General features: G+C 42.5%; 5 protein-coding genes across 18 annotated transcripts; all 5 read left to right on the top strand.

Annotated features, from left to right (window-relative positions):
- The first annotated feature begins 8,727 nt into the window (after window positions 1-8,727).
- On the top strand, window positions 8,728-24,600 carry LOC115056093 (FYVE, RhoGEF and PH domain-containing protein 6-like). The gene is made up of 21 exons (XM_029522351.1): window positions 8,728-9,039; window positions 9,919-11,971; window positions 13,837-13,987; window positions 14,630-14,697; window positions 15,243-15,273; window positions 17,631-17,782; window positions 18,930-19,086; window positions 19,226-19,313; window positions 19,868-19,918; window positions 20,039-20,097; window positions 20,182-20,253; window positions 20,853-20,921; window positions 21,248-21,331; window positions 21,414-21,493; window positions 21,625-21,727; window positions 21,858-22,004; window positions 22,833-22,938; window positions 23,022-23,110; window positions 23,198-23,326; window positions 23,425-23,564; window positions 23,646-24,600. Exons 1-21 carry the CDS (start codon window positions 9,030-9,032, stop codon window positions 23,680-23,682), a joined length of 3,876 nt encoding a protein of 1,291 aa, XP_029378211.1. The 5' UTR covers window positions 8,728-9,029; the 3' UTR covers window positions 23,683-24,600.
- Window positions 24,601-25,349: 749 nt separating this feature from the next.
- Window positions 25,350-32,174, top strand: nr2c1 (nuclear receptor subfamily 2, group C, member 1). 4 transcript variants are annotated; one of them, XM_029522353.1, is made up of 14 exons: window positions 25,350-25,459; window positions 27,074-27,214; window positions 27,361-27,594; window positions 27,775-27,853; window positions 27,943-28,122; window positions 28,208-28,358; window positions 29,073-29,169; window positions 29,459-29,643; window positions 29,987-30,140; window positions 30,251-30,372; window positions 30,483-30,625; window positions 30,804-30,941; window positions 31,049-31,154; window positions 31,301-32,174. In XM_029522353.1, exons 2-14 carry the CDS (start codon window positions 27,143-27,145, stop codon window positions 31,470-31,472), a joined length of 1,833 nt encoding a protein of 610 aa, XP_029378213.1. In that variant the 5' UTR covers window positions 25,350-25,459; window positions 27,074-27,142; the 3' UTR covers window positions 31,473-32,174. The 4 variants fall into 4 exon arrangements, with proteins under 4 accessions (XP_029378213.1, XP_029378215.1, XP_029378214.1 ...); XM_029522355.1 differs by having other exon boundaries at window positions 25,368-25,459; window positions 27,080-27,214; XM_029522354.1 differs by lacking the exon at window positions 25,350-25,459 and adding an exon at window positions 25,497-25,645 and having other exon boundaries at window positions 27,080-27,214.
- Window positions 32,175-34,548: 2,374 nt separating this feature from the next.
- On the top strand, window positions 34,549-46,425 carry LOC115056767 (transmembrane and coiled-coil domain protein 3-like). Its single transcript, XM_029523472.1, has 4 exons — window positions 34,549-34,777; window positions 42,755-43,728; window positions 43,936-44,071; window positions 44,387-46,425. Exons 1-4 carry the CDS (start codon window positions 34,709-34,711, stop codon window positions 44,690-44,692), a joined length of 1,485 nt encoding a protein of 494 aa, XP_029379332.1. The 5' UTR covers window positions 34,549-34,708; the 3' UTR covers window positions 44,693-46,425.
- A 4,271-nt stretch (window positions 46,426-50,696) lies between these two features.
- LOC115057014 (coiled-coil domain-containing protein 136-like) lies at window positions 50,697-68,680 on the top strand. 8 transcript variants are annotated; one of them, XM_029523870.1, is made up of 11 exons: window positions 50,697-50,891; window positions 51,515-51,734; window positions 51,823-51,960; window positions 58,568-58,888; window positions 61,739-61,813; window positions 62,471-62,773; window positions 63,688-63,805; window positions 64,797-65,073; window positions 65,198-65,329; window positions 66,970-67,082; window positions 68,216-68,680. In XM_029523870.1, the coding sequence occupies exons 3-11, from the start codon at window positions 51,909-51,911 to the stop codon at window positions 68,226-68,228; spliced, it is 1,404 nt and encodes a 467-aa protein (XP_029379730.1). In that variant the 5' UTR covers window positions 50,697-50,891; window positions 51,515-51,734; window positions 51,823-51,908; the 3' UTR covers window positions 68,229-68,680. The 8 variants fall into 8 exon arrangements, 7 of the variants coding, with proteins under 7 accessions (XP_029379730.1, XP_029379734.1, XP_029379736.1 ...); XR_003841851.1 differs by lacking the exon at window positions 50,697-50,891 and having other exon boundaries at window positions 50,911-51,734; window positions 67,019-67,082; XM_029523872.1 differs by lacking the exon at window positions 50,697-50,891 and having other exon boundaries at window positions 50,911-51,734; window positions 51,896-51,960.
- Window positions 68,681-72,885: 4,205 nt separating this feature from the next.
- On the top strand, window positions 72,886-95,204 carry LOC115056175 (filamin-C-like). 4 transcript variants are annotated; one of them, XM_029522433.1, is made up of 47 exons: window positions 72,886-73,632; window positions 75,969-76,217; window positions 77,616-77,713; window positions 78,877-79,027; window positions 79,284-79,402; window positions 79,528-79,605; window positions 79,693-79,855; window positions 79,954-80,154; window positions 80,319-80,435; window positions 81,030-81,167; window positions 81,356-81,482; window positions 81,566-81,702; window positions 81,796-81,989; window positions 82,096-82,209; window positions 82,320-82,463; window positions 82,633-82,756; window positions 83,017-83,177; window positions 83,273-83,363; window positions 83,686-83,855; window positions 83,959-84,076; window positions 84,168-84,430; window positions 84,520-85,117; window positions 85,517-85,690; window positions 86,483-86,645; window positions 86,734-87,062; window positions 87,156-87,279; window positions 87,459-87,615; window positions 87,704-87,893; window positions 87,984-88,007; window positions 88,108-88,349; window positions 88,457-88,556; window positions 88,656-88,796; window positions 88,915-89,043; window positions 89,179-89,352; window positions 89,479-89,643; window positions 89,792-89,995; window positions 90,094-90,246; window positions 90,349-90,471; window positions 90,578-90,826; window positions 90,959-91,228; window positions 91,323-91,460; window positions 91,597-91,712; window positions 92,498-92,630; window positions 92,752-92,928; window positions 93,069-93,287; window positions 93,766-93,990; window positions 94,485-95,204. In XM_029522433.1, exons 1-47 carry the CDS (start codon window positions 73,257-73,259, stop codon window positions 94,670-94,672), a joined length of 8,238 nt encoding a protein of 2,745 aa, XP_029378293.1. In that variant the 5' UTR covers window positions 72,886-73,256; the 3' UTR covers window positions 94,673-95,204. The 4 variants fall into 4 exon arrangements, with proteins under 4 accessions (XP_029378293.1, XP_029378294.1, XP_029378295.1 ...); XM_029522434.1 differs by lacking the exon at window positions 80,319-80,435; XM_029522435.1 differs by lacking the exon at window positions 80,319-80,435 and having other exon boundaries at window positions 88,105-88,349.
- Window positions 95,205-108,532: the final 13,328 nt, after the last annotated feature.

Here is a 108,532-nt window from a genome sequence, read left to right as displayed (position 1 = left end):
GCACAGGCGGACTGGGGGGTCTCTGCCTCACGGGGTTGTAAATATCCTGAATTATTCCTGGCAGGATGCGACCGCGGGGGCGGTGCACCCCCAGAGTCCGGGCCAGACCCCAAAACGACGGAAGCCGTCAGGAGCCTGGAGGCCGCGTGGATCTCCCCGCCAGGAGTCAGGAGTCAGGCAGGCCGCTGGAAGTTCAGGTGCCTCAGAGAGGAAACTCAAAGCTGGCTCAAAAACACGCGTGAAAAGGCTCAAACTAAAGTCCAGCAGAGGTAAATAACCCCTGGCTCGCATTTCTGTGGAAGTCTCCAATGAAAAAGTCCTGTTTTCTTTTTTTTCTTTTTTTTGCTAAGTTAGTTTGCTAATTCAAAATATTTAGGACTAAACTACCAAACGACCCCCAGTTTGGTGAACTAATTTATTATGCTGGCTTAGTGATCTTAGAGATCTTTCATTTATACAATCATGCTCGCCTTTTCATTTTCCTGCATACTGATGGTAACTCTCCTCCAAACTGTTCAGCCCACCTGTTATATAACATTTATTTTTCTCAATATTTTAAACCCTACGTAAACCTCTGGACCAAAATCCAATCATTAATCACTTATTGAGACTTGCAGCGTCAATAGTTTATGAGAAACTGACAAATTTTTTAATGATGGTATTTTGACAACAAGCCATAATTTGAGATTTGATTGCTTTTTGTTTTTCAACAGCTCTCCAAATACAAATGCTCTTAATACAACCCAATATTTAATTTTGTGACACAATCCGTGTTTGTAGCCTTTTGATTGGAAAAGAATAAACACATAGATAAAGCCAATTTCACTAGAACAACATAAACACCAACAAAAGAGCTTTTACATCACCTCTGAACCTAAAATGGCCGTGCTTGATAGTAAATGATATCAGCACATATACTATATGTACTATATATGGAAAAGTAGCAATAAGGCAAAAAAAAAGGAGGAGGACAGTCAGACCAATGCCACTGCACCATGCTCAGACAATAACAACGAGTGACAAAAGTGGAACATTGTTAAGTCATTTTTTTATGACCTTCATGACTGAAGTGAAGGACATAGACATCTTTGGTTGCAAGTGTGCGGAAATGAGAGGATATGTTTACCAGATCAGACAAGGTAGCTGATAGCTGGGCACAGATGTACTGTAGTTTGTTAGTCAGTTACAGGGCTATTAGATTACATTAAGTTCCCTGATGTCCCTGTTTGCAAGTTATATAGTATATGGGCAGTATCATCCATCCAGAGATTAAGCTCGTTGTTCTCCCTCCTCAACAGCTTCCAACTCCTCAACTGTCGGTATCTCCATCTCATCCAGCATCTTGAAAGACCCAGGTATGAAATGGAGCTGCAGCAATGTGTTAATGTTGGCCGTGCGACTGTGGTTGACTGTGTTTCTGCTGCGCCTGTGCTTCCTCAGCTGGATGTGATTTGTGTCCAGGTTGGATCATTCAGCCAAAGCTTCCCTCCTATGATGAGCCTCAGTGGATCAGTTTGTGTCAGTGGGTGGTGGAGAGACTGCAGACGGCAAGAAATCACCAGTGTGTTGTAAACCTGCACAGCTGCATTTGTGTCAATGAGTTTTGGAAGTTCAAAATGATACATTTGATATTCAAATTTTTCTGGCAATATCAGCGGTCAGTTGTTCCATCCACAATTTTGTTCCAGACCAAAACATCTCACGATGGATGAGTTCTGAGAGACATTCCCATTAGCCTCAGCTTTACTGTGTTTAGTGCTAACAAATGGACGCTGAGCTGTATGGAGTACCATCTCAATAATGTGCATAAAAGAGAAAATTCTAATAAAAACTATCATCATGGCCATGAGGTCAGCATGTGTGGAAAAGAAAAATCATCACACCTTTATCCTCTGACAATTTTTCTTTTCAAAGCTAACCAAAACACAGAAGGATATAAAACACTGCTGAATCAGAGCAGATCAGTTAAAAAAAAAAAATCCAATAAATGAGCAGAAACTTAATGAATAACCTTGTAGTGACGAAGCAAAGTCAATCAATGAAATAGTACCAAACCATGTTTGGCTTTGAATTGTAATTCCATAGTAATGCTGGGTCTAGTTTTTTTGGTTGAGATATTAATGTTTTAAGTCTAAAAATATACTCCATCTTAGAAAACTGCCAACAGCCGGACAGAACTTGAGCAAACCCCTTATAATCCGTCACTATGGAGAAACAAGGGCAAAACTGAAGGACAGCGCCAGAAGAAGGTCCCAACCTGCAACTTTCGTTAACGGGATACCCCAAATACCACAAGTGAAGCAGCAGGATCCGGCATGGCAGAAACTGCACTACAGGATTAACGACGGCTCATCATTTATATAGTATCCTTTCCCCATCATGTTTATTCAGAACTGTCCTAAATAGAGTATTTATCTAAGAACTAAATTCAATATCAGGCATATGGAAAATGTGTAACTGTGTCACTTGACCCCTGACCCCGCCCTCCCAGCTACCCATCTGGTGGTATGGCAGTTTGCCAAAGCCATTCTGGTCTGTCCTGCGGGGGCTACTATACCAACGTGTTCAGTGATGGTGACTGTTCCGTTGTCCTGGCAACCATCACAGCGTTTGGGCATGGGGCTGTTACACACCCTGTCAGGTGAGTTCATGTGAGAGTGTCTGAATAAATGAAAAGGTGGACTAGGGGTGGATTACAGTGTAAACGCTTGCATAATGTCTTCATCAGCTTTGGTAGTTTTGAACACAACCCAGATTTTCCTTCAGTTATTGAACTTTCTGGTTCTTGTTTTTTGAAGGTTGGCCCATAATAGGGGCAAAAAGTCACAATATCTCTGCTTCTTCTCCTTTGAATTTTGAATAGAAATCTGTTCTCCTGTAGGTCAATAAACTCAATATAAATGCAATGAGTGCCTAAGTGTCACTGATCTTAAACTCTCTGTGATCATTTTGTGGAATGGCTTTAATGATGTTTAAGATGTAGTTCTCTCTTTATGTTCCTCCAGCTCGTCCATTACAGCAGTGTGGGACCAGAACGGTGGATTCATAAGTGACCACAATGGGAACATAACTAAACAATGGAACTGGCAGACTGATCGTACACTGAAGGAGAAGATCGTTATACAGGTGAAGAGTCAGCCGCAGATCCAGGATAGTGACTCTGGAGAGTGTTATATTAAAGGTCATCAACAGCAGGTTTATTAACATGAAGGAAGTGTTGCATAGAGAATATGTGTCCAGATAAGAAAAATATTAAGAGCAAAGGTCAGAAAATTTGAATTGTGAGATATCAATAGTGGAAATATCACATTAGAGTCTGCACGGTTTCACCTGGGACCTGTGTCCCGCTCTGATCCTCCACCTCTCTTTCCTTCAACGGTGCTTCAACAATGTTTTTGCTTCAATAGCCTCCAATCAAGGGTATAGCAAACAGTCTTTTAAATTAACCATTCATTTTGAGTGCATCCACAATAGCTGAGACTATGGCCGTCACCCCCCCGCAGCGAGTAGGTTTAATTTAACCTACCTTGTGCTGCAGCTTTGTTCGGTGCGGGACCTGGCGGCCTCCCTCTCAGTCCAGGATCCAAACTCGATCACGTCAGGGTCACCAATTATGTTGTGGCGGAAAGAGGAATCAGGTGATCCGGAAATCCGGACACAGGACACAGGGAATCTCTTTGATTCACATCGGTCCTGCTAACAACATAGTCAGAGACAGAAAAATACAACATACAACATGTGACATGCCTTCATATACCTAAGACAGGTGTGTGTCTGTGTTGTGTGGATAGCCTTCACCCTTATCTTGAGCTTCAACCACGGTGATTGTGCAGCACTATGTGTGTGTGTGTCGTGTAGTTCTCTCTCCATGCAGAGCGGAGGGCTGGCTTCTCTACAGCTCTTTTTGTAAGTAAATGATAAAATAATCAGTGAATGTGTTTTCCTGTCTGCTGCAGTTGTCAGATGTGATCTCAGTGATGCTGCTCAGTGGCACGTCTGCCACGCTCACTTTCATGTGCTCCAACGAAAGTGTTCAACTTCCTCTTTCTGCCCTGTCTGCCATCAACCAATCAAAGGAAATGGTGAGATCATAATCATTCAATAGACAATAGATTCACAAGTCTTCTTCAAAAAGCCCAGTTAAAATGATCTTCTCTGCATTTAAAGCTGTGCTTGAAAACCGATGGAAAATTTATCTCTGATGCTGCTCAAGACCTGCTGCTGGGAAGCAAGACAAATTCTCCCGCTGTCATGCTAGAGAGCAAGAGGAACCTGACACTGACACCCGTAAAACACTTTTTACAACAATATATTGTTTTTATATCTGTCCTGGTCTGGTGTGGAGGTAGTTTGAGGAAAAGATGACGGTAGAGATTCTTATTGTAATGAGTCTGAGCTGTGTAGACTGTACATGTAGATCATAGTTTAAATGATCAGCTGTTTTCCTTCATCGTTTGGGGACAGATTGATGTCTACAGGTTCTGCCAAGCCTTCACTCTGTGTAGAAACATCGTGCTAAATGGCTTGTGTAGTTCTATGTCATATATTCTACCGTGTGAGTAATGATGTGTGGCAGGTGTATGCGTGCTCCCAGGAGGCCTCCCAGGTGGTCAGGGAGATGGATTGGTTGGTGGAGCCATCAGTACAGCGGAGAAGAGGAGGGAGAGGAGAGGCCCCCAGGGAATTGAGAAGGCTTCAGCAAAGAGTACGAAACACCCTGGAGGACTGGCTGGATTATTACCGTGCAGCCACCGGTACTGACCATTTTTTCACAGTCTTTCTAGCTTTTCTGAAATATGGAAGATGCCATCACTGCTCCCAGCTGGGAGGAAACTGCAACCGATGGGGTAACAGTGAGCTAATCTGACCTGTTAAAGTTGTGTAGAGTACTTAAGTGAGGCAAAAACTTACAGTATCACCTCATCTTGCAAACTCAACATTATTGAATAGTTCCATCAGGATCTTGTTCACGGTCAGTCGTGTCACATGGTGTCTATGTGCATTTCTGAGTGACCTCTTCTTCTCCTTCAGGTATCAAGTGTCCTGAGAGGGAGCGGATGCCAACTGCCCCACTGAGGACCAGGCTGAGGGGAGAGCAACAATCAGCTGCTCTGCCTTCTCCGAACCCACCTGAGTGGGCAGATACAAAAGCAGTCCAGCCAGAGGAGAGCAGCAATGAGCTACAGGGGCTGCAGAGACACCTGTCAGTGTCAGCAGAAAGACCTGCTGACTCTCCAGTCAGGCTGCCAAGGTACACACTTCACACCAGCACACTCTACCCCGATTTAACACGTCAAAAAAGATTTAGTGAACATGAGAAGCATTACAGAGCTCATGAAAACATGTATAATGCCCTCGGGTGGCGCTTTGACAAGTCTGAGAAAATTACCCATGTGATGTCATCAGGGTTATTTCAGTAACACATGTATAGGAGATTGTGGTTAAAATTAGAGGTGTGGATTTTTACAGGGTTGTAGTGCTGAACAATTTATGAATTTCATAATGAAACTGGGGATTTTAATGCATCTTAATTTAAGATGAATGTGTGGTTGTGCTGGGTCTGAGTCTGCACATCTAATGCAGCCATATATCTTCTGACAGAGACCAGTCATTAGTTTTCTAATAATGAGAGAGACCCATTGTTTATTGATCACATTGAAGCGCTCGAGCTCTGCTGCACAATGTAGTCTCCAATGAGGGAACGTTCACCTTTTGAACCTGGTTGTTTTCAGGGCACCTAAAAAGCAAGTGAAGGAGGAACCCCATGTTATAGAGATAGGACCTCTTCAAATTCACGGCAACATCAAACTGGAGTAAGAGCTGTTTTGTCATTGACAAGCACCACAGTTACAGCTCATTCAAATGATACTGCGTAGAAAATGACATTTACTGCAGTTTTTAAGAGGATTTATAATGACAACCCCACTATCACGACTGCCAGGTCAGTGATTATTCCAAAGAGTCCAGAGTCGCAGCCTGCTGCTGTCACCCACTGCCCAGCGCCGTCGTCATTCACCCCCTCCGTCCCCCTCACAGTGTGCCCTGTGCTGCTGCGAGCTGCCCTGCTGGGGGAGGGGAGGCGGAGGCGGTGCTGCTGCTGCAGTGTGATACTGATGCCTGTGGTGACGGACCTGGAGTACGATACCTTTGTAATGGGCCAGCCTCCACACAGTCAACAGATCCTGGTGGTGTGTGTGACTGTGCCACACCAGCCCATCAACAACACAAACACGCTGCCAGGCCAGGACATGCTGGAGCAGCTGTACAGGAAGAGGAATAAGCACAGAACCATGCCATGTACTCAGGTGTGAATGCAAAAATACTAAATAACAAAAACCCTTCAGCAACACGTTTCACCTAGTAACTCATACCGAATGCGTCCATCTCCGGCTGCACAACTTCATTTAATCTGCAAGTATGCATACATTTCCTTGATGCGAATGTATGTTCTGCTAGCGTTACATAGACTTGACAGCAAAATGAAAGCTGTCAAAGGAAGACATCTTACAGTCAGCAGACGGTGATACTGTTTTGATTTCTGGAAACTCAGTAGCAAAATCAAAAAGGTTTTTTTGTTGTTTTTATCCAGTGCCAGATGGATTCATTTCGCCTGGTGAAGTATGAGATGCCAGCAGGGACGCCAAGCTGTGGATCGGAGGACATCCTACTGCAGCAGCGACACAATGCTGCACCTGGGATGGCCCTGGTCAGTAAACCCAATGCAGGCTTGGCCCGAGGCTGCAGGGCTGCAGGGCTGCAGGCTCTGTTCAAAGAACAAGTTTTCACAGCTGCCACTGGGAGGCAGCAGCAGCTACTTCTCCGAAGCAGAGTATGCTGTAGCGGTGGGCAAATGGGGTGAGGAGGACTTCAGTGAGGTGCTGCCCTCCTCCTAGAAACCCAGCCATTTCATATAAAGCACTCTGAGCTGACAGCAGTGAGGGATGATACTTCTTAATTACAAAAATGAGCTTTAATTTTTACCCTGAAGTCATGACAGCTGCTCCAATGAATTTTGCTGTAAGATGAAAATTTCTCCTTGAGCCTATAAATCAAACAGAAATTAGTAGTATCAGGGACACTGAACAGCGTTCACACTTAAATACTTAAAGCCCAGAGGTTTTTGCTCAGAGGCTCAGGAAGAGCAGCTGGTATGACTGACAAGATGCTACACACACAACACACTGTAAATCCTCTCTTGTGAAATATAAAACTAAAAATTACCACATGACTGACATGACTTATGTCAAAAACAGTAATTGAACCACTTCTCTGTAATCTGAAAGAAAAAGCAGCCTTGAAATATTGCAGTAAATGCGTATCACTGAGGTTTTCTTTTCCCCAGATTTCACACATTTCTACTTGTGAATGTGACAGATGTACATCAGAGGGAAGCTGCTGTTTGTGGGCGACATATTTAGCGGTCGCAGCTGCTCAGTCAGGGACCTTCAGAAGCAAATCTCCAAAACCAGGAGAGACTACAGATTAGGTCTGAGCCTTCCACCAGACTACAAGTTCAGGTACTATTGCACCACCTTTGTGAATTTGATTCACTGTCGGGAACAAAGTCACCAATCTGTAATTTTGCATTAATGAAATGGGTTATTACTTCAACAACCCATGGCACTAACCACAGGTTGCATAAAACCCTTTACATGTCATAGGTTGAGTATATATGATCAAGAGAAGTGGATTAAATAAATGTTTCTCCTCTCTGGTTTATTTGCAGTGACACGGCAGATAACCCTGCAGCCTCAGATGCAACAGTTCAAGAGGGAGATGTTGTTTTGCAGCCTGCCTCAGCAGAAAAGGCCAATGGGAGGTTTGTTTCTTATAGACTGTTTTAAAATCACTGCAAAATCATTATAGTATAATGAGGCTCAACTACACCCTGATGACCTAATAATGTTCTCATCAGTTTGAACTACCTTTGATTTTTGTGATGTCTGGATGAAATCATCTGCTGTTTTCACCTCCTGTTTTCTCCCTGGAAAGAAAAAAACACATAGGATTCACGTCGAGGGCATGGGGGCGTTTGCATCGAATCAAAGAAGACCCCATTTCCTCATCTTCCCGTTTTAACACACTGAATATACTCCAGTGACAGGATTACCTGTGACCGTCTGCAAAGTACCCAGCTGTCCATTCACACATTACTTGTGTAATCAAAATACATATGCAGGTTTGAGCTGGTCTTTAACTGCGGATGTGAGATTCCTCTCAATTTTGGACAGTGAGGGGCAAAATATTGGACATTAAGGGTGGATGCAGATGTGTCAGTGCTGTCTGAATTTCATCCCTGCAGACTGTCTGTATTTATTGTGAGGTTTTTTTTTTCAGTGAAGATAAGTGTATTTAATAAAAACCCTTCCTTCTTTGTTCTTGTTTTGAGCGTCCACCCCCGCTGTAGTCGGCTCCAGCCTGTTTCCTGTAAGAGCATCTGACAGACCAACCTGCTGACACAGTTGGAGAATAATGACAGCACCAGTGATGGTTTTACTTCCCTTAGCATGAATCAAGCATCTTTCAAAACATCAACTGGCTTCTTATCGTATTTCTGTCCTCTTAGTCACATCTTGTTAATATTAGTAATGATGATGTATGTGGAAAATGAATGTGCGCACAAACAATTTCCGCGTTTCGATGGAAAGCGCTGGAAATATTCCATGTGATGGGAAGTTTACACATCAGGGCAAAGAACCGCGGACCTCGTGATTATTAATTTATTTCATCTTGCACAGGCTGATGTTGGGCGTGATGTTAGACTTGAATGGAACTTTAATGTGTAGGTGTTTGTGATTGGATGCGGTTGTGGGCCCTCCTGAAGCCCTCTAGTGGACTCGGAGATCCGGTTCACATGCAGCTACAGTCCGCAGTGAGAATGACCCGCCGGCAGCCGGATCGCACACTGAGCTCCGACAAACAACGAGCTTACTTAGTTTTTCGCTCCTAAGTAAGTGCGAGTGTCAGAGAGGCGTCCGGACTGCTGGGATGGTTTGTCTCAGCACCGATCCGTGAGAAGAGAAGCGACGATGAACTCAGGTAAGAGACCGACTGAACGGCTCTGCAACAGATGAGCTGTGGACCTGAAGTTTGGCTTTTGAGTTCAGCCGAAAACGAGATAAGCAAGTGTCTGTTGTTTATTTAAGATGATCGCAACAAACCGCCTCAGGTCGACTGTGTGTGTGTCTGTGTCTGTGTTGTAGTAACAAGGCAAAGAGGGGCTTTTTCAGATGGTTTATAGTACCAGGGGAATTCGACTCCATCAAATAAACAAACATGAACACAGCAAATATCTGACTCACTATGCGAAAAATCACATGGAATGATATCAAGAAAGTATATTTAGTTCGTGTGGACTTGCTGATATTGTTCAGTGTCAAACTTGATAAGTGAATAAATGTGTAAATCTGGGGGCACCATCCCTGCAGGTCGCTATTTTATCGTTACACTCATGGAGGATTTCAGGGCATTAGATGAGACAGATGTGCAAGTTTGCGTGACTCCTTACCATCCAGTCCCTTTGCTCCCCCAGCCACCACCACCGTTTCTCTCCCACCGTTCATCTCCCATCTGCTCCTCCCACGCCTGTTGATATGGGCCATTAGCTGAGTTACCGTGCTGCTGCGTGTGGGGGGGAAACAAAAGCCACGTGATCTTTGAGCCCCCCCCCCCCCCCCCCCAGACAGTCGGTTCAGTACTTGACAACAGTTTTACACTAAGCTGGGATCAAAGCTTCAGGGCAGATTTAAAGAGTGAGACCCCATCAGAGCGGCATCTGTCAGAAAACACATCAGACATGACATCTGGATATTCAGACTAGGCTTTTCCCCCCTCTATGTCAGATTAGACCCATTATCCTTGTGTAATATTTTTTGATATATGTGATTGAGGTGCTGGTTTTGTTTTTTCTCTCCTCAGCAATGCACAAGCCACCCCTGGCCCCTAAACCGAAGCTGGTGCAGCCCCAGAGACCAGGGCTGTCTCCCTCTACCCCCAGAAGACAGGGCCTCTCCATCCCATCCCATGGCACACAAAAGGGGGCTAAACCAGTTCTGGCCCCCAAACCCTGTCTCTCCAAACTCACCACCGTTGGGGATTCCAAACCTGCCATCTCGAAGAGCCTGCACCAAACATCTGCAACTGGAAACCCTCAAATCGTTGGTCTATTAAACAGCCAAAATGGAATACAGCAAGAAAACAAAAAACCAGATTGGGATTATATTATTCCAATTTGCTTGTGCAGCCAGGAGAACTGCCAGTGCACCAAGAACTCACCAACAAGCAGTGACAAGGCAGAGAAAGACTTGAAAACATGGCACAAAGGTAACACTGAAAGAAACAGAAAGCACCTGCCTGCGTCTCAAGGTGCTGTGGACCGCAGGGAGAGAACAGACAATGCTCAGAGTCAGGTGATAAATGCCACCTGTTTATTAAATAAGCCTGCGTCCACCAATACCAACCATAACTCTCTACATGGGATGCTTGCTTTGGACAAAAATCTCAACACAGACATTAGTACAATCCCTGCGGTCAAAGTCAGGCCCCCTCTTCCACAGAGAACATGGAGTGATGAGGTAAATGGTAATGTAATACCTCAGAGTACACCTGGGCGAGGACAAGAGGAAGATGTTCTTGGCTCAGAGCAAACATATAGTGTGTCCCGACACAGACCAGCCCCAGCAGCCCCTGGGAAACCCATCCCTGTGCCCCGGAAGCACAAGACTGCTGTTCTGATTCGTCAGGAAAAGGTGGGGAAGGAGCGGGAAGGGATTATAAACCAGGAAAGGAAGGACATGAACGTCAACAAGGTGAGGGTGTCATTGGAGGGGAAGGACGCCTCATCTCAATCTGTCAGTATACGTGCTAATGAAAACAAGGAGCCAATTGTTTGGTCACAGAGAAAAGCCTCGACTCCACCAGTACCTCCACCTAAGAAAAAGCCTTTTCTGTCTGCACCTGAGAAATTGCCAACCTATGCTCCTGAAATTTCACCAAGGGATGGAGAGAAACAAGATCGGGACTGGGACAGTAGCGTCTATGAGATGGAGCAATCAGTTGACAAGAAACTGGTGGAAAAGACGATGGCAGGAAAAGAGGATCAGGAACCAGTGCTCAACGATCTCCCACAAAGTTCTCCCCCTTGCAGTTTCCTCAGTCAGCAGGAGATCGGTCAGCCTCCTGCTGTCGTTGGCGCTCCTCAGGATGGGGTAGTCAAGGTATGTCCAAAGAAGCCCCAGAGACACAGCAGCCTGATACTAGGCAAACAGAGACAGGAATCCTCTGAGGAGCAAGGCGACGGGAAAGGAGGTGATAATGAGAAACAGCAGGTTCTTTCCAGACAAGATAATGTTTTGAGGCAGAGAGTGATGAGGGAGCTGCCTTTGCCTCCAGAGGAGAAAACAAACAGAAATGCTACAGCGGGAATCGAGCCCTCACGGGGCAGCTTTGGCAAACAGAGACACAAGTCCTTCTCCAGCGCTGACCTTTTTTGCTCTGAAGGACAGAGGAGAAACTCTTTCAGGAAACTGCTGGACTTGAAACTGTCGGTGAAGATGCTGCCCAAGTTGATAGTACGAGGATCCCAGAGCGCAGACTGCATAGCGGATGAAAATGAACAAAGTGTGGACAAGGACCAAGACGCATGCCAGAATTATCCTGAGTATCTCAGGTCGGAACGTAAATTCTCCTGCCCTGTGCTTGGAGTCGAGCAAAGTGTGGATGGAGATGATGTTTTCTATGGACGTGATGAAGACGTTCACTACGAGAACATGCGCCACTATGAGGAGATACCAGACTATATAAACGTTGAATTGGGGAAGGAAGGGTCATCTCCTCGGGCCACCTTCACGCAGCCTTTGGTCTGGGACAGCGATCTATATAATGATGAGGGCATTTATGAGGAGCAAGAGCCGTTTATATCCTTTGAAAAAAACACTGGACCCCAACAGTCCACGTCAACAGACTATGAGAGGTAGATCGCAGCAGCTTTCATTTCTGTCTCCGTCACATCTGAAATTTACCTATAAGTTTATTGTAAAGCAGGTGATTGCCTGGTTTTCTTAAATGAGCCCAAGAGACAGCTGAGCCTTTGTAAAACCAGTTATCTGTATGTTAATGACAGAGCATGACTGTCTATCATTTGCAGAGGGAATGTCAGTAAGGCACGCGTCACGTTGGCCAATGTTGTAGATACCTGTCTAGGGAGTATGACAAGTAAGGGGGAAATCATGGCTGCCACACCTTTCAGGTGTTGATTATGGGTTGTCTTCAAATTTAGATTGCACATTTCTAAAATTTGTGCAGGTTATAGTGTACTGTGTTTTATCTAATATAGGTTAGTGTGGGAGGCAGCACGAGAGAAACTTTGACCTATAAGGAAATGCTGATGTGAGCTTGTGTATTTTAGCTCAGCATCTTTTTTTTTTTTTTTTTAAGGGTGGCTGAGATGGCATATAAACTAAAAGTATTCCAGCTGTTAAAGGGTTAGATCATCCACCAGCGCTCCAGATTTTTTTGAGAAATGTCGCTGAGATTTTTTTCTGTGTTTCTTCACTCAAACACAGAGGAAAGTGACAGATCAGTGAAAAACTATTCGGAAAAAGCAGTGTTTATTTTCAGCTATCTTGTTCCTGTTACACTGTGTGGAAGAAATACTACTCTATAAAACTGGCAGGGAAGTCTGCAAATGAATTGGAGGAACAGAGATATTGTTTCAGCAGCTAGACAGTCGTACGGACTTTTTGTAATATGACCTGATATTAAAAAACAAACAAACAGCACATGCATATTTACAATAGTTGTGGACAAAGTCAGAAATTATGATTTCAGGCGAGCTGATCCTTAAAACGTTTGGCTATAACAGCCTGTGTAGTGCTTAATTAGCTCAATTCAACTTTTAGTTTGTGCGTTTTCTTTGTGATTATCCATGTATGTGAAGACTGCACGTTGTGTTATGAATGTGCAGAAGTCATTGGGGAAAAAATAGGCTTAGAGTTTGTGTAACAGTACACTCTGCCTCTTACAGCTTAGCGTGTCGCCCCTTTTTAGTTCAGACAACACTGCAACAATCACATGTTGGAAACACGTTGAACGGCTCACAGAGAGCCGACACAGTCAAATACAACAGTTATTGTAAACACGCTACAGTATGTAAGACCCGATGACTCTGGATTATTGGCTTCACAGCTGAACCTTGGTCTGCTTGAATGCAGTTTTGTCCAGGGAGGTGCCGCTGTTTCACAAATCCCTTCAGCAGCACTACATGGTTCCCGAAGGGAATTGTGGTATTTTGAGATTTCTAGTTTCACTTTGGTGCAGTTTCCTGTTCGATCTTACCTCGAGTCATTTCTTAGCTGCATGATTAAGTAAAGAAAGTGTGCGATGGTTGTGGTGAGTGGTTTGTGATTTCGCTCTGTGACCTGAGGCGTGCAGCTGGACCAGGGCTCGTGTTGATGGCTATCTGTAAATGTTTTTTCCGGCCGTGTGTGTCCTTTTTCATGACTCCCATCTGATCACAGCAGGAAATACTTGAATACCACTGGACTGACAGAGAAGCACATTAGCACCCATCATGTGCTGACATGGGTGTTTTTTGGGTTTTTTTTTTTTTTTTTCTGTGTCATCTCTTTCTCCTCCTCCTTAAATAGCAGCTGCTCCGATCATGTGCCATTTGAGTGACGAAAGTTTGGCATGTTTATATATATATATATGTGTGTGTGTGTGTGTGTGCTTACAGCTGCCTTTGGGTGTTTATAAGACCTGCACTTGTGTGCTCATGCCGTTCATATGCCTTTGGCTCTGGTCCTCCCTGACCCTCACATCCTATGCTCTCAACAGGAGCTCCACCAATGAGGACGTAGCACCCCTGGGCGATGGCCCCTCAGATGATGAAATTGCAGCCAACACCTCGTCCTCAGATGAAGAGGACGAAAATGATAGCAGCTCCATCTCAAGCAAAGGAGACCCTGAGCCGCTAGAGGAGAGCACAGTGAGGAGAGCAGACGCTGTTTTTGATTTATGACTGTAGTCCCCTGTGTCCTCACAGATTTTTCCTGGAATCATCTCAAGGGTTTGTTCTTTACAAGGTCTGAGAGATAAAGTGTTTGTCTTGGACCTGGAGAGAGAACTTTTCTTTTCAACAATTTTGTTCCCTCATTATACTGACCCCAGGTATAATGAATATGCTCAGGCAAGAAATCTTGAGAGAATAGTAAATCCTCCTGAATATATTCTCTGTAGGCAGGTTATTAGGTACAATTAGCTGACATTCACGCAGTCAGCTACAGCAATAAATCCTGCATTCATAAAGGTTTAAATGTTCAGTTTTTTGAAAGTATTTTGAAAGGTGTCAGTCAACTGTGTAATCATCAACTGCATGTTGCGGTGCTGTTGTGTCTCGTTGCATTGTATTAATAAAGGGAGGCTAAGGGAGGATTTCCCCACCTTTTTTTAATGGGTTAGGTTTAGGCTTAGTTTAAAAGCACTGCAAAATGCTCCCTCTGGTTCCTACTACCACGTTAATTCATGACTGAGTCTACTGTGATGGATGAATCTGATGCGACGGATGTCTTATGAGCCTTGTTTTTCACGGCATTATTATAACCTGTGTATGTTTTTGTGCTGCCATTAGACACAGAGTGGACAGAAGAAGAGCAAGATTCACCACATCGCTACAGAAATCATGACCTCTGAGAGTGTGTAAGAAACGTTTTTCTTTTAGCCTTTGTTCACTCATAAAGTCCAGTCGTCGAGAAAGTATTAGTTTTATTTTCCAAGGTTTTGAGATGTCTGTCTCTGTGGTTTGTGCCTAAGGAAGTAATTTAAAAACGTAACTGCCGTATATCAGTGGTGATCCTGTTGCTCAATCCACAAACACCACAATCAACTGATTCAAAGGGTTTATTTCTCTGGTATATATTTAAACTCCTTTGAGGCCTATATAGCCTGTAACACCAAGGACATTACACTTACACTTAGACAGATGTGTGTCTGTTAAAACTGTAATTTTTTATGTTGTGAGCACCCCCCCCCAAAAAAAAAAAAAAAAAAAACCTATCCAAACACATTGCGTTGGGTGGAGACTGATATCTTAAAACCTTGGCAAATAAAACCACATATGTCAGCGTGGCCACAGAGGGCAAGAAGTGAGGCTTTTTCCCCTCATAGTTGAGGGGATGACTCTTTAATTTGCTTTACTTATTCATCATAACATCTCTAACTTTTCCTGCCGTTTGTTTTTCTAGGTTTGTTGATGTCCTGAAGCTGCTTCACGTTGTAAGAACCCCACCCCCACCCCCCAAACACACAGACACACACTTCACCCTTTAGTGTTATATGTGTCCCAAAAAAGCCTGTCTCCTTATTGCTGTGATGAGATTGATGAGAGACTCCTGCTTTTCTCTGTATGTTGTATCGAGTGTGAGTGTAGTACACTGTGAGAGCCCACATTCTCCATATGTGTTTCATTATGTTTGCCACTGGGGCACACCCCATACAGGATAAGACTGTTTGCAGACCCAACTCCCCTCAGTCTTGCCCTCATAGTTCACATTCCGCATGGTTTCCCCCTGAATTTCACTGGAAGAATAATTTAACCCAAACGCAACACTTGTCTAGACGCAAACAGTCATATTGTCTCCTTGTGGTGTTGTATTAAATTAGTTTTTCTTTTTTTTTTTGCGCTAATTGCTTGATGCTTGATACACAACAAACACAATCCAGGGTAACAAGCTGTTACTCTCTTGCAATCTCACAACTGAACATTCTCATTTCTTTGCCGGCAAATTTCAGACAAAAATGCGTTGGAATGAAATAAAATGAAAGTAAAAACTAAGGCATAAACTCATAAACTCAAAGCTATAAACACAGCCGCAGTGATGGGCTGCATTGGCACAAAGGGCAGTTAAAATTTAAATGAGCAGCTCTCTGAGGGTGTACTTTGACACATCTAGCTTCGAGCTAAATGCTAACATAGACATATAAAGCTGGTATGATGACCATATTTACTTTTGTGTGCCAGAAAATTCCCTCCTAGCATTTCATTTGCAAGTAAAGCTAAGCTGAGTGGAGACCTCGGTTTTATGAATATCTGATCACAAAGCAAAGTTTGTGAGCAAATTCAAATGTTGCTGATGACAGAGCCAGAAGATGAAGTATTAGTTCATCCTGCTGGGGAAACAAATGTAACAACCACATTTCTCTATGATTAAGGATCTAACGTGAGAGGGATTCATCCTCGCGGTCCATAAAGATTTCAGTCAACCTAATAGCAGTTGATATTTCAGTGTGGAAAGAACAGCATTGCTACACCACTAAAACAAGGACCATTCGCAGAAAAAAGTCTTTATTGCTTTGGTAATTTAGAAATGTAATCAGACAGTTTCACCTTTAAAAACCAGACATATAACGTCATACTGTATAGCACACACACAGGCACAAAGAGGAACAAGAACAAGATTTATTACTGGGAGATTTGAGATTACGCAAATCACTTACCAAACACTACGCTTGTCATGAAAACTAGTGTGGCCCACCTTTGTCGTTGTAGCTACACTGATTGTTTGGGTTTAAGGTAAAGTCCTCTTGAAAGTCTGAGTCATTTTTTGTATTTTTCTGCTCTTTAATTATTTTACAAGTCTCCTGAGACAAAGGTCATGAAACAAAAACGTAATAGGGCTGAGTCACTAGTGATGCCTTGTCAGTGCAGAGCTCAGACAGGAAGTGCTTTAGGTCTCTGTAGACTGCACGGGTTTGGAGTTCAGTAATGAGGAACAGTCACACCAAGAATGTCTTCATTGTCTATCTTATCCAGGAACTCAAGCAGCTTTCCACAAACGAATGGTGATGCAGTAGTTTTTGTGTTTGCTCAGTAATCTGTTGAACCACACTTTTAGCCATTCTCCTGCTCTTAGTGCTTTTTCTGTCCTGTTGAAAACCATTGTCTCCAAAATGCTGACAATACAGCAAGAAGACCAGAAATATTAACAGCTGGAACTATTGGCTCCATGAAACTCTCGTGTTGATCCACCTGATGAGCTTTCAAACCCACCAAAACTGTACAGTTCACAGAATCTTCCCAATACACCAGATTGTACATTTTTAATGTGCCCACTTCCATCTGGACAGAGCTGAAATATGAGTGACAGATAATCACTTACTCCTTATAATTTTCCCATCTTGTAAATTGCCCATACATTTCAAACATCTACGTGATCCTCCTCCGTTACTGTCAACTGTTGCGGTAGCCAGAAACCACCTTGTCCACAGGAGTTCTCCACTGGGTGCCCAAGTTTAAAGCTATTTTATTTGCCATGTGATCACAAAAGCCACAAAAAAACATCCTCATCATCAAAAAAAGAGGCAGAAATGTTGCCCTCAGGTTCCTCTGTGCTTGTTATTTGGTCCTGACTCACTGTAGTCTGGAAATGTGTGGATTTTAAATGGGAGGCAGGTGTGTATGTTGGTCATGGGTCAGCAGTGTTCCTCTCTGGAGACTATATAATTTAGTCCATTTTACATAATTTTATTGCTGTATTTCTAAAGTCAATTTCTTGGATTTCATTGAATTATCTCTGCGTTCCAGGCAAGTTCCTGTGTTTTACTCTGTATTTGTGCGACTATCTGACCTGCAGGACTTTCGGGCGGCTGTATCTGAAGCGTCTCGTCAGAATGGAAAGCCTGTGATCGAGGAGCGTGTTCTCAACCAGATCCTGTATTACCTCCCACAACTCTATGAACTGAACCAGGACCTGCTTAGAGAGCTGAAGCAGAGACTTGCCAAATGGTACAACAGGATCACAAATGTTTATGTTTGTTGATGACACCAAGAGCAATCGCTACAGCTAGGCTATATGGTCAAAGATGTGTAAGCAGATTTGGGGTCTGGAATTGTGTTTAAAGGGTCAGGCTCAGCCCTTCATTCCAGTTTAGAGAAATCTAAAAACCCTATAAAATGTAACTTCACAATCTTGAACATTTATTCAATTTTAATATGTACTTAATAGTTGATATTTAATTCAATATGATATATATTCCATGTTTGAAAAAAAAATGGCACAGTGCTTAGCGCTGTTGCCTCACAACAAGAAGGTCTTGAAGGAGAAGAGGGGCCTTGCAGTGCTTGCATGGGTTTCCTCCGGGTACTCCGGTTTCCTCCAACCATCCAAAGACATCGTGCTTGTGTTAATTGGTGCCTCTAAATTGTCTGTAGGTCTGAGTGTGAGTGTGAGTGGTTGTTGGTCTCTGTGATGGACTGGTGACCTGTCCAGGGTGTACCCCACCCCAGTGTGAGCTGGGATTGGCCCAAGCACCACGAATGAATAATGTGAGAAAAACAACATGCCGACTGTCAGCGCGTTCTCATTAAGATGATGCCACTGCTGTGCTGACGCCATCAGAGTTTCTGTAATTACCAGTTTCCTTTTGTAAATGGCAATCATGCCAAAGTCCGAATCATCATTGTCTACAGATTTAGAACTTCCTGAAATGAAAGTCTCTGAAAAAATAGAAATACAGTTTAATAGTTTGTCTCATGTAATTTATTCTTAGAATACACAATAATCAGAGTATAATATTAACCCAGAGAGAGAAAGAGAGAAGTTGAGTGTATTATTGTTTTGTTTTGCTGGATTTAATTGGATAACCTGCAGTTCAGAGTGAACAGCAGTCCTAATGCTGCCGGTAACCGGTAGAGAGCCTGTGCTGGATCTACATTTTCTTCACAGAAAGCATTCTCAAAGTATTCACACATCTGCTCCTGTTAGACCTGCTAGTGTTAGACTCACTACCCTCTCTGCAAAACATAAGCACAGATTCAGCAGGACAGGGGAACATGAATGATCAGCCAAAGTCTATTAATTAATATTCAAATTAGTTAAAGTGTTGTAAATGATAATTGTTTAGTTAATCTCTTCCTTTTTTTATCTACAAAGGGATGAAAATGCGCAGCTATCAGACATTTTCTTGAAGAAAGGGCCCTATCTGAAGATGTACTCCACTTACATCCGCGAGTATGACAAGAATGTGGCTCTACTGGAGGAGCACAGTAAGAGAAACCCAGCCTTTGGAGCAGTAGTACGGGAATTTGAGGTAACAAGACTTGCCCAACCAGTTCTCTTTGTTTGGTGGAGGAGGGTTGTGTGCCTCATGGATAAATTAGACTTTGTTGTTAATGCGTGTGGGGATTTTTTTTTTTGTGTTTCATTTGCGTTTCATTTCTCCGTGCCAGGCCAGTCCTCGATGTGCCAACTTGGCTTTGAAGCATTACCTACTGAAGCCTGTTCAGAGGATTCCTCAGTATCAGCTATTATTCACAGGTACGTCGATAAATTTTCATTTCACTGCATTCAGTTGATCAGTTTTGTTTTTTGAGCAATCAATCAAAGTCAAAATCTTCTTCTTTAAATCCAAATCATTTCATCTTCTGTATTTACTGGCTCCTAAACTTCACCATGCTGTGACGTCTCATCCTAGGTATCATGCTGCCCCCTGCTGTACAGAAAAATAAAATTGGTCAATAGTTCCATCTTGCTTCTCTCCGGTCCTCCGATTAATAATAAGATTTTTGAAGTGCAGTCCAAACCAGATTTAGTGACATAACACAAGCTTAAATCTGAGTGGGTTTAGGGTGTCATGAGTCTAAGGCATCAGAGTTGATCGCTCTGTGCCAAAATTTGAAGAATGTTCCTCACTCTTGTGTAATTGCATTATGCAAGCACCTACAGTCCTTTTTATCCAGGATTTTAATTTCAGATTACATTCCAGGAATTTACTACACAACACTAAGCACTTGTTACCCACAGTGCAAAGTGCGTTTTACTTGTTTGGTAGTGCTGTTGGACCCTGACTTTGAAATATAATTTTGTTTCAGACTATCTGAAAAACCTGTCTGAAGAGTCTGATGATTACAAAGACACACAAGGTAAAAAAAACAAACAAAAACACAACTACATTTCACATCTTTATACTTTAAGTTCACCTGATTGTATCAGTTGAATGAATGTGTGTGTGTGTGTGTTTGGTTTTTTTTTTTCCCTCTCAGCTGCCCTCGCTCTGGTGAAAGAGGTGGCCAATCATGCTAACGACATCATGAAACAAGGGGTGAGAGCCAGATAAAATCTGACAAGCAGCACATTCTCTCAACATTTGCTGCTAATTGATAATTCCCACTTTTTGAAACCGCAGGATAATTTCCAGAAACTGATCCAGGTTCAGTGTAGTCTGACTGGCCACCACGAGATCGTTCAGCCTGGGCGGGTAAGACCTAGTTGTTTAGAGTTGTGTTTGTGGGTTTTTTTTTGTTTTTTTTTTGCGTGTTGATCTTTTGAATGGAAACAAATGGAAAATATGTAAATTTGAACTCCTTTCCATCACCATTGCTCCTTTCAATATATTTTTCATGTCGAGCAATACATAAGTCACAAAGCTGGGAATATAAACTCACTTTAGAGTTCATTTAGCAACCCTTCTGAAGTCATATCACACAGTCTTCATCCACTAACGAGTTTCCATAATTGTCATTGAACAGTGGATGTTTCTGTCTTCCTTTTGGCCCATATTCATCCAATCGTTACGTTTCAGAGAATGAACACTTTGAATAAAGCGAAACTGTCCTGAAAGTCTGATATTAAGATGTCAGTCAATTAATTGTTTGAGCTTTAAAATTTCCCTGTAACCTTTTTATAAACCAAATGGTTTACTGCCTATAAAGCTTATTATATAACCCAGTTCTTCGTTTTAACAATGACATTGTAAATTTCCTTACCCTTCAGAAAATAACTATCTGCATCAGTGAACTGAACATTTAGAACAACAAACTTAACCTCATGTGTTCATGTGACATTTTTGTGCTCCAGATCTTTCTGAAAGAGGGCGTCCTGATGAAGCTAGCTAGGAAGGTCATGCAGCCCCGAAAGTTCTTCCTGGTAGAGTGCACATCTGTCTCTCTTTGTCTTACACCTCCACTTTGTTCCAAAGGCTTTAGAAAATTATCTTTGAGGTCAGAGGAGGGTTTCCAGAGATGTGTCATTGTAGCTTCATTTTAATTTTTTCTTTTCAAGATATTAAATGGTCAGTACAACCTTGTATTGCCTGGGTTGTAATACTGCAGTCAAGAGTTATAGTTATATATCAAAGGACTGTTGATTGTCTTCAAGTTGAGGATTGAAAGTCTTTTTGTAATCTGACCTACTTAGTTGTACCTTTTGAAAAAGCAGAATTTAAATATGTTTCTGTGTCATTTCTCCTGTAGTTTAACGACATATTGCTGTACACCACCCCTGTTCAGGCGGGCCAGTACAAGCTCAACAAGATGCTGTGTTTGGCTGGGATGAAGGTGACAACTTCTCTTCTCTTAAAATATTATAACAAGATAAGATAGATGGTGGCTTCAACGCTCACCATGAAAATGATTACAGGTTAGCAAACCAAGCCAAGAGGCCTATCAGAATGAGCTTAACATTGAGAGTGTGGAGCGCTCCTTTATCCTCTCTGCAAGGTAATCATCACAAGCCAATTTCATCTCTTTCTCAATTTATTACATAATAGTCCTCCCTGTCTCTCCCTGTAAATGCGTAGATCTTTGAACTACAAGGAGGTGTGTAGTTACACTGTTTTCTCTTTCTGCAGTTCAGCCACGGAGCGAGATGAATGGCTCGAAGCCATTTCCACAGCGATCAGTGACTACACCAGGAGGAAGATTACTTTTATATCTGGCAAACCTCCAGAAGAGGTAAGACAACAACAACAAAAAAAAAAAAACAACCACTCCCTCCTGTTTAGAGAAGGGTAAGATAATGTCGATCTGATGCTGCATGTATGAGCAGTGAGCCATAACTCCCACACTTTGTTGTCATATTCAGGGGGAACTGAGTGATGCTGGGGATGGTGCTCCTTTAGGATCAAAAGCCCCGATATGGATCCCTGACCCAAGGGCCACCATGTGTATGATCTGCACCTGTGAGTTCACCTTGACTTGGCGAAGACACCACTGTCGTGCATGTGGAAAGGTAAGATGGCAAATAGGTTGCTTCCCAGCACCTGTAAAGATCACTGGCTAATTAACATGCGCGCAGCATATGCTGGCAGGATGTAAACCCTCATGGAAGGAAAAATGTCACATTTACACTAAGATAGTTCATATTTTGTGTACTGGCAAATATTGATTTCATCATATTATTAACATAACTAACACTGGGAAAGGAACAAATTGCACTGCGGCCTGCGGTCCAAATCTTCCAATCTCACTGATCAATTGTTTGATTGCAAAATAAAATTTTGATTTAGAGCTGAATTAAATGTAGTTTAAAACCTGAGCAAAAAAAAGAAAGAAAGAAAAAACATGTTTTCCACAGTAAATCTGCTAAAAACACAGAGCAACTTGTGTGTGGGGAGGAAAATTTAAATTGTATTAAATAGTCTGTATTAATAGACTGGAGCGTGTAAGCTCTGATATTGAGTCTGCTTATAATACCAGAGAAATGTAAAAAATAGAAACCAGTCCCTAGTAATGACTTGTACACAACAAGGCAGTTGCAGTTTGCTGCTCAAAATTCTTCATTGGGTACATATGAAAAAAAATTACGTTTTTATTTCATTTATTTAACTCATTCTGGCAGGCAATTAAAATAACAAGAAGTACAGATATTAAAGAACAAGACTGATAATGAGAATAGCTCTAGGAGGTGTCCAGTCTCCCAAGGTCCTTAAAGTCCAATAAATCTGGCCCTGCAAACAACAAGGCTGAATTTCCTGGTCTAATTTATTCTTTGTTAACAGAAAACTGATCACATTACAAGGGAGAATATTTTTGTCCCTATGCCTTATCATCCCATCAGGTGGTGTGCCAGTCTTGTTCCTCCAACAAATATCGTCTTGAATACCTAAAGAACAGGTTAGCACGAGTGTGTCACCAGTGCTTCCACGTTCTCCACGAGCAGAAAAGTAAGAGAAACTTCCCAATGAAAATAGGTGTCGCATATTTTTACGCTCTCTAAAACTCTCTTTTACACATTTGTGTTCATCAGATGAAACGTCATCAAGCATGTCCCCTGGGAACAGAGCGACCTTCGCCTTCTCCAGGAAACAGAAGAAGATCCCTGCTGCACTCAAAGAGGTGGCTGACGTTTTGTGCTGAACAGGGTTGCATTGTCGTTTGTAATGATCTCCAGAAAACTCATCAGATGTCTCTTGATTGATTCAGGTGACAGCAAATACAGACAACTCATCCATGAGTGGGTATCTGCACAGGTCCAAAAGCGCTAAGAAGCAGGGGAAAAAGCTTTGGTTTGTCATTAAAGACAAAGTCTTGTACACATATGCTGCTAGTGAGGTAAGGCCTCTTACTTGCCTCAACAAAAGCCCCTTGTCATGTTGAAACCTGGCTAAAATGTCAATCTAACGTCTGTCCTTCATTGTGTTTTCTTGCAGGATGTTGCAGCCTTAGAGAGTCAGCCCCTCTTAGGATTTATGCTGAAAGAAGATTTGTCTGAGAAGTTAGAGTTTAAGCTCTACCACAAAAACACACTTTACCACATTTTTAAAGCTGATGATGAACAAACAGCCCAAAGGTACCATATAAAGATGCTATTTATCATGTGGGTAATACAGACAGGAACAATGATGCTAATCATCTTTTCTTTTTTATTTAGATGGATCAACTCATTCAAAGAAGCGACTGTCCTTTAATACCTCCAGACCATGTGGAATAATACTACAAATTGTTTCATGCTTACCAGTGTTACCTCAGTGCTCTCGGAATTCTTTGAAATCTGGAGAACATATAAAATGTCACACTTACTTAGTGTTTTATTGTTTTTAGCAGATTTACTGTAGTTGTGTTGGTTTTAGAACACTCCAGTAAAGATTGAAATGATCAATTTTTTTTATTATTATTATTATTTTAATATGAATTTCTGTCCGGTTAATTCTACAATCATCTATAACTATTTAAGACTTAAAGGCTTTCATTTTGTAGCTACATTTTATTGTACTTTTCTAATTACCTGCTTTGATCTCCATAGCAGAGGTTTATAATACATACTCTCATGATTTTGATCCTCATTGATCTGGTAATGGTGAAAATAACCAAATAGATGTTTTCTCTTGTTTGGGAATAATTGTTTGACCTTAAGCCTACATTATTAACTTTGAGGCTAACCTTAAGTCTTAATGGGATTAGTCACTGTAACTATACTTTGACTTAATTGTACCATGATGTATTTTGCACTTAAGAGACTCAAATGGCTGCACAAGGTATACACCCTTCACTTGTAAATATAGATCATTGTGAAGGAAATGTTATTCAGTGTCCATGAATCTCATTTTCACAGTTTAAATTTTGTCAATGTGATAAATATTTGTTTTACTGCACTTTGTCATTATTGGCTGCATGTGTAGTGACATAATTATTGGAAGACCATTGTGTTTTAATTGGCAGCATATGAGGGGCAGAATAAATTACATGAACACTCGCTTTCTGTAACTGCATAGGTTTTTGTGAAGGTAGAATTTTATGAGGCTAACTGAAACACTTTGAAGTCACTTCTACGTCAATTTAAAACTTGCTTACCACTACAGAAAGACAAACTATTCAACTATAGAACCTAGAAGTGGCTACAAAGGTTGACTGGGCATTCTTCAATCAGTCAAATTTTAAAAAATATAGTCTCAACAGTCTTTTTGTTCGTGTGAGCAACAAAAGCAGTTAAATGATGTATTTTCACTTTAACACCATTCTCTCTGGAAGCTTCTCTCCAAGTTTATTCATATTTCAAGAGCACAATGATTTAAGTAGGTTAAAGTAGGTTTTGGTGTGGATGTTCTGCAGGCCTTTTCCAGAAGATGAGTGATCAAAGAGTCCACTGGACACTTTGCTTAATGAGCCCAGAAGATATCAACACCATCGGGTTGTGTTGTGTTGTGACAAAAGCTCATAACTGATTTGTTAAAAATACCGATGATAAAATCCATTGATTATGACACATAACCTTTGCAAATGGCACCTTATCATGAGGAGGTGACATGTTATACATTTGTTCAATGACGTCCCTTCTACTCTATAAAATCAATTATTGTGAGTGAATTGATGACTCCTCAGTAAAATGTGCACAACACTGAAGCTGCATGCTGACGAGCTGACAGTGCCAGGACGCGGACTCTGCTCTGTTACGGCGCGCACAGCAAACATCGATTAACACGTTTCCCACTGGCACTGGTTTTTGACTTGGACAGATATACGAGAGCACTTCAGTTAAATGAGAGAATAAATTTGATTTTTGACAGATTTACACCACCATAAACCGGCGTGGGCCGTGAGAGGCAGGTCCCTTACTGCGCATGTGCAAATGTAGTTTATTGATGAGAAAAGGTCACGAACTCTGACCCTCCCACCAACAGCAGCAAACACTTAAAATATTAATTTATTTAAAGTAATACATTACATGACCCTGCGGATGCCCGGCAGGTAAGAGATATTTACTACTGTGGACGCGTGAGGGGTCGCTCGGTGACAGTGTGGTGGTCTGGACCAGGGAGGGGAGGGACTGCTCAGTCCGTCTATGTTGGGGAAGCTGCCATTAGCTAGCAGAAGCTAAACTAGCCGGGTAGTGTTGTCGTCCGAACCCCAGCGCTTACACGTTCAATTTGGCAAGTATGTGCTACTTTAGGTATTTGGATGAGACTATATATGTACATCATTTGGAGACGTTTTCTTGTAGCCGCAGGAGGCTTTTCGGTGGCTTTTCTGTCAACAGCGACGCTAACAGGCAGACGAGCTTAGCCGCCTAAGCTAACGATGTTATTGCTCGCTGATGTTAGCCGGTATGCTAGCGTTGCTAACAAGTCTCCGCAAAGTTAACCGCTACATTATTGAGTTGAATATGAATGCGACGGCGGCGCATTGCGATGGTAAATCTTGAGTTACGTTTCCAAATTGCCGAGGAAAGTGGAAATGTAATGCTATGATAACGCGAATTTAGCCGATTTGTAAAACTCGCAGTTCCCCCGTTGACTGTGCGGATTGGCATCATGGGCCTTGAACCCTAGCATGCTTTAACCCTTCAATGTTGACCTTTCACCCACAGGAAAAGAAATAGCTTTATCTTCCGTATCGATTTTAAACAGCGAACTGTCAAGAGCTCAATTGCGATGTAGCCTCAGCTTTTCCTCGCATTTTTAGTCGCTGTACAGTGATATTAAGGTGTATTTTTAAACTGGGCCACTAATTCAGCAGTTTCGGGCTAGCGCCGGCTAGATTGGTTAGCATAGGCCACAATCTAATATAATTTAATTCACAACGTATAATTAATATGGTAGCTTATACTTCAGCTACTGGTTTGTTTTGGGTCGTTATAGGGTAATTTAAACTTTAGTAGTTCTTTATGTCGTTATGGAATGTGGGTTTAATTCTGGCCAGAAATTTCTTCAATGTGAAGAAAGGGGAAAATGAACAAACAGGAAGAATAGTAAGAGCAATTGCAACATTAGTTGGGTATGTGTGAGACCAATTCACTCCTTCATTATGGCTCTTAACTGCTCCACAGGCTTTCTAATTGGAAACATTGGTATTAAAAATGCAATGGACACTTGATGTAAACGTTTTAAAAAATGGGAACTTAGTTTAATCTGGAATTCACATAAAGAATAAAAGATGAAATTGTGACATTTCTTCTGTTTTACTGTCAACAAATCCCCATGAAAAGTCTTTAACCCGAGTAAACTATTCTTAGTATTACTTATTCTTACTTACTTATTCTTAGTTTTTCATGAGTACTGACAGTTATTGAACCTCAATCACATATTTATACCCCCTGGTTTCTTAAAATACTTAGACGTCTCCATAATATTTAAAAATCAGCTTAAAATAGCTGCAAGTAAGAGCGTGACATTGCCTTGCCAGTTAAAGGAAATAGCCAGCAAAATAAAAAGGAACTACACACTCATGAAGTGTTGGTGAATCACTACACTGATGACAGTAAGATCGTGACAGAATAAGCCCCTCATACCCACATAGCTTTTTCATGACCAGAACCAAGATTTGCTTTTGTGGGACGTACACTAAAACATATGTTTTCACAAGTATCAGGTGTGTATGCTTCATGGGGCACTGATGTAAAGAGCAGTGGAAGACGCTGTGTGCAGAATCAGAATGGATGGACAGACTCAAAGAATTCAGCTTGTATCAGCAGATAACAACATGGCTTTAGGACACAGAATCCAGGTGATGTGAGAGCCCACTCGCTGATTGTGTTAAATGTGTTTCAATGCATGTATGTGCACAATATACACCTAATTTAGCTTTGCCCAATTCAATGTTTATGCATCTATAGTCATCACTCGCTCACATTTAGATTTTTTTCTAAATAGATTGTAACAGATCAGCAGACTGGTCAGAAGATACAAATTGTCACAGCCCTTGAGCCACCTTCCCCTGGAAAGCAGCAGTTTATTCTAGCAAATGCAGACTATTCCCCTGGTGGGAAGGTGATCCTGGCCAAGCAGGAGGGTTCGCCCAACAAGGTCATCCTTACTACTCCAGACGGCTCTGGAGTTAACCAGCTGTTGTTTGCCTCCCCTGAACTAGCAGGGCAGCAGATTCAGGTATTTCCAGTGGATGTCAGTGACTTCTTTCAGTTAGATTTGTTTAACAAGTCACTGAAAGCTTTATAAAGCTTTATACGACAGATGCATGAAACTGTTTAATCAGTCTTAACTTAATCACTAAAAAACACTCAATGTTTTCTGTTCTGAATATTTCCTTTGTCATGGGGTGTTTTTCAGTTTGTGACTGAAGGCTCAGACCAATCCATTGTGAAACCAGTTGTGGAGTACTGCGTGGTTTGTGGAGATAAAGCTTCAGGTAGGAAAGTTCAATTTTCTTGAACATAATTTTTTTTTTCAGTAACAAAAGAGAATGCATTCATCAGCACCCTTTCTTTCCTTTCTCAGGCCGTCATTATGGAGCAGTTAGCTGTGAAGGTTGTAAAGGCTTCTTTAAACGCAGCATTAGGAAGAACTTAGTGTACACTTGCAGAGGCTCTGGAGAGTGTGCCATCAACAAGCTTCACAGAAATCGATGCCAATACTGTCGACTGCAGCGCTGCATAGCTCTGGGCATGAAACAAGATTGTAAGAAACTGTTCTATCCATATAGTATACAGTTCTGGATAGATTATTGAGGGCTCATAAATAAGATCTGATGTCTGTGTTTCAGCTGTACAGTGTGAGAGGAAGCCTGTGGAAGTGACCACCAGAGAGAAATCTGTCAACTGTGCTGCTTCCACTGAGAAAATCTACATCCGCAAGAACCTCTGTAGCCCCCTAGCTGCCACACCCACTTTTGTATCTGACAAGGAAACTGCTAGGTACATAAATTTTCTTAATATAAGACACTGATCATTTTATCTGCAGGCTAATACAATGCAATCAACATAAATATTGCTGATAACTTTCTAATAACACTAATAATGTGTTGGACAGCTTCATATTGAAAATTGTCCCTTGTGTTCAGTCTTTCCCCTTTACATGTACGATGGGGTAAAGAAAATTAGAAGTGCCTCTTAATATGATGCAGTCAAATGAAATCAGCCGTAAGTGTAGCCTCAAATTTACCATAGAGCTGCATCAGCACCTTCTCTGCTGCAGTGTTATTAACTGACCATTATAAGTCTAAAAACATTTGGATTTTGGCAGGACATGGGATTGCATCAAATTAAATCGCATGATGCATGCGTAAGTAATATAGTGGTAAGAGTGTAGTTACTCAACGTGAAACCTGAACCCCAGTTGTTTTGAACATTAAGTGAAAATTATACCACTGCAGGGTCCTTTAATGTATAGCCTACTCGTCAAAAGGTGAAACTGCAGTTTACATAGTACAATATCTCAGCGCTCTTTGAAGCTAAACCATGGAACAAGTGCATAATGAAGATTAAGATACCTTAAATCTGTAATTAAATCATAATTAATTCAAAAGTCAGTTGGGTTTGACTTGAACTGTTTAAATATCACTACAAACTGAAACAGTATTTGTTATGTAAAACAGTGTTACATATGAGATGTTGAATCTCTCACCACAGGTCTACGAGTTTACTTGAGTCAAGCATGTTGCTCAACATCCAACAACCCTTCTCCAAGCTGGAAAATACCATCTTGATCCCAGCATCCCCCGACAAGGTAACAGTGATACAATCATGTTATATTACTTTCAAGTAAGAGCTGATATTTTATCTTACCCTTTAGATATGAAAGCCACAGGGAATATTGTTGTATTTTTTTTTTTTTGTTTTATCAAACTGACTTAAATGGAAAAAAAAAAACATGCATCATTTGTGAATTTGTTTCAACTTCTCCTTTTGTGTACCAGTTTTGCTCTTCTTGTTTCTGGAAGCTTGAAAGTAGTGAATGCTGTCAAACCTTTTTTGCATTTTTGAAACAGGTTTGATAATTACACTGTCCTCAACAGGATGACCCATCTCAAGGTGACCTTGGTACACTGGCAAATGTAGTGACTTCACTTGCCCACCTCAACAAGTCCAGGGAGGCAAGTGATGCCGGCAACGATCTCATGGGAGTTGAAACGCTTAGTAATGGCGACAGCTCAATGACAGACTTCCAAGGAGATGAGCAAACTGCAAGTGATATTACTCGGTGAGAGAGAAATCACATTGAATCAGGGGGCTTTGATATTGACCAGTGCTTTCTGAAAGGGTTTGTACAGTGAGTGAAGATCTGGAGGAGCACTAGAGCGAAACCCAGGGGCTGTTTGTCACAAAGCTTTAATTGAATTTCCTGGAGGGCCATGTGGTTTCTAACTCTTGCTTTTAAGAACTTAATTAGATTGTGCCACAATCAATCAAAAATATTCCAGCGACATATGTCTTGGGTGGACTGCAGTATATATTTCTTATTTCTTTGTGAGCTACTGTGTGCAAATCAAAAGGTGAATCTTTTAATTGTGAACATTTTGTTTTCATACGTTTTGCTTTATTAGAGCTTTTGACACCTTGGCCAAAGTGCTGCACCCTGGTGATGGCTCAGCAGGGGACTCCTTGGAGGCCACTATGCAGCTGATGTCTGGAGATCAGTCAGGTCCTGTGGTGGAACTTGAGGGACTTTTACTCTCTGACAGCCATATCCCTTTCAAGGTAAACATAGCTACTGATGTTAACCCTCAGGATGAAATACAGATGAGGCAGAGTTTTCGAGTTAACACTGAAATCATGTGTGCCCCCACTGCTACTGTCTGTTCCTGCAGCTTATGATGCCTTTGCCTGTGCCAGAGTACCTCAATGTCAACTACATCTGTGAGTCAGCTTCCCGCTTACTTTTTCTCTCTATGCATTGGGCACGCTCCATACCTGCCTTTCAAACCCTTGGGTAAGCCTTTGTCACAAGATGATTTATAAATATGCATTTTTAAATCATTGTCATTACATGTAAATTATATAATCATAAAAGTTTAAAATGAATCTTGTTTTATTTTGCAGTGGTCAAGACAATGACATTAACTTGATGAAAGCCTGCTGGAATGAACTGTTTGCCCTCGGTCTGGCACAGTGTTCTAATGTTATGAATGTTGGTACCATCTTAAGTGCCATTATCAGCCATCTGCAGACCAGCTTACAGGAAGGTAAGCTATTGCCTGCCTGAAAGGTTATTCACTTGAATCCAATTTCACAACTGCAGTGTTCTGTGAGATGCTAAAGACAGAACAAGTATGAAATTTCAAATCTGTTCCTTTCATTTTTGGAGAGAGTTTGTGTTGCATCCTCAAGATTTGTGATTTTTCGTCTTTATGTGTCCAACAGAGAAGCTGTCTCCAGAGCGAGTAAAAATAGTAATGGAGCATATCTGGAGAATGCAGGAGTTCTGTAATAGCATGTCCAAGCTGGCCCCAGACTCTTATGAATATGCCTACCTCAAAGCCATCGTTCTCTTTAGTCCTGGTGTGTCCACAACTGGCCAATTAACAAAACAAATATTGCATTTTGTGTCCGTACAGAACCTCTTGTGTCTCATGTCTGTCCATGTGTCTGTTTCATTTCTGTACCAGACCACCCAGGCATAGATAACACCCCACAGATTGAGAGATTCCAGGAGAAGGCTTACATGGAGCTGCAGGACTACGTAACCAGGACATACCCAGAAGACTCATATCGGTTAGTTGTGCTTGTTTTTGTATGACTTAATGCCAACCAGTGACATACTAATACAGAATTATTCTATATTGAACAAGAAAGATCTGGGACAATACCTATGATCCATATGTTTAAATTGTGTTTCGTTTCAACTTCATTGATCCCAGGTTATCCAAGCTGTTGCTACGACTTCCAGCCCTCAGGCTGATAAGTGCAGCTGTTACAGAGGAGCTTTTTTTCGCTGGGCTCATCGGCAACGTGCAGATTGACAGCATTATCCCTTACATCCTCAAAATGGAGTCCACTGATTATAATAGCCAGGCAGTCTCTGGTGTCTGACACACTGTGTTGCTCTCAATAGCAACATTGGACTGTGAAAACTCAACATCAAACCAACCAGGGTGCTTTGCAGACTGGTCACTGAGTGGTCATGACACACTGTATTTATGACCACACCCTATATGACTTGTTTTCGCTCTTACCTTGCTTCTATGTCTGACCTCCCAGTAACTAGTCAGTATAGCACAGTTCACAAAGAGACATTAAATCAACTCCAGTGGAACGTAAGCCCTGCAGTAACTGCCCATTGAGGAAAAAACCCTTGAAACCTGCATAGTAGATTGTGCTTTTTTATTGTACAGAGTATTTTATGCTTCATTGCCTCCAAGCCTTTCCTTTTCAGCAGATCTTATTTGTACTTAGACAGAATCTGGTTCATTTTTCACTGCTTTCTTACCTGGCCATGCTTTTTTTTTTATTTTCTAATTATGAGTAAAAAAAATGTCATAATGTGAATTATTTTGTGAGATGTTGTTATTGCTAAAAGGTTAAAACCTTTATTTCTTATTTGTTTCCCAATCCAAAGGATAAGGCAGCATCACTTGTCAACTATTTGACATCACATGGATCTGAAGTTGTGTATATAGATTTGTAAATAGAATACACCAGGAATGGGTGGCACTTGGTAATTCATAGAGTCAATCTTTTGGATGAATTCATGTGGACAGAAAATGATTGTCAAGTCATTTGACAATAAAGACATCTTTCAATCTTGTTCCTCTGTTATTTGCACAATTTAGCATTTGTTTGATTAACAGTATTGGGAAGAATAGGCAGAGCTGATTCCCTGTATTTATCTTCGGAATGTGAGTTTGATCTAGTGCTTATGACACCCAGGTTATTTAAGCTTTTCAGACTAAGTGCTGTATTGTTTTAATGATAGATTTCACAGGAGCTGAGTGCTACAAAACGGGACCCATGGTCATGTTAAGAAAAATTGGAAAGTCAATAGTCTGCATTGTAATAGACTGGAGGAAAAGGGTGAGTATAATCTGCCTGGCTTGTTGTTTTGCAGTGTGTTTAGCTGGAACCTTTAATTAAAACACTCTGAGGATTGTTAATAACGAGGAGAAATTACAAAAGAAAAAAAAAAACATGCATTCTGAGTCATGTAACAATTTCAGACCCTCAGACATAAACGAAGCATTCACAGCCGTAAAAAGGGATAAACATTCTCCAGGTTATTGAACTGGTACCACCTGGCTCCAATGCAGACTAGTTTGATTTTGTAGTGACCACTGTGGTCTTGACAATCCATTTCCTTCTACCTCATCAAGTCCAAACAATCATGTTTGAAATTTCCATGAACAGAATTAATAATGCAAAATCTGCTTCTGTTTGTGTCAAGTGACCTGATGGTGGGACTAAACTTTCAGCAAGTGTTATTAGCCAATCAATTTTTCAGTAGTGCTCAGCGGACATGGGTAAACAGAAGCCACTACCTGTGTGACCTTTCTTTTGCTGTAGTTACCCAGTGAACATGTGCAGCTAATTAAAAGCAGTGATGGCTGCATTAAAACTTGATGACTGGATGAATGCCATTGTCTGCTGCTGTTTTTAGTCCATTGTCACTGTCCTGTCGTGTCACTGCATGGCTTCACTCGACCTCTTTGAACCATAGAGGTTGCTGCACGTCGATGTATGGTTCACTCACTGTATGTTTTGTGCAAACAAAAGAGGATATGCTTGTCACCTCTTTGCAAACTGCCCAAAGAGTTTGCAATTGCAAGAACAAACACCGATTGTCTGCATCTGTAAAGGTTAAGGGATTTATGATGCAACATGGGCTTTTGTGTTCATGTCTGGTGGATTAGCTCATTCCAAGCTGAATGAATGCGAGTGAATGGGCCAGTTGGGCTGTTCCCATGGCCTCTTGAGAGAGTTTAGGGGAATAGGTGGATTTCACTTAGCAGAAAGACAAAGCTTTATGAAAAAAAGTAACCTTTTGAAATAACTTGGAAAAAGGAAATAAAAAGCATCAGACTAAAACAAACAACACACCACAACAACTGTTTGACTACATTGGCTTTATTTTCAACCTGGCTACATGTTTTTTCTTCCTCATTTCAGCTGTTTGTCACTTTTTGTTTTTCAGAAATGAGCAGTGCTTCTGACTTTCAGGTAAAGATTCAGGAGATGATTTTGACAGAATGTGTACTGTTCTAAACTGAATTTTACACGATCAAATCTAATAAGGGAGTTTTTTTGTTGAATTGACTGAGCTCTCTTTTCATTGATGCAAAGGAGGTGTTTTTATGTTCTGCTTTTAATTTCCTTGTGCATTAATACAAATGTGTTATTACATTAGTTTAGTAACATTATCGTCATTACAAAATGTAATTATATTATTAAATAGGTAACTTTGGTGACACTAAATAGCTTTACTCAAGAACTGTTGTGAACTTTTTAGTAGCCTACTTTTACTTTACTTGGGTATTTCCGTTTTGTACCATTTAATATTTCTGCTCCACCACAGCTCAGTTACACTTTTTACACTTTTTACAACTGAGTTAACAGAGTTTTGATGCAGAACAAATAAACTTAAGTGAATCCGTCATGCACAACTTAACAATGCACTAAGCAGCAGCTGGCTCCATAAAGAACCAGACCAGCCACACAAAATTCTCTCGACACATTAGTAATTGCCATTATGCGGTATTTCTGATAACAATCAACTGTGTTCTTACTGGATTCACAACCTTTACTTGTAAATGAGTCTGGCTACATGAAAGCACAGGATCTGAGTACTTACTTTCTCCTCCATTCCTAATCAGGATGATCCTGGCATGGTAAATGAGACAGTCTGGATGTGGTTTCAACAGAATAGTTCATCTGTTCTCTCTGTGAAAAACTCAACACATTCAGACACTTTAAAGTTCACATTTTTAAAGGCAGGTTTGTGTAGAATCATACTTTTGACCAGTGGTGTTGCACTGCGCTGATGTGTTTATTACACAAAACGTTATTGATCTCTTCCAGCTAAACGAGGCCGGTGTGTGTCACGTGCGCTGTGAGGGTTAACCCCTCCCCTCCCGAGGGGCGGAGTTAATGCTCAGAGAGTTTCTGTACTTTCCAGTGGACGGACACTCTGTTGTGTGTTTCCCGGCGCTGTCTGGTTGTGTGCATGTAAGTGTGTGTGTGTGTGAGACGGAGCTCAGCATGGACTGGAGAGGACTCCTCTGTAGTGCAGCGAGCCGGCGCTGAAGTGGCGAGGCGTCGGACCTTGAACTCACACTATGATGCCCAGCGCCAACGTGTCGGTGCGAAGTTTGTCCGAAGTGGAGAAATACCTCAGCAGCCGGACGGTGAGTATCGTGTGAGGGTGCTGTGGATCTCTGCCGTGTCACCAGCTGCAGGTCCGGTTGTGGACAGACACGCACTGAGGTCTGAGCCGACAGCTGCGCCGGCTCACAGCCGCATTTTGCTCCCAACAAAGAGCGTCAGTCACCCGCTGATGCATCTGGTCTGCCCAGACCTCAGAGACCTCAGAGGTCTGTGTGAGGCAAGATGCCTTCGAGTATCACTGGAAACTCTGAGGACAGTGACACACACGGGAGGTAAAGGTTTGTTTACATATTTGCTCGCAGGGCGGTGGCATGTCTGTGCCGACCTCAGTCTGTAATTATTAGACTGAATGAACATGAGTAATATTCCCCCTGTAGCCTACACTTAAATCCACTTCAGTGATCTGAAGTGACCCATTCTCTGCTGATTCAACTATGTTTAATATTATTATTTATGGTGATGGTGTATTGGATTGCAATTTTTAATTATTTGTAATTTAATAAAAATGTTTTTTTGTAATTTCTGACCAACCATAATTGGCGTCCAGAGTAGTGGCCCTCAGTCAGTCATACCAAAAAAATGCCCCACTACAAAAACAACTGAAGTAATCATCCACATAAAAAATGAAAATATTAAGCAATTTTTTTTGCATACCATGTTGTGTTTGTGCTGTTTCACCCAATGGCCCATATTCTTTAACCTCACCGTATGATATGGGTTGGTGGGTGTCTAATGCCTAATATAAAATCTCTCAGATTAGACATTATTTAAGGCTCTTCAATAAAATATGTTTTCTGTCCTTTGCCCCCCTCATATTCACCATGGTGCAGCAATAAAGATCAACAAACAACAAACTTTCAGGGAGGGCTGGTGATGGTCACACAGGCACTGAAAGAATACAATATTCAGCTGCAAGACTGAAAGTGGATCAATCTCATAAAAAGTTGACACGCCTGGTGCTGTTAAACTATGAGGACAAATGCAAACCAAACAACAACCAAAAAAAAAATCTGTTATTTCATTTAACTTTCACATTCAGAAGTAGTATTGACTCTATATTTTCCCAAAATATGTGAGAGTACATGTATATGAGAGAGAGTGGGCATGTAGCACTAACAGGTTTTGGGTATTGTGTGATTGTATGTTGAAAAGCCCTAAAGCCTGCGACTGATGAACCGTAAGTGTGTGTTTGAACCAGTCACAGTGACACAGAGGAGACACACTCAGTTTACTGTGAATCCTGTGCAGCCAGAAAATCAAGTAGTCAAGTATACAGCATGTGAATTCTCTCACGTGTGTATGTATTAGCTGCCGGGCCTGTCACTCAGTCACCCCGATTCTTCAAAAACAGAGATGATGTTTTGTTTTTGTTTTTTTTTGCTCCCATAAATAGAATCATACCTTGCTAAATAGAGCTCTGTCTGGTCATCTGTGGTCTCTGAAAAGTCCTCTGCTGCCTTTTGAGCGTCAGGAGATACTTCAACTGTAATAGTCACTGTTAAATCAAAATCTAGAATTAGATGAAATCAATAACTTTTTCCTGGAGAAGAACTTAAAAGAATACTTCACATGTAAACAATCAGAGAAGTGTAGTATCGTAGCATCAGGAAGTAAGGTTTTGTCCACTTTACAGGCTAAAACCCCTCTTGCTCTGTTACTCAGTTTCAGAAATAGCTTCATTTCCCCGCAGAGTTTACTTTGATGCCATGGTTTGGTTGTTTGTCCTGTTATGCACGGTGAATCCTAGGAGCTTTTTATATGCACAAACGTGCACATTTCTAAACTATCAAGTGAGTTCGGTTCACAGACAACAAAGCTGATTACTCTTAGTTATTAGAAATTTCAGTATACAAAATAAAAAAAAAATGGGTCAAGAAAAAAAAGTCAAGAGGGTGTGGATTCTTTCTGGATACACTATAAAACTTACTGCACATATATTGAAATAACACATCTGTCTCTTTGGCTGGTTTATTGCTGCTTGACTGTTATCATGGTTTTCCTTCTTTTGTTGGCCACAAATGACATTCCAGTTTTGTTTCTCAAAAAGCCATTGTGCTGCAGATATAGTGGGTTAGAGGCCAAGGATGACGTAACAATTCTGTTTGAGTGACTCGTTTCCAGAAAATGTCTTTAACCCTCACTGGATGGCATCTCTGTAGAGCTTTGCGTGCCAGTGTCAGTGTCACATCTGTCCTTACGTCAACCCTCTGCTTTACATATGATTGTTGCACTTTCACCTAAAACATACCAGCTGTCATGCAACTGAAAACCTCCTACGTTATGTATCTTGTGAATCTATAAAGAGTTTAGTCTATGATTGCTCTTTACGTAAGGAGCCTTGAAGTAGCTTTTTTATTATTTTGTCCTATATAAAAAAAATTGACTGTTTAACAGAAACAAAACAAAACAATTTTTATTCTCCAGGTTTAATGTATTTCTATTGCTATGAAAAGCTGAAGTCTTCACCTTCACCTTCCCTGCTTTGCCATCGGCTCCATTCACTCCCTCATTTGGAATCAGTACATTGTGTATAGCTGCATATTTATCTTAATTGAATCCAGTTCAATATTCCTGCAGTCCATGGGGGCAAGCAGATGCTGGGAGTGTTAATAGGCTATTGATTTAGTACCGGACCATCTTGTCTATGAGATAGTGAATAGTGAATACATCTTAAGCAATTCATTCCATTCCTCCTGGGGATTAGTCATTCAGAAAACCTAACACTAAAACACTCTGGTGCTAGTATTTCCTTCCTTTTTTTTTTGATGAGACATACTGTTTAGCCTCCAAAGAAAGCAATCTAAGCGTGAGCACAGAGACAGCTGTGACATCCAGATGAAAAGAGGAGGGGGAGATTTTGGGCCAGCTTTCTGAGAACAATCAAAGATGTGCTCCCTGTTGCTCTCACTCTCTCTGTCTCTGGTTTTCTTCCTGTTTCCCCATGTGAGCCTGAGTGGGAGAGTGTCTGTATCCATGAGGATCAGCTGGAGAGAATACCAATAAGTACTGCGGGCTTCTTCCCCTCTGTGGCTCTGTTCTCTATTGAAGGGACAGTTTTTTTCCATCTCACTGAGTGTGCCAGCTTCATTGCTGTGTGCGTGTTTGTGTTTGTGTTTGTGTTTATTTAGGGTGCGGGACAGGACAAACAAGTGCCATCCTTTGACCCACACATCTTTCTTTTTTTTTTTTTTTTTTTTAAACACCTATGCTTGAATGTTTGCCTGCATGAGATAACATATTCATCAGATACCAGCTGTGATTGCTTTACTTCCTTGTATTATGGACAGTGCCTTCCTGTTTGTCCACCATGTCATGTCTGTGGTTGTACTAATGCCTCATTACCACCATCTGCCCTCACCACTACCCTTAGCCCCACCCTCACCCCACAACTCAGAGGGACAGCAAGTTTAGCAAGAAGCAGGCTCATGTTTCTGTATGTTCTACTAATCTTTCCCAGTATTTATTGCTGTGCTGCAGTTCATTATGTTTGCACCCACTTCATACCCACCCAGATCCAAACAATCAGTGTTTGTCAGAGTCCAGTTCACTTACATATTGAATTACTTCTTAACTCGTTTCTCCTGTCGTGGCAGTGAGAATGTTTGCCATCTCTTTTTTTCATGAAAACCTAAGTTCCGATGTAGATCATTGATTAGAGGGAGGGAGGGAAGTCTGCAGTGCAAGATAAGCAGCATCTAGCATCTGCAGTTTCTATTGACTCTCCCCAAAAAGCAGCAAAGGCTTGGGGCAGATTCTCAAGCAGAACAACAGGGTTCTCACTTGCTGGGTGAAGATTGAGGCTAATGCAGCAGGATCCTTATGATTTGCTGTGTAGCGAGGTCACAGCATATTAAATGGGTCATAGTGCTGCACATATGGTGTGTGCTATGTAGGGCAGTGTGGGGGACAGGGGGCTCATACAGGGCTCAGATGTAAAGGAGTCACCCCAGAGGCACTGAGGTCTCCCCTACATCCAATAGGCTGAGAAGATGATGATGATTATTGGGGTGATGTGTGCTGCTTAGCTGCGTTTAAGGCCACCCTCTCTTTGTCTCCTTTAGCTCTTATCTGTTTTTGTTTCAGTTGCTCTCCCTCTGCTTTGTTTCCCACTGTCCGTCGCCTTCACTGCTCTACTAACACCGATACCACCGGGTGAGTCACAGCAAAGTGGGCGTGTGCCTGGCTTGCTAATTTCAAGACAATAGTCTGAGTAGTTTCAAATGAGATGATTTAAAAGACAAGGTATGCTCGGGTTGACTGTGAAAGATTTTTGTGGATAAAATGACTAACAGCTCAAACGGGTTTAGCCACTGAGGTTGGATCTAGTTGTGTTGACCAAGATCAGGTTGACAGATTACCTGGGGCCGCATGAAATTACAGTGCCATCAAAATAAAACAGTTTTTTCAATTTGTGACTTTTCAGTTTAAGACCGTAGGTAACTGTCTGAGATAGCCGCTGCCATCTGCTGTGTTGCAGCAGCCTTCCCCCCCCAGTTCCTGGGCTTTCACCCCCTCTGTCAACTGCAGGCATCCCCAGAGACCACAGTCTTTTCCCTGTTTCACCCTCCTACCTCAAAAACTCCCGGAGAACGCCTGTATAAGTGTTTGGAAGGAATGGAGTGAAAAGTAGGGCAGTTCCTCAGCAGATTTGGGAGGACATTTTCATCAGCAGGAGGTTAATTCCTTTAGCAGACCCACTCATCCAGTGAGATCCTCAGATTCCTCCAGTCACTGGTCAGCATGGGTAGAAATCCCCAGCAGCAGCAGCAGTGGTGGAAATGGGCTTATTAAACTCAAATGGAACATTTTTATACCATCTATTATCAAGAAATGGTCTTATGTCAAACTTATTTCTGAACTCTGGACTGTGTAAGACATCTGGATTGTGTTATCCAGGTTATTTGAGCTGCTCTCAAGAATCAGGCCCCATCCTGCCAAAAGCCATCTTGTGAAGTGTACGCCTTTCATTCCAGCTGTGTAATATAATTTTGGCTTGACAGTTGCTGCTCCAGGTGGATATGGAAGATGTCTTCGATAATCTTTCCAAACACCTCCAAGCCTTGTTATGGTCTGCTTTAGCTGTGGGCTCAGCAGTAATTTGTCAATGGTTGCTAGGTCACTGTTTGTATTTTACACTCCTCCCATATCAGTGGTATCACAGCACCTTGAAACAATAAACTTGAACCCTTCTTTGGCCCCTAATGCTACAGAGCAGAATACTGAACATTTGAAAGTAAAAGCCAGTGGTGGGAGATTGCCTGAGGAGTTAGCTTTGTTGCAGTACTGCAGAAATAGCATGGAGTGCAAGCTGTCCGGTCAAACAGGCAGTTCTTTGTATTTCTCGTTTAAAAACTAAAAAGAGGGTAATATGAGCAACTTACACACCAGCCTGTGCTACACATCCTCTTGCAGGAGGATATTAGGCTTCTCTTTGTATTGTATGACAAATGGCTTTGAAAAAGAGGCAGATTATAAGTGGCGTCTGATTATTTTGACAAGATATATTGCATGGACTCCATGAAGAGAAGGATTGCAATTGGGTACAAGGCTCCTCAGGCTATAGGCTACGTCAGGCCAGTGAATCCATATGCAGTAGCTCGCTCATCTGAATCCTGGACAGAGCAGAGGTAGGACATGACAAAGTTGGCTTTTTTCTCTGCAGAGAAAGAGTCTTGTGTTCAGACAGTGACAGACAGCAGAGAGGGGTGGAGAGAATGGGACAAGGACAAAGGCTGAAATACGCCGTGCATGCTTGTAGAAATCAGCATTGCATTCTCTGTACAATCTACACATTAATAAATATATGTGTCCTGCACATACAGTGTAACTATATAGGATCAAATAGAACAGCGGGATTTTGAACTAAATGCCATTGGTAGCTTGGCAACATGCTCTCATTGACCTTGTGAACATGTTGATAGCATTACAACCATCTGTACCATCTTAAATCAGCAAGTCAGGGTGTCCGCATTTGCTAATTAGCACAAACTATGTCATTTGTTTTTGAGTTGCTCTATGTATGAGCCTATTTTTTGACCTGATGATGGTGTTAAAAGGAATAAGGTGTCACCAGTAGTATTTATTCTCTGGACCTTTTGCTCAAAACAAAGAACGTGTCATGGTGGCGCTACAGGAATATTCATATTATTGCTTGAATTGTTAAGATTTATCTTCTCAATTCATGCTGTAGATTTTGTGTCACTTTTTCAGTTCTGACAAGTATGGAGGTCTTCCTGACAGACTGACATGATCATTCTTAGATCTGTGCTGCTAGCCCAGTCAAAAACAACCACAAAGCTGTTTCATTGTGTCACATCAAGGTGAAACCACAGTCTAGTAATAGTTAGCGATAATCCACCAAGTTCCAGCTGCTTCCTGTATTGACTTCACAAACAAGTCTGACTAGTTGAAGTAGTATGAGGTCATAGGACCCGGGCAAGTACATGGGGAGGTACATGTTTAACCGGATAGGTTAAAGCCAAATAAATGCTGTATGTGCTTTTGTTTTACTGTGAGTATCAGCAATATGTTACAGTGTGTGCACCAGTTTGCGTCTTACTGTATAATATCCCTATTAGTAGTAAACCCTCTCTTGAGGTCCAACTGGCGACAGTGTTGAGTAGTATCATTATGCCTTCAACTTTATGCATTAGTCCATTGCATGGCCCGGCAATATTAAACTATTACATGGTGATCTGGAAATGCTAATCAGGATTGAGCGTTAAGTCTGCTTAAGTTACTGTGATCTGTTTGTTTGCTTGTGACTGGCAGTGTTACATTTGTTCAGGATTAGCTCAACTTTGTACAGCCCATAGTGCTGGTTGCTCAGCACTGTGCATTAGACATTATGAGCATACATCTGCTACCATTACTCTGGTGTTGATTCACAGTTTTCTTTTGTTTCCCTTAAAAGAACGTCTCAGCGTTTCCTGTGATGGTTAAACTTGCTTGATACACTTTTAGTCTCTTTCACTTCCTTGAATTTGCAAGAACTTAGAATTCTGTGCTCAACAGTGAAATGTTGACACATCAAACTGAGTGAAAAGTTGAGCCTCTGTCAGATGGTAGTTTGAATTAAAGGTAGAGGACGTTGTCTGGAAAAGGGACCTCCTGAACCTCATGGCATTGTGTGACATTAACACTGACCTAGCTGTACATGCTCCACTTCCTTCATCCACATTAATAGCAGTTATCTGAAGTTTATCATCTGTGGGCTATACTATAAACAGGCAGGATTAGATTCTGGCTGCTAAAACGTAGCAGATGTGCCAAATAAGAGCATTACATACACACCCAGATGGTAGTGTCAGTTGGATAATAGTGCAGGAGAACAACTACATGGGCATGCAGAAATTCAAGGACATTATTATTATTATTATTATTATTATTATTATTATTATTATTACTTATTTCTGCTTGCTTAGTGTTTTATGGCATTTAAATTTTTTTATCTTGATTGTACATTTTGTATTGTTATTGTCAGTAAATATTAAAAAGAAAAAAAATCCAAAGATGTGTGACAGGGTATTAAAGGAAGGTTATGTGGCTTTACAACCGTGCTCTAATGAGAGCTGTTTCCATCATTTGAGTCACCAGCTGCTGTGTAAACACACGAAGGAGCAGCAACACCATTATAGACACATGTACAACTGAGTCTTCAGGGCATGGCAACACCATCAGTTCAACCAATCAACCCAATTATCCAAACCATTCATCTGAAATTGTTTGTCAAATAGTTTGTTGTAAACCCCCTGGTATTTCACAGCTACTCATTAGTTCAGCTTTGTACTAAAAGTCTTAAAGTCTTTATTTTGGTATAATAAGCATAAAGCAATAAGCATTTCTGATTCCAACTGATCAACTACAAGTCGAGTTATTATTTGTTGTTCCTACAACTCAGACAAGTGACAAGACTTGTCAGGGACATTACTTTTCTGAGTAGACCCACTCTGGTACAAATTCTCAATAATTAAAATCTTTGTTTTTCTTCCTTGTAGGATCAGAGTGCTGAGGGCAGTTTTTTGAGTTTTACTGGGTCAATGCGGCGAGGTTCTTCAGAGAACAATCTTGATTGGGACCTTAGTGATGGAATTCTTGGACCTGCTTCAGGCCACGAGGTCCAGCGTAGTCGCTCTTGTTTGGACAGCCTCCAGCAAAAGATACTGAAAGTCACAGAACAGCTGAAGATTGAACAGGCGGCACGAAATGAGAATGTAGCCGAGTATCTGAAGCTGGTGAACAGTGCAGACAAGCAGCAGTTGGGGCGCATCAAGCAGGTGTTTGAGAAGAAGAACCAAAAATCAGCTCAGAACATTGCTCAGATGCAAAAGAAGCTGGAGCAGTACCATCGGAAGATGAAAGACAATGAAATTCAGCAAAGCCCTTCCCCTCACATGCCCGCTGTCAAACACAGCACCATACCTAGGGAGTCACCCAGAGAGCTGCTGAAGGACATGACCGGCAGCGGCCGACACCCAACCATGGACAAAATCAAAACCATTGGGCCAGGTGTGTCTCTCTCGCCTCCTTTCTTCTTCAGCAAGCCCAGGGATTTCGCCAACCTCATCAGGAACAAGTTTGGCAGCGCTGACAACATCGCACACCTTAAGACTACACTGGACGCCTCCTCTCCGTTGCCCACAGACGGTGCAGGAAAGGGGATGAGTAGCAGCACGTCTTTGGTGGGGAAGCCCAAGTATCCCAGTGATGACGAGTGTTCCTCAGGGAGTGCCTCCATTTCAGCAGACAGTAATGGGAACCCAGCAGGGGGAGGGGTGTCAGCAGGGCAGGGGCAGGGGCAGGGGCAGCTAGCAGGGGGAGACAGCCAGAGCAGGCTCGCTCTAAGCCTGGAAGAGGTAAAGGAGATCAAAGATTCCCAGAGCCAGTTGGAGGAGCATTTGGAGGAGCTGAAGACTCAGTTCAAGACAGAGTATGACATCATCAGCCAAACACTCCAGGAAGAGAGATATAGGTATGTTATGATGTCTAATTGATTGGCCTTACACAGCTAATACAATCTAATGTGACGTAATGTCCATCAGTTTTTATATTATCAGGTGGAGAAAAGACAAAAAAAAAAAAAAAACTTTACACAAGCATGTGAACATCGCACCTCAGAATATGCCCCAAAATGATAATTACTACTAAATATTTCTGCATTTGTCGCTTTGATTGGCAGATATGAGCGTTTGGAAGACCAGCTGAATGACCTGACAGAGCTGCACCAGCATGAGATGGCCGATCTGAAGCAAGAACTGGCCAGTATTGAGGAGAGAGTGGCCTACCAGGCACACGAAAGAGCCAGAGACATACAGGTATATTATAATGAATCTACTGAGTCTGAGTGTAAACTGTGTATGCCTGCCATTTAGATTAATCCATTCAAATCTGACAGTGGATCAGTAGATCTCTGAGTATAATCTCTCTGTGCTGGTGGATCCCTGTATGATATTTGTGAATACAAAAGATTTTTTGATGATGTTATCTGACACATCACATCACAGTTAACATTTAATCTTTTTAGGGAATTTGGAATTTGGATAATTGAGTATTAAAAGGTCATGTAAATGCCCTTAAACCATTTGGGAAACAATCAGACCCACCGAGTCTGTCTCTTGTTTTTTTTTCAGGAAGCCCTCGAGTCGTGTCAGACGCGAGTGTCCAAGCTAGAGCTTCAGCAACAGCAGCAGCAGCAGACGGTCCAGCTCGAGAGCCATGACGCCCGAGTCTTGTTGGGAAAGAGCATCAACATCATGCTTGCCATCATCGCAGTCATCTTGGTTTGTGTCTCCACCGCTGCAAAGTTTGCCGCTCCACTGACGAAGAGCCGATACCATGTGGTGGCCACCTTGCTGGGGATTTGCTTTTTGACCATATTCTGGAAGAACTGGGACCATTTACAGCATACTGTAGACAGGCTGTTGGTGTTTGCCTGACACTGAAGATAAAGCAGTGAGAACAACATTAATGGATGCTGTCTGTTGTCAGGATAGGACTGTCTAAGAGGATTGGTTGTACAATCGTCAGAAGACACGATTTCCTTGCATTCACAGAGGTCAAAGTATTTGTTTTTGTTTTGTTTTTAACTCAGACTGAAATGAAATTCCAGTCACTTTCTTCTATAAAACTTGAATGTGTGTAACTAATAATTTCATTTAACTTTTAAAATAATATTTATATTAACAGTAAATTTAGCCACTTCTGTAGTGCTAAGAAATAATCACAAGACACAAAAAGTCCATTCAAGGTGTAGGAAAGGTGAAGAAAGTGCATTCCCACTATAATGCAGCAACATGGGACTCAGTTTGTCTCACTTTCCAGAAAAATTTCCATAGATTTAGTGAAATTGAGGGAAATTATTATTCTTTCTAACATGACTTCAGGCCAACTTGAATATCTTTCCAAACTATTACAAGCATGCACATGAAGGCACCAAGACAAACTGACTTAGTGTCTTGTTGGCCACAGCTGTGAAATGCTAAGAAGGACTAGTTGGCCATTTTGGGAAATTAACTTATTTGCTTTCTTGCCAAGAGTTAGATGAGAAGATTGCCACCACTTTCATGCCTGCATCATAAATATCAAACCACAATAAACTCACTGTGTGAGGTTCAGGTGTTATGTTCAGATGAGGCCAGGCTAACTGTTTCCCACTGTTTCCAGTCTTTGTGCTAAGCTATGAATACAAATGTGATAAAAAAATATCTGATCCAAGTTGAAAAATAAAGAACATATCAATTTTGACCTATTGGTTTTAATGTGGAATTAAGCACAGAGGAAATGGGCCTCCCATTTTTTTATGTGTAGTTTCTTTATTTCGTTTTGCCTCGTCTGCCCTGTGTGGTCAGTCATCTCTTAAAGGTGCTCTCTGCTCTGTTAATTATGTTTTAAGTGCAATATATTTGATTTTCAAGAGAATCGTTTTTAAAACTATTCTTTCGGGAGCAATCGAATGACATCAGCATGACAGGGTGGTGGATGGGATGCTTGCAGGAGAGATCCATAACCACTGAAGCCACTGCTAGACTCTCATAAGACCATCTGTCTCCTCTCTCAAGGGCCAAAAATCAATCCAACTGCATTACTGTGCTGGTAGTCTGGTAACATAAACACATGCCAGGTCACCAGTGCAGCCACACATGCGCAGATACCCAAATAACACAAAACTGAGTGAGACAGTTGGCTCTCTGTATTACAAGTCTTGTGGGATTTGGCCATTTCGATCTTTGTCTTTTACTATAATAATGTTATTGAGAGTCAATGGGTTATACTGTGATAAAAGGCCTTTTCTTGAGGAAAAATGCAATTCCTTCAATTCCATTTTTTTTTTTTGCCTTCAGTACTCCAATGATAGCGAGGAGCACGTCAAAAGCCTAAGTGATGAGCTATGAGCCTATTTTATGGACTGACTAATGTGTTATTTCATGTTTGTCTAACAAACTCTGCCTGCGAGGATCTTGTTGAAGTTTGTCATCATCTCTGTTGTTCTACTGACTGTAGCGTGTGCGTGTGTGTGTGTGTGTGTGTGTGTGTGTGTGTGTGTACCCGTGGAGCTACAGATCTAGTTTACATTCTCTTTTCATCTCCAATGCACTATGTGACCAATCACTTCTATTTTCATGCATTTACGTGCCTTTGTCTGACATTTTCTGTTAATTAAAACAAACCTTTTTAATCAAAGTGACATTATTTTTGGGTTTGGATTTTCCTCATACGTTAGTATTAGTTCATCATGTGCTGCTGTAAAACTGTAATTGAAATTAGTCAGTTGACTGAAATTTGTTGGTAGCAGAAGTGCCAGAAGAGAAAAAAAAAAGCTTTTATGATAAATTATAAATTTAAACACAACACTACAAATATTTCAGTTTTCGTTATACTAAAATCTCTCTCCTTTCCCACCACTAGGGGGCGCAGGTGCTGCATTGCTGAGATGATAGAGATTGGGATGACTCCATGGCACCAAATAAATTTTGTGGAGGTTTATGTGTAAAATATTCATTTTCATCCTGTCAAAATGTATGCCACCGCAGCACACAGACATTACACACAACATCACAGAAAACAGACAAATGTGTCCTGATGCAGCAATTTCACAAGCTGGAAGAGTAGCACCTTCTGCTGTCCTAACAAATGAAAATTGAACCTAGAAGTTTTCTTTTAATTTCTACCATCTCTCAAGTGAACGTCTTTCCCTGCAGCATATTTCTGGGAATTACCTTAACTGCCAAATCTAGGTCACACGTTGGACTGATGCTCGTCTGTTACTGTGACTGATGTGGCTTCCACAGTGCTAATGGTCAGAGAGATTGATCAAATTTCTCTTTGATGAGCTAGTGCAGTTCCAACTATCCTAACAGCCGCAATAACAAATAATGATACATCATGTGGCTACAATATGTGTCAAATAACATATCATTGGTATCCCTCTATGCAACTGTACCAACATTAGTGCTGTGCATCACTGTCACAGAGCAGTAGGTGCAAATGCAAGGACACACTAATAGGCACAAAATGAAACTCATGCATGGTTAAACTCAGCCACATTGCAATATGGGTCACCTGGTCCTGCGATATGCATTGCTTAGAATGGTTTAGATTGTGTGACTTGTGTCCACCTGTGTGCCAAGAAGAGGTGCACGATGAGATACTGGAGCAGTAATGGGGATGATGAGGACAGTTGGCTTAGTTTGGCACCTCTGCCTCTTGTATAGTGTTACTGTACTTTGTGGTAGTTACGTTTTACGATTGGAGTCTTTGTGTGACTTGTGCGCATATATATGTGTTTGTGCATATGTGTGGGAGAACTGCCCTTGTTATCTGTGGAGCAACTTAGGCCGGAGGGGGGGGGGGGACTCAGATTGGTTTGATACAGTGATCTGAATAATACACACATGCGTGCAGCCACGCACACATGCACACAAACACCCACACTGGCTTAAAAATGGGGATTATGAGCTATATTTGTAGGTGTGACTGGAGAGCGATATTTTCTCTCTCCGCTGTATTATGTGATCTAAAAAGTGAGCGTTCTCCTTTGATGTGAGCTCTGATCCTGTGTGTTTTCCATTGCTGTCTCCCGGAGCTTGTTGGGCTATTCACTAGGTTCCATAATGAGCTGCTAATTAACCCAGGTCCTCATCAAGTCTCTTTGGGCCCGTAGCTAAGCCCCCTCCTCACAGAAATTGGCATGGTGATCGGCGGGGATGGTACCTGCATGGAGGAGGCCACCAAAAAAAAACAAAAAACGGTCACATCGTCAGATTTGCTCTCGTCTACTGAGGGGGAGGGATGCTTTTTCGCTTTCATGAAGGAAAGGGTGGGAAGTGTGTGGATAGAATTCTCTTTAAGCATTTCTGTTTAGTTTTTTCTTGTGAATTATTGTTGTTAGAAAGTGTGTGTGTGTGTGTGTTCATAGTGTTTGCCAGTCACTCTAGGTGCATGAACTGACATGGGAAAGTTCTGACCTCTGGCAACTTCCAGGCCGATTTAGACTGCAGTGGCAGCACTGGGCCCTTCCCATTTCCTGTTTATGGTGTCATGGAAATAGGCCATGTTCCCTTCCTCTGCGTTTGCACTATAACATAAAACCCATCAACAGGGTCATACTTCAGCAGGCACCCTGCACCCTGTGTCTCTGTGACGCTGCAGCATCTGGGTCCAGAATTAGAATTTCCAATGACGAAGAGGTAGAAATAGGTTGTAGAAAATTTCTGATTCAGAAAGACATTTATCATGAAGGTCTCCATATAAATCACCTGTTAAAATGCCCTATTTCAAAGGCACCTCCAATTTCCTTGAGTTGCTAAGCAACCATGGAGCGCCACTGTGATGCTTGGAGTTAAAGCCTGGCAGCCCAGTGGTGTAAAGTGGATTGTTGGGTGAATCATTGTCTTTCATAGCTCTGTGGTTGCATTACATGGCTAGCTGACACTGACAATAATACGCTGTCACTGGAGAGTGATTATGCAGCCTATTGATGTGCCCGGTGCATCCACAGGAAAACGATGTCAGCTAAACAGTTGTAGTGGGGTTTGGAGTATTCCACCAGTGCCAATGGATGAGCAGTTCACCACTCTAATCAGTGGATCAAATTTCAGCACAAATTTAATACCAGCTATGATATTACTACGTACTTAAGGTCTGCGTGGCATGTGTTATGGCATGATGATTGTGTTTACCTTTTGTGGTCCTTTTGTGATGATTAATCTAATCGGCTGTTATTAAATTCTTATTTTCAATGCACCTGTGTACAGCTCTTTTCGGTTACCCAGCGATGAGCTATCTCACTGTGTGGCCCTGGAACAAAAAATGTGTTTTTCTGTACTGACAGCAACATCGCCTGAAAAATGTGCCCCTTCATATTTCATTTTGACCCTCTCCAAGTCGCTTTTGGCTCATTCATTATTTAGGTATTATTTAGGTATTCCAACCTGCAAATTTCCTCTTCTGTCTCACTGCTCCCATTAACCTTGTTTCCTCCACAGTAGGTAGCTGTTTTCAGGAGAAAGCACCAAACAGTCGAAATATGTAATTAAGCACACAGCAGAACATTTGAGTAACACAGCCTGTTAGACAGATATTTCATTCAGGAGGTGGGGGAGACTAGGACAAAGCTAAAAGAAGCAAAACGAATATCATACTTGGATTTGCCAGGTACATGCAAACCTGAGTGAAAATAAATGACAGTGTCGCTTCATATTTTTATCATTATTGAATACAATAAATAGGCTCTGTATCAGCTCGGTAAATATGTAAACACGACAGAGACAAAAGGCTATTCTTCATTAAACATTCTCGGTTAAACTATTAATCCTCAAAAAAGATTCCTGTGTACAGCTGTTGTGGTACGATGTAAAAATCATAGCTTCATGCTGCAAATACCTCAAGAAACGTTTGTGTCTGACAAAGTCCATGCTAATTGATGGCTGACATTCCTGAGGTCTAGGCTTTAGCTGTGGTCGCTGAATGTATGACTTGTTGAATCTGGACAAAACAAAGGCGACAGTATGATGAGAGTGGGCCGACTCCCTTCATGTGACCTCACACTCTGAGACTTTTCTCTGTTAAAGAACGAGCAGCTCATTTCTGACACACGCCCAGCGCAAGGCAGCCAGACCTTGGTCATTTAGTATTTCGAGTTTCTTGGTATTGTTCTTGATTCACTTCAATATGGGTGCAGATTGTTGTGAAGACTTTTTAAGTGTATCTTCGAGCAGCGCAGCGTTTTAACAGTGGACGGCAGTTTGAAGTTACCAGGGACAAAACTACATGTCCCACCCTTCTGGTTTAGCAAGTACCTTTAACAAACAAATACAAAGAATTGTTTTCGCTTTTCACCGAGCATTAGACTGCGTTATGTATCTGTTCTCTGCGGCCAAGCTCCTGCCACCTGAAAGTGACACGGGTGGACTGGAGCCAGACATTGTCAGCTCATTATCAACACGTTGTCAGCCAACTCTCTCCACAGCTCTCCCTTCCTGTGTGGGGTTGCGTATGTGTCTGTGTGTTTGAGTGTATTAGCGGGGGTGGCTGTTATTATGAGTAGCAAGGACACTGTTGGATGACTTCAAGTTGAAAGATGCCTCCATGCTCTCTCTCCCTGTCAGGGGGATTAAAGCTGCCTGAGGAAAGCTGCGTAGCCACACGGATGTGTGGGAAGTGGCTATGAGCAGATATCAAACTTTTCAATCTTAAATCTTTTCGTAATCCTTGTTACTTATTGTCTGTCCCCGAGAAATCCAGAAATCCCTCTGTGTCTGTGTCTCTGTCTCTCAGGTGCAGACAGTCGTACACTGAGGCTCAAACATTTCCGTTACACAAACTTCTGCTTTTTTTTTTTTTCTTTCTTTTTTTGTTAACATTTCCTCTTTCAGATGCCGCCAGGTTCTATATGTGAATAAGTTTGACTATATAGTGTGTGTGTTTGCAGAGCACTTCCTGCTCTCTGACAGTGCTGCAATAGGAATATCCTTTTACAGGGCCAGTGAGCAGCTAAGTCTGGCCCTCCTTTCCTCTCTCTGTTAGTTTCTAACTGTTGGGAACACACCTCACATTTCTCGCTCCTGACGTACTGCACAGAAGTTGCCAGATGTGATAGCGGCTGACCGAGAGAAAAAGGGAAAGATAGTGAGAGAGGTGAGACACAGACTGGGGGAGCACAAGAGATATGTGTGCAAAGGAAAAGATGAAGGTTAGAGAAGAGGGGGGAGGGCTGTTTCAGCTGTTCTTTATAGCATAAGAGCTGCTGTTCATTAACAGTAAACAGAGAGAGAACGAGTCTGAGAGGGGAGGGGAGGAAATGAACAATAGAGGGGAAATGATCAGTAATCAGCATTGTTGGCTATTAGATACCATTTCAGAAACCTGTCTGTATATTATTATAGGTAAAATCATGTGGCTCAGGGGGATGAGCGTAAGAAGAGGAAGTTTTTTTGTGCAAAAATGTTTATGTTTGGGAAAGATACAGAAAAGTGGTCACTGCTGCCAAAATGTAGCTGCTTTGATTATGTTTTGGACTTGTGATCTTCTGACATCAGCTTGTTTTCACATTTTATCTCTTGCCCTCGGCATCACATTTATTTACATCCTTGACATTGTTGATCAAAAATTTGTCAGGCTGGCTGGCTGTTACAACATAAAGCATATTTAGATTTAGCACTGAATTTCACTATAGATATAACCTTTTCCAAATACATAATAGTGGCCTTTTTATTTTCCATTTATTTTACACAGCGTAGCATTTCTATTTGGAAAAAAAGAGCAATAGTGGTAAACAGTGTGTAAACCAAGGAGGGCGAGAGAGTGTGTGTGTGTGTGTGTCTGTGTGACAGAGGGAGGTTCATGCAGGGAAACAGAGCTCTCCGTCTGGAAAACAGCATCTTTTCCTCCACTCTGCTCCTCCCCTCTTCCCTCTCGGCATCTCTCCCACGCTCCGGAGCTCAGCCTTCAGCTCCCCAGACCCTCCCGAATTCTCCTGAGGTACAGCCTGTGTGTGTGTTTGTGTGTGCATGTATCGGAGGCTGTGCTCAGTACTTGTTTGTCTCTCGCTTTCTCTCTCTTCCTGCAGCTGAAGTGGGCGTGTGGAGCCTCTGACCCTCTCTCGCCCACTCTCTTTCTCCGTCTCTCCCTCTTTGCTGCAGTTTCAGGGGGGCTATGGATGGACTGCGTTTACCGCCACTCATTGAAGAGGCTCTGGACTCTACAGGTCTGTGCAGCTGTTTTGTCAGTGTGTGTTTATTTGCTTTGCTGTGCAGTTAGATGGTGTGTGGCTATTTTTAGCCCTGCACTTCAGCTCAGATGTGATCAACCAGAAAGGTAGAGGGCTGATGTTTACCTCTGCAAAGAAACAGCGTTTACTCCTAAAGTGAGGGAAGGTTTGTTGAACTGAGGAGGTGGAGGAGCTGAAGAGAGCTGGTCAGGTGTTAGGAGGAGGGGAGATTATTGAGGAAGCCTGTCTTTATTAAGAGCAGTAGTCGAACCGCCAGACTGACTGACGAGTGGGCATAACCATCAGCTATGGCATCTGTGGACATGTGATAGAGGCTAAACACTGCCAGGTAATGGATGGCAGGCATCCAGAGTCAGGGAATATTGTAGTCTTCAGGCCACGCTGTGTTAGATGTGTTGCATATGTTATTCTGACTGAGGCTGGCTGCTGATTACAGAATTAATGCGACGTGTAGTCATGCAGTATTAAATGCTATTTTAGTCTTTTTATACTTTTATGATGAAATTATTTTCGGCTCACAAATGAGTTTCCATGGAAGACTTTTATTTGCATTATTTGCATGCAGTGTGTTTTGTCCCAGCAATTGAGTTCGCTTGGTAATTTTACACTGCTGAAAGCTGGTGTTGGGAATCTGGCACAGTGCGTCTTCATTTGTTTTGCCACACACAGAATCATTACTGTGTAACTGGGGGCAAGAACTCGGAGAAGAATGTGTGGAATGTTTTTTTGTGTCCCTGTGTACCAACGAGGAAGAAGTCAGTGTTTTTCTGCATGCTGTTGGATGGATGTGCAGACAGAGCAAAGCTCTGTGTGGGACTTTGCTGGAGGATGTTTATTGGTGTGGAGGGGCTCAGAGAGAACCTCAGGTCATTGGTTCTTTTGACCAGCAGCCAGGTTGACAGATTCTAGCTTCCTCTTCCTGTGTGCTTTTGTCCTAAAACTGAACTTTACAGTGACAGTAATTTGTTGGATTATTTCTTGAAGGCCCGTCTTGCTTTGTGAAATTAGTTTTCAGAGACTCTTTCCTTTACAACGTTTATTATGCTGAAGCCTGTGTATTGACCTTCAAGACATGCGTGCTGTCTCATGAGAAATTCTTCTTCATTAATACGTTTGTTCCTGTGATCTTAACTCTGTGGACCTCCGTCCTCTCATCACAGCCCGAGGCATGCTTTTAAAGACAAAAATGTAGCAGCTCGTGATGACAAGTGTCTCATAGACTGTAAGAAGGACAGACATACAGCCAGGGAAACATCGACTGAGTGGCAGCTAGTATTAACTTGTACTTTTTGACTTTCATACCCCTCTAAATGGATTAAAGTGCACTTATTCTGTCCTGGCTGGGGCCAATTTCAGCTACACATCGGTCTGGGTTCTTAGAAAACAGTAACTTTATTCTGAACTGTAGTCATTTTCCGGGCTTTCAATCCCAGCGCTGTTGCTGTCCTGCTAGAGTTGAATTCTACACTGCGCTAAGAGAAATGCTTTTAAAAGTGCATGTCACATCGACCAACTGAGATTACAAATGTGCTCGCATGAATACTGTCTCAGACTGATCAAATCTACACCATCAGAGGATTAATTAACATTTCCAAAGCTGTCTATCTTACAGCTATCACCATATTGTTCCTCCCACTAGCACGAGCCGTCAACTATTTCTTTTCATCCTTCTCTCTGTTTTTCCACTCATTATCTCTTAGCCCTCTTTTAGTCACAATCCCCTGCTCTCTTCAGCACCCACACACCCTCCGACACACACACGCACGCGAATGGATAGACACACAAACCTCTGCACCTGCACCAGCACCTCAGCCTACACAGCTTTTCTTTCCTATCCCTTTCTTCCTTTCCTTCACTCCTATCCAGCATTGTGCCCCCCCATGCTATGAAATCCACATCAGCAGCGATACCCCCCACGGGGCACAAACCGACGTTCTCTCACCTCTCTCTAATTAATAAACAGCAAAGATGCTGTCTCAGGCACTTTGGACAACAGGCAGCTTCAGAGACCTCTCAGGAAAACAACCAGGTATTCTTGGATAAGTGAAAAAAAAAAAACAAAACAGGAATGGGGCTGAAGGAGAACAAATCTTACATGCTTTGCTGCCATCAGGGGTCCTGGATCCTTCTCTCTCAGCCCTGAAGCCCCGCAGTGTGACATGTTTCCCTACTCCACCTTATCCCCAGTTTCACCAAGCAAACTTTACTGCTTCATTTAAAAAAAGGCTTTCAAAGCACTCTGTGGGTCACTGGAAAAACAGCATGTTGTATTGTTTTGTGTTAGCTGCATGATGGAAAGAAATCTTTAAACTTTCAGGTGAAGAGTGGAGGTTCACACATTCCTTTAATTCAATTCTTCCTGGAGCTTATTCTATAGATTTTTTTTTTTTTTTTTTAACATTTCTTCTCTCCTGCAGAAATGCTCAGCATTGTCAGCCCATAATTAGCGTGCCCTCTTGCTCCCTCTGGGTCTCTGTCCTTTTTGGATTTGGCTGCTTCATGGTGAGCTCTTTCTTCTGTGAGAAAGTGATGTAAAACCTTTCAGGAGGATTGCTTTGAGGTGGGAGGCACTGATTTGTGATCAAATGGATTATTACTGCATCACTTGTTTTCATGCTTTGCTCTCTGTCACTATTCACTGCCCCTTGACAAAGTAGCTAAGGAAAAAAATGCATGCATGTGCACAACACACTCCCTGGTTCAGTCACGATGGCGTGTAGTCACTGGCATATTTTTTGTGCCTGCTCACCTAATGAGGCCAAAATTATGGCATATGCTATAACACTCTTCTACTCTGTTGACCCACTTTCTCTTGTTTGCCTTTGAACATGCAAACATGGATTTTCCATTTAAATAACACAGCAGCTCATTAAGTCAATCCAACTCTTGGGTGCTTCTGGTTCCTATTTCCTTTCTCATCCTCCTCTGTCACTGTTGTTCCTCTCCCCCCTGGAGTTTATGAGCTTGGAGTGCAGAGAGATAGAGAGAGATGAACTCACATTAACCCCTTGAGGCCTTCACCCCTGTAATTCCCTCCTCATCTTACCTCACTTTGGTGGTGCTCAGAGGTCACCATTGAGATGAACTTTGTGTTTTCATCTGATTCCTGCTGGTTTAACAGCTTATTTCATGAGGAAGGGAGCCGTTCCAGTGCCCTGAGGCCTTATCGTAACGCCTTCTCCTCCCTTGTATCTTACTTATTGTTCTCCTCCTTGTTTCTTATTTGCACTCATACAGTCTTTCCATCTTTTTATGACTCCTTCTCCCAGCTCTGTACTATGTGTTGGTGAGGAAGTGTGGCAGTGCAGGGAGAAAGCTACAACAGCAGTACTGGGGTAGCTTCAAAGCTGGGGTAGGAGGGGGTGTTGTGCATTATGCATGGCCTCCTACACAGCTTCAGAGAGTCATGGCGTATGTGTACATAATGAACACATGCAGTATGAAAATGTGAAACATGTATGATGATACGTTTATATAATTTACATAGACTCACCTAATGTGGCACACACGCACACACAACACAGCAGGAAAGGCAAATATTCATACAGTTTATGTTAGAGCCAATTCTGCATGTGCACATTGTTGGACGCACAACAGAACCAGTCTGCTCAGTCCCATGTGGAGCTTAGTTCAGCAGAGAACACCTGTAAACTGCTTCCAGCTCTTGTTTCAGTGAGCCATTGTTTTCATGCTTAATTTGACTCCAGATGTCTCTCTAAACACAGTTAGACATTTAAGTAGCAGTCTTTTATAGAGACTCATTGGCAATGTTGAGAGGCTCTCTTGAAATATCTTTTTCATCGCAATACATGTAATCTGGCACCTTATTCCATAAAGCAGTATGAAAGCCATTTGAATGAGTGGCAAGTGAAAGGAGAAACACTTATGCGGACATGTTTTGTTCAGTATATTGCTGCACATCTATTATACAAAAGTGTTATTCAAAGCGCTGCATCACAGGGGTCGTTTTTAGGGTAAACAGCTTCCCTATGGTGCCAGGTTAAAGCATCTCTTGTGTTTGGCATCCATCACTTTCCCAGAATTTCCCAGAACTGTTTGCTGAAATCTTCACTCCACTCCTCAATTTTGCAAAGAGCAAATTTGATTACTCTTCTCACGCCTTCATTGAAATCACCATATTGGAAGCAAAACCCAGGGCTTATGTTGCCACATTAATGTTTAAATTTGATCTCTGGCAGCTACTATGAGATGCTGACAAAGAGCACTTAGCCAGTTTGTTTGTCTTTTTTTTTTTCTAAAGAGGCACAATGTTTGCACTGACATACTCAATGTGTTTTGCTGCAATGTGATTATGAAGGAATGTGCTGTGGCTAGATAAAGCCGTCCTCTCCCTGGAGCTGTAACGCTGCTTCTCAGATGACTCTCCTGTCTGTCCCTGCTCTCGTATGCATGCTGCGTCCATATCCTAATGCAATCCCAGCATGACTAAAGACTAGCACTGTGCCAAGTATGCAGCGGAGTGATCACAGGTGTCATGGCAGCCGATTCTTCTGCACCGTGTGTTTGACATTCACTCACAAGGTTAGGTGATAAAGCTTCTTTAAGGAGTGAAATGATTAACAAGGCTTATGGGAACGTTGAAAAGATAGCTGAGGTTTGGCGAGGCGTTCGCTTAGAGTTGATTAGGGCACAATAATGTGTTTAAAGGGAGCAAAACATGTCAGTGACTTATTATGTTGTCAATGTGCTGTCAGAGGAAGGGTGATCCCTCCATCTGCCCAGCCTTAAAGAATTTCCATAACAATTTCTCAATGCACAACGGCAGTAGTAAAGAGAAAGAAAACAACCAGCATCACTGGAGGATGCTCTAATTACTGCATTTACAAAGCCAAGCACAAAAACACAGCATAATTCACTTGAGCCAAAGCTTTCCGAGTTATTAAACCCAGAGCTCGACATCCCTGTAGGATCTGGGTATGAGTGATGTTCAGTGGGAAGTCTTTTGTCTCTTGATGGCCTTTAGCTGCCCGCGGCAGTACAAGCAGCTCCAGCTCCCTACCCGGCCACACGGCCCCGGCTCTCTACTTTTATGACTCACTCATTATAGCAGCATCAAAGTTTAATGACAAAATAGCCCAGTGTTCATGAAACCTCTCGCATGCCTCTCAGGGGCTGCATTGTTTAAATTAATGTTATTACGAGAGAGGAGAGAATGAGGTTGCGCCTCAGATCATATGGATATGATGAAAATGCGTGGCCTGGACTCAGTAGTGATGGACATAGTTACAACCAGTGAGGAAACAACAAGGCAGAGAAATAATTACCACAAGAAATGGATCCATCCCCTGAGCGAATATTACACCGGTGAGCGTTACTCTTAATTAGGTAGATCTGTAGTTAATTTTTTATTCCGTCTTTGGCAACACCAGTCCCCTCTTAAACTCCCACAGCACAAACAGCAATTTTGAGGCACTTGGAGACCTCTCCAACATCAAAGTGTGATGCTACAGAGCAATTTAGGTTAAGGTTACTGAGAAATATGAGTGAACTCGCAGCAGCCCAGTGGATGTGACGCAAGCACAGTTTACTCGGATGAGACAGAAAATGGGGCACAATTCATGGCTTACCTTTAAAACTACTCCTGAGTGCAAACCAGTGCTGTAAATATAATCTCCATTTAGCCCCGGCCTTTCTACGCAAATTTCATCAGACTAATGGGAAAGGACTTCAAATGGGAATTTAGCACCACTTTGGTAGTGCAGCAAATGATGCCTTCCCTTTTGTGTTCTGCGTTTGTCTCCCCTATGCCAGTTGGCGAGATCTGTGGTAATGTCAAATCTAGTTTGTTTGCATTGCCCTACATAGTTTATAATGTCGCATCAGGCTTTAGTGGGTCACATCAACAAGGGCTTCTCAGCCAGCCAGGCTGTCCACCAAATCTTCACAGAGCACGACAATAATGTGAGATGGTGTAAGATGAGAGACATCTGTCTGTCTGTCACGTCTCTCACAACGAGCAGTAGCTCGGATTATTATGGCATTCAGGGTGCATTGCTGGGTGGTGAGTCATAGTGACTGCTTCAGCACACTGGACCACCCCCCACCCCCTCTCTTTTTTCTCCGTGTTGTGTCAGCTAACTCACTCCACCTACTGGATGAAAAATGCACACCCACAGTGCAGATCGAGGAAACAAAGCTATGCATATGATTCAATATTCTGATTCAGCTGTCCCCAACATGCGTTACATATTAATCCGTTCATTTGACATTTAAATGATGCAACCTGTGACACGCTTGGACCGTTATCAGCAAATACTCTCATTTGTGTTTCTTCAAGTGAATGATTTTCTTGTTTCATTTCTATCAGTCTCAACTGTAATCCCGGGAAGGGGCTGTCTGTTATTTGTGGCTTGTTAAATTGAGGCGCATGAGTCGAATAGAGGCTTGTGTTGCAATAGCTGCAGTGCAAGTTTAATCACAAGGTGGTGCTGTTGATTCAAGGGTAAACACACAATGTGGTGCGTTTACAGCATGACTGATGACTATGTCACCTGTAAATCTGTCTCCCTCTCTTTCCCTATAAGGCATCCCTTTCTAATACACACTGCCATCCCTCCATTAGATGACCCGTGCGATCTGAAAGCAGAAAGCAGCCCAAGAATGGACAACGAGATAACAGCCAAGGAGAGAGGCGTCCTGGAGGAAAACAACGAGAAGGAAGATATTGACCAGGAGAGAGGTCAGGAGGTGGAAGGGGAAGAGAAGAAGCTGAAGGAGGAGGAGGAATGTGAAGGGGAAGAGAAGAGGAAGAGGGAGCAGGATCTGCTGACAGAGGAGCAGGAGCTGGAGGAGCTCAGGGCCCAGGTGCTACAGCTGCTGCTGGAGCTAGAGGACGCCAGGGAGACATCCAACAAACACCAGGAGAGCTTTCATGAGCTGCAAGGTGAGATCTCTCAGACTCCTCATACATTCTTTGTTGCCATAAATCATTAACTTTCCTTCGTAACAATCTTTTATCTGTTATTTACAAACAGCCACGTAACCACAAATCAAGATCTAATCCTAACACACCCAGTGTGTCGTCCATCACCCATCCAATTGTGTCAACCTTGGCAAGTTTTATTGTGGCCATAAGTCATGACAACACTTTACTTACCGCATCTGTAGTGAAGATTTGTGGGATACAGAGCTCAGCAAGACACTGATCACTGATCAAGAGAAGCTACATTTCTCAGTTCAACACAAATGACATTCAGTGTTAATTCTCAAAACAAACTCCTGGATATTCCCCATGGCTGCTGTAGCAAAGTATGCGGCTAACTTTGCCTGCAGCAAATCGATAGGACCAACTTCCACAGCCACGGCCAGCGTGCCCAAGAGAGGAATATACACACACAAAATTTTAATCTCAGAAATTTTCACTTCCCGCTTGTTTTGACAGCAGTCCACACATTCGTGAAGACAAGACAACATTTTTCAGGTGACAATTGTTTTTGAATTGTTACACTGCCTCCATTGATCACCTACATGTGAGCAGCAAAAAATCACTTACTCACAAAATATAAGAATAACACTCTTTCACTTTGTCCCTTATAAAATGTCAGATGGGTTTACATTTAGGAGATGTCAACATCTCATCTTTATGGATTAAGAAAGGTCAATCCAAGAAACATTATCACTTTACAGCTCAGCAATTGTTTACATTTTCACGCAGTATACAATACCAGTCAGAGGTTTGGAAACACTTTCCTGTTCATCTGAATGAGAACGTGTGTCCAAACTTTTGACTGGTAGTGTACATATATCACTGGAGAAAAGCCCCGTCCCAATCCTAAACTATTTCATTTTCCAGCCAAGACATAACCTGTTCATCACAATCTAGGTGAATACATCGAGGCGCAAACGTTTATATGCGGTCACTGACACAGCCAGCTACTCATAGCTGCTAAATGGAGCATCGCATCATATCTTAGAAATGATGAGCCTAATGTTCAGGGACACTAGCAGTGACTAAGGGCTTAGGTATGGCTCTACAGTGAGCTCACTCTGCCTGTGTGTATGGGCGAGTGTATATAACTGTGTGTCCTGCTGAAAAACATGGCGCGGTGAGCTCAGTTGTTTGTCTGGCAGCAGTGAAGGCATTCCTCAGACAACTGCCTGAATCCTGAAGGAAGCTTCCAGACTGGATGTCGCAAAAAAAGACCACAACGGCACCCACTGGGAACCGTCAGCTACTTTGAGTGCTGGCAGCTGTTTGTTGGGTCCACAGTTTGCATGGTCACAAATCATGTTAACTGAGATGGAGGTAAAGATTTAGGATAAATTCATGGCTGTTGATCACTATTAGGACAATTCGCCAGTTGCACTTCACTCACCGTAGCGGTGGGAAAAGTCTAGAAAAGAGGAATAAAATGAAAATGTGGCCAAACGTCAACCGATGAAAGGGACTGTATTTTCTCATTCAACCAAAGTTATTTACATTTACATAAGGTTAGGCCAGGGTAATGGCCCGTGAAGTTGTATTTAATCATTTAATTTCAAAAGCTAACTTGGTAAAAGTGTCAAACATATTCTAGTAGTTTTAGTTCTTGTAAAATAATCATCTTGTAAATGCTGATTATCAATAGACAAAAAGCAGAGCTGAGGCAGATAGAGTAACAATTATGAAGATTATGAAGATTTTTGAGCTTGAAACAAATGATTGTGATCAATGAACTTTTGATGAAATCAGCAGACTTCATCCTCTGGGGGTCAACGAATGCCAGTGTAAAATAGCAGGGTCCTCTAACTGGGCGTTTTTATTTCTGTTTTATTATTTAGTTCAGTTTGAAATGAAACAGTGGGTTGACTTAAACAAACAAACAAACAAAAAAGAAAGAAAATGTTAAGTTCGGGATTTGCTACTGTAGCCCACGCTGTGCAGCCTACAGCAGCATTAAGAGGTGTTTACTTAACAGTCCAAAGGGCTAGTGACAGAAAGCAACATTTTTGTTTTTGTTTGTATTTATATAAGTAAATAAATAAATAAGACATTTTATATACTATCTTATTATCTTTCACTTCATTTGCACAATAAGCAGTTCTCTCTTCCAATATTGAGACGGAGTAAAGTTTGGTCCTCCCTGAAAAAATGGCACTGCTAAGAGCAGATATTATTACCTCTTAACCTCTGTGGTACAATGGTCACAGAAGCTCTCGGCAAGATCATGATGAGTGAACAGCTGCCAATGCTAACGTTGCCTGTGCCACAATAGGAGCTCTACAAATACTTCCTTTAAGAATACTCAGCTCAAGTTACCGTGCTTTGTTTAAAACATCTACTGCTGGTGTTGTGTTAAAGTCATCTGTTAATAATCAGTGCATCTGGCCGAAAAGTGCTTGGCACAGCACACCAAATAAAACCAAAAAGCAAGGAAACGGGTGTGAAAATATCAGTAGTAGAGATAAAACGCACAGTAGAAATAATCTTTATTTTTTCCTTCTGTCCTCAAATGTTATTAGATTCACTGTCTAATGAATTGTTAGGGTTAGGGTTAGAGTATTTAGAGTATTTGGGTTAGGGTTAGGGTATTTATGAATGAGTAACACATTTAAATACTATTGCTCTTTGTCCAGCTCACATTGTACGGAATAGTGAAAGCTGCTTGTGTCATTCAGCCATGCCTCAAGGTTGAACTGCTTATCAAGTTGTCATCTTTCTATTGGCTGCTGAACTGACATTTTCCTCTTATCGCTCTTCCCAATTCGCACGCCCCCATCTCCACCCTCCTCACCTCACGGACCTCTCCACCAGGTCTGTTGGAGGACGAGCGTCTGGCCAGTGCTCATCAGGCTGAAGCTTTCACCCGACAGATCCAGAATCTGCAAGGTAACAAAATAAAGCAACCTTCAACAGAGAACTGCTGAAGGTTGTGGGGCAACAGCGCTAACCACTAATCCACTGTGCCGCCCTATATATTTATATAGACATCTAAAAGCAAAGAAAGACTTCATTCACGTCACACAAAGATATAATTGTCTGATATCAAACTTAACCCACAAAGGGTTTAGTAAAATGCACCAGTCTTAATACAATTAGTCTCGAAAAAGTTGATTGCTGATTGTATGTTCGTATATAATGAAAAAAGAAAAAAACTGCACAAACAACATTGTACATGTTGGAAGCTGCTATATTGCTGCTATACTTTAAAATAGCAGAATTACTCTTTAGTTAATATGAGCGGTAGAGAAAAGTTTCCCATCCTGAAAATACTTAACTAATAATTGGATTCTGACCCTGAAAGAACAAGTCTGTTACCATCAGTTACATCAGCACCTCTTTCAAACAGTACCCACTCATTCGGCATGCACACACACACACACACATGCAGGAACACACCACCCACACACACAAACATGTGCAGGAACACTGTTGCAAAACCTCAGGTGAGATCACACATACACACACACACACACACACACACACACATCACCCACTCATCCCCCATAAAGAAAACCTAACATCCTCCTCCTGGTCTCCCCACAGCCCAGCTGCGCTCTGTGCAGGAGGAGATGGACAGTCTGGAGGAGGAGAAGGAGAGCGAGCTGACTGAGGCCCAGGAGGAGCTCCGTGCAGCTCAGGAGGAAGTGCTCCTTCTCCAGCAGGCCGCAGAGGAGGCTGCGGCAGAGAGGGAGAATGACATCGCCTCCCTCCAAGAGGAGCTGTGCCGCCGGCGGGCTGAGCTGCAGCGCCTCAGCGAGGAGACCCAGGAGTACGAGCTGGAGATCACCACACTGAGGGCCGAGATCAGCATGAAGAGTCAGCGCAGGGAGGCCGAGAGGAGAGAGGGTGAGGGATGAGACAGAGAAAGACAGAGAGCAGAAGTTGCTTCAGTAGGCCGCAGCTCCAACATGAATAAAATAAATTTGTTGCAGTACATCAAAGCTAAAAAACAATAAGTCTTTGTCTTACACCTCGTCTTCACACCTTTTGTAAACAGCCATGAGTGAGGAAGGCTCACTTAAAAGCACAAACACCTCCTCTCTCTCCTTGTGCTGTCGAATATGTCTAGCTCACTACGAGCAGAAATGTAGCTGCTGCTATAATTGTACTTGTTCCTGCTTCCATCATGTAAGTAAGATGGAAAGTGTTTCGAGGGGAGAAATGTACGTGCGTATTTCTCTATTCAAAAGTGGACCTCCCGGTATGGTTACACAGTGTTACACAGTCACAGTGTGTAATATAAAAAAAATTATATTTCATTTTTGTTATCTTAAAGTCACTTGGAATATTATCCTACTTTCGTTCAGTGCAGCGTCAAAGTCCACTGGGTTGGGTAGGAGTGTGTGTGTGTGTGTGTGCCGTTAGGATACCGGGGACATTAAGTCATTAGGGGGTGGGACACACTTCCAACACATGATGTCACCACTGGGCTCTGCAGCTGAGCCTTGGGTGGGACTGCATATTATGTAATTGTTGTGCACTTTGGTGAAAACATCACAGAAAAGTATAATTAATAACACAACAGAGATCAATTTTAAAGGAATAGTTCAATATTTATAGGAGACACAAATTGTGTGTGGAGTGTGTGCTGAAACTGGTCTTGACCAAGAAATACTCACCAGCTGCAAAGTGAGAGGAACATCATGCTCCTCATGTGGTTGAAACAGTTCTTTAATAAATATCAGTCGGATTAAAGATTAGCCTTACTGAGCTTCATCCTCTTTAAATATCTCCATCTCTGACCTTCCATGTTGCATTAGGTGACGTGGACCTGCTGAAGGAGGAGTGCCGTATGCTGAGGGAGGAGTGTCAGGCCCTAAAGGAGGACAACATGCGTCTCTCCGATAGGCTGCAGCTGCTGCAGAGACAGAGGACATGGTGAGAGGTCAATGGCTGCTCACTCATCAGCTGCGTTTACTGGATCAGCTGGAGGGGGGTACCCTCTGGAATACAACCCTCATCACAGACCGTCACGTTACGTCTCATTTAGAAAATACTGGCCAGCTGCTTAATGATTGCAGGAAATTTGTAATGTCATACAAGGGACCACACGAGCACACTATAGGTTGATCCATTGTATGGAGCATTGGCAAGAACTTAAAAAGCAACAACTCTGAGACTTTTCTGAGTTCACAATTGACCTTGAAATTAGTTTCCCTGCAAGATATATTTAATAGTTGCTCTGGTGTTTTCAAATGGATCATATGATTTACCTCAGCAGATGGGAAACTGAGCAAACTCCATCTGCTGAAGATCTTGTGACGCATCAGAAACTTTATTTATAGCATTTAAAGAAGAAAGGGGAAAAGGAAGATAAAGGCAACAGTGAGGACAATCTATGAGAGTGAAATAAATAAGTGTGTAACCTCAAAATAACAAAATAAGAAATAAGAAAAGGACAGAGAACAAATATCTTTTAAAATACTTTTGAGAGACAACTGCATCACTATGTTTACAAAAAAAAAAAAAAAAAAAAGATATTGAAAGGAATGTGGTGAAATTCATAATAATTCATTCAAATTAAAAAAAAAAAAAAAAAAAGAAGAAAATTTGGTTTTGGACTGGCCTGAAGAAAGCATGGCTAATCAAAGACAACACTCATTCTTAATTGCAGTGAATTACAAGGCTGACTAGATCCAAAGCAACTAACAGAAATAATGTAAAATGAGAAAATGCAAAAACAGTGTCTCCGTAGATCCGAGTGTAATAACACAAAGGAAGAAACTGTTTGACTGATGTATGTCATCACATCATAGCAAGTCTGCCCATTGTCTGGCCTTTGGTCATCAAAAATGATCAGCACATTTGAAGCCCATTCTGCAGACGCTTCAGCTGAAACTGAACGTATTTCCTCTTGTACACCTCACAGCTCCAGTGTCTATCTCTCTCTGAAAGAGGAAGACGCAGGAGAGGACACTGAGGGGAAAGAGACAGAATCAGGCTCAGATGAGGTCATGACAGAGAGCTACATGACCATGGCCAAGTCTGAGAACTGTTGCCTAGTGGATGCCTCCATCCAGAAGAATATCTCTTTTGACGGGAAGCCCATGACACCAACCGGCTGGAACGGAGGCGTTGGGGAGATCTTCTCCCTGAGGGACCAGCTGAAGCAGGCCGAGGAGAAGGCGTCACAGGTTCAGAGAGAGGTATGATGCGAAATGACCAGAAATATCAAGAGAGAGCCATTTATGATTAGAGCATTCATTACAGCCAACGACACAGAACACATTTAGTTTGGAAGACTGATTCTTTGACCTGTGTGCCCTTCAGTGTGATGGTCTGAAGATGGAGCTGCAGGAACTGCAGGTACTGTATGACAGTAGTCAGAGGGAAAGAGCAGAGCTGGAGGAGGAGCTGCAGCGCTGCAAGGCAGAGCTGGAGAAGCTGTCGGGGGGGGCTCAGGTGAGGGACGGACGGGAATCATTTTGTAGGATAAAACTGGTTGACAGGGGAAAGTGAAAGATGCTGTGTATCTTTGTGGGATTCATTTTCATAGCTTTCTGAAAAAACGCAGGAAAAAAAAAAAGATGTATCTTTGCACATACGCTGTCAACGAACACATAACACACGTCACATCACATCTACTGGATCCCGTGTGTGTTGGCCCACTTTTTATGTGCCTCATACTGTAGCAATACATGTTTTGAAATGAACTGATGTTGCGCGTCAGCCCACATCAGCATTTCCTGTGTTGCTTCGGGCTAAGGAACTTTCCCCCCACTGTGTCTGCGTCCTAACCTTTCTGTTATTACAACGCTTAAATACGGTTGTTGGACAAAAACACAAAATGTAGAAAAAGGTATCCAGGCCTCAAGCAAGGAAAATCTATTGTACCATTATGTGAGCTTCAGGTATTGAAAAAAAAAAGACATTTTTAATCTATAAAACGTTCTTTTTTCCAACTCCACAACTGGTTTCTGTTCATTTTAGTATGACGTGGCATGAAAGTCAACGTGCAGTGAAATTAGACTTTTGAGTTTTATTTTAGCCACTGAACGCTTTTGCTTTTTGTTTTGAATTTGTTTAAAGGCATGGATCATTTTGAAAGCATTTGTGTATTAACTTTCAAAATGCAAAAAGCTGCAACTACCAAACTCATTGCCATTTTATGAAAAATATATTATCTTATTGCTTGTCTTCTGGGTTGCACTGTCTGATAACACAGTTTGTGCATCAAAGATCCCACCAAGCTGCCGTTTCATCTGCACTGACTCGCAAACTTTGTGTTCAGCAAGTTGATTTTCACAAAATTCTTAAAAGAATGGACACCAGTTTCTTCCTATCAGGGAGAGGAATATACAGAGACTTTCCAATAATAATAATAATAATAATAAAACTAATAATAAAAGAACAAAAGCCCAAAAAATTCAAACAATAAAACAAATCCAAAACCATTCTATTTGTAGATTTGGTTACAGTGATACAAAGCAGTGTTTGGATGAGCATGTACAGGGTCCTTTATGTTTATTGTAGAAAAGAAAATTGTGTTTTGTCTGCAACAACCTTGACGAGATTGTCTCACATTGTGTCAAACTGTCTACCCGTGCCTGTCTCTGATGCTGTCCTTGTTCTCTGAATGTCCATGACTTCTCAGCCTGTTGAAGAGCAAATTAGCCAAAATGAGCCAAACACAAAAACAAATGAACTGCACAATGAGGATAGAGAGAAAAAAATGCCACCATGCTTGCAAGTCACCACATTCATGCTGCATGTCTTTCTTTTTCTGGTCACTATAACATCACATGCAGTCAATAAATGTCCCATGGGACTGCTCACACACTCTCCCATTGATTTGCTGTGTGTCACCATGATGTTATGCATCGTTTATGTCATAGGAAATGTACATCAGTTTGTGTCACACCCTCCCCTTTTTATCACAACCTAAGACCGCGTCACATCTTTACTTTGGTGATGTCAGTTGTAACGAACCCTCCTGTCCTGTTATTACATCCTTTTTTTTTTTATCTGTTTATGATTTGGATCCATCCATCCATTCCCTTCATCTCCACGGCCCTTTTGTCTGTTTTTTATTTCCTCCTCAGAGATTCATCCATGCGTCTGAGCACCCTGTTCTCTCCATCCCCTTCATAGGAATGATTGTAATTCTAGCTGTGGTCTGGTGCTGGTTGTCGGAGCTGGCGTCCCAGAGAGCAAGGTATGGGAGGAACTTATCTCTATCTGATTAATGCTGCGTATTGTTCGTATGCATATGTTAAAGGATCAGTTCATGCAAATTACATGAGGAACATTTCCTTAATTTGTGCTGTAAGGTATGTAGGAAATACTGTGATTTATGCAGGTTCGGAGATATCCACCTTTTTTTTATGCCTCAAGCAGAACAATGGAGTCGAGATTAAATTGTCTCTCTTGAAATTCCACACACTTGTAACAAAGTTCCCATTCAAAATTTGTTGAGAATATCACTTTATTCAAAATTTCTAAATAAAAACTTTCCACATGGTTCAAGAACATTTGTTTAAATATGCTATATGCTTATTAATTCAATGACCTGGCCCTTTAAAATCAATTACTGGAAATCTTTGTTCCTTTTTTTGGTTGTTATGGGAGGGTCTAAATGAAGAAGAACTGGATATGACTGGAGAAATCTCCAACGGATTCGGATGGACATGGGACGGGTGGGCAGTTTGTCAAATTAGAAGTAAATATTTCCTCGATTGGTGATGAATAAGTAATTTACAGGAAGACTTCAACATGATGGAAAATGTGCATGCTTGTTTTCTTGAGTGAAAAAGGAAGAAACCACTCTAATGTCTGCGTGTTAAATATAAAACTGCAGCAGTGAGATGGTGAGCTCAGCATAAAGACTAGAAACAGCTTGTTGTCTCCTCTGAAACTCAATAATTCACACAGGAATGCCTTCTCTGTTTAATCTGTACACGAAGAGAAATGTAACAACAATAACTGGTCTTAAAGGGAGCTTTGAACTGGAACCAGAGGAGACAGATTCTGCGTGGAAAGATACATTGCAAAAACACAAAATGCTGTAATTCTCATGTGTGGATTAAACAAACAAGAAGCAACATGTTAATTAGTGAGTTTTATGTGGAAGTCCAGCTGTTTACCCCTGCTTCTTTTTGATACTAAAGAAGGCTAATGGTTTCAAACTCCTCGTTTAACACACAGATACAAGAGTGAAACGATCTTCTCATCTCACTCTCGCTGAGGAAGCTGTTGAATTTTTCCTTTAACAGCCCAGTCTGGCTTATTTGTGGCTGATGGATGGTGTCCACCGACTCTTAACACTCTCTCTTTCCTGTCTTTCCTCAGGGGAGTGAGGTAGGTTGGAACTCCATTTTGACTGTCACTGCTGCCACAGCAGTGCTGTTAATGATGACTAGCTTGTTGAGAGCTCTCGTCCGATGTTGACTGGATGGGCAACAACTGCACGGAGACAGACGTCTGCTTCAGACCAGCCCCTCTTTCTCTCCTGCCGTGTCTATAGACTGAACTGGAATCTTCTCTAAATGTGATAGAGCTGACAGCTTAGCAGTAGAAAATGTACGGAAATTGTATCTGTGATGAGGTACCGTAAGCACACACACACACATCCAGAGAACAAGGCTCAGTCTCATTTTATAGGCATTCGTGAAGAAACCTATGACGACGTGAAGAGAGTCCACATGAGGAATGATCTCACTCCACTAAATGTATGTCAGTGCTGTCTTTTCTCCTCAGTGTCTGTGAATATGTTTCACCTTTAGCTGAAAAATGTGAAAAAAAAAGAAAAAAAAATGAAGACTTTGATGATCGATCTGTACCATATTGGTTTCAAATTATTTAACAATTATTTATTTATTTTTTTGTTTAATATTGTTAATTGTCCATAGCTGTCTAATAAGAATAAACCTGTCTGAACATTTAATGCACTGACACCCCCTCACATACTCCACATATGTCCTCAAACATTTAAAAAGTGAAGAGCAATTTGCAATGCTGTTCTCACTTACTTCCCTGAAAATACAAATTGCAATCAATTCAGTGCAAGAGTATAAAACACTCTCATGAAGAAACATATCTACTGTCCTCTCACTGTAACTTTGTCCTTTCCAATAATCAATATGTAATAACGTTCATTATAAAAACAGTCTATGTTATTGCAAGGAGAACAGCACCTGCCAGTGTATAAAGCTAATGTTGAACCTGACGTCACCCCAGGTGGGTGGAGACAGCACGTCTTCTCATTGTCTTTCAGTGATGTGCTTCGCTCCGGGCTCTGTCTGTCTGCTTGCCCAAGTATTGTCTTCTGTCTGTCTCTGAAAGCAGACGACTCCCACGTTTCCCCTTTAATTATGAGTTTACCAAAATGCCAGAAAGCCTGTCCAGAGCTTTCTGAGTCATCTTGCCTCGTAGTAGTTCACTCTGAAATTTTTAATATTTATATCCACAGCTAAATTGACGAGCTTACGATATCTTAGTGGCTTTGGGAGCTAATTCTGGGATAAGTGAGTGCTCTTATTATGTCTTCTTTCATTTCAATTTAACCCTAACCCTAACCCTTTGATATAGAGAATTTAACTCTTCTCTTCCAAGTTTGGTAATTAGAGGTTCGTTAAAGGTACACAGTGCGATAACTCCAATAGCATTTCCTTGTTTACTGACCACATGCTTTATGGGACAAACTGCAGATCTGATGCAGCAGTTGGCATCTGGCCGCACCCTGATTGACCCACCGGTGCAGGTGAAGTGAGCAATCATGGTTGGATGTATGTGTGGGCATAAACATGGACATGCTCCTAAAATATGTAAATAGGAAGGTGTCAGAAAATACAAATTTGTCCAAGCATCAATTACAAATTGAATATGTATAAGTGGAAAGAGTCTGATTATTGTTTACATTTGTGGAACTTTTTTGTGAAAATCTTTAAGCACAGGAAAAAAAAAAGCATGCTATCAAACATCTAGAAGCACAATATAGAATTTTTGTTGGTTATGATGATATGTTCATTATGTTACTTTGTATTTCATGTAAATAGATGTGACATACAGTACTATGGGAAAGATATTTCTTACATCCATTTGTACTAGCTTTGTAGAAAGTTTAATCTATTTTGAAAGAGCATCGTATATTTGATAGCAAAATTATATGCTACGTAAATGTTTATTTATGGTGACGTTATTCAGAAGACCAGCTAGCATTGCTAATTATTTTCAGTGCTTCTATCTCCAAAGGTAGTTAAGTCATTGCATGTATTTAAACTACATTCAACCTTAGTTGCCAGAAAGAGCAATTATGTTTTTTCACTCCATTCAATTTCAGAAGTATAGTCACAGGATTTCAGAAATATGAGTCACTAAATGGACATTGATAACCAATGGCCATCAATTATATTTCTGCATTCAGAAATTACGCCACATGACTGCAAATGTGTTCACTCTATTTGAAATCAATCAACAAAAAATTAATTCCCAGTGACTGCAATGGTACATGTGAATGTTGTTGGGTTCAAGACATCATTTATCATAATTTCATGATTTAACTTCATCACAATTGAATAAGTTCTTTATTGCACAGTGTTGCTCAGCTTGCTGCTTTACATATCGATAGCAGTGTTGTTTTCAATATAATTGTGGCTATTTTGTTACCTGGAGGTCTATTTTGTACTGTTAATGACTTGGAAAAATAAATATACTCACCCAACATCATGGCTGATAGGTTTCTTTTTCTGGGAGGTGGCATCACCAGCTATCCTGGTCACAGGGTTTGAGGTGTTGTGGAATCCCATTCATGAAATCACCAGCAGTCAACCTGAGTGAGAAGCACCTCTCTGCGGGCATTACGTTACACGTTATTAATAACTTTCACTCCGGAGACGTGACATAAGCTCACAGACCTGGAGTTTTTTTACAGATGGCAGGAACTGGTGTGTCAATGGGACTGATGATACGTTATTCCACGGTAGCAACTCATGTTTTACTATGTTTAAGTGCAGCTCATTTCCTAAAAGCAGCCTGGATCTGCGCCTTCATGAAGCACTAGTCATGGAGTACACTTAGCATAATGCTTCACTGGACATCCTTCTGTCACATGAGCTTGAAGTTAAATTAGTCCTCTTAGCCTGGAAATACTCCCCACAGATTCTGAATCAGGTTTTCTGTCTCATTCAATTTCAGAGTTGCGGGTAAAGAAACAAAGTGTCTGAAGAGTCAAAACATCAGATCCAGATCACTAGATCTAATCAACTGGCCCTGGGCCTCAGGCTTATCTGTCCAACTACTTCACCCCATATCCCTTCTTAAATATTTAATAGGCTTCATTCAACTGACAGACTAAGCAGGAAAAGGCTAATTAAAAGGAAAGCTGACTGTGAAAGCAGCCATGGGCATTTCTTTGGAGATAAACAGTGTCCAGATGCAGTTCTGGTAGTTTCACAGACACTTGGAGACAAAGCCAAGAAGAAATGATTGAATTTCCAAAATAAAATATACTTTGTGTTACTATGTAACTAACTTAGATACAGTGGTAGTTCTGTTTTCTGATCATTCAACATCCCCTGAAAGGACGTACAATACATCACAGACTCCTATATCTGGGATTTTGTTCCAGGGACCCCATTTGATTTCAGATGTTTTACTACAATTATTAATAATACTGCATTCAACCATTGATTAAATTATGGACACATTGTGACAATAGATATGTTTATACTTCACGTTGAGAAGTTTGAACATAAGAGCTGTTTATAATCGATATCATTGATGTCACATCCAGACTGGGAGAAACTTCTTATTAGTGAAAACTAATCAAACTAAAAAAAGTCCAATGAGCTAGCCTGAGTTGTCTGGGAAGCCCTCACATGATGGAAGTGGCAAGATTGTTATATTTATACCAGGGACTTCATGCTGCACATTGGGAGGTTTGACAGATTGGTTGTGCAATACTTAAACACATGGCTAAAAAGCTTTGAAAATGAACAGGAATCGTTAGAATATCTCACAATTTGGTGGAGTTGCTGGGGGACAAAAAAACGGAGACCCCTGGATGTGTACAGACTGAGTATCCCAAAAATGCTTCCTGCATGTGTCACAGTTATTCTTACCTCCCACTACTTCGTCAAGGCCACTGCTGGCATCTGGTGTCATCGCCATGTCACCGACTGCTGAGTCACAACTCAGTGACAGTCTGAAATCCTGCAGCAAAAACAATGAATAATGAATTGATTAATTAAAAAAGAAAATTATCTGACATCTCATTTTCTAGTTTCGGCAAAACAAAGTTATGAGGCCTGAAAAGACCCTTTTGAATGTGGTAGCTTAAAACTTTTTTTTTGTTTTGTTTTATGAACTTTATGAAGTCTCATTTCTTGTTGGAGACGTTTCCAACAGTATATCTAAATACTTCACCAATATTAGATGGTGCAGAAAACTTCTGAATCACAGAAATCTGTGTCTTAATAAGAGGTTTTCCTTTAACATCTGGCATCCTCCTCCTGAGCTCGTTTGACCTTTGAATATTCTCAGTGGTGGTGTGAAACACACATAATGCAGTTGCTTCATCTTTGTTAGAATGACCTCATTGTTTCAAACATCTCTGCGGCCTCAGTGACAGAAGTTGATGCGCAAAAAAATTGCGCTTTTCGACAATTCCTCTGACAAAGTACAGAGACAGAGACGCTCACTTCACTTCTCACTTTCTTTTCTTAGCTCGATTGTTCAGCCACTTGGACCCTGAACATGACACACATTCATAACAATCAGTTAGTCCCAGCCCCCCAGGCGCCCAAATAGGAGCGCCTAAAAATAAGGAGCATGCCGCAACTGTTGCGCAGCCGGGGTCTGACCAATCCAAGCCCCAGACCTCCCCCCCAGTAAACCGAGCCGGACTCCCGTTATCCTTATGTATTAACAAATAGACTATGATCACAGAGGCTGAATGACGTGGCCCTGGTCCTTTATAAAGGCCGGTCTCTGCTTTGTGGACAGTCAAGTGAAACAGAGTGCTGAACCAGCCCACCTGCCACCAAACTCCATTCATCATAAAGAGACATTCTTCTCGAGGCCGTACTAGAAAGGACCGACTTGTCAAGAGGGTGCCAATTAAAAAAAAAAAAAAAAAAAAAGAAAGAATCAAAACAACGGCCAGCTGCCTTGCACGTTGTAAATCGGATCATTTAATCCATCACTGCCTTGACCTGAGCGCTTTCTTCGCAAGTACATCCGAAAAGTCGCCCGGCTGCTTTTGAGAAACTCCTGCAAGTCTGAACTTTCCTCCGCTTGCCATCGACCCGCTAAAGTTGTGCGCGCTGCCGGACGCACAATTCAACACATAAGTGTCACCAGGGTATAAAAGCTGGACGGCGAAAAAGCCATTATGATGAGCAATAACTACGGCGACGAGCAGCTCCCTCCGCAGTACTACCAGCCCACCGACTTTGGGGAAGAGGAGGACGACGAGATGCCAGCCACAGAGAAGGACCTGGCCGAGGACGCGCCCTGGAAGAAGATCCAGCAGAACACCTTCACCAGGTGGTGCAACGAGCACCTCAAGTGCGTCAACAAGACCATCACCGACCTGCAGAAGGATTTTAGCGATGGGCTGAAGCTCATTTCACTGCTGGAAGTTTTGAGCCAGAAGAAAATGTACAGGAAGCACCACAGCAGACCCAACTTCCGTCAGATGAAACTGGAAAATGTTTCTGTGGCACTTGAGTTCCTGGACAGAGAGCACATCAAGCTGGTCTCCATTGGTGAGTTGGTGTGATGGCTTTGAAAATGGAAAACAAAAGATAAGGGCTCGTATTAGATAGACGGGGGTCATGGGAGGGAAGGATTTCTGACAGCTGCCGGTGACAGTGTGTCCACATGCTGCTGAGATGCAGTGATTGTTTAAAAAGATGGCAACATTTCATCTCATCTCACCGTTTTAAAACTGTCATGTCGTCAGCAACACATCTGCATTCTGTGGCTGCTGTGCTGGTATGTTATCAGGCCAGGTGTCAGCCAGCAGATTGAGCAGAGGTCAACAGCTTATTGGAAAGTTCCTGCAGAGGTGTCACTGAGGTCATTCACTTGCTTCGGGGCCAATGTGGATCTGCAGTGGGCTTCAGCCCAGTTCTGCTGCAGCAATCCAGTCAACTGGAAATTCACTAGGACCGTGCTAATGAGAAGGGCACAGTTTTTATGTGTGGACAGCAGTTACACACATGCTTCTGTACGCAAACACACACAGAGACAAACTTGTCTCTGACAGGTCAGGGTTCAGAGAAGCTCATATGGACTCATAGTTGACAGCTAGTTCCTGTCCAGATCCATCACACACTCTGGTGAGGGAGCGGATTAACTCTCCTGGGGTTAGGGGATCAGACTTCAGTCACAGATAGCTGAAATTACATGAAATTTCAGTGGATTTGTAGAATTTATGTCAAATCGGGAAGGTCACACAACAGTAGCACTTCACATCAGTGAGCGGCATACTGCCTCCCTAAAACAATTTGATAACTGAGGAGAAACCGAAGCATGGTATGAAAAACCGACGTATTGTAATATGAAGAGTTATGGTTTAATTATACACCCGTAGACAGACACACAATTCATGCAGGAGAAAGGTTATTAAATTTTTGACAGAGTATTTTTCTGTTTTGGTGACTAATGACCCTTCCACACATTTGAGTGAAATTCCCGGCGTGGCTGATGCTTTGGCCGGCGGGCTGTGAGGGCCAGTCTGTGTGTTTGTTTGAATAAGTGTGTGCGGTCAAGATAGCACTGAAAAAAATCTCAATGGCGGAACGCAAAGGTCACAGTCACAGATATTACCTCAAAGTCTGCAGAGTGTATATCCAGGATAATGTGGCCAAGACTCAATATGTTAGATATGTTAGGCAGATTTTCCACAGCTGCACAGACACACACTAGGTCAGACAGTTTTGACAGAAAGAGGGCATGATAATAGAAGTCCTGGTATTTCAGTTCCTGGCACCCTCCTCCTGTATTCAGGGCCACTGGGGCAATGCAGCACTCTTAATATGATGTCTCAGTCTCATTACTGTGACCTAGAGACACAAAAAAATCACCACAGGCTTAGTGGCACATATGTCACAATGCGCAAGTAGACACCATGTGATGGATGTCTCTTTGACCACACAGTTGCCCTTAAAGCTTGACATGGCAGGATCGAAACTGCACTGTGCCACATCGTGCCACCTGCCGGGGCCAGTCAAATGGTGACACATCAAACATTGCCCTCTGACAGAGTCCGCTGATCTATGAAATGATAAACAGCTTCAATAAAACTGTCTCGTGATGAACAACTGGCACCAAATCCCCCTCCCTCCTCCCCTCCTCCCTTGCTCAATTGAGTCACTCAGTCGGTGTAACATTAGGTTATATGGCCAAAAGGGTTTGGATTCTGATGTTAGAGTGGGTTTAAAATTGATTGTTTGACAAACTTTTTCCTCTGACAACTTGAGGGAAGGAGTTGCATGCTTGCTGTCAATGAATCTAATCTCTGTCTCTTTGATTTATCACACTCTAGTGCTATAAGTTGCAAAGGTAATTGAAATCCAAGTGGTAGTTATGCAGAGAGGGGATCCACTTCCACATATCCTCAGCTGTCACGGCCTTCACAGGACCATTGTGACTGCATGACAGATTGTCAAGGGTCCTCAGTTAGACAGCTGTCTTAGAGAAAGGGGCTTGGGGAAAGCAGTGAGGACCATTAGATTCTTGTCTCCTCAGCAGTCAATCATCATTGTTTATATTTATACTCAGAGTAGACTGGTCATCTCTGCAGAATAGCAAGGAAAAAATGTGTTGTTACAATAAACTTATGTATCGAGAATGGTTGTCCTTTCTTATGGTTTGGCATTACCGAGTAACGGCAGTGATGCAGCATGCATGATTTAAAGTAATTCACAGCTGCACAAATCTCCCTGAAGGGGCTGACAAACAAGAACGAATGAAACTACACCTGGAAGATGCGGTTAACTCGTGTAGGAATCAATAGTCTAGGACATGCTGAATTATTGTAAACTTTTGGAAGTTATAAATCCTCATCAAAACTGGTGTCTCTGCTGTCCAACTACAGATAGCAAAGCCATTGTGGATGGGAATCTAAAGCTGATCCTGGGCCTTATCTGGACTCTCATCCTGCACTACTCTATCTCCATGCCCATGTGGGATGACGAGGACGACGAGGAGACTAAGAAGCTCACCCCTAAGCAGCGCCTGTTGGGCTGGATACAGAACAAAGTGCCTCAGCTGCCCATCAACAACTTCAACCGTGACTGGCGAGATGGCAAAGCCCTGGGAGCTCTGGTCGACAACTGTGCCCCTGGTAAGAAGCTTGTAGTGGCTCCAGCTGAGTGTCCAGGCCGGGACAGGAAGTGCTGAGTCAGAATGTGTGCACGGCCTGTTGACAGGCTTGTTGTATATGGCGGTTTTGCTCGGTTGCTATGGCGGTTGGGGTCAGGCATGTGTCAGTCTCTGTATTTAAGACAGTATCACCTTCTCAAGAGAATTTGTCTCCCTTGCTTCTGATCTAAAAGGAAAGATTGTGTATCTCTCTATACACACACACACACACACACTCACACTTCCAGATTCAGATTCATATGTCAGCCAATATAATCTGTCTCTGGAGAGCAAGCAGTGTCACGGTGTTGAAGGGGGTTGCCAGCTGTTCCACAATGACTGAATCTTTTACTCTCACTGTTTCAAGACCCGAGGCCCAAGCCTGGCTTTCGTGTTTATCGCCTTGATGCTACACAGCAACCCCAAATTTGGGCACCATTCCTCCTCTTCTGTCAGGGGGGATGCTTGGCTCTGCATCCAAATGCAGAATGATCTGTTGGTCAGAGGGAGGTGCCTAAGCCACACATCCAGTGACCACAAGTCCACAATTTGAACCACTGCCAATTTAGACTTCTGCTTCCAACTCTGAATATTAGAGTCAACTCCTGTGGGCATTTCTGAAAGGTGGAGGAGTAGCTGAAGTGTGGAGCACCATGTTTAAACTGTGTTTATGTGAGCCATTGATCTGAGGAGACACATCTTTCAAACACTGTGCTGCAACATTGACCATACAAGGCTCTGTTGTTTCATCAGCTCTGACCAAACAACTGACGAAACCGCCTCTGTTCTACTTTCACTTGAGATACAAATGTTCAAAACAGGCTTATTTAGTGGTCATTTTGTTTACAACAGGCAACTATTGCATGTCAACATATCCATCTATTTCTCATACTGTAACAGCATATACCTGCGTCCCTTTGTACTGCGGTGATGTTGCATTTTAATCGCTAAGGATTTACTCCATAGTTCACCCCTTCCCCACTGATACATATAAGCTACAACCTGTTAATACTGCGCTCCGTGCCCTTATGAGTAGGATAATAGTATTCTGTGGTCTGCATGTATGAACCTGTTGAGTGAGTGGCCACTCCATTGCAAGCGCTAATCCAATTTAGGCATTAGCAGCAGGGAGGAGGTTAACGTCAGCCACAGTGAAAGTGCCAGAGCGTCTGTCGAGGTTATTCCTTTTGAGTAGACACCTTCTCTTCATTGTCACACTCTTTTTTTAAATTCACAGGAGCTCGGCACTGTGGGCAAGGTTGTAGTTTGAGGTGTTGCATAGATAGTAGTGACAGCCTGAGGGCCTTATTATAGCAGCCACAGTGTAACAATGCATATGTCTGTGCTGAATTGTTTAATATGCCTGTTTGCATTCTGCCAGGTTTATGTCCTGATTGGGCAGAGTGGGACCCAAACCAGCCTGTGCAGAATGCCAAGGAAGCCATGCAACAGGCAGATGACTGGTTGGGTGTGCCTCAGGTAAGATACAAGACAAATATCAGTTGGAACATTTTTTGTTTTATTTGATTTATTTTTCTCCTTTAGTTTAGCAGAATGTCAGAGAGGTGAGGCTGATAACATGAGACGATACCACAAGAAAAGCTGAGCATGTGACTTCAGCTTTTTTAGTGTGGATAGGTGTAGATAGGCATTCACTGCAACAATTACTTCTAAGTCATTTAAAGCCCAACCCAAGACACATTTGCAAATGCAAACATGGCTCATCAACTGTGCATACACCTGTGAGCCTTCACTGGGCTCAAGAATCGCAGTGCTTGTGTATGATGTTGAGCCCAGTGTTTTTCCAGGGAGATCGCACCAGAGGGTATCATGAAATATTTATTACCCAGCTCACTTCTAATATTTCCATTTACTTTATTGTAGCTCTCAGTGAGTGAGTGTGTAGGAGTTTTATTCTGTGGATTCATGAAGTTGTGGAGGTGTGCGATTTCTCAACACCTTCTGTGCTAGCCACAGAAACGTAGGTAAATATGCTTGCACTCATCAGAATAACAATGTGAGCAGAATGAGAGTGCAGTATTTCCACTTCCATTAGTAAGACTCTGAGTCTTCATTTTGTAATGTGCACTATGGAGGTTGTTTACTTGTTTGTAGACACAGGGCTAGCTATTCTCCCTGAGGCTTAGCATTGGTGAGATAGCTGGGGGCTATATGTAACGGCTCTGCAGGCCTGGGGGCTAGATTCCAGTGTGGTGGTGTTAAGGAGATGTGGGAGAGGTCTGGCTCAGGATAAATCCCCCTGGCTGGCTTATTGAAGCCAACAATCCTTAACCCCGCTGTCTTGGGGTTAAATATAACCGGGTTGGAGCAATGCTTTGTGCCACTGTGTGATAGACAGGCAAAAATGAGCTGGAAGGGCGAGAGGGTTAGAGTTAGTGGGAGTAAATTTGTTTAATCCTCGTTAAATCCAATTGTACAAAGCCAAATAAGGAAAAGTTGCATTGAGTCAACCACAGCCTTCATACAAATGATAATTCAATCAAGTGAAACACAAAATAGGCTTTGGTGTTTCTCTACGGTTACAGTTATTGAAATCAACTTTACACTTCATGTTACTCATATTTTCGAACTGCAGTCCAACCATATTCATGCAGCCACGTTGTCACGTATCTGCGCTGTAGGTGATTGCTCCTGAGGAGATCGTAGACCCAGATGTGGACGAGCACTCGGTGATGACCTACCTGTCTCAGTTCCCCAAGGCAAAACTGAAGCCTGGTGCTCCTCTCAAACCCAAGCAGCTTTTCCCAAACAAGGCTAAAGCCTATGGACCAGGTGAGCAGCCTGCACCTGCACAGCTCACAACAATTCATAGAAACAGTATGAATCTTTAATAAATATTGTTTCCCTTCTTAGTCCTGAATATCAAAGCAATGACATTAGGCAACAGTGCCACTAAGCTCAGGAAAACACAACCATATTTTTTTTTTTTTTGTGTCAGCACTGTGTTGCCTGATGCTAACACTGCTGCATTGCATCAGTCCTTTCAGGCTATTTCACTACAGCCCACGGCTCTATATTTACATTACAGGTATCGAACCTCATGGCAACAAGGTGCTGCATCCAGCTGTGTTCACGGTGGAAACGCTGGAAGCTGGAAGTGGTGAGGTCCTGGTCTACGTGGAGGATCCTGAGGGACACAAGGAGGAGGCAAGTTATACGAGAAACACAAAGAATAGAGACAGAAAGTCTGCACAGCCTATCCCGGTGCTTTAAAAAACTGTCCGATCTAGCCTTTATCTCATGCTCTCATACTGTGTTTGCTTGTTCTTCAGGCTAAAGTTAAACCCAATAAAGACAAAAACAGAACCTACACTGTCACCTACGTTCCTAAAGTTGAGGGAGTCCATAAGGTAAGACCTATCTGCTGCTGTTATTTCTTATTTAAAGCGGTCGGTCTGCACCAAAAACCTAAAACTGTCTTATTTTTTTATTCTTAGGTGAAAGTGCTGTTCGCTGGTCAGGACATCGACAAAAGCCCCTACACTGTGAATGTGGCCAAGGATATGGGTGATCCCAGCAAAGTCCAAGCAAGAGGACCTGGTCTGGAGCCTACAGGCAATGTGGCAAACAAACCCACCTACTTTGACATCTACACAGCTGGTAAGTAAAACACCAAGAATGTGTTGTAATGAAAGGCTTGAAGTCAAAAGAAACAAGTTATTCCTTTAACTGCTGGTCATCTTTTTGGTCCCCGTCAGGTGCTGGTAATGGCGATGTGAGTGTCATCATCGTTGATCCTCAAGGCAAAAAGGACACAGTCGAGCTCATACTTGAGAACAAGGGCGACAGTGTTTTCCGCTGCACCTACCGCCCCGTGTTAGAGGGCCCTCACACCATCCACGTGCTGTTTGCAGGCCAGGAGATCCCCAAGAGTCCTTTTACTGTCAACATCGCAGAGGGTGAGCCATCTGTCTGTGTTCTAAATTACTGTCAGGCAAATCAGATTTCTTAGTGTGCTGTTAGTGCAAGGGTGATCTATCCATCACAATCTGCTCTAATCATTACTCTTCCAGGGCAAAGCCACCCAGTAGAGACGATAACCCTTCCTATCTGTCATTTCTAGCACTGCCCGTTGCTCCTCCTTCGGGAGCTCCCCTGCAGATAGTCCCTCAGTCAGTGCACGTACCACCTGGAGTGAAGGGTGGGAAGGGGGCTCCCCCTCCAAAACCCAGCCGCCCAAGTTAGTATGGTCTGCTGGGAAGGAGTCTGTGCCTTATGCTCAGCCATACCCTCCCAAACCTTTCCCTATGCTGCGCCTTGTCGATGCCCCTCTGTGCTTTCTCTGAGATTCTTGTGTGGATTCTCACTGCGGTGCTTTCTCTTGCGTCCTGCAGCTTGACGGTTTTTATTCAGCGCGATGAGCTGCAATGTTGTGCAAATTGTATACATATTGAGTTCGCATAAGTGTCTACTTTGTTTTCTGTGGAATATCTTTGCCTGTGCTGTTGACATGTTTGTTTTTATTGCATATAAATTTGCATCAGCCTGCAGTCAACATTTCTGACTGACTGACTGAAATGTTGTCCAAGGCTCCCTTGATGCACTTCATTTATGTCAATATCCCATTTAGCATTCTGAATGTGTGGCGTATGTCCTGCAAAAAGCAGCCTTCTCATTTTCAGGTGTATGTCAATCAACCTTTATAGAATCCCATTTGAATTGGATATTTTAATGTCTGTGCCACTAACATCACTGTCAGCTGCTGGCGACTTCTCAGCTGCTTTTTTCTTTGCTATATATTTCTCCCTTTTACACTTGTTGTTATTCCTTTCAGCCATAAACCCAAACGCCTGCAGAGCTACAGGCAGAGGCCTTCAGCCTAAAGGCGTGAGAGTAAAGGAGGTAGCAGACTTCAAAGTTTTCACCAAGGGAGCTGGCAGCGGAGCTCTCAATGTCTCAGTCAAAGGACCAAGTGAGTCAGACAGCTCTCTGCATTTCTCCTTACTCCTCTTCACTCAGTTTCTGGAATTATTCTCTTTATTTGGGTTCTTGTCTGCAGGCTTGCATTCACTCAGTTGTAGGTTAGGTTTAATAAAATTCATAAAATGTTTCTTCGAGTTGACAAGAGTCCATAATCACTGTGTTTGTGTTTATTCTCAGCGGGAGCAGAGGAGCAAGTGAAAGTACGAGACGCAGGGAACGGGGTGTATGAATGTGAATATTACCCTCTTAAGCCTGGTAAATACACAGTCAGCATCACCTGGGGAGGCCAGCCCATTCCACGCAGGTAGGGTCCTGCTGATGCCCTGAACTCTTCATTAACAGGGCACATTTATGAAAGGTAATGGAGCACATCCTTGTTTTCTCCAGCCCCTTCGAAGTCGAGGTTGGGGAGGAGGCAGGTCTTCAGAAGGTGAGGGCCTGGGGTCCTGGTCTCAAAACTGGCATGGTTGGAAAATCTGCTGACTTTGTTGTGGAGGCTATCGGCACTGAAGTTGGAACTCTCGGTGAGACATATGCGAGTGATACACATAAAAGTGTCTTTTTTTCCATTTCACGTCTGTACTCTAAATGTGGGAATACTTTCTTCTTTCACTCAGGGTTCTCAATTGAAGGCCCATCACAGGCTAAGATTGAGTGTGATGATAAGGGTGATGGCTCCTGTGATGTACGCTACTGGCCCACTGAGCCTGGTGACTACGCTGTCCATGTCATTTGCGATGATAAGGACATTAAGGACAGTCCTTTCATGGCCCACATTCTCCCTGCAGTCAATGACGTTTTCCCTGAAAAAGTAATTTCCACGAACCAACTTAGAAACCACACTTGGAAAGTAAATCTGGTAAGTGAGATTTTCTAAATATATTTGAAACTAAAAACACGACCTTTTGCGGTTGCAGGTGAAAGCCTATGGACCAGGTCTGCAGCCGACTGGTGTCATTGTGAACAAACCTACAGAATTCACCATTGATGCTCGGATGGCAGGAAAGGGTGACCTCAAACTATACGCACAGGTACGGAGGCCATCATTCGTGAAAGCATTGTTGGTTATTTACAGGAATGCATCATTCATATTGCATGTGGCTGTACTGACCATAACTGATATGCTTTTGTATCCACTCAGGACGCTGAAGGCTGCACCATCAACATCAAAATCACTGACAAGGGAGATGGCACGTATCTGTGTACGTACACGCCTGTCAAGCCCATTAAACACACCATCATCATCAGCTGGGGGGAGGTCAACGTGCCCAACAGTCCCTTCAGGGTAAATCACGCAAACTCACACACACACGCGCACACACAGAACTATCCTGCATTTGAATTTACTCAAGTTGATATAATGATACTCGACAAAATAAAGACAAAGTAAGTGTACTGAAATAGTTCTACTTGAATCAATTGCTTCTTAGTCAAGTACACTGTGAATTCATTAGGTGATGGTCGGAGAGGGTTCTCATCCAGGCAAAGTCAAGGTCTATGGGCCTGGAGTGGAGAAGACGGGGCTCAAGGCTAACGAGCCAACATACTTCACTGTGGACTGTGGTGAGGCTGGCCAAGGTGAGCATGGACAAGGAGGTGATGTGGGTGGTTACAAAAACATTTCATTTGCAGCTGACACTTAGTGCAATGAGTACTGTTGAAAAACATAAAGCACAGGATGAGCAGAGGTGTAAATCTTTGCAGCTGAGGTTAAGTCAGTTGAAACGTACAAAAGGCACTTTTGAAAAAGCACTTGGTGCTGAATTTAGGTTTTTTTCGTCTTGTGATCTACTTTTGAATGACCTTCACAAACTCTGCTCATTGCTTTGCACCATTAGGGGACATCAGCATTGGAATCAAGTGTGCCCCAGGCGTGGTTGGCCCCGCCGAGGCAGACATCGACTTTGACATCATCAAAAATGACAATGACACCTTTACTGTCAAGTACACTCCCCCCGGTCCAGGCCGATACACCATCATGGTGCTCTTTGCTGACCAGGTAAGAATACAGTTTTCATTTGAAGTGGGACTGACTGGCTGTGTGACATCCATTGTGAGATGACGAATCTTTATTGTTTTGATCATTTTTTTCAGGAAATTCCCATCAGCCCATTCAAAGTCAAAGTGGATCCTTCTCATGATGCTGGCAAAGTGAGAGCAGAGGGTCCTGGACTCAACAAGACAGGTAAGACAAATTACAAAACATACTATACACATGGACTCTAAATTGCCCGTAGGTCTGATAGTGAGTGTGAGTGGTTGTGATGGGCTGCTGACCTGTCCAGGGTGTACCCCGCCCTCACCCAGTGTGAGCTGGAATTGGCTCCAGCAGCCCCCATGATGGATAAGCGGCTTAAGATGAATGAATGAATGAATGAATGAATGAACCATACACGTTATAGTTTGAATTTTCCATTTGCAACAAACACCTACTGCAATACTTTATTGTCACAGAAATCATGTGGTGTCCTCAGATTTATAACTCTGACAAAACACGTGCGTTTCAGGAGTGGAGGTGGGCACACCAACCCACTTTACCATCTACACAAAGGGAGCTGGCAAGGCCAAGCCTGAGGTGCAATTTGCAGCATCAGGCCCAGGAGAGGCGGTTCGTGACTTTGAGATCATCGATAACCACGATTACTCCTACACTGTCAAGTACACGGCTCTTCAGCAGGTACTGGAGGCCTTTGTTACTATTTATTATACCATTACAACGTGATTATTCATAGATATACTATAAATCAACACATTCTCTTCTTGCTCTGGTTCTTTTTCAGGGTAACTTGGCAATTTCAGTGACTTATGGAGGAGACCCAATTCCCAAAAGCCCATTTCATATCACAGTAGCACCACAGCTGAATATTGGAAAAGTGAAAGTGGAGGGATTAGACACCAGTAAGTTGCACGTACCAAATTCTACTCTCCTGAGATGCAATCTAAAAATTGTAAATAGCAAAGTTTAAGTGTTTTGTGTTCATCTTTCCAGAAGTGGAGGTTGGAAAGGATCAGGAGTTCACAGTTAACACAAAGGGCGCTGGTGGGCAGGGCAATGTAGGTGTGAAGATGACCTCACCCTCTGGCCGACCAATCCCATGCAAACTAGAATCGGACAAAGCCAAAGGCACTCACAGTGTGAAGTATATTCCCCCAGAGGAGGGACAGTACAAGGTTGATGTCAGCTATGATGGCAACCCGGTGATGGGAAGCCCCTTTGGGGTCGAGGCAGTGATGCCTGCTGATCCTTCAAAGGTAGAAGTCTGCAAAATGCTATTTTTCACTCTGTCCATACTAGCAAAATAACACAACTCAAAAAAACGGACTCAATTTTTGCATCACAGGTACGAGCCTTTGGTCCAGGCCTGAAGGGGGGCATTGTGGGCAAGCCTGCTCCATTCACTATTGACACCAAGGGAGCTGGTGCAGGTGGTCTGGGCCTTACTGTGGAGGGTCCCTGTGAGGCTAAAATGGAATGTCAAGACAACGGGGACGGCACCTGCTCAGTGTCCTACCTTCCCACCGAGCCTGGAGAGTATGCCATCAACATCCTGTTTGCAGAGCAGCACATCCCCGGCTCTCCCTTCAAAGCGGCAGTGCGCCCAGCCTTCGATCCCAGCAAGGCAACAGCTAGCGGTCCTGGTCTAGAGAGGGCCAAAGCAGGTGAACCAGCCACCTTCACTGTGGACTGCACCCGAGCAGGCGATGCTGAGCTCACCATCGAGATCGTGTCAGAGACCGGGGCTAAAGCTGAAGTACACATCCAGAAAACAGCAGAGGGGATCTTCTCTGTGACATACATACCACCTTTCCACGGCGCACACACCATCACCATCAAGTATGGCGGTCACGTGATTCCTCAGTTTCCAAAGGTTCTGCAGGTTGAGCCGTCTGTTGACACCAGTGGGGTGCATGTCTATGGGCCAGGAGTGGAGCCCAGAGGTAAAAGATCAACACCCTAAACTCAAAATGAGATACCACTTCATATTAGGCTTTCAATAGACTCACAGTATTAAAATACTCATGAATACTTCACCTGTTGTGCAAAAATGCCAGATACTCAGCTTTGTCTTAACTTAACTTAACTTAAAAATAAAATGTAACATATTTTGTTTTTACTTGGGGGACTCTAACAACAGTTTTTACCACTACAGCATTAATGATTACATTAATTCTGGATTAACTGATTAGGCAAAATATGGACTTGGCACTTGCATCCCTAGTATCTTTAATTGACCAAGCTCATGAATCAGTTACAAACATTTATAATGCACAGCATTTAGAATGCGTTTGATGTTGGCCTTTGGCAAGAAATCACAGGGACGGCTTTCATGTTTCTAGGGGTCCTCAGAGAAGTCACCACCCACTTCATTGTTGATGCCCGCGCCCTCAACAAGGTTGGAGGGAATCATGTGAAAGTTCACATCATCGGCCCCTCTGGCACCAACACAGAAAACTTCATCACTGACAAAGGAGACGGCACCTACAGAGTGGAGTACACAGCATTCGAGGATGGTAGGAGCAGAGAAATCAGGGAATTTACATTATGCCATTTATCAGTTCAATCATAGGATAAAAAGACAAGTATCAAAAACTGTTAAAAACCTGAAAACCTCCATCTATCTGCTGCAGATAAACCAGGTTTTACATAGACCTTCCATCTGAAAGGTCAGTGCAGACAGACAGAGAAATCACTAACAGGTGCTCTTGTGGGGTGCCATTTGGGAATTAAGCAGGGGAGTGGGACAAGATGGAGCAGAGAGGAAGGGTATAAATACAGAATGATGCAGTGAAGCAAAGGTTTGAGGGGCAGGGAGCAGGGATATATAGAGGCAGGCAGACAGGCTCTGCTTTATAAATAGGGTGCTCTGGAACAGAAGCTCTTAACCAGGCAGGTATGTGTGCTGAAGGCTGCCTGCACACAGCAATAAAGAGCAAGGAATGACAGGGGATATTAATAGAGACCTATAACACAAAGCAAAAAGATCACAGAGCACTTCTCCACCATCAGACATGCTCTGATATCATAGCAGTGTGGCTGTGAATCTGGCATGTAGGTCTTCTGAGAGGGCTCTGTCAGAGAAATGTTGTAACAGAATAATGAATAGGGAACAGATGTAATTCTTTGTACGTTCACCAGTGCGCCTGCACTCTAGATGGCATCTTTTATAAATAAACAGATGTTTATCTCCCTAAAAGGGAATTTGTTTGCCCCATAATTAAAAGCAAGTGGCAAGTGCTTGCTTTAAAAACACTCAGAAAGAGGCAGGCATCACATATTGAACTGATCTACCTGTTTGTGTGCAGGAATGCATCTGATTGAGGTGCTGTATGACGATGCTCCTGTGCCTAAGAGTCCCTTCAGAGTGTCTGTGGTGGAGGGATGTGATCCTACCAGGGTGCGTGCCTTTGGACCAGGTCTGGAGGGAGGAATAACCAACAAATCCAACTGCTTCACTGTGGAGACCAGGTACTAATGGATCGTATGTAAAGGGAGACATTTTGGGGGCTCTACTCAGAAATGTGCCGTAAAATAAATGTGTTGGCTTCACTTTCAGGGGCGCTGGCACAGGAGGGCTTGGTCTGACCATTGAGGGAGCCTCAGAGGCAAAAATATCCTGCAAAGACAACAAAGATGGCAGCTGCAGCGTGGAGTACGTCCCCTTCACTCCTGGGGATTATGACGTCAACATTAATTACGGAGGTCATCCGATCCCTGGCAGTCCATTCCGTGTGCCAGTGAAGGACCCTGTGGACCCCAGCAAGGTGAAATGCTCAGGTCCAGGTCTGGGCAGTGGAGTGAGGGCCCATGTTCCGCAGACTTTCACGGTAGACTCTACCCAGGCTGGACAGGCCCCACTGGATGTCAAACTCTATGGCCCAACAGGTGTGAACAATATCGAAAAACCGTAAGCACCCTCTGACTGAGAGACATCACTGAGTTTGTGGTATCTGATTATTTGAATATTTTTATTTCCAGGTACTGTGGAGCCAGTTGGTGTGAAGAATAACGGTGACGGCACCCACACAGTTCACTACACCCCAGCTCAGGATGGCCCTTACACTGTGGCTGTTAAATATGCCGATCAGGAAGTCCCACACAGGTACACTATCCCACACTAAGCCAGGCAATATGTGGCCGAATGTTTTAATTACGGCCCTGCTTTGTGTTGCTGGATTTAAGATAGAGAAGAGCAGCCCAACAAATTCTCCAATCCAATTTTACCTTTTGTCGGATTCATTTTACGAATTACACACTCGATACTCTGTCTTTCTGTCACAGCCCATTCAAGGTAATGTCTCAGCCTGGGCATGATGCCAGTAAGGTACGTGCCAGTGGCCCAGGTCTAGACACCAAAGGTGTGTCTGCAAGTCTGCCTGTGGAATTTACCATTGACGCTCGTGATGCTGGAGAGGGACTGCTGACAGTGCAGATTCTGGTGGGTTCTTCTACAGTCATTCAAAATTTTGTAGCTTATGCATAAGGAGTTCCTTGCTAAAATAACTCTATTTTCCTCTTACTTAAAGGACCCAGAGGGTAAACCGAAGAATGCAACCATCCAGGACAACAGGGATGGCACCTACACTGTGTCATACGTGCCTGACTCTACAGGCCCTTACACTATCACCATTAAATATGGAGGAGATGAGATTCCTTACTCCCCTTACCGCATCCAGTCCCTGCCCACAGGAGACGCCAGCAAATGCCTCCTCACCGGTATAAAAAACAAACAAACAAACTGTATGAAAGTATGAAAAATACTTCAGCTTAATATGCATATTCACTCCAGTGTCTTTTTCATTCCAGTGTCGATTGGGGGACATGGAGTTTGTGAGTAGCCACATTTTTATTTCTGCACTATGTTGCTGTAAAAATATGCACTTATTCACCACTGCTTACCTTTTTCCTCTTTCATCTCTGTCCTGAGCAGCTAGTCTTCAGAAACTGCAGACCTCTGAGGATACTGTCATCACAGTGGATGCTAAGGCTGCTGGGAAAGGCAAGGTGACCTGTAAGGTCCTGACCCCACAGGGAATGGAGGTGGACATGGACGTAGTGGAGAACCATGATGGGACCTTTGATATTTATTACACAGCACCTGAACCGGGAAAATATGTCATTACCATCCGCTTTGGGGGGCAGAACATTCCTAAGAGTCCCTTCAATGTGGTGGTGAGTAAAGGAAACTTAAAAAGCTATTAAATCTGTGTGCTGTGTATTTTTGTCTTCTGACATTTAATTGTATATAACTAACAATTCTACCCTCTCTGTATTGATAGGCCACAAATGAGCCAGTCGCTCCCAGAGATACCGTGGATCCCCTCTTCCGTCCTGTTAATTTCCTGGTCCCCTTCACACCACAACAAGGAGAAATCACAGGTGTGGCAAACGCCACTCATAGAAACCAAATCCTGTGTACACACACACAGAGATTATATTTAGGTGACTGACATTTAAACATACTGCTGTCATTTCTAGGTGAGGTGCGGATGCCTTCAGGCAAGACTTCTCGCCCACATATCACTGACAATAAGGATGGCACCATCACAATCAAGTACCAGCCCACAGAGAGAGGCTTGCACGAGATGGACATCAAATATGAGGGCAACCACATTCCAGGTTGGAGAAAAATCAGACATGGCTGCCCTTGCTGTTTTATTCTGGGAGGAAAAAGATGATAGAGCTCTCCGCATTTCTGAGTCTGATTACTTTTTGCCAACAATGATATTCCCTACAGGGAGCCCTCTGCAGTTCTATGTGGATGCTGTTAACAGTGGGGTGGTGACTGCTTACGGTCCAGGTCTGAGCTATGGCATGGTCAACAGGGCTGCCACTTTCACTGTAGTCACCAAGAATGCAGGAGAAGGTAAGGTGGCTTTATTTTTACCGTAACTAGTGTGCTTTGGATTTGACGTAATACACAACCTTGTAGAAACCTGTTAAAAGGCAACACACAGCGAAGGAAGGAAGGAAGAATCAGGGCATGCTCTCTCCCTCTCAGGTGGTCTGTCGCTGGCAGTGGAGGGTCCCTCCAAGGCTGAGATCACCTGTAAGGACAACAAAGATGGTACCTGCACTGTGTCCTACCTGCCCACGGCTCCTGGAGACTACAACATCATTGTCAAGTTTGATAACAAGCACATTCCTGGTAGTCCCTTTACTGCTAAGATCACTGGTGAGGACATAAATTATTTCCCCCTTAGGCTGCTTTTATACTCAATATATATTTATAGTGGATGTGCAGACTATAAATTTGGTTTTAAGGGTTGACAGACATCTAAACCTCCGTTTTTATGTCCAGGGGATGACTCCATAACAAGAACATCCCAGCTGAATGTTGGCACAGCGGCTGATGTGTCCCTGAAGATCACAGAGACTGATCTGAGCTCTCTGACTGCCAGTATCAGAGCTCCATCAGGCAATGAGGAGCCCTGTCTGCTCAAGAGACTGCCCAACAGACACCTTGGTGAGATATTCACTTGACAGAGACACAAAATGAGCAAAAGAGTAGAACATAGATCAGACTTTGCTGGATCCACTTCATGCATTTAGATCTCCCTTTCCTTCTTCTTGGTCTTGATTTTTTTTTCTTTCTTCCTTCCCTTTGCCTACAGGTATCTCCTTCACACCTAAAGAGGTCGGGGAACATGAAGTTAGCGTGAGGAAGAGTGGCATGCACGTAGTTAACAGCCCTTTCAAGATTATGGTTGGCCAGTCCGAGATTGGCGAGGCCAGCAGAGTCAAGGCTTTCGGTAAAGGCCTGGTGGAGGCACACACCTTCGAAATGGCTGAATTCTTTGTGGATACGAGAAATGCAGGTAAGAATTAGAAACGGTTTGTTTCACCTTAATGGAAAACAAGCAACTGTTGGAAAAAAAGCACAATAAGGTTTTTTTTGTTTGTCTCTTACCTCCAGGTTATGGAGGTCTGGCATTGTCAATTGAGGGTCCGAGCAAAGTCGATATCAACTGTGAAGATGTAGAGGATGGGACGTGCAGGGTGACCTACTGTCCAACAGAACCTGGAAACTACACTGTTAATATCAAGTTTGCAGAAAAACACATCCCAGGTTAAACGTTGTTACTTAAAAAGTCTGTCTTGTACAAATATGTGGAAGATTTGACTTAAAATAGGAATTAGACAATATATTCCTTTTACTCTTCACATGCAGGAAGTCCATTCACAGTCAAGGTCACAGGAGAGGGAAGGATCAAAGAGAGCATTACTAGGAAGAGGCAGGCATCTTCTCTTGCTTCAGTGGGCAGCACATGTGGCCTTAACCTCAAGATCCCAGGTGGGTTAAGAAGCCAGTGGTTAGAGGACAGCGCTCCACCACCTTAAAATAAATAAATCTGCTTCATGCTCACATTTGTATTCTCGTGGATTTCTCCCCGCTGCAGGAAACTGGTTCCAGATGGTTTCAGCTCAGGAGAGGCTGACCAGGACATTCACGCGCAGCAGCCACACATACACCCGCACTGAGCGCACCGAGATAAGCAAGACCCGCGGTGGAGAGACCAAAAGGGAGGTGCGAGTGGAGGAGAGCACCCAGGTGGGTGGAGGAGGAAGTCCATTCAGAGATGTTTTCGGAGACTTCCTGGGAAGAGAGAGCCTCAGCAGCTTCGCTGGCATCACAGCCAGACCTGAAGGTGACAGCTCAAATTTTTGAATTGCGGAAATGCTTTAACAGCAATATTTTTTTATTTTAACAAACATTCTCCCTATATGGTGTATGACTTTGTATTTGTATCTAACATGTTGTGCTGCTCTGCCCCCACCAGTCGAGAGCGGCCCTCAGTCCATGACGGCTCAGGTGACCAGCCCCAGCGGGAAAACTGTGGATGCTGACATCGTGGATGGAGGGAGTAGCACCTACAGCGTTCGATTCATCCCTCAGGAAATTGGACCCCACACAGTCAATGTCAAGTACCGGGGCCAGCATGTCCCTGGGAGCCCCTTCCAGTTTACTGTGGGGCCCATGGGAGAGGGAGGAGCACACAAAGTCCGTGCAGGAGGACCTGGCCTGGAGAGGGGCGTTGCTGGAGCACCCTGTAAGTTCTCCGTGTGGACATGGACGTGCTATTTCTGGGAAGATCTCTACATGCACAACTTTCATTTCATCTGACTTTGTTTTACCTTCACTAGCCGAATTCAGCATCTGGACCAGAGAAGCAGGTGCTGGTGGTCTGTCCATTGCTGTAGAGGGTCCCAGCAAGGCTGAAATCTCCTTTGAAGACAGGAAGGATGGCTCCTGTGGCGTCTCCTACATAGTGAAAGAACCAGGTAGCTCAAATGTCCTCCTCATTTGCATGTCTTATGTGAGTGTTGTTGGTGTCTTCTCTCTTTAGACCTTTCAGTAATTCTTGCCATCCTCCGGTTCATTTAATGGTAAAAGTAAACAACCTGTCTGCTTCCCCAGGTGACTACGAGGTGTCAATCAAGTTCAACAATGAGCACATCCCTGACAGCCCATTCATTGTTCCTATTGCCACACTGTCAGACGAGGCCCGCAGGCTCACTGTCACAAGCCTTCAGGTATGATCACACACGCGCACACACACACACACAAGTTGAGAAAAGCCATTTTATTTCGTTGCATAAAATACAAAAAATAAAAAACTTGTCCACAGCTCCAGAATGTGTGAATAACAGATTGCCTCAAACATAATGTGAGAGCAGTTGTAGATATTTCTGTCTAATATCACTTTGCCCTTGAAGTGTACTTGAGTGCCAATGTTGGAGCAATATCCACGACTATAATACTGTGATGCTGGCCAGTGATGAAGGGCTGGATTAACTGTCCCTTGCTCATGTGGAGCAACACAAGCTGCGCTATGTGTGGGCAGTCAGCTAGTGTGTGCGATGGTGGTGCTGTCTGAGAGGAAGGAAGACACAGCAGAGTGAGTGAAAGATAAAGATGCCTGCGACAGCTCGCATGGTCACTCTCCTCTCTTCACAGATGCTTGTTTTATTTGTGCTTGCAGTTTCCATTACAACTGCAGACAATGCTAAAAACCTGCAATTTCATTTAAGTGGAGTGGCACTTCAGTGTGTTTTTTTCTCCCACTAGAGGCCAGGTGAATTTAAAATGTTACGCTACCTCTCATATCAGCTGTTTGTATCGGACTGCTCGTCCACCTGTAGGGCAGCAACACTAAACGCCTCGCTGTAAACTCTGACCTTTTCTGCCTCTCACACCTGACCACTGAATCTATTCTTGTACAGGCATTATGAGTCACACACTTTGTGTCCCTTAGGGTGCGGGAACACACACAATGCACATGTAGAGATATTCTGATGATAATCCCTGTCACCTACAGGAGAAGGACTTGAAGGTGAACCAAGAAGCATCCTTCATGGTGCAGCGAAATGGCGCCCGAGGCGTGGTAGATGCCAAAGTCCATACCCCCTCTGGCTCTTCTGAGGAGTGCTATGTCACTGAGCTTGACAGCGGTATGCACCATTTGCAGAAAGTAGCAATTCAAGAGTCAGAATATTAGTCCGTTTTATCTTTTAATCCTGTGCTTGAGAGTACAGGCAGGTAACATTTCCACCTCTCCTTTTGTCCTGTCAGACAAAAACGCAATCCGCTTTATTCCACGGGAGAATGGAGTCCACTCAATAGATGTCAAGTTCAATGGATGCCACATTCCTGGAAGCCCATTTAATGTAAGAGTGGGAGACCCAGGGCTGATTGGAGACCCAGGCCTGGTGACTGCTCATGGACCTGGACTAAAGGGAGGAACCACAGGTAGTTATCATGTTATCAGCACTACTAATATGTGCTTAAATTACCATGACAATACTGAGTTTTACTCTATTCAACAGAAAATAACATAGAGCAAATAAGCCGTTCATTTGTATCTTCTTCTGGATTTCCCTGTCTTTCAGGTGCACCCTCAGAGTTTGTGGTCAACACCTGTAACGCAGGATCAGGCACTCTATCTGTCAACATCGACGGGCCGTCCAAGGTTAAGATGGACTGTCGGGAATGTCCTGAAGGATATAAGATCATCTACACTCCCATGGCACCTGGCAACTATCTCATCACCATCAAATACGGCGGGCCACAGCACATAGTTGGCAGCCCATTCAAAGCTAAAATCACAGGTCTGCTCAACAGTTTCTCTCCCATCTGATCTGTGGATGACAAGTGTCCTGCTTATGAAACAAATGTTCCCTTGAAATCAGGAAAATGTTATGTCATCTGCGTCCATACAGCTCAGTATACATCTTTCATAAAAGCTGTCTTTTTCTGGCACTGTGGCAATTTATTCAGGCCACTATTGGTGCTTAGAATTTCTTTTTTTAATACTTGAAGATTGAAAAGAATCCCCATGAGCCTTGGAAGTTCATGTTTGTTTTCTTATCTGAGCTCAGGGCAGTAGTCCACATTCTTGCTCTTTTCTGCAGACAGAAACTCTCCCTGTGAGGAGCAGCATCTTTGTTTCCTTCATATCTCTGTCAGTGCTGAGTGTGTTATGTAATGTCTGGACTTAGGCTTGATTACATTAGATAAGCACTTTTCCTTTCCCTTTCTCTTCCTCTCTCCTCACTCATTCCCTCCCTGTTCCTTCCATACCCCCAGGAGCCCGGTTGTCAGGGGGGCACAGCCTCCATGAGACGTCCTCTGTCCTTGTTGAAACCGTTACCAAGACCTCCAAAGTGGGCGGCGCCTACACTGCCTCCTCATCCACCACCTCATCAACCAAACTGGCGTCAGATGCCAGTAAGGTGGTCTGTCGTGGGACAGGGCTGTCTAAGGCTTTGGTGGGACAGAAAAACAACTTTACAGTTGACTGCAGCAAAGCAGGTGAGAAGAGCATACACAAAGCACACAGATATCTTGCATTCACATACAATAAAAGGAAAAATCCAGCAACCACAGATTCTACAGAAATAGAAGTAAAAGTTTTTTTTCTGTTTGTCATATTATTACCTTACAAACGATAATTATGTCTGCAAATAGGTACCAATATACACATCCAGCAGACACACTAACCAGTAAAATTATTCACTATCTGCTTCTCTTCTTCTGCACTTACTCCTGAGTGAACTATCTAGCTCCTCAGCAAAAAAAAAAAAACACACACACTTAATCAGTTAGTCGTGAGCTTTATCTGTAGATTGGTGCAGAGCAGGTCGTGTACTGTTTATCAAGCTGTTTACTGAGTAAACAGTTAAGGGTCATTAAAAATCCAAACAAAGAGCTGAAAGGCACTAAATGGCTGAAAACGAGGTGAATCAGAATAGAGTTATAACAAACAAAACATGACGCATAAATCACCCTGTCACTGCTCCGTCCAGGTACCAACATGCTGATGGTGGGTGTCCATGGACCTCAAACCCCCTGCGAGGAGGTGTATGTCAAGCACATGGGCAACAAGCTCTATAATGTCACCTATACCGTGAAGGACAAGGGCAGCTACACTGTCATCGTCAAATGGGGTGACGACAATGTCCCTGGGAGCCCCTACAAAGTGTCTGTACCCTGAAAATTGAACTGCACCAATATTCCATCCCTCCTCTTCCCCCTCTGCTGATCCACCCACCTTTCCCAGTCATGTGCACGCATCAGTCAAACTCTGCAGTACTTACTTAGTAACGGATTACAACTTTACTCAACATACACTAAAACTTGCAAGAACATTTGCTTACTGTTATTGTTGTGGTAGAAAATTGATTGTGCCAAAGTTTTTGTATTAACTCCAGAAATTACATTTGCAACAGTCAGTGATGTAAAGGCAACAATTTGGTTTACGAGTCTTTGGGTGATGTTGGTTAAATGATTTGCTCGGTCCACAAAATTTTCATTTTCCTTTTTTGTTGTGTTGTAAGTGAATGGCATAGTAAGTAAATGTTAACAAATGCTGGAATAATCAGCAGCACTGAAGTGTAACGGTTTTGTATGGTCTAAGTAAGAGAAAGTGCATTTTTTGTTATATTAACCTATTTTTGGTAAGTCTTTGCAGGCCTAATAAAGATTTAATTGCTTACTTTCCAAACAAATGTGATTGAGTTGATTAGATTTTTTCATAGTGCTGGCACACTCTTTGCTAGTTCAACTGGAGGCATTGCTTATTTTCATAGTATCACTGTGCAGCTATTTTTCGACCACCTCTGCCCCACCCCCCGAGCAGCTGTCAGCAGATGCCCCCTTGATCACATCGGCTCTCGGCTGAGTATGTGACCTGTATCTTGTCTCTGCTGAATCTCCCATAGCCCTTCGTTTACATATGACATTGGTTCCTTACTTAGTTTGTATTCAGCACTGGACAAATAAAATACAGCAGCTTCGATCCATCAATCCACTGATTTACATCCTGTACTTGTCTTGATGCAATCACAAGATGGCAGCATAGTCAAGCTCTCCTGTAAATCTCCCAGAACAAAACCTCCATTGTTCCCAGTGAAGATTAACTACACCATTCTCAACACAAGGGAGCCTGCAGAGCATAGAAACCAGAGGCATCAGCTTCCATTGTGTGTGTAATTAATCCTGTTGGATCAGAGATGGAACACAAGTGGTTTGTGTTGTGGCATCCACATGGGGGGGGGGCAAACCCTGCTGAGACACAAATGAACCAGAAAGAAGGAAGGTTCAGCCTTTTGCTTGTGCTCCCATGCATATGACTGTGTAATCGCTTGTGTCTCTTCCATGGCCTGTATTTGTGTGGTGAGAGTCCTCTGTGTGATCTGAAGTCTCCGGTCCCTCAGTGAGTCAACCACCCAGCCTCCGCACGCTGACACGCTACTAGCACCAGCACCATTCTTTACAGAGAGGAGCCTATAATTAGGTGCTAATTTTCTCTGGTTCCACTGTGACATGAGGCTAGGGGCCATGGAGAGGCAAGGCAGCGGATCCATTTGATGAACAGTGGCAAGAGCTCGACTCCGGACCATCTGGCCAAGTGTCTGGTGCTGCCCACTGCTGCAGCACCAGCTCAGGGCCCACCCACGTCAGTCTGTCCTCCCCGTCCTGCTCCTCCGGACCGGGACCCAGGCGTCTGTCCACCACAACATGTTTATCTAGAATGGCTGCCAAGTGATCACATCTTAGATGCAGCTTTTGTAGTGCCGACAGCAATGGTGAGGCAAGTGGGACGATAGCTCCCCCTTACAATACAGAATTAAATGGGGGGGGGGGGGATTAGAGGAAGAGAATGGGATTAAAATAATCCAGATGGAAGAAAGGAAGACAGACAGACAGACACATACACACACACACACAAATAAAGAAACAGACATGCTAAAGTATTTCAGACGACCTGAAACACACACATACATACACACTCACTGCATAGAAATCAATCAGTCAGTCCTCCACATTTATTTGGAACATGCTAGTGCAGTGTATATCTTAACCTTCAAAGCAATCATAAATGTTGGATTTAGTGAAATGGGTGATGAGTTATTAATTCTGTTCTAAAGGGGATCAATGAGGGGGTGTGGTTGCCACAGAGATGCTTCATCCTCACTCGCGCTCACACACACCCTCTGCCTCACACATACGCACACACGCACACACTCATTCCCTTCAGAAATCTGGATTATGTTAAGAGTAAAATTGTGTAAAGGCATGGCCCCAAAAGCTTTTGAAGCTGATGCTCTCAGGGCAAAAATCTCATTCTCTGGTTTGCCCCTATCATGCTGACTCCTGCTCTCTTCTCTCCCTCTCACTGTCTACTCTGATCCAGCCCTCCACTTCCCACCGCTCCTCCTTCCTCCCACCCTTCCCCCAATTTAATTTTTCCTCCCTCTCTCTAAATTCCAATCAATCTAAGCCTCTGCAGATCCAGTGGTTTATTTCTCGTCTCACTTCTTCTGTCACCACAAGCCTTGTCCCCAGGCCTGCTTCTTCTACCGCTGACCTTTATTTATCAATGCAGCGAGTCTCTTCAGCTCAGAGAGAAATCCCTATAGATTGTGTCACAAGACACTGACGTCTCTTGCAGCAGATGCAAAAAAAGAAAGGAAGAAAAAACACAAAGCTTCCACGGGTGAGCGAACAGACAAACAAACAGCTAAATGGATGTTTGCTCAAACAAATGGTCGCCTGGATAGATTAATGAATGGGCATGTGTAGAGAGTGCAGGCAGGATTATTGTAGGAATTCATCCATTCGTTTCCATTCAAGTCCCAAGGCCCTGCTATGTAATTGCTTCATGCATAGTTGATACACTGCATAATCATCCAAATACACTTGATTTTCACTGGACTCACACATTTGTAGGCTATTGGTGAAGTTTAGATTCTATGGGAGGTGCCCTAAGATGGAAAGGCTCATTCATAACTCAGTGCTCATGTCTCTCTTTTAGACTGAATAGATACACATGGGAATAGTGAAAGGTATGTTTTCCGGTGGTTGAGTTGGGACTATGCAGTGTTTTACTTATATAGAACAAAGATGAAATATTCATATCAGCGTTGTGGTGGTTTCTTCTGTGGCTCTTATCTCTCATGTACACAAATCCTGATTAGAAATTGGATGTACGATGGCCACAAATTGGTTTTCTTCACACAGGAATGTATAAACAATGCAAATGGAGAGTTCCCACGGGCTGTCAGCAGATTGGGTTCATGCAGCATGCAAATGCATGAAGCATGAATCTGGTCTAACTCACCTTAACCCCATACAGGTGAGCAGAATATGCTTGCACTACATAGTGGGAGAGATTTCTGTTGGTAAAAGTCTTGGACAAGAGATGCATGCCAAAGACCACCTGAAGAAGCAATTTTCACACAGGCGCAAAAGAGCAAACACACAGGATCACACACAGTCTATTCCATAGACATACACACAAACGTAAACTTGACCAGTCATTCACGCTTACAGGCTTACACACCCACGTTGCAACGCGCATGGAAGGAAAGCAGCATGATGTGAAATGGTTTGGCTGCATGAGGTGACTGAACAGCAACCAGCCCGGCCAAGAGAAATGACAGGAAGGAGAGCCTTGTTTTTGTATGGGAAAGGTATGCTCACACTTTTGTAGAGCAGCGGGGACATGTCAGGGGCAAAGTCCCCATGTCTCCATCTCTAATTGGAGCGTATTTCTCTGCCCTGTCCCTATCACACTATGGTGAAGGCGGATGCTGTGCTAATGGATAGCCCCCCTGTGGTGTGCTTGTCCTTGATATGCTGCGTTGTCGGTGGGCCATGCTGAGGGTAGACTGCAGATTAGAGAAAAATCAGAGAATTTGTTTGTCCTCTCCAAGCAGGGCGGGACATTCAAGGAGAGAGACCAGCCGTGGCTGTGATGGAGTGGGTTGGACCAGTGCGACAGATGTGTGTTAGTGTGACTGATGTGTTCTGGGTGAGCAAGCTGCACTGTGTCACCAACACCTGGAGAATGAACAGAAGCCTGGCCAAGAAATGCTTGGGCATACTGATGCAGTGATTGTTTCAATCAGTGTCCAAAAGGCAAACAGCTGAGTCAAATGTAGGTTTTTGTGATAACACCATTGGTGAAGATTTAGGAGAAGATAACAAAGTTGTAATTACCTGTGCTAAATTGGAACTGCGGCTGCTCAATGAGCTATAAACAAGGTTACTCTGGTCCCCTTGGGGTAATTGTTTCAAAAGCCTGCAACAGTCTGGTCCAGTGATGGCGAAATTGGAAGGGGCGGTATCCTGTAATTTCTCAGATCACTGGACCATGTCTTGTGTGCATGAGGTGAAACTCAGTCTGATTTGAAATGGAAGCATAACTTCTTGTTCCCTCTTACTGTAAAATTCAGTCATTGGTCTCAATCAGCATTTAACCTACAGATGATAGGGGTCTGTGGGTCATTGGGCAACACCTGCACTGCTTTTTACATTTCACTGAGTATGTCAATTCCTATTAGGAAAAAATTCTTCTGTCATGCCCACAGTACTTCTATGGAAATCATGTAGTATTAGAGTATGTGCCCAGGCGTTTAAATCTATGTTCCACTGGGCAGAAATGGCTTGCCTGAACAGAAATACATCCTATTTGATGCTCTTTGCAGATGGTCCGTCTGTTAATATTAGCATAATGAAATTCAGAGCACACTCAGAATTTCACTAATTCATCACAGCATCAGGCGAAACTAAATAATGCTGTAGCCCTTGAGCTCTGAAAGGGTGATGTGTTTCCAAATATTAGAGCAGATTGACTGTTTACAGCCTGACCAAGTACTGGACTTAATTGTTGAATCTTAATAACAGCAGGCTTGGCATTGCATGGTGAGATGTCTCTGCCCTGCAGGCTTGCCCATAGGAAAGCTGCAAACTCACGGGTTATCCCTCTGATCTTGCTAGCTTACTACTCAGCCCACATCACACATTGTCAGTGAAATTCACAACCACGATTTTGCTGCTGTGATCCCCCTCTGATTTCTAATCTTTTCCTGCATTTTGTCCTTTGCATCTGACCGACATGCACGGTTCACTTTAATGTATGTATCTCTGGGAGAGCCGCAGCTAGTTTTTATCAAAGTTTGCTTATAACACAGTCAGCCCCTTTTAAATGGACCAATTGAACACTGGGTGTCTGTGAGAGTGAAAGATGAGAGGAATCCCATTAAATGTGGCCGACTTCAATTGATGCAAGGAATGCCATTTTTGATTGTTGCAAGAGAAAATGTAATATAATGCATCATTGCCATGTGCAAAAAATCACACAGTATACATAGATTAAAACGCCCCTGCAGATGGATACACACGCACACACACACACACACACACACACGTGCATGCATGCACACACAAGTACACGCGAGCATACACAAACAGACACAAGTTGTTTCATCAGGGTTGCTTCAAAGTGCATGCGTTGCAAGCACTCCGTCTTCCCAATGTGCTGCCAGCCATGATTAATAATATGTTCTTACATTATTTACAATCTTTAAACTGGATGCCTCTTTATTGACATGCATTTTGCATTATCATATATGGCCAGACCACATTTTTGTCTTGTAGGCCCATCACAGGTCCTGTGAATTTAATTAAGCATGTTTTCTTTAGTATGTATAGGGTGCTGCGAGCTGCTCATGTCCAGGGATATTATTACCATTTTGCATACACATCAGCTTCAGACAGAGTGAATTTGTCATTACTCATGTGGAAACATCGGCATATAAAATGTATTTATTAAAAAGATTTGAGGACAAATCTGACAGAAATGATCATTATTTTGATTATCATAGCGAATCAATTTGTGATAATTTAATGAAAGCAAGCTCTGCTGCATATCCGGGAAACTGCAGATACTGCACTCAATATCGCACAATGACACATACAGAGAAGATTATTTATCATTATATAAAACAGTTTGGCATGATAGACAAATGGCAGTGATAGTTCATTTAATCTAGTTGATCATAATTCAAATGAGACCTGTTTTACTGCTTGGTTTATTGACGTATACAACCATTCAACCCTGACCTTTACCTGAACACTAAAAGCTGACCTTAGCCCTTAACCATATGTAAACAATGATTGCATTGATTTAGCTGCTGTCTGCAATCACTGTTTGCATTAAAAGGTCTGTCAATCACCAAGCAAGTCTTATAGGGTTTCCTTGCAATGCTTTTAGTTTTGGTTATTAACAAGCCCTCTAATATTTTGATATATACATTTAGACATTTGTTTGTGTATTTAAACTTGCATTATGTAATAACCTTCAATCTGACTACAGTGAGTGTGATGTAAATGTAGATATACATTCAGCTATATTTATGTATTTCCATCAAAAAAAAAAAAAAAAAAATCTTACGTCTTGCCCCCGTACATGCAGCATGCCCAACACGCTTAACCTGAAAAATAAATAAATAATTACTAAAATTCAACGGTTTTGCAACATGAAACATAAAAACCAATGATCAAAATATGTATTTAAGTGGTGTTCATCAGCCTGATGGCCCACAGAAAATCATCGAATGCTCTTCCTCTTTAAACTTAGATTTAACATCTCATAAATCTACCACTTCTTGCTGCCTGCCAAGTGAAAAACACCAGACAGGCAAAACTGCCAGCTAGCTGGTAAACACAGTGTAGCATTTAGTAGCTATAAAAAGCCAGACATTTCTCCCAAGAATTGGTGGATACCGAAATAGAGTTAGGTGTTACAACAACACAAGTAGGACTTCAAAAGTTATGATAATGTTGCCCAGTGTCTGCTGGATGAGAAGTAACTGCTTCAAGCATCACAATGGTGCAGGACTTGGTGGATGGACTGGGGAGTCTCAACCACTCTTAAAGAGGCCTGGACCATTTCTTGAATTTAGAAAAGTGCCTCAGCAGTCAAATCTAGCTTGGTTGTACACTACCATATCCTCAGAGATTCATTACCTTATGCTACATATTTTTTAATGAAAAATATTGTCATCTAACTAATAATTAGTTTAATTAATTAACCTAATTTTAACTACTCTTACCTTAGCTTTAAACCAGCTAACTAATATTGCCCGGTAGCCCTAAATTTAGTTTCTAACAGTTTACCTTACTAATGTTAGCTGACCTTACATGGCCTAATTTTAACACTGGTGCTCAGACATGAGCAGTCCAATCATAGATGATTATTCTAATACATACAATATAATACATTTTGACATCAATATAGAATATATTATTTCACACTAATAGTTTTTTTTTTTTATCTTATGTGGCTGTTAGACTTAATTCTTTTACCTTTTTAATATTGGCTTCTATAATTGACAGCTCCTTAGCTATCAGGATGTTACCAGTTTAGATCACTGAATAATAAAGAAATGAGATGAGACAACCCTAAGCAACAGCATTGACAGAAGTAGAACATAAATAAATACACTTCAGTAGTGTACAGATTGTCGTCAAGTCGTGTCAAAATTTATTTAGGAGATTAATATAACACATTTAACGCTTAAAAAGATGGAGTTCTGTTTACTTCCTGTGGCGGCTGACCCATGACCTCTGATCACGTGAGCAGCCGACCCGCGTTTTCCTGGATTTTATAGACCCCGCAGCGCAAAGGTGGATAAAGACAAAGACAAAGCCATTCTTGGGCTGCTTGGATCGATCAGCATGGTAGAAGACGATGGACTGAGAGAAGTCATTCACGCAGACACAGCGAAGGTACCTTTCAAGATGTTCACGGGAAAGAAACAGTTCAAAGTTTAAAGAAAGCCATCCAGATTGTCTTTGAATTGAAATATAAATTCTCTATGTTTATCCTGCATTAACTTCACGATTTTGCATGAATAAATATCCATCACAAAGTAAGTAGAAAAGATTAAATGCAAAAATTCTATTGATAAATGAATCGCGATTGATTACAGAAAGTTTTGTGTAAAATAGTTTAAATCGATTAACAGCGCTAATAATTTGCAATACCTAGATAAATTGTTCTGCACTTGTCAGTACTGTTTATCCTTTCGTGGTAGACGACATTATAAGAAATAATTACGTTCATCAAGTCAGTAATACGGCGTGCAGCGGTCTTAATTTTCATTCATATAATCAGGGCCACATTATATTGCCATTTTTCCTATTAAAAAAAATCAAAGAAACATTTTTTGTACTTGAGAAGACGAGGTTAGAGAGAGCTTACAATTATACTATTATTCCCTATGTGTGTCGTGAGGCTTAATTCTTCCAGTATCCATATCCATAATCCAGTAGAAAAGATGAATTAATCTGGTTCATTTGAATGGGATAATAAACCCTGTGTAATAAGCATTGCATGGACATGAGTGGCAGCTTGTCCCCTGGCCACTAGGTGTGTGCTTGAGAGAGAAAGTAAGAGAGGGAGAGGGAACATATGTGCCTGTGTGTTGATGTGTATGCCCATGTGTGCATGTGTTGTGTCTATTTATGAGTTTATGGATTTGTCACTCCGAAGGGAGGGGAGAAAAAGGGATACAATTTTGGCTGTTGTGATCCAGTCCCAGCTGTGTCTCATTAACTGCTGTCATTTTAATCCTCTTAGTCAAATCCCATAATTTTGTCCATCAACAAAAACATAAGCAACAGGGCAATGATTAAACAACCCAGTTTCAGCCATTCAAAATGGAGGAAGTCTAGATAGAGTCAGCCACATCTACCCTCGAGTTATGTAAAACAATCGGAGGACTTTCCTGTAAATTTTCATCAACCAGGTTTTTGCAGCAGCGCTGTTAATCTGGTTTGGACTCCTGCAGAATTCTGGGAGCTGAAAGGATTTGTTGTTTGTGGCTTTACTCTGTTCATCTGCAGATTCTCTTGGGAGGATGAGCAGTTACGTTATGTACCCCTCCAGATTCAAATTCCAGTTCACCCAAGTGAATTTATTTGAAAACATATGACTTATTCAGTTTCGGCCTCCCCCTGGCCCGACAGTCCTCTCCCCTCCATGATGAAACCTATTTTCTTCTCTTTCTCCACACTGGCAGCAGGTGTGCGCTCTCCAACGGCAACACTTCAGCTCTAGTCCCGCTCTATGTATAGATCTCTGCCATTGAAAAAGCCTATTTCAGTGGCTCTTGCTGCTATGAATATATGTGCAACATTCAGTCAGGCTTTATTTCCAATGCAATTGCCTCTTTCTCTCCAAATGAGCTCAATTATCCTGCATTGTGCAAGCTCTTTGGGGTACATAAAATTCAACTTCTTTCGTGATGAGAAACTCGACATGATTGTTCAAATGTCAAGCTGTCCCCTGAGAGGAATTGTAATGTACACCGGGCTTGTGGTTGGTTTTAATTGTGACATTTATGAGATGTGGGAGAGCAACATTTGTGCTCCCTCTCCCTCAGTGCTAAAGTAACCCAGTGGATTCTTTTTTTCCATGAGAGTGAATCGTCCATTAATTGTGGGTACAACTGGTGAATCGATCTGTCAGGTAGTATTTTCCTGAGCTGCAAATTAGTTTCCCTGGAAGCTGTTGGACTAGGTATGAGAGAGTTGCAGCATATCTGTGCCCAGTGTATGGTAATAACACACTGTTGCCATAGCTTCCCATGATGCCTATAAAGTTCAAATCAACACATTGCAATTACCATCTATTCCTCGGTGTATGGCTGCCTGTAGTGACTGCCTCCGCCAGGAGAGTTAGGACAAGCTTCACTGCTTTATTCTCCCGTATGTCATCTAGGGCTGAAAAACAAGATTAAATTGGTTCTGCTCAACTATTTGCTGTCAGCCAAAAGTAGATGGTTCAACCTCAGAGAAAAAGGTATCCTGCGAATCTGTGACGAAACACAGACAATAGAGCCCTGTGAACACATACACGTGGATGCAGATGCACCCCCCCCCCCCCCCCCCCCCCCCACACACACACACACACACACACTCTTACACAAAACAAAAAAGAATCAGACACGCACAAAAAAAAATAAATAAAGCATTCATGGAGACATGCTTCCACACACTCACACAGAATCATTAAAACACACAAGTAAAACACACAGACCAAACAATCAAAAATTACTGCCATGTCAGAAGTCTGTCATTCCTTGTTTGGAAGATGAAGGCACAGGCCGGATTTGTGACCTTTGTTGTGACTGTGAGGCATGTTTTTCCCTCTTTGGAGAAGATGATTAATATTTGTTATTTACATTACTGCCCTGAAGGCTCCTCAATAGGCCTCACACATTTGTCATTTCCACTGCACAGTTTTTCAAATGGAAATGAAATAGAATGTACAGCCTCCTGGGTCCACCTAGCAAGACTCTTTTAAGCAGAGAAGGCACAGGAAAAAAAACTGTCTTTGCTCATAATAAAACAGCCATGTGAACGTAGTACCGCAGCAGTCACACAGTGCAGAGTCTTTTGGGTCTAGTAAACAATAGATTCCTGAAGTGCTGTGCTGTAGCCATTCACTTCCTGCTCTTGTTTAATTAGAGCTCTGATTGGATGGGCAAGGTCCATAAAGCAGCCATAACACTGGTTCAGTACAGCTGCAGATCTGCACTGCTTTTTTAACACTGGTTTATAGCCTGCAGGAACCATAGCATCTCCAGATGTCTGTCTGTATTACCACACATATGTAGCTTGCACACACACATGCACATCTTGGTGAAAACCCTCATGAATTTATGTTCACCACCTCTTCCTCCTCTCCTTCAACAGATTAAGGCCCATTTCTTTCACCTCCTGGGAATGTGTCATGGAATAAAAGAAAAGTGAGAGGAAGAAAACCGGGAGTCAAAGGAAAGTGAGAAAGACTTGAAGGTGTCCTGAGAGCGATTTTGCTTTATGGAAAACGCTGTGGCTAATCCTCTGAGTGTAACAGTACTCGCATCCTAAAGAAGAACTCACTTTGCACTTCTCAAGACGTGACTTATCTGTGTGCAACCCCCCCGATTGCTCATGCTGCCTCGGGGAAACAAAAATACTAACAATCAACTGCATGAGTCTTGCTTCATCATGACCATCATTAGCCTTCACCAACACAATTAGACGTTTTCTGCTGTTAGTAGAAAAACAGAAACACAAAGTTACTGTTTTCATCATTATGGCCCGCTGGGTTTCACTGAAATGGTCTGATTGGAAAACAGCAGCCACTGATGAGCTGTAAATGAGTTATGGCCATTTATGCTAATCAAAGCTACACACAACACACACACCTCGCTCTATGTTAAACAAACACTTTATTTTCCCAATGAGAAGGGCTGGCATTTGCTCCCTGGGGTTTTATAACTACAGCTGGCCCACAGCTATGATCATAACTTAACGTCTCCATAATGGGCTCAGCCCTCGAAGCAAGCTGACCTGTTAGGCTTGGGACTGCTTGGCAGCAGTAATTACACATGTGAGCCATTTAAATGAGCATGATTAGCCAGCAACAAGCTGAAAGAGTGAAAGGAGGTGATTAGACAACTGCATGATGATTCATCTGCCAGTGGGGGAAAAAAAAAGGCAAACCGCTGCAGCTGAATATTTGTGTTTTATACACTAATAGAAGTTCTAACAATGTTTATACTTGTGTTGGTAAGCCCAATGAGAATCTCACATTGTGATAAAATGTGGTTTTACTACTCTAATTTGGACAGAGGGCGCCCAAAGGAAATGGAATTTCTTTTATATTACTGTGTCTGATGAGACAGACCAGAAAGATGAATTCTATTTCATATCAGGATTTCCGTTTTGGTCACTCACCTTGTGTTTATTTCAGTCACTCATTTAATTTAACCGCATTCTGCTGTTGTCTCCGTCGCCCGCCAGCTATGCTCAAAGTCCAAACATTGGCCTCTGGCATTTTTTTCCCCTTTGCAGATAAAGAAACCCATGGCTTAGCATATCAAAATTTTGCACTTTAATGTGGCAGGTCTATTTATAGAGCGAAGGATTTATAATTATTCTCGCACCAAAAGACACGCTGGATTGTGTTATTCTAAAGCTTGCATGTGCTACTTGGAATCATAATATCTGACAAGCAACTCCTGACACTTCACAGCAAGATTTTAATAATACCCCCCGTCCAAAAGCCCCCCCCGTATCCATTTATTCATGAGTGTAAACGCATACCTCTGCAGTGAGTTATACTGGCACTGCAGTCACTCCTGTGGGTGCACAAATCTTTAATTACCCATGAAACATATATTAAAATGTTTATGGATTAACTTTTAAAAGCTCTCCTCTGATCATTTTAAAGGGGCTCTGAATGCATCACAGCAGCAGAGCCAAGAAAAAAGAAAACATATTGAATGCTTTGACTGACTGATAAACACTTGATGTGGAGCAATCCACAGTGGTGGCCTGTTTATCTGCAGGTCCTGAAATACAGTCAAAAGTTGCAGTGTAGCGTTGTCTCAAATAAGAGACAGTGATTAGTGGCACGGAGTACTAATAAAGCAGAATTCATCTTCAGCTAATGCTTACAAATGCGCACACCCATGCCCAAACACTTGCTTCATAATGATCCTTCACTCAACTTGAAAAACTTGTACGGCAGCAGGCCAGTTCCAGCAGCCATTGTCATTAATAACATATAAACGATGTATGTCTGCTTTGAAATTATAATATTTTTGCAGGGGCTCAATTTGAAATCCATCACGGTTGTGGGGGGCTCATTATTAGTATGTAGCTGAGGAATTATCAGAACAAGGCCCTTAGCTGACTGTCAGTCTTTACAATGCTGTCAGATGTGCTTTGGCTATGGGGCCTGTTAAAGGGAGCACGGGGACTTATCTTCTCAGCTGTAAAATGATTTTCTGTCTCTCCATGAGATACCAGCAGTGTGTGTGGGGGGTATCAGTGATCTGAGAGTAATTAAGATATGGGCTCACATCACACAAGGGCTTTGCATGTGGGAGACAAGCAGATAAAATTGAATGTGAAATTGTTGAGTTTAAAGGGGCGACTTTGATTAATTACAAAACTCTCAAAGGAAGGTCCACCCCCTCTTCACTTGAACTGCCATTCCAATAGCAGCTACTCTGGAGCTGATGACCTCAACACCTCGCCTTTATCTTTAGTAGGCAGGTTATCTCTTATTCATTGTGGCTCAGCCATTCATTTGCAATATTGCTCTTTCCACAAGACTGAAATACATCATTATCTTTGTATCAAGCTGTTCCGTATAAAGATTTTCTTTAAAGGGTAAGGAAATTGTGCGCTCAATGGAACTTTAATTGAGTTTATGACACATATCCTATTGGAGCTGGTCTTTTCATTTGGACTGTGTGCTCTTCCCACTAAAGATTCTGCTTACATTATTTCCCGCATTATTATCTTACCCTGAAAATGGCGGCTGATGATATTTTTGCTATTTTGATTCAGAAAATGTGATACCACACTCATATCTCTTCATTAAAAATATCAGCCTCTCGCCAGCAGGGGCGAGTGCAGCTCAACACAGCAACAGTTAGCTTAGCTCTAACTGAAAGTAGCAAAACCAGCAGCTCTGTCAAAGTTAAATGATAAAAAATGTGGTGGACTATTAAATATTTCTGAGTGGTTGCTAGGTAACCTCCAGACACATCAAGAAGTTGCTGCTCCACCTCCAGAAAAGACTTTAAAAACATTTTATTACCTTTTCTGTATTTGTTTTCAGTGGATATTAAAAGGGCCAATTGTTGATCTTTAAGTGTTTTAATATTTAATTGGCTACTTTTGGGGACAATCTGTGTCTTTCTGTTTGCAGCCTTTTGGCCAAACTAAGTCAAACAGCTGTAGATAGATAGATAGATAGATACAATAGTGCTGTTGATTTTTTTTTATTATTATTATTTAACTGCCAGACAGAAAATGTGCATAATTTCCAGATTTGGAGTTATTCTATTAATTGTTAGTGGTGGAAACGTCAGCCCCAAGTACTCAGCCCCCCTTATGTGTTGGCCCTGTGCAGTCATTTGGTCAAGTGCTTGGGCTCAGATCCCACTGAAAATAATTGTTCATTTAAAATCTGATGAGTTACACAACAAATTCAGTG

Source organism: Echeneis naucrates, chromosome 16 (genome assembly GCF_900963305.1).
Source record: "Echeneis naucrates chromosome 16, fEcheNa1.1, whole genome shotgun sequence".
NCBI lineage: Eukaryota > Metazoa > Chordata > Actinopteri > Carangiformes > Echeneidae > Echeneis > Echeneis naucrates.
This window is presented reverse-complemented; position numbering and strand designations above follow the sequence as displayed.

Excerpts from the sequence above, each read along its gene's own strand:
- LOC115056767 (XM_029523472.1), top strand. The coding sequence starts at position 34,709 with ATGATGCCCAGCGCCAACGTGTCGGTGCGAAGTTTGTCCGAAGTGGAG. Across the intron at positions 34,778-42,754 it reads AATACCTCAGCAGCCGGACG|GATCAGAGTGCTGAGGGCAG; the intron begins GTGAGTATCGTG and ends TCTTCCTTGTAG. Across the intron at positions 44,072-44,386 it reads AAAGAGCCAGAGACATACAG|GAAGCCCTCGAGTCGTGTCA; the intron begins GTATATTATAAT and ends TTTTTTTTTCAG.
- LOC115057014 (XM_029523870.1), top strand. The coding sequence starts at position 51,909 with ATGGATGGACTGCGTTTACCGCCACTCATTGAAGAGGCTCTGGACTCT. Across the intron at positions 62,774-63,687 it reads GGAGGCCGAGAGGAGAGAGG|GTGACGTGGACCTGCTGAAG; the intron begins GTGAGGGATGAG and ends ATGTTGCATTAG. Across the intron at positions 65,330-66,969 it reads AGCTGTCGGGGGGGGCTCAG|AGATTCATCCATGCGTCTGA; the intron begins GTGAGGGACGGA and ends TTTCCTCCTCAG.
- LOC115056175 (XM_029522433.1), top strand. The coding sequence starts at position 73,257 with ATGATGAGCAATAACTACGGCGACGAGCAGCTCCCTCCGCAGTACTAC. Across the intron at positions 73,633-75,968 it reads CATCAAGCTGGTCTCCATTG|ATAGCAAAGCCATTGTGGAT; the intron begins GTGAGTTGGTGT and ends GTCCAACTACAG. Across the intron at positions 88,350-88,456 it reads AGAGTCCCTTCAATGTGGTG|GCCACAAATGAGCCAGTCGC; the intron begins GTGAGTAAAGGA and ends CTGTATTGATAG.
- nr2c1 (XM_029522353.1), top strand. The coding sequence starts at position 27,143 with ATGGATGGACAGACTCAAAGAATTCAGCTTGTATCAGCAGATAACAAC. Across the intron at positions 27,595-27,774 it reads TAGCAGGGCAGCAGATTCAG|TTTGTGACTGAAGGCTCAGA; the intron begins GTATTTCCAGTG and ends GGTGTTTTTCAG. Across the intron at positions 30,141-30,250 it reads ACAGCCATATCCCTTTCAAG|CTTATGATGCCTTTGCCTGT; the intron begins GTAAACATAGCT and ends CTGTTCCTGCAG.
- LOC115056093 (XM_029522351.1), top strand. Across the intron at positions 11,972-13,836 it reads ACGTCAACAGACTATGAGAG|GAGCTCCACCAATGAGGACG; the intron begins GTAGATCGCAGC and ends TGCTCTCAACAG. Across the intron at positions 23,565-23,645 it reads GATGAACAAACAGCCCAAAG|ATGGATCAACTCATTCAAAG; the intron begins GTACCATATAAA and ends TTTTTTATTTAG.